At 42.6% G+C, this 115,791-nt stretch overlaps 5 protein-coding genes across 9 annotated transcripts; all 5 read left to right on the forward strand.

Moving 5' to 3' along the window:
• Positions 1-10,092: 10,092 nt before the first annotated feature.
• On the forward strand, positions 10,093-20,777 carry LOC148891034 (Krueppel-like factor 6). 3 transcript variants are annotated; one of them, XM_089008563.1, is made up of 5 exons: positions 10,093-10,302; positions 10,385-10,453; positions 14,500-15,040; positions 18,070-18,193; positions 18,940-20,777. In XM_089008563.1, exons 1-5 carry the CDS (start codon positions 10,108-10,110, stop codon positions 18,989-18,991), a joined length of 981 nt encoding a protein of 326 aa, XP_088864689.1. In that variant the 5' UTR covers positions 10,093-10,107; the 3' UTR covers positions 18,992-20,777. The 3 variants fall into 3 exon arrangements, with proteins under 3 accessions (XP_088864689.1, XP_088864690.1, XP_088864691.1); XM_089008564.1 differs by having other exon boundaries at positions 10,143-10,310; XM_089008565.1 differs by having other exon boundaries at positions 10,188-10,453.
• A 20,800-nt stretch (positions 20,778-41,577) lies between these two features.
• pitrm1 (pitrilysin metallopeptidase 1) lies at positions 41,578-62,049 on the forward strand. Its single transcript, XM_089008778.1, has 26 exons — positions 41,578-41,814; positions 42,857-42,965; positions 43,084-43,190; positions 44,421-44,572; positions 44,691-44,805; positions 44,868-44,964; positions 45,055-45,214; positions 49,655-49,782; positions 49,853-49,941; positions 50,794-50,922; positions 51,004-51,117; positions 51,358-51,454; positions 51,533-51,678; positions 53,126-53,265; positions 54,332-54,448; positions 54,612-54,741; positions 55,393-55,513; positions 55,590-55,832; positions 56,710-56,810; positions 56,900-57,020; positions 57,100-57,150; positions 58,319-58,431; positions 59,063-59,188; positions 60,193-60,338; positions 60,416-60,518; positions 61,857-62,049. The coding sequence occupies exons 1-26, from the start codon at positions 41,768-41,770 to the stop codon at positions 61,948-61,950; spliced, it is 3,096 nt and encodes a 1,031-aa protein (XP_088864904.1). The 5' UTR covers positions 41,578-41,767; the 3' UTR covers positions 61,951-62,049.
• Positions 62,050-62,570: 521 nt separating this feature from the next.
• elovl8a (ELOVL fatty acid elongase 8a) lies at positions 62,571-68,524 on the forward strand. 2 transcript variants are annotated; one of them, XM_089008540.1, is made up of 8 exons: positions 62,571-62,663; positions 63,385-63,451; positions 63,534-63,721; positions 65,286-65,366; positions 65,460-65,516; positions 66,371-66,485; positions 66,582-66,709; positions 68,104-68,524. In XM_089008540.1, exons 1-8 carry the CDS (start codon positions 62,661-62,663, stop codon positions 68,284-68,286), a joined length of 822 nt encoding a protein of 273 aa, XP_088864666.1. In that variant the 5' UTR covers positions 62,571-62,660; the 3' UTR covers positions 68,287-68,524. The 2 variants fall into 2 exon arrangements, with proteins under 2 accessions (XP_088864666.1, XP_088864667.1); XM_089008541.1 differs by having other exon boundaries at positions 62,617-62,663; positions 63,380-63,451.
• Positions 68,525-72,586: 4,062 nt separating this feature from the next.
• On the forward strand, positions 72,587-78,339 carry LOC148891037 (gastrotropin-like). Of its 2 annotated transcripts, none has more exons than XM_089008026.1 (4): positions 72,587-72,732; positions 77,835-78,010; positions 78,072-78,161; positions 78,234-78,339. In XM_089008026.1, the coding sequence occupies exons 1-4, from the start codon at positions 72,666-72,668 to the stop codon at positions 78,282-78,284; spliced, it is 384 nt and encodes a 127-aa protein (XP_088864152.1). In that variant the 5' UTR covers positions 72,587-72,665; the 3' UTR covers positions 78,285-78,339. The 2 variants fall into 2 exon arrangements, with proteins under 2 accessions (XP_088864152.1, XP_088864153.1); XM_089008027.1 differs by lacking the exon at positions 72,587-72,732 and adding an exon at positions 76,878-77,034.
• A 6,081-nt stretch (positions 78,340-84,420) lies between these two features.
• Positions 84,421-115,353, forward strand: zswim5 (zinc finger, SWIM-type containing 5). Its single transcript, XM_089008899.1, has 16 exons — positions 84,421-85,014; positions 100,751-100,938; positions 101,956-102,124; positions 102,248-102,396; positions 103,652-103,802; positions 104,073-104,249; positions 105,915-106,091; positions 107,263-107,409; positions 107,489-107,626; positions 107,959-108,110; positions 108,191-108,293; positions 109,724-109,859; positions 111,360-111,517; positions 111,613-111,776; positions 111,887-111,968; positions 113,362-115,353. Exons 1-16 carry the CDS (start codon positions 84,480-84,482, stop codon positions 114,222-114,224), a joined length of 3,489 nt encoding a protein of 1,162 aa, XP_088865025.1. The 5' UTR covers positions 84,421-84,479; the 3' UTR covers positions 114,225-115,353.
• Positions 115,354-115,791: the final 438 nt, after the last annotated feature.

A 115,791-nucleotide genomic window follows, 5' to 3' on the forward strand; every position in this document is an offset into this window, starting at 1 on the left:
GTTTTTTTGGTTTTTTTGTTTTTTTTTTTTTTTTTTTTTTTTTTTTTTTTTTTTTTTTGTTTGTTTTTTTGCTTTTTGTTTTTGGTTTTGAGTTTTTTTGCTTTTTGCTTTTTGTTTTGTTTTTTGTTGTTTTGTTGTTTTTTGTTTGTTTGTTTTTTTGCTTTTTGTTTTTGGTTTTGGGTTTTTTTGTTTTTTTGCTTTTTGTTGTTTTTTGTTGTTTTTTTGTTTTTTGTGTTGTTTTGTGTTTTTTGTGTTGTTTTTTTTTTTTGTGTGTTTTTTTGTTTTTGTTTGTTTGTTTTTTTGCTTTTTGTTTTTGGTTTTGTGTTTTTTTGTTTTTTTTGCTTTTTGTTGTTTTTTGTTTGTTTGTTTTTTTGCTTTTTGTTTTTGGTTTTGGGTTTTTTTGTTTTTTTGCTTTTTGTTGTTTTTTGTTTTTTGTGTTGTTTTGTGTTTTTTGTGTTGTTGTGTTTTTTGTGTTTTTTTTGTTTTTTGTTTGTTTGTTTTTTTTGCTTTTTGTTTTTGTTTTTTTTTTTTTTTTTTTTGTTTTTTTTTTTTTTTGTTTGTTGTTTTTTTGTTTTTTTGTTTTTTTGTTTTTTGTTGTTTTTTGTTGTTTTTTTGTTTTGTGTTTGTTTGTTTTTTTGCTTTTTGTTTTTGGTTTTGGTTTTTTTTTGTTTTTTTGTTTATTTGTTTTTGTTTTTTTTTTTTTTGTTTTTTGTTTTTTGATTTTTTTGGGGGGTTTTGTTTTTTATGTTTCTTTGTTTCTCTGTTTCTTTGTGTCATAGTTTTTTTTTTTCTTTGTTTTTTGTTCCTTTGGTTTTTTGTTTTTTTTGTGTTTTGTGTGTTTTGCTTTTTGTTTTTTCTTTGTTTTTTGTTTTGTGTGTGTGTGTGTGTGTAAACACTTGGCGGAACATCAGACCATGACTTCATGAAACCGGGCGAGCGCAGCTAGCTAACTGTTGTCAGACGTGCGTCGGCGAGGACAACACTGGAACTCCTCATGTCCTGGTTTGACCCGCCCCACCAAGTGTGTCCCTTAAATCCGTCCCTTAAATCGTCTTCTTGTCGTTGTCGTTCTTGATCGTATCCAGACACGTTTAAGCGATAATTAGCCCCTCCAGGGCTCAGCCTTGTTTTTATTTTGGTGAGCGGGCGTCCATGCGTGTTGTTGAAGACGCTCGACGAGTGTGTGGATGCGTCGTCGTCAAACAGGTGTGATGACAGCTCGTCACCGCCGCCATTTTGATTGGACGCCGCCCCGTTTTGCGATTAGCTTGCGCGTGCCAAGCCATTGCCGCTCATTTGCCACTTTGGCTTTTGGCAGCCGGCGCGCGACAGACGATGGCGAGCGGTCGCTTCTTTTGATAAGCGTCGCGACAGACGGGCGCCCGCTCGGCGTTTTGGCATCGTCGTCCCGCCCCCCCGCGTGGCGTCGAAGCCAAACGGTCAGAGTGGGGAAATGAATTTTCCGGCGTGGACGTCTGACTGGGATGCTAATTAGCGCTTTTTGACAAGATGGAAATGTTTGATTTGATCGCAAAAATGTGTCCACTCCAATGCCAGGGTTTTTGTCATTTTCACTCAAATTGCAGGGCCCACAGAATATTGGGTTTTAAGACTACATAAACATTCACGGTGGCGTAAGAAACTCTAGACTGCCTTCTTTCATCAGAAAAAAAGGAGTTAATTCCTAAATTATAATATTAATAATAATACATTTCATTTCTAAGCGCCTTTCAAAACTCTCAAGGTCACTTTACAGTCACAGGATCAGTTTTTCTGTGGGTGAGTTGTGGCAGCAACAGGCATCAGTGTTCACTCACCCGGAAGTAACTCCAAAAGATAGAAAGCTAGCTAGCTAGCTAATAGAATGCTACATAGCTAATAGATAGCTAGATAGCTAATAGTTTTCCTATTAGCTATCTAAATTAGCTATTAGCTAATCCATATAGCCGTCCTCACTGCATCAAACAAAATGTCCAATCAGCCCCATTCCTAAATAGCTATCTATCTATCTATCTATCTATCTATCTATCTATCTATCTATCTATCTATCTATCTATCTATCTATCTATCTATCTATCTATCTATCTATCTATCTATCTATCTAGCTAGCTAGCTAGCTAGCAATCAAGCTAGCTAGCTGTTAACTAGCTATTGGCTAGCTAGCGAGCGTTCTATCTATTTGAGTTATTCCTGGTTGAGTGAACGCTGGCGCGTGTGGCTGCCGCTGCTCACCCACAGAAAAAAACTCATCCTCTGACTGTAAGGTGACCTTGAGAGTTTTGAAAGGCGCTTATAAATCAAATGGATTATTATTATTACTAGCTAGCTATCTATTAGCTATCTAGTTGGCTATCACGCAGGACGCAAAACAAGCCTGACCAAAAGTTAGCGGTGTGCTAATGCTACGTCGATTGTCGTCGGCCAATGGCGGGTTGTTGCCGGGCGAAGGTCGTCCTGTAATTTGCGCCTGCAGGATTGATGGCTTTGACGGAGGACGTCGCTCGCTCGCTCACTCTTGATGTTGTTTCTTGACATAAAGTCGCTCACATGTCAGAAGGCGACGTGGCCTTGTGGCGTTTGGCCGGAAATGGATGAACGAGTGGACCTCCGCAACCTCTTCGGCGTCTTGGAGGACATAGTTGAAAATAGCCGTTCTTCAAAACCTAAAAGGGGACAAAGAGTTCCTGTGGCTTACTTGGCTTCTGGAGACACTGCGGCGTGACTTTGTTTTTATTTTGAAATTGGTTTTAGCTCCGTTGCTTAGCATTGCTTTTTCGGATGTTTTTTGTGGGTCAAAATGTGACATCCGGCCATCCCATCCACCCAAAAAAGCAACTCAAACTTGTAAAATGCCATGCTCATCTATTGAGCTAGCTAGCGATCGAGCTAGCTAGCGATTGAGCTAGATAGCGACTTAGCTCTTCCTATTCAGCTAGCTGACTAATCACTTCCATCACAGGTGTAAAAGTCAAGGCCGAATCTGGCCTGATTCGGCCCGCGAAAGCAAATCGAACTTGTGAAATTCCATGCTCATCTATCGAGCTACCTAGCGATCAACCTAGCTAGTGAGCGAACTAGCTAGCAATTGAGCTAGCTAGCGAGCGAGCTAACTGTTTTTCTATTCAGCTATCTGACTAATCCCTTACATCACTGGTGTCAAAATCAAGGCTGGCGGGCCAAATATGGCCTGACAGATCATTTTATTCGGTCCACGAAAGCTAATTAAAATACCATGCTCATCTATTGAGCTAGCTAGCGACCGAGGTAGTTAGCGATTGAGCTAGTTAGTCATTGAGCTTGCTAGTGATTGAGGTAGTTAGTGATTGAGCTTGCTAGCGATCGAGCTAGCTAGCGTTCGAGATAGCTAGTGAGCTAACTCTCTTTCTATTCAGCTATCTGACTAATCCCTTACATCACCAATGTCAAAATCAAGGCTTGCGGGCCAAATCTGGCCCGCCACCTCATTTTATTCGGCCCGCGAAAGCAAATCAAATTTGTGAAATTCCATGGTTATTTATCGAGCGAGCTTGCGATTGAGCTAGCTAGCGATTTAGCTAGCTAGCAAGCTAGCTCTTTTTCTATTCACCTCGTTGACAAATTCCTTACATCACAGATGTCAAAATTGATGCCATGGGAGCCAAATCTGGCTTCCTTCATTTCCTATAGAAGAAAAATTAAATTGTCGTGGATCAATAATTTTAGATCGTCCCTCGTGTGCCGTCGAAAGAACGAAAAGAAGCGAAGAATATGTTTCTTTCTTGAAATAACGTGTTTTGCATCCCAACTGAGACGTCTTGAGAACGTTGCTGATGTGTAGCATGTGAGGCGGCTCGGACAGGATGTGGAATGCCGCTAGGATTCCCTTCGGAGTGCGGAGGAAAAAGGAAAAAGGGGCGGGGCTTCAGGAGGCCCCGGTTTGAGTTCGGGGGAGGGTTGTGGTATTACAGTGGGAAGAAAGATTCCTGTTTATTGGCATTATGGCCAAAGTGGGGGCGGGGGGGTAGGTTGGAGTTCTCTCTGGAGTCTTTTCCTCCTTTCATCACATTCGCAGCTGCCATCGGAGGGGCTCGCCTGCGTGGGAGCGCGGTACAACTCCCATGATGCCCTTCTCCAGGCATGCGTGCGCTTGGCCCGAGGAAAGCAAAAGTTGTTGCGTAACGTCACGTGACGTGATCAATCGTGAGTGGTCAGGAAAACCAAATGCAGGCAATATCCAACTTACGACCGAGTTCCGTTCCGACCGAACGGTCGTAAGTCAAAATGGTCGTAAGTCGAAATCCATTCAAGATGGTGAATAGAGACTCAGAGGCTAAATGACTCGCAAACTACCCCCACCCCTCCTCTGGTGCCATCACACGGTCGATTGCTGTGCGAGTGCGTGACATGCTGGCTGGCCAAAATTGTTGTACGCGTTGCCGGCCTGCTAGCGCGTTATGGTGCCAGGCGTAGAATTACAATTTTTAAAATAGGGTCTGGAGGTCGTGGTCGTAAGTATGGGTGGTCGTAAGTCGAGCTGGTCGCAAGTTGGATGTTACCTGCAGTGGGCCAAATATTTTCCATTTGACATGAAAGGTCAAAGAATAAAACTATTTGGATGAAGAGTGAGGGAGATGCTTTGAATCTGAATAGATAGCTAATACGTAGCGAATCGATAGCTAATACATAGATTTTTTTATCATAATAATAATAATTTTAATAATAATAATAATACATTTCATTTATAAGTGCCTTTCAAAACTCTCAAGGTCACTTTACCGTCAGAGGATGAAGTTTTTTTCTGTGGGTGAGCAGCGGCAGCCAGACGCGCCAGCGTTCACTCAACCTGGAAGTAATTTAAATACATAGCAAGCTAGCTAGCTAGCTAGCGAATAGATAGCTAATAGCCAGCGAATGATAGCTAATAGATAGCTAATAGCCGGCGAATAGATAGCTAATAGCTAGCAAATAAATACCTAATAGCTAGCAAATAAATAGCTAATACCTAGCGAATAGATAGCTAATACCTTTATTTTTTGTTAATAACCCGGAATAACTCAAATAGATAGAACGCTAGCTAGTTAGCTCATAACTAGTTAATAACTAGCTAGCTGGCGGTGCAGGGTGTCCTTTTAAGTGCCACTGATTTAAACGAGCAACACCTGTGCAGCTACAAGCGGGGGGGGGCTACAGTACTACCCATTGGTCGCAAATTGAAATTTGACAATGTCTTGCTTGCTTTATTTCACCGATGTCAAAGTTCAGCGAAAATAAGGTTTGTTTGTGGGGAAAACAACGGTGAAATGGAAGTTCTTGGTAGCGCAAATGTTGTTTAGCGCGTTGACCCTGTGAACTTGACATGTGACATCGCTCCAGCGAGACGTAGCGGACAGATAACGCAGCGTGGTCGCTACGCTACCTGTTGTGGCTATTTATAAGCAGCCTGCTGCATTTCCCTTCGGAGGCGGAAGGGGGAGGGGGATGCGGACACTTCCTGTCTTCTCTTCGACAACAGGATGTGGGCGACTTCGCTCGGACGGGATTTGTTACAAATCTCTGTGGGGAGACGCGCGCTGACATTTTTTTTGGTGAATAGCGACTCAAAGAATTAGCGCGAGTCGCACTGGGTCGGTCCGTCAGTTAGAATGGAGGATTATGGGCAAAATGTGGGGAGTTTTTGAAAAAAAAAAATTTCAAAACAAAATGTCATTTTGGAGGTCGGTCAAGAGGGTCAATAAGTCAGGTGGCCAAAAGCTCAAAATAAAGCTTTTATTTTGTAGGTTTGGAGTAACTAAGTAACAGTCGGTTGGCCTGAGGTTGGTGGATAATTCACTGCCACCAAACCTTGTCAAAGGTTGGATGGTTGATTGGTAGGTTGGTTGGTTGGTTGGTTGAATCGGTTTGGTTGATTGGTCGATTGGTTGGTTGGTTTGGTTGACTGTTTTGTTGGTTGATTGGTTAGTTAGTTGGGTTGATTGTTTGGTTGGTAGAATAGTTGGTTGAATCGGTTTGGTTGATTGGTCGATTGGTTGGTTGGTTGGTTGGGTTGACTGTTTTGTTGGTTGATTGGTTGGTTGGCAGAATAGTTGGTTGGATTGGTTTGGTTGATTGGTCGGTTGGTTGGTTGAATCGGTTTGGTTAATTGGTCGGTTGGTTGATTGGTTGGTTGGTTGGTTGGGTTGATTGTTTGGTTGGTTGGATTTGTTTGGTTGGTTGATTAGTTGGTTGGTTAGGTCGGTTTAATTAATTGGTTGGTTGGCTGCTGGGTAAGTTGGTTGGTTGGTTGATTGGTTGGTTGGGTTGATTAGTTGATTGGTTGGTTTGGTTGGTTGGATCGGTTTGGTTGGTAGGTTGGTTGTATCGGTTTGGTGATTGGTTGGTAGGTAGGTTGGTTGTTTTTTTGTTAGTAGGTAGGTTGGTTTCTTTTTTTGTTAGTAGGTAGGTTGGTTGGTTGGTTGGTTGGTTGCTTGGTTTTCAAGTGGTTTAGCAGGTTGATTTTTTTTTTTTTTTTTGTAGTGGTCAGTTGAGTGGCTGGTTGTTGTTTTTTTTTGGGTAAATTTACCGATTGGATTGCTGGTTTGTTGCTTTGTTTGTTCGGAAAACTAAAATTATTTTCTTCAATTTCAATGAGATGTTGTCAAAGGCAACTTTTTCGTACGTTGTTTTTTTTTTAATAAGTAATGATAATCATAAAATAACCGATGTCTTTCAATTGCTTAAATCAGTTAATTTTGTAGATTGCAAATTTAAAATAAGTAATTACACACTTTTTTTTACTACAAATACGGGGACAGATTACTTAAAAAATGGTTCACCAACTGCACATTGTTGCAGTTGTTCCTGAGAGGTACCATTAAGGAATTGGATTAGATTAGATTAGCCTTTATTAGCATCCTCCATCCTTATTTGTCATGTCTTTTTTTAACGATGATACTAGTGTAGCGTGTTCTACAGAAGAAAAAATCCTTGTGTTTACTACACACTTGACCAATAAAGATGATTCTGATTCTGATTTTAGTCGAATTATGTACGCATGTTATGCAATCATCTTTACTGACCAAAACGATCAGACTAAGAATAAAAATGGAGGGAGAAAAAAATTGCCTATTTATTTCCATTATCGCTAATCGGTGCTAGCCGGTTAGCCGATTGATAGAATATTTCAAAATAGATTCGGCCCCTATTTCTTTGCGACTACTGTTAGTTGCCTAACAAGCTGTTGTTGTTCACAGCGGTGATCAAATATTGGATAGTGAATATGGGATGGTCACCATGGCAACCCTGGACTGCTGCAATTGGATGAATGTCAAAGACAATCGCTTTCAACATGGACGCAGCTTATTTTGTGTCATCTGAAATCACTTTATTCCTTTGTACCCGCGTGTGTATTCGTGTGTGTGTGTATTTGTGTGTGTGTGTGTGTGTGTGATGAGTCATTTTCATCCCATGATGCCCAAACAGCGGTCGCTTGTTACCTTGACCAATCCGCTGTGAAGTGTATCAATGTGCAAAATATCCTCTTGGATACAAAGCAGACAAATAGGAAAGCAAAAGTCACCGGGAGTCAGACTGGATGCTTCATTTGTTTGGTTCTGAAGTTATCTGAGCTTGAAATGGGGGCATCTCCATACAATAAATCAACTTTAAGTCCAGGCATCGCTGCTATTTAATGACCTTGTATATATATTTAGATGAAAGCGGACCCTTGGACCTTAGAAAAGAGTTAATTCCTAAGTTAAATGGTTCTGAAGTTATCTGATCTTGAAATGTGGGCATTACCCGGAGAATAAGTCAAACTCAAGTAGATATTTAAATCTATATTTGTCTTCGTATTATATCCGAGTTAAGTCCAGTAATAATAATAATAATAATAATAATAATAATAATAATAATAATAATAATAATACATTTGATTTATAAGCGCCTTTCAAAACTCTCAAGGTCACTTTACAGTCACAGGCTTAGTTTTTCTGCGGGTGAGTAGCGGCAGCCAGCGTTCACTCAACCCGGAAGTAACTCAAATAGATAGAAAGTTAGCAACCTAGCGAATTGATAGTCAGCTCGCCACCTAATAGATATCCATCTATCTAGCCAATAGATACATAGCTAGATAGCTAAATAGATTTATAGCTAGATAGCTAATAACAAGCCAGCAAGATAGCTAATAGATGGTTTTCCAGATAGCACGCTAGCTAACTCATGTTGTACTTTTTTGTTTGTTTTTGTGGACCACACACACACACACACACACACACACACAGACTTATATTTAAACGTGAACATGTTTTATGTGCAATTTTTTTTGCTGTGTGTGTGTATTTGTGTGTAATCCCGAGGTGTGTGTCGCACATTAAACTTAATGCTCTCTTAATTACTTTGAGACAATAAAGTGTCGTAAAAGTTTACGGTGGAAAAGTGGCACATTTTACTTCTTTTGTCATAAAATGTACGCCTGCATCAATATTGAGGCAGCAAATTATGTGTGTGTGTGTGTGTGTGTGTGTGTGTGTGTGTGTGTGTGTGTGTGTGTGTGTGTGTGTGTGTGTGTGTGTGTGTGTGTGTGTGTGTGTGTGTGTGTGTGTGTGTGTGTGTGTGTGTGAGCGCTTGTAGCTATCCAAAGGCTAGCCGCCGCGTAGATAAATAAAAAATATGTATCTATATTTGTATGATATAAAGTTTAAAATAAGTTCAATATTTTTAATATTATATATATAAACAATATTTAAAATTATAAAATAATAAATACTACAAAATAAAATATAGTACAATAAATAAAATAAATAGTTTAAAAAACAAAAAAGCAATATCTGTAATTTATATAGAAAAAAAAACATATTTACATCTAATTTGTCTGATATTAATGTTCAAATAAGTTCAATATATTTATATATATATATATATATTTACAATTTTAAAATAATAAATACTACAAAATAAATATAATATAATAAATAAAATAAATAGTTAAAAAAAAACAAAAAGCAATATCTATAATTTATATAGAAAAAAAAAAATAAATATGTATCTATATTTGTATATTAATTTTAAAATAAGTTCAGTATTTTTAATATTAATATTACATACAATATTTACAATGTTAAAATAATAAATACTAAAAAATAAAAACAATATAATAAATAAAAGAAATAATTCAAAAAACATAAAAGCAATATCTGTAATTTATATAGAAAAAAATAATTATATATATATATTTGTATGATATTAATTTTAAAACAAGTTCAAAATGTTAAAATAAGTTCAGTATTTTTAATATTAATATTATACATGTATAATGTTTACAATAATAAAATAGTAAATTCTACAAAATAAACATAATATAATAAATTAAATAAATAGTTTAAAAAAACGATCAAAAGATGTCTTCAACCGTCATCTGTACTTCTTTGAAGGTGTCGGATGTTTCACTTCTCATCCAAGATGCTTCGTCAGCGAACAGGTTCGCTGACGAAGCTTCTTGGAAAATGTCCGGCAACTTCAAATTTGTACAGATGACGGTTGAAGAAACCTTTTCATCGATGGACCACTCCTGTACGACTGAGCTTACACAGACATAGTTTAAAAAACAAAAAAAGCAATATCTGTAATTTATATAGAAAAATACAAATAATTATAGATATACGTATTTGTATTGTAGATATATTAATTTTAAAATAAGTTCAAAATATTTTTTTTATAAAACCACGGGCTTGTTCTTCACCGTTTAGAAAAAGTTTTGGGGGGGCGTGGCGTTTGATTTTTTTTTTTTTTTTTTTCATGATGTCACTCTGTCATCGGATTCGCTGGTTGAAAAACAAACAAATAGCCGATGATGTTGCGACGTGTGTGGTACGACCACAGCCGGAATGGAAGCTTTGTCCTCCCCATCCTCCTCTACACTTACCGCGATTCCTCCGGAGGATCACCACCACCGATCCTCGCACTCTCTCCCGGTGCTCTCCGGCTTCTCTTCCGAACGTCAGCGCTTATATAGCGGCCTAAAAATAGCTCCGGCGCGGCCCAATGAGCAAAGGAAGCCACTCCGAGCCACTCGGCCAATCAGACCGGGCCATAGGTTCCATCCGCGGCCAGTCATTGGCTCCCTTCGCACCGGTAGGCGGGACGAGCGCCGCCATGACTTCATTGGCCAGAGCGACCTTTTACGTCACTTTCTCACGTGACCCATGTTCGTGTGTAGTTGTAACCGCGAGAAGGAAGAGGAAGAGCCGAGTGGAGAGCGAGCTGACACTCGGTCGGCAGCACACTTTGGAGTCGCTCAGCCACCAGCGCGACGTACGCACGCTCACGCGCTCGCTCGCACGCACGCACGTACGTACGTTACGTTACGTTACGTACGACCACCGGGTAGCCCTCTGAGATGGACGTCATCCCCATGTGCGGTATCTTCCAGGAGCTCCAGATCGTGCACGATACCGGATACTTTTCCGCGTTACCGTCATTGGAGGAGTACTGGCAGCAGGTATTTGAACCAAATGGAGAAAAAATAAGAAAACGTGAAATGTTTTGATTTGTTTGTTTGCTTGTTTGCTTGTTTATTTGACCCCCCCAAAATGGCCCCCAACGTGCATTGAAAGTTAACTTGTTGGTGGCTTTTTATTATATTTTTTTTTGCTGTCACTTGTTTGACCCCCCAAAATGGCCCCCAACGTGCATTGTAAGCTAACTTGTTGATGGCTTTTTATTTCGTATTGTGTCACTTGTTCGTGGAGCGATCTGCTCGCGTCCCAACTTTGCCAACTTTGCGCGTGCACGTAGCTGTCATTTACACACGCGCGCAGTCTGACAGCAACCGATTATCGATTATTTTCACTTTTTTTGTTCTCCAAAATGGCGTTTTATTATTGAAAAATTGAGTAGATTTCCCGAACCACCAAGGCAACCGCTGATGTGCACGCGGAGTTGTCAGACGTGCCCGCGCGCAGACTGACAGCAACCGATTATCGATTATTGCCACTTTTTTTCCCTCCAAAATGGCGTTTTATTATAGAAAAAAAGTGATTGAGAGAGGTTGTGAGTAGAATTCCGGAATCACCGAGGTAACCTCCAATGTGCACGCGGAGCTGTCAGACGTGACGTGCCCGCGCGCAGACTGACAGCTAACGCAAGCACGAAATAGGAAAAAAATTACAACCTGTCTCATTCTTTTTGCTTGTTATTTTCATCATGGCGGGCGCTCATCATTTTAATATGAGACGAGGATGTTTGGATGTCTGCTGAGAAAATAATCTGGTCTCGTGAAAGCTTTGAATACAGACCAGTCCGGTTTTAGTCCTCTGAGAATCGGAAACAGCGCTGAACACTTTCAACGATCAAAAACAACTCGGGATTCATAAAAGGTTATTGAACTCATTCACTGCCAAAATAAATGTGTCCGCTCCGGTTGCCAGGGTTTTTGTCATTTTAACTCAAATTGCAAGACTCACAGAATATTGTGTTTTAGGACTACATAAACATTCAATGCAACATAAGAAACCTTCTTTCATTAGAAAAAAAAAGTTAATTCCTAAGTTATATGGGTGCGGAGTTATCTGTGCTTGAAATGGGGGCGGCTGTACAAAATACAATACAATACATACATATTGATTTATATATTTAAGTGGGCGTTTTTTGGCATTTTTTTTTATTAAATACTGATTAAATACCACCTTTCCACGCATAGAATTTGTAATATACTCCTTCTCTTGTTTGTTTGTATAGTGATGTCTTGTACATTTATTGTAAACACAGTCAAATATGAATATTTTATATTTTTATTATTTATATTATTATTTTTCTTATTATTTTTTAAGTATTATCACCATTACGAACAATAGCTGAAGCTGTAACAAAGCACTAACATAGAAAAAAGGGAAATGCTACCCCTTGTGGAAGGGAAAAAAAACATTGCCTGAGGCCATGAGCAGTGCTTTATCGGCACCCAAACATGATAAAACAAAACCCATATTTTGTATTCCGAAAAAAAATTGTGAATGGCAGTGAATGAGTTTCAATGCTTTTAGCACGATGTTTTCATTCGTTTATTATGTTTTACATTTTCATTGATTCATTTTTAACCCATCTGAACAAATTCCTACGTTATATGGGTTTTGAGTTATCTGCGCTTGAAATGGGGGCAGCTGTATAAAATACAATACACACATTGATTTATATAGCGCTTTAACAACAGCTGAAGCTGCAACAAAGCGCTAACATGGAAAAAAAGGGAACTGCTACCCCCTTGTGGAAGGGAAAAAAATATTGCCAGACGTCTGACCAGCGCTTTATCGGCACCTAAGCATGAAAAACCAAAACCCGAACCAATTCGGGAATGGCGCTCCACGCCATATTTTTAATCGTCGAAAAAAATCATGAATGCCAGTGAATCGGTTAACATCAAAATCACTGTTAATCAAAGTTAGGTCGGGGGGCCAAATCTGGCCCGTCACATCATTTTGTTCGGCCCGTGAAAATGTGTGAAATGTCATGATGCTTGCTAATGTCCGAACCAAAATGTCAAATTGTCCCGCGTACATCACAAAGAACAGTCATTATTTTTTTTATTCAAAATAATTGAACTAAATCAAGGGTGTCAAAGTCGTTTTTTGCCGCGGGCGACGTTGTCGTGACGATTTCCTCTCGGGCTCCGTTATGAATTTGGGGAGGCCATTAGAATCTTTCATTCCCTTCACATTTTACATCTAGAGCGCACAACAAATTACAGTGATACCTTGGCTTACGAACTTAATTGGTTCCCAGACAGAGTGTTTAAGGTGAAAAGTGTGTATCACAAAAATTAATTTCCCATAGGAAACCATTAAAATGAGAATAATCCGTTCCCAGTTCCCCATAAAACATAATTTTCTCATTTTCTAAGGCTTAAAACTACAGAAAATATACCTTATTTTATGTACAATAAATGTGCTATGGTATTATAATGAAAAAAAGAAACGATACTGTATAATAAAGTCATTTTATTGACTTTTGTGATGCTCGTTGATGGCTTGATGGAATGGAGTGGCCGCTTTCATCAGCATGAAACACTTGATGAGGAACGTAGCCTTCTTCTTTCACTCTGCGATACCTTGTTCCTCATCAATTGTGTTCTGTTTAGCTGGGTTATACTCTGATGCTTACAAATAAATACTTTGATGCTAACAAATAACTACTCTGATGCTAACAAATCAATACTTTGATGGTCTGCTTTTGGTTTGCGACATTTCAAATCAGGAGTTGGACGCACGTCTGGATTTTTACGTCCGTCCACATTCTTTGTCCTGGGCACGTTTTGTCTGGGAATGCCGTTTCCGATTCCTTTTTCATGAGTCATCTTCCAGTTATCTGCTAGCCGTCGGAATTCTGCCCACACTGGGCCCACAATAGCGCTTTCCAAAGTAGCCACACCCCCCCACCCCCACCCCTCCTGCATACATTCCCAAAGTGGATCTTACAGTATTCATGCCGGAGCTTTTTATGGCGCGCACACACGAGCATTCCCTGATTACCCCCCCCCCCCCCACCCCCTTTCCAACCTGGACCAGCAATCCGGCATTCTGGTCCCCGGCGAGCCGAGCGCTGTTATTTCGAGCCGTGCCTCCAAATGCATTATTAAATCCACAAGATGCTGAATAATTGATGGCGCTAAAAGATCTACAAGCACTTGGCCCACAGGTGGCTGTTAGCAGTTAGCCATGCGACGTCGGGAATGTTCGTCAACATCGGAACTCATACAACACGTAACCATGTTGTTGCATGAAGCACTTTGAGATGAAAGAGGAGTGAATTAAAGTGTCCTTTTCACCAATGGATCTGGTGGAATGTGAATGCTAACAAGAAGTTGTAGCGTCCGTTGACCAAATTGTAAATCCACTTCAATTCCAAACTGCGAGTCATGTACATATGGGCCCTGATGCTCCTTTCTTCTCATCGGCGGCTCCACCATCCATCCATCCATCCATCCATCCTTCCAATCTTTCCAATCCATCCATCCATCATCCATCCTCCAATCCATCCATCGTTCATCCATCATCCATCCATCATGGATCCATCGTCCGTCCATCCTCCAATCCATCATCCAATCCATCCATCATCCATCCATCATGGATCCATCATCCGTCCATCCTCCAATCCATCCATCGCCCATCCATCATCCATTCTCCAATGCATTCTCTAATCCATCCATCATCCATCATCCATCCATCCTCCAAATCATCCATCATCCATCTTCCAATCCATCCTCTGATACATCCAACCTCCAATCCATCCATCCATCCATCCATCCATCATCCAATCCATTCATCTACCCAAAAATCCTTCCCATCCATCCATTCATGTTTTTGTCGAACGTTTGTATTTATAAGCAACGCGATTGATTTTGCTGTGCGTTTTGCGCACTTTTGTTCCTAACAGCATCAAAGTCAGTTGCAGCCATTTTGTTCAAAGAAAGAGTCCACGAGTCCAAAGAAATACTCAAACTTCCATTTCCTTAGCATAATGCTAACAATTGTGTCTATTTTGTTTTTCTGGTAGACATGCTTGGAGCTGGAGCGCTACCTTCAGGCCGAGCCGTACGTGTCGGCGTCGGAGCTCAAGTTTGACCACCAAGAAGATCTGTGGAGCAAACTGATGCTAGCCTGCGGCGACAAGGCAAGCGACCCCAAACTGGTGAGGGAGGACGAGGAACCGGCGGCGGGCGCTTGCTGCTTCCACTCGGACGCCAGCAGCGAAGCGTCGGACTGTTCCGAAGAACTCTCGCCCGCCTCGGACTTCCCCGCCGGCTCGCTCGCCGACCTGCTGGCCGACGGTCCCGACGAGGACCTGAGCGCCGCCTGCGCCGCCGCCGTCATCATCGGGACGCCGCCGTCTTCGCCCGAGTTGGCCAAGGAGGGCCCGGCGTGGCCGCCGCACCCCCGCGCCGGCCCCCACGCGGCGGGGAAGGGCAGGGCGGGGCCGGGCGCCGGCGAAGCATCGCCCGACGGCAGGAGGAGAGTGCACAGGTGTCTCTTTAACGGATGCAAGAAGGTCTACACCAAGAGCTCGCACCTCAAGGCGCACCAGCGCACCCACACAGGTACGACGCACTACTTGGGATACTTCATCTCTCATGAACACGCAATTGCCTTAAAGTACCCTATTTTCCGGTGTATAAGGCGCACCCCCAATGAATGGTGTGTTTTCTAACTTTTTCCATATATAAGGCGCACCAGAGTATAAAACGCACCCTCAATCAATGGATTTTTTTTCCAAATACACTATTTTCCAGTGTATAAGGCGCACCCCCAATGAATGGTGTATTTTCAAACTTTTTCCATATATAAGGCGCACCAGAGTATAAAACGCACCCTCAATCAATGGATTTTTTTTCCAAATACACTATTTTCCAGTGTATAAGGCGCACCGTAGTATAAGGCGCACCCCCAATGAATGGTGTATTTTCAAACTTGTTCCATATATAAGGCGCACCGGACTATAAAGCGCACCTTCAAAAAAAGCAATTCATATGATTATAGCGTATTTTCCTGTGTATAAGGCGCACCCCCAATGAATGGTGTGTTTTCTAACTTTTTCCATATATAAGGCGCACCAGAGTATAAAACGCACCCTCAATCAATGGAAAAAAAAAGGTTTCCAAATACACTATTTTCCAGTTTATAAGGCGCAGCAGAGTATAAGGCGCACCCCCAATGAATGGTGTGTTTTCAAACTTGTTCCATATATAAGGCGCACCGGACTATAAAGCGCACCTTCAAAAAAAAGCAATTCATATGATTATAGCGTATTTTCCTGTGTATAAGGCGCACCCCCAATGAATGGTGTGTTTTCTAACTTTTTCCATATATAAGGCGCACCAGAGTATAAAACGCACCCTCAATAAATGAGAAAAAAAAGTTTTCCAAATATACCGTATTTTCCAGTATATAAGGCGCACCAGGTGAGTATAAGGCGCAAATATATCAATACGATATATTTGGAAAACTTTTTTTCTTTCATTGAATTGGGGGTGCGCCTTATACTCTGGTGCGCTGGAAAATATATATCTATATTTCATTATAGTCCGGTGCGCCTTATATATGGAAAAAGTTTGAACACACACCATTCATTGGAGGTGCGCCTTATACACTGAAAAATACGGTCGTTCATAAGGATGTGGGAACATCCGCTAGAGTAAATGTATAACAATTTATTTTCCAGCGCAACGGAGACTTGATGCCCCCCCCAAAACATTCCTTTCCTGCGCACCACCCCGGGAGCCATTTTGTTTACATCTCCACTTCCTTCTTTTTACACTTCAGCCTTCCTGTCAGCCATTTTTGTCACCACACACCCCTTATATCATTCCCACTAAAGTTGACTCACATGCCCCCCCTTCAAAATAAAAGTTTAGCTCATTTTTGTTTCCCACCAATTGGCTTATTTACAACTGCAACTTTTTTTTTAATTTAATGGAGGAAAATATCCTTTGATGTTGTCAAACAGAAGCGTGTTTATTCTGTAAACACGGCTGACATTTTGTCCTGGGAACGCCCGCCGTCGCTGAGGAAAAAAAACAAAAAACAACCACGCGATGGGAATTGTACTCTTTACTTTTAATGAGCGCGTTAGCCGTTAGCGTTTATATGTGAGCCTGGTCAACTTTGACCCGCAAGCGAGCTGTTTACAGCTCGGGTGCCGCCCATTCGCCGAGGAAGTCGCATTCCTCGCATCCTTGCCCGACCATGTGTGCGCTAGCGGCCCTCCCTCCGCCTAGCGCGTTACATAAGCTACATACCGCACCTCCCTAGCTTGTTTTTTTTTTTTTGGGCACGAGTCGACAACGTTCACAGTGTCTTTTTTTTTACATCATCTTCAAAATGAATAAAAGTAGCAAGATAAGCTAGCAGGATTTGATGTTGTTGCTATGAGCTATCTAGCTTGGTATCTCGCTAGCTAGCCATTTGCTATCTAGCTTACCTCCATGGCCGGCTATCTAGCTAACTATCTATTAGCTATGTAGCTATCTAGCTAACTGGCTACCTATGTAGCTAGCTAACTATTAGCTATCTATTGGCTAGCTAGCTAGCTTTTTATCAGCTATATAGCTATATAGCTATCTAGCTGGATGGCTACCTATCTATCTAGCTAACTATTATCTATCTATTGGCTAGCTAGCTAGTTTTTTATCTATTTTATCCAGTTTGAGTGAATGCTGGCGCGTGTGGCTGCCGCTGCTCACCCACAGAAAAAGTTTATCCTGTGACTGTAAAGTGACCTTGAGAGTTTTGAAAGAGAGTTTTGAAATCAAATGTATTATTATTATTATTATTATTATTATTATTATTATTCATTAGCAATGCTAACGGCCATGAAAACTTTTTTAGCGAAATGTAACAATTGGATTGGATTAGCAAAGCCTCATTTTCACCAGTGGGTCAGAGACGTCATGGTGAAATGCGCACATCCGCTACAAGCTAAATGTTGAAAACAAACACAAAGCTGTAGCATCCATTGACGAAAACAGATTGTCTCACATCTCCTGCTCTATGTAAATCCGCTTCAATTCCAAGCGACCGTTCCACATATGCATCGGCGCTATGCGCTGACGCACCTCTCTTCTCATCAAGATAATAAATATTCATTTATGTAGCGCTTTAACAAAAGCTGAAGCTCTAACAAAGCGCTTAACATGGACAGCTATCCTAGAAAGAAATAAAGCAGTCACAAAGATAGTAGAAAGCACCAAGGAGTGGAACTAAGTTCACGTCAGCGCCATTTGGTTGTCTGAAGCCAAGGGTGTCAGTGTCATTTTTTGCCGCGGGCCACATTGTAGTTACAGTTTAGCAAGTTTAATTTGCTTTCGCGGACCGAATAAAATGATGCGGTGGGTCAGATTTGGCCCCCGGGCCTTGACTTTAACACCTGTGGCTTCGAGTTTAAGAACTTGATCAGAATTTGAAGTTTTAGTTGGGACTTTAGCTAGCATCAAGGAATTTCACAAGTTTGATTACCTTTCATGGGCCGAATTAAATCATATGGCGGGCCAAATTTGGCCCCCGAGCCTCGACTTTGACTCCAGTGTACTAAGCGATTGCGTGTTTTTTTTTTTGTGGTTTTGCGTGACAGGCGAGAAGCCGTACAGATGCTCGTGGGAAGGCTGCGAATGGCGCTTTGCGCGAAGCGACGAACTGACGCGCCATTTCAGGAAGCACACCGGAGCCAAGCCATTCAAATGCAGCCACTGTGACAGGTAATTCATCAATATTTCATATAATTTTTTGTCATTTTGGGTCCTCCAAATACAGATTATGTGACTCAGGAACATTCAGGGATTAAATTAGCGGTGAGAAAAATTGAGGGAAAAAAATGACAGACTATTACTTTTTGCTATAAAGCATGCTAATGCTACATGCTAATGTAATGAAAAAAATGTAGTGGTTCAGCCTGTCCTTTCCTCAGTTGTGTGCTACTACTTTCCTTACTTTAGCAACAAAAAAAATGAAACAGACTATTACTTTTTGCTATACAACATGCTAATGCTACATGCTAACATAATGCAAAAATGTAACAGTTCCTTACTACTTTCCTTACTTTTGCGATGAAAAAAATGAGAGACTATTACTTTTTGCTATACAGCATGCTAATGCTACATGCTAACTGAATGCAAAAATGTAACGGTTCGGCCTGTCCTTTCCTCAGTTGTGTGCTACTTCTTTCCTTACTTTTGCGGGGAAAAAAGACATACTATAACTTTTTAAATGTATTATTATTATTATTATTATTATTATTATTATTTATTATTATTATTATTATTATTATTATTATTATTATTATTATTATTATTATTATTATTATTGCTATATCTGTGTAAGCTCTCAGTCCTACAGGAGTGGTCCATCAAATTTTTTTTTGCGATTTTATTCTTGCTATACAACATGCTAATGCTACATGCTAATCTAATTCAAATGTGTTACTACTTTCCTTACTTTTGCGCAGGTGTTTTTCCCGCTCGGACCATCTGGCCTTGCACATGAAGCGCCACATCTAAGATGGCGGCGGCGGCGACGGCACAAAAGGCCAATGCGGGACAAATCGGGCTGATGTTTCCTGACCTGCGTGGCGTCGGCGAGGCCTGGTGGGGGCGTGTCGACAAGGTACCACGGCGGCGCACCGCGGCGGACGACGTTCCCGTCAGCGGGGTGGGGAAAAAAAATAAAAACAGGCTCTCGTTTTGCACCGTACTCAGTGCCTCCGACAGCTCGCAGGAACGTTCCGGAATGGACGGGAATTCGTGTTGGGTGATTGGCGCTTATTTTGTTTTGTTTTTTTAAGCCCCTCCCCCTTGTCCACCTTAGGATCTTGGGACTTTTTCGGGGGGCGCAGCGGAGTGTTTGGACTGCGGATGCTAAACGCGACGAATGGCATCTTTTTTTTGTCTCCGAGTGAATGAGAAAAAAGCCCGGAGAGCAATAGAGGGGTTTTATGTTAGGGTGCTCTCTGGTGGACTGGAGGTGGAACTACAGCTTCCTGCTCATTGAAAAAAAAGAAGAAAAAATAAGTTTTTTTTTGTGTTTTTTTTTTTTTTGGGTGCAGCTAACAAATGTGCAATGTTTTACGTAGCTTGTCTGAAAGAAAACAAACATGGTAAAAAGGTCATTTTTGTTGTTCAAAACAATGAACGTCACCTGCGGGAAGTGGCAAGGGAATGTCAAAGACACGCTGGAAAGGAAAAAAAATAATAACAATTCCATTCTTTCAAAATCAATGCATATTTCCATATCCGATCGGGTTTTGGTTAAATTGCCTTTTTCTTCTTCCCAGTGTTTTATTTTGAAACTATGTCATTTTTTTTATTTTTTTTATTTTCTTACAATCATCTGTTTCATGGTTTCTTCACCCTTTTGTTTACGTGTCAACACATCACGTGATTTAACATGCTCTTCCCAAAGAAAAAAAGTCACATCGCCAACTAGTGGCCTGGCATGCACATTGCAGCGATGTCACATTAACATTGTGGGCAGGGGAGGGGTTGCATGAGTACTGCCATTGGATGATAACGCCGTTTTGCTATTGTCGAACGACACATAAAGCTTTTTTTTTGGTGTATTTTTTTGTTGTTGGGAATACCACTAAACATAGCGCTTTTGAGGTTAGAGTCGCCTTCACTTTTTCTTTGGCTTAAATATGGCGAGTGGGGGTGGACGGGGTGCACTGTTGACCTTCCTGATGCCTTACGCAAGTGGCCTTGTCCCTACTCTCAATACACACCTTGAAAACCCTTGAAAAAGCTCATTTCCTCTCAACAGATCCTTACACGCCTCCCCGCCACAATAAAACACGTGTATCACAGTTGAATAGACAACACAGATATTTATATTTTTTTTAATGATTTTTTTTCCAATTGAGTCAGACGAGGAATTTGTTACCGTATAGGAAACCAAAGTCCACAGAGCGCTTTCAAAATAAGAGGACAGAAGTCGCATTGATATGTCAATATTCCCCTTAACTGACTTGACTTTACAGTTTGGCATTTTAACTAGTCTTGTGATGACATTTTTCCTCAGGACAAAAAAATAATTAATAATCAACCATTAAATCGCCAAAATAAAAGTTTTTTTTTTTTTATAAAGATCCAACACAAATCTCAAATTGTGATTTTTTTTTTTTGTGGAGAAAATCAACTTGATCTTCCCGATTTGAAGAAAAAAAAATACAACCTAATGCTGTAAAATTGTTTTTTGTTTATTTTAAAGAAAAAAACATAATTAAAATATTTGTAATTTATGACTTTTTTGCTTTGGGTCAATAATAATAATAATAATAATAATAATAATTGTTATTATTATGCACAATAATAATAATAATAATCATTATTATTATTATGCACAATAATAATAATAATAATAATTATTAAATAATTTATGACTTTTTTTCTTTGGGTCAATAATAATAATAATTATTATTATTATTATTATCGTTATATATACTAATCATAATAATAATATTACATTTCATTTATAAGCGCATTTCAAAACTCTCAAGGACACTTTATTATTCTCAAGGACTATTATTATTATTATTATTATTATTGTTATTATTATTATTATTATTATACAATTGTAGCACCCAGAAAATGCACAAGATTGCGCACAAGCTCCGTTGGGAAATGGGCTGATTTGTCCGCTGGGAATTTGTGTCAATTTACACCTTCTTTATGCGTGTTACCGCAATTGGCTGCGACACACAACGATTCACCATGGCGGTATATTAGCATAGTTGACAATAAAGCTGACTTTGACTTTGACTTCATTTATGTAGTTTTCTTTCTAATTTCACCATCAAAACGGTGTTTTCAGATGAAACAAAGTACCCAAAATGCATTGTGTGTCGCTTTCTCGGTCAGGGGCGTTCCCTCTGTGACGTCACTTCAGGAATCGTCATCAACTGGAAAACAAGACTTCCTGAATATTCAGTGCGAGTCTTAAAACGTAAAATATAGCTACATGCGGTGGAATCTTTGTAAAATACGCTCGGTAGAAGTCATTTGAAGTCATTTTTACAAATTATGGACGCAACTTGTCCGCAGGTGTCGGTTGTCCTTTAAAGCTCAAAATGAGGACTAAGAAAAATATGATCCCAAAAAATTAATATTGCATATTGAGTAGAGAGTTGAGTACAGATTTGTGGAAGGCGTTTGTTCTCAGAGCGCATGATGTCAACGAAGCTAAAGGTTAACAAAAGCGCAAGTTGTGCTTCGACAACAAACGCGCGACTCATCGGCGACATGATGAGGGCCGCCATTGTTCTTTCTGTCTTTCGGTTGTTTGTTTTCTTCCACTCGCCAAGGTTGACAAAGCAAAAGTTTTGTTGTGGATATTCTTCCACCAAGGCCCTTTTTCAACTGTGGACCAATAAAACCATGTGGGGGGGGGGGGGGGGGGGGGGGGGGGTTGTAAAAAAAAAAGCTAACAGAAAAAAAGAAATAACAAATTGTTACACTGTTTTTTTTGTTGTTGCAAACACAAGTATTATTTTCCTTTATTTTTTTTATTTGCCATGTGACTTGTTTGGTTAATCAAATGTGACGCTTTTGTTTTTACTTTTGTTTTGTAAAATGCGCAAAATGTTGATGAATGTATTTTCTATGGGAAAGTGGATAAAAAAAAAAACGCTTTTATTGGATTAAAGTGTCCTTTTTCATATTTCTTTTGTGGTGAATTCATCGAGTGAAAATGCTAACTTGATGCTACTGATAATAGCATGTTATCATTGTCCTGGAGTGCAACTGTGCTACTTGGGGGTTGTAATTTTGTCCCTTTTACTCACACATACACACGATACACACACATAAACACTTACTGACATTTTCACTTTTGGACTCCCATCCCTCAGTTCGTACTTAATTGCATTAATTGTGTTTGTGTGTGTGTGTGTGTGTGTGTGTGTGTGTGTGTGTGTGTGTGTGTGTATACTGTAAACTCTTTGGCACAGAAAGGAAATGGAGCAGCAAAAAGTCAGCTAGCGTCGCTGTCGTTATATAATTAGTATGTCAAGAATCGAGGAGGCCGAAAATAGCGCCACTGCCTGGCCTGGGGTATGCAGGGGTTATATGGTCGGGGAGGGGGGGGTCACTGTCAGAGAAGATGAAGTGTATGGTAGGGAAGAGAAGGGGGGGTGGGGGGGGGGGGTAAAAATATCCTTGAAAATAGAAATCAGGCGAAAAAAATAAAAACAAGTATTTGGGGAAAATAAAGGTGTAAATTGTTCGCATGCTAACTCACAAACTGAGCGTCAAAAAAATCAATCAGGAAATAAAGCGCTTGCTGTGTATTTCTTCGTTGTAGAACTTTCAGATATTTTTTTGGGGGGGGGGGTGTCCAACTATTTTTTTTTAATGCATACAATTATGTATCTATGCATACTTTCATACTTTGACAGAACAATCTACAAATGATTATTCATGAATATTTGAAACTTATTATACTTTAATTATTGCTATAATTCTTTTAAGTCTCCCAAAATAATATTATTCTTATCATATAAGCATATCGATAATAATAATAATAATAATAATAATACATTTCATTTATAAGCGCCTTTCAAAACTCTCAACGAACTCATTCAGTAAATAAACACCCAAAAAGTGCAAAAAAAACACAGAACCCCTTAAATAATTGCTTTAAATAAAAACGGGGGGGGAATGAAATTATTATTATGAAATTATAGTACCTCCAAATTTAAAATAAATATATATTTTATTTTTTTTATCGACTTCCGGGGCAAGATTGCCCCGGAAGTCGCGATCGACCGAGAGCTTCCGGGCTTGTACCAAGTTGAGGGAGTCGAGAAAACAAACAAATAAGCAAGTAAACATGTGTGCCTCTGTATATTTTTGTGTTAATATTCACCGTTGTCGGTTATCAGTCCAACTTTCACAAAAAGCATTAAAAAAAAAAAACAAAATAAAATAGCAGGTCACCTCCAACGTACATGGCGTGCGCTACGTCACCGGAAGTTGTCTGGAGTCTGCAATTGCAGCTTACGATCACACCTGTTGCCATGTAGCCTTTATTGTTTATTATTATTATTATTATTATTATTATTATTATTATTATTATTATTATTATCGGATAGGGTGTATTTTGTGTACCAGTATCACTCGGAAAAAAATGGACGACTGACAGAAGCATGTTGAAACGCTAACCGTGATTTACGACAGCTCACAGGCTGCAAAAAGTGTCTGCGTCGCCTGCATCAGCGTCACATGTCCCACTCAGGTAAGCAGTGATTGATCTCCTTTTGACCAGCTCCTAAATTCTTGTGATTACTATCCGTCTTTTTCGCTCAACTGATGCTCATTGTGGTTGTGCGTGCGTGCGTATGAGCCCGAGTGCGGTTACGAGTCGATTGAACGAGAGATATGTTGTTCGAAAAGTAGACATTTGATCCAAAAAGTCCCTGATTGAGGGTATCATCAATGTATTAAAAAAAAGAATAGGCGTGATCTTGAATTGAAACTGCTGGTCACACGCACACGCAATGTGTGCAGAATTCAGCCACCTGCTCTGATATGCATGAAGCTAAGTGCTGAAGCGATGACTTGCTGTTGATTGATCGGGGGGAAAAAGGACAAATAACACCGCCTGCCAATGTAAAACACTCACATGGCCATTTTAATCGGTACATGTGACAGGTTAAAAAGTACCTTATTTTTTTGAAATGCACCCCAGTGGTCATAATAGCAGTATTTTGGTTACAGGTAAAGTTATGCACACGTTTTACTGAAGTACCTGGGTACAGTGAAAGGGCATTTGTATTTAGTTCATAAAATAAAGATTATATATATATATATATATATATATATATGTGTGTGTGTGTGTGTGTGTGTGTGTGTGTGTGTGTGTGTGTGTGTGTGTAATTAAAATGGCATATTTACGTTGGTTTACAAATAGTATATATCTAAAAAGTTTTTTTTTAAACAAGGAACACACTACTTCGTTTAGTGTTTCATATCGGACCCATTTAAATTGTTGGACAGGAAGTTGTTGTGGGCATGCGTTTGTATGAACTTTGGGCATTCGGTTGTGTCAAGACGTCCACCGCTTGGCTTGTGGTCTTTTCTGAAGATATCACATTCTTATTGTCTATACTTGAAAATCATGAAAGTTCTGCCCAGCGCTATTAAAATGGACAATGCAGTTAATATATGTTTACTTTAATACACAAAAAAACAGTCTTGTATTCATATTCTACATCAATATAGCATAATCACTACTAGCTGTAGCTAGCTAGCTATTAGCTCTCTATTAGCTCTAGCTAGCTATCTATTAGCTATAGTTAGTTAACTATTAGCTATCTATTAGCTCTAGCTAGCTATTTTTTTAGCTATCTAGCTAGCTTTCTGTCTTTTTTTACCATACTTTGGTCCTGAAATCCACTTAATAATAGTTATTATCATAATTATATATGTCATTTATAGGCGCCTTTCAAAACTCTCGAGGTCACTTTTCAGTCACAGGATAAGTTTTTCTGTGGGTGAGCAGCGGCAGCCACACACGCCAGCGTTCACTCAACCCTGAAGTAACTCAAATAGATAGAAAGCTAGCTAATAGAGAGCCAATATATAGCTAATAGATGGCTATCTAGACAGCTAGCTAGCTTTATAGATAGCTATATAACTAATCGATATTCAGCTAGATAGCTAGCTAGCCAGCCAGATAGCAAATACATAGCCAGCTAGGTAACTAGCTAGATAGCCAGCTAGGTAGCTAGATAGATAGCCAGCTAGGCAGATCACATCATCTTCCTTGTGTCTTCATCGCAAGGCCGCGGTGAAAATTGAAAGCTACTCCGGGTAGGGGAGTAAAAGGAATCCAATCAAGTGTGAGCACTGCCGGATTTGCACCCCCCACCCCCTTTCAGCCCCCCCGAAAACGTCATGTGTGATCATGCGTCAGGTTGTCAAGTGTCAGGAGGAGACATTGATAGAGACGCTTGTTCCACTTCACTCAGCCTAATGACCTACTTGCTACAATCTCGCTAACGCGCTAATGCGATGGCGGCGTGTAGTGTTGGTTTCTGATTGTCATTTATTATTTGTTGTTTTATGACTTGAGGAACAACAACACTGCAGCGTATTTCATAGCAGCGATGCTGATTCCTCGTTTTCGATGTCCGGCGTTGTAAAAATTGCAATTTTTCATCGTGGCCCATTAGCGAGACATTTTCTTTACTTTTTTTTACTTTTTGTATTTATTATTTTTATTTTAACCATACAATTGTAATGTAACCCTTTTATGGGACAGCTGTTACTGTCAGAATGATAGGACAGGCATTTTTCTAGCTAACTCGCTAATTAGCTATCTCGCTAGCTATATCTCGCTCTCTCGCACGTGTCGTTAGTTACTTTCTTTAATTTAGCATGCTAGCATAATTTCAAATGACTAGCGCATCGTCGTTAGCATCAAATTGTTCGCAGCAAGATCGATAGCTTGACGGTTAGCATCGCAGCCATCAACTTCCTTACCTGTAAAGCCGGTCGGCTTTCGATGTCCGCAAGTCATCGTCATGGCAACTAGCAATAAAGGCATCCTCTTCGGGGGAGGCCATGGGCCATAGCGGGGGGGGCCTCAAGGTGATGTTTGCACTGACCCGAGGCCTTGTTCCAATATATACGAGGCCTTTATATCTCAATCCGGCGGCCACGCGGCGCGACCTTGTGTTTACGAGGCGGCCATCGCTGCCGCACAATTGTCTTGATTCATGTGACATGCGAGCCAAACGCCAGGTTTCTAAACCCCCCAAACACGTTGGCGTAGGCGGCTCCGCCCCCCCACTCTCACCCGACGGCAGGCCGTATATCTGGCCGCCAGACGCTCCTGCGGGTACTTGACAGGTGGATTTAGTTACCTGCGCCGATCGATACGCGGACGCCGGCTGACATTTTGTAAAATGACATTATGGATTTTGCCATTTGGCTTTTTCCATACGTTTAACGGCCGTCATATGAACAACATCCGTCAAAGGCCAAAAGGGAAGCTCTTTGAAGTCATTCCGGTGTGTTAGCGTTAGCTTGCCCCGTGACTGACGGATGGTCTATCCTTGACTGGTCGCTAGCCATTGATAAAAAAACTCGTAGCTCAAGTTGTATTGACATGGGATATTGGATAACCAGTTTTTTTTTCAGATCAGTAGAAGTATGATGATTTGCTCTTTGAGTACTCATTGGTATTTTGTAGCGTTTTCTCTTATACTTTTGGAATATTAAAATAAATGTGAACTAAGACTTTTCTTCCTGATGCATCCATCCATTTTCCACTGATCCCATCCACATATTACAACATATTAATGAATAAGTAGTTTTTGAAATTTGAAGTAAAACAATGTTATTGTGGTTGACATGGGCTGAATAAAATGATGTGGTGGGCCAGATTTGGCCCCCGGGCCATGACTTTGACACCTTTTTGTCATCTGTAATGTGTCCTTGAGAGTTTTGAAAGGTGCTTATGAATAAAATGTATAATCATAATAAACGTTGATGATGATGATGATTATTATTATTATTATTATTATTATTATTATTATTATTATTATTATTATTATTATTATTGTTGTGGCGACCCCTGAATGGAAAAGCCAAAAGTAACTTATTATTATTATTATTATTATTTATTAGTAGTATTGTTATTATTATTGTGGCGACCTCTGAAGGGAAAAGCCAAAAGGAACTGATTATTATTATTATTATTATTATTATTATTATTATTTATTAGTAGTATTGTTATTATTATTGTGGCGACCTCTGAAGGGAAAAGCCAAAAGGAACTGATTATTATTATTATTATTATTATTATTATTATTATTATTATTATTATTTATTAGTAGTATTGTTATTATTATTGTGGCGACCTCTGAAGGGAAAAACCAAGAGGAACTGATTATTATTATTATTATTATTATTATTATTATTATTATTATTATTTATTAGTAGTATTGTTATTATTATTGTGGCGACCTCTGAAGGGAAAAGCCAAAAGGAACTGATTATTATTATTATTATTATTATTATTATTATTATTATTATTATTATTATTATTATTATTATTATTATTATTATTATTATTATATGTGCCGTACACCGACAGGGACCAGTTTCTCTTTGTCGACACGTGACCTGCTATTCAAACCCGACAGAGTCTAAAATTAAATTGGATTTAAAAAAAAAACATGAAATGCAACATACTAAATAAAGCGAAGCGGATGGTAAATGTACTTTTTGCGAATTTCAAAGAGATTTCTCATCCTTTCATCTCCCAACTTTTGATGAGACGCGCCAACGTACTCAAACCCACGCACCCTCGCACGTACACCCCCCCCACCATGTCCATCGTTCCCATCAGCATCCTTTCATTATCTTCCTTCCTATAGATTTTCCTCTCCTGCTGTCTCATCCCATCTCAGTAACAACAAAACAAACGCACACAAAGAAATTGACACAATTAACCCCGCCCCCCCCCCCTCTGATTTACACACAATACCCTTTAGTGTTCCATATTTCCCCTCCTCCCCACAAGACCCCGCCCATCCTTCAAGGTATCGCACAGCATCGGTCGCAGCTGCATGAATGCGAAGCTGAGTGCTTCCCTGCCGTCGCCGTGACAACACCCTGAAGCCAATGTCGCAGCGTGTGTGTGTGTGTGTGTGTGTGTGTGTGTGTGTGTGTGTGTTTGTGTGTGTGTGTGTGTGTGTGTGTGTGTGTGTAATTGATACACATGTACACAAAAGATGACAGGAGTTAATATAAGCGCATAGGTGTGATGGCGCATGAATAATTCTCTTTATTTGATGATGCGCGTTGACAAAAAAAAAAGTCTTAACGTTTGTATCCAAAAGATGTCACGCCGTCGCACCCGCGCTAAAGGGGTTGCTTAAAAAAGTTTTTTTTTTACAATTGCGACGGAGTAAAAATAAGCGAGTTGGTAAAAGAGGGAGCACATCAAGTTTAGTGTTGAAATATTTTTATGAAAACGTCACAAATTGCTGCCTACGTCAAGGATCAAAGTATTTGGTGAGCAAAATGAATCCAAAATATGGATTTAACTATGCCACAGGTGTCAAAGTTAAAGCCTCGGGGGCCAAATGCGGCCCGCCACTTCATTTATTTCGGCCCGCAAATCAAGCAGGTCTGGTGCCATGCTTATCTATCAAGCTAGCGAACGAGCTTGTTAGCTTTCTTTCTATTCAATAAGATAGCTAATCCTTTATATCACAGGTGTCCAAGGCAAGGCCCAGGGGCCAAATGTGGCCCGTCATGTCATTTTATTCGGCCCGCGAAAGCAAATCAAACTTGTGAAATTCCATGCTCATCGATCAACCTAGTGAACGAGCTAGCTAGTTAGCTTTTTTTCTTTCTATTCAGTTAGCTGGCTAATCCCTTATATTGCATGTGTCCAAGTCAAGGCCCAGGGGCCAAATGTGGCCCGTCATGTCATTTTATTCGGCCCGCGAAAGCAAATCAAACTTGTGAAATTCCATGCTCATCGATCAACCTAGTGAACGAGCTAGCTAGTTAGCTTTTTTTCTTTCTATTCAGTTAGTTGGCTAATCCCTTATATTACATGTGTCCAAGTCAAGGCCCAGGGGCCAAATGTGGCCCGTCACGTCATTTTATTCAGCCCGCGAAAGCAAATCAAACTTGGGAAATGCCATGCTCATCGATCAACCTAGTGAATGAACTAGCTAGCTAATCCAACCAAAATTTCAAATCGTCCCAAGTAAACCACAATAACAGACATTATTTTTGACAAATTTGAAAAGTAGTTATTCGCGCTATATGTAATATGTGGAGGAGATGACACGTTCTAATGGCTTCCCTAAATTCACGGCAAGGAAACCAAAATGACAATTTTTTTTTTTTTTTACTTTGACACCCTTGAGCTATGCGATTGACAAAATGAATCCCACCCAGCCCCCCCCAAAAAAATCAGGTTAAAGTGAATTCAAAATGACCCCCCCCCCCCGCCTCTCCACAGCCTCTTGTAAGTGAAAATCACAGCTAGCTTCATTTCGTCGAAGCCGACTTTTAACGAGTGCGCCGAGCGCGTTAGCGATGAGCTCCTTAGCAATCGGTGTCCGCTAATAAGTATTTATTGGGGGCTAACAGGCGCTAGCGGGGCTCGTCAATGAATGCCGTTAGCGCATAATTGCTAATTAATTAGCTTTGCGGGCTGCCTCAATTAGGGAAGATATGAAGCAGAGATCGTTAGCGTCAACTATGCAAATGGAGCCAACGCTAGCTGCTCTCTGGGGAGAAATCGGCGATTCCGCTTTTGAGTGATTTATTTTATTTTATTTTTTTACTCCCAAAGTTTGCGGATTTTCACTGACGTCCGATTAAACCGGCCGATGATTGTCCATGTCGATTTTCATTGAGATTTGTTTTCAACCGCTTGAGGTCTTTGTCGTCGCCGCTCGGACCTCAAAACTGATCATTTCCGCTTTTATGACCGAGGCGATGAGTTTATTGATTTTGTGTTAAACGCCGCGCGAGATCTTCTTTTTGTGTGACGAAATAAGCGATAAAGTACAGTGATACCTTGGCTTACCAACTTAATTGGTTCCCAGACAGTGTGTAAGGCGAAAAGTGTGTATCCCAAAAATTAATTTCCCATAGGAAACCATTAAAATGAGAATAATCCGTTCTCAGGTCCCGATAAAACATAATTTTCTAATTTTCTGAGGCTTAAAACGACACAAAATATACCTTATTTTATGTATAATAAATGTGCTATGGTATTGTAATTAAAGAAATAAACAATACTGTATAATAAAGTTGTTTTATTGACCTTTATGATGGTCGTTGATGGCTTGATGGAATGGAGTGGCCGCTTTCATCAGCATTAACGTAGCCTTCTTCTTTCACCATCTTGAGGAATGATCCCTTGTAGGTGCTTTCTCTGCCATAATTTTATCTAGTTCCTCATCAATTGTGTTCTGTTTAGCTGGGTTGATCGCTTTATGCATCAAGTGTACAGATGGCTTGTGCGGGTTATTTGTGGAGGCTGATTGGATTGGATTGGATTGGATTGGATTGGATTGGATATGCCTTTATTAGATTAATGATTGATGGGATATTTTAACCTTGCAGTCTACACTCTGCCTATAAACTATCAAAGTTGAAACGAGTCCAAATTTCACTGTTTTTTTATCAATTTTTGTCACTCTTTCTGTCGTCTGCCTGTGTCTTTAATGTTTAAACCACCTCCCCTCACTGCTGCGTTCTTGACCAATCACGTGGCTTTAAACAAAGACTGGTGGGCGGGGAATAGAGTACCAAAACAATCCGGGCTGCCATTTTCTTGTAAGGAGAACGGACTCGTTCGAAAAGCTTGAAAAGTTCGTAGGCCAAGGGGTTCGTAAACCGAGGTATCACTGTACTCCGACGCCGTCCGTCCAAGATGTCCGCTCTATTCCGTCCATTCTTTTTTTTAATTAATTTTTTTCCCACCGATAGCGTAACTTTCCATCAAAGTGATGTGTGGTCCCAGATTAAGTTCTTTAAAAAAAAAAGTAGAAGGTCAGCAAAATGGAGCGTAAAAGGGAAAAATGTCTCAAGGCGAACAAAACTCTTTTCATTTTATTTCTTTATTTATTTCTTTTACGACAGCCATTTTTGTTTACGTCTTCTTTCCGGCGACATTTTCAGCTGTTTGACACAAAGCCACAAGAAATAAATAAAAATAAATGCACACAGGTAGTAAAAGTGAAAAACTGCACCAAAATGTCGCTTGAAGGCTCAGGCAGGCAACATTTTCTGACAAACGAAATCATATTTTGATTTGGTGACGCTATCAGTCTGCGATTACATATCCATAAAATATTGATTGATTGAGAGAGATCTCATTTACACCTTGAATGTGAACTTAATGTGGTTTGTTGTCATTTTATTTTGGAAGGACTGAGCTCTTATTTTGTTGGCATTGTTGCGCGCAGTGGAGAAATTGACATTTCACGGCAGAAAAATGATGAAAAGAAAAGGAAAGGAAAAGAAGAAGTAGAAAAACAAAATACAGGGGCTGCTGTAAAGGCAGCCACTCTTGCGGCGCCATCTTGAAGTCAAAACAATCATAAATAACAAATAATGTGACAAAAGACAAACATTTCTGCACCCTTTTTGTTGCATGAAGCAGTTGTAGAGAATCAAAGCGTCCTTTTCACCAGTGGATCAGGGACATCATGGTGGAAATGTGCATGTCTGCTACAATCTAACTGTTGAAAGCAAACACGAAGCCATAGCATCCGTTGACGAAAAACGTTTGTCCCACATCTGCTTTCACCACGTCAATCCGCTTCAATTCCAAGCCGATTTCTTTTTTATTGTATTTTTTTTTTTTCGATTTCTTTTGCGCAAGATGCGTTTATCGTGACTAAATACCGAAGAATGATCGCATACTGAAATTATGTGTCACAAAGTTGTGATTAATATGACTGGCTAGCTAGCAAGAAGCGCAACTCAATAATAATAAATAATAATAAATTTCATTTATCAGCGCCTTTCAAAACTCTCAGGGACACTTTACAGTCACAGGATATTTTTTCTGTGGGTGAGCAGTGGCAGCCACATAGCTAACTGGCTCACTTTCTAGCTGTCTATCTATTAGCTAGCTAGCTTTCTATCTATTTGTGTTACTTCTGGGTTGAGTGAACGCTGGCGCGTGTGGCTGCCGCTGCTCACCCACAGAAAAACCTGTGACTGAAAAGTGCCCTTGAGAGGTTTGAAAGGCGCTTATAAATTAAATGGGTTACTATTACTATTACTATTATTATTATTATTATTATTATTGTTATTAATTATTATAAGTGTGATGTAGAGCGCCATTCCCAAATTTGTTCGGGGTTTTGGCTTTTTCCCAACGTGTCGATAAAGCGCTGGTCAGACCTCTGCCAATGTTTTTTCCCTTCCACGAGGAGGCAGCATTTCTCTTTTTTTTCACATTATTATTTCAAGTGTTTTTTGTCCATTTACGGTTGTGAAAAATCTTGAGTTTGAGTTCAAATGTGTTCCTCCATTTTAGCGTCAGGTTAGCATTAGCATTAGCGTTTCCCTTGATTCCCCCTCGTTTTCCTTTTTATCTTCTTGTGCTTGTCTTTCCGGGGTGATGGTGGTTGGTTGGGGGTGCGAAAGAATTTATGCCTTTAATTAGAAAGGTGGCTTGGCCTTGGAGGGACGTTACTCGTTTTACTCGCCGGTCGGCGGGCTCGTCTGGGACGCGCTCGCTGCTTTAGTGCTTTATTGGAAGAAAAAAAAAAGGACGTGTCGTAAAAGCGAGTCGGCAACCTTTCCCTTGCCGAGGTGATCGTCATCGCGGCGATTAGAACTCAAATAGATAGCAGGATAGCTAGCTAGCGAATAGATAGCTAATAGCTTGTGAATAGATAGCTAATAGCTTGCGAGTAGATAGCTAATAGCTTGAAAATAGATAGCTAATAGATAGCGAATAGATAGCTAATGGCCTGCGAATAGATAGCTAATAGCTAGGGAATAGATAGCTAATAGCGAGCAAGCTATATAGCTAAACGATACAGTAGCTAGCTAAATAGCTAGATAGCCAGTTAGATAACAAGATAACCAGCTAATAGACGAATAAAGGTTTTCTGATTCTGACCGCTGAGAGGAAAAAGTTCATACCACAAAAAGTCAAACGATATTTTAAACAATTTCACCACAGCGGTGAGGACTTTGAATGTAGCCATTCAGAAACCTCACTCCTGCTGTTATTTCAGTTTCAAGTCCACTTTTTATTGCTTTGTTTTTAAAAAAGTTGAAGTTGGAAATGGGCTGACGTTTAGTCTTCAAATGGAACACTAGTTCTTCTCTAAACTTAGCAGCAACGGTGGTCCTCACCCCTTATCTGGAGTTATCTGGACCTCATAACACCATTGATACAGGAATGTGTGTGTGTGTGTGTTTGTGTTTATGCTGGTTTTACTGGTCAAATAAAATCTCATTTCAAGAGCTAAAATGTCTCCCACACACACACACACACACACACACACACACACACGCGTCACATGATATGAGCACACACGCATGTACAAACAAGTGGAGACAGTCAGATAAATACAAATACGCCGCGAGCTATTTGCGTGCGCACACACACACACACACACACACACACACACACACATACATCATGTGATGATCACACAAAAACACGCGTGCACACGCTTGCTTGAAGACGCATGAAGACAATATGGATACGAATGGCTGTCGTCATGCGCTTGACATGTTATGAATGTATGCACGTGAAAAACACATGAAGACAGGTGTGTGTGTGTGTGTGTATGCGTGTGTGAGGGGTGCCAGCTTGTTTCCATGGCGATGTGAGGTGAGAAAAAGGTGTGAATAAAAAGTTTCCACTGAATGCATCCAAGCGCCAGCGTTCACTCAACCTGGAAGTAACTCAAATAGATAGAAAGCTAGCCAGCTAGCTAATAGATAGCCAGCTAGACGGTTAGCTAAGTATCTAGATAGCCATATAGTTAATGAATACCCAGCTACATAGCTAGCTAGATAGCAAATAGATAGCCAGATAGGTAGTTAGCTAATAGATAGCCAGATAGGTAGCTAGCTAATAGATAGCAAATAGATAGCCAGCTACGTAGCCAGCTAATAGAGAGCAAATATATTGCCAGATAGGTAGCTAGCTAATAGATAGCAAATATATTGCCAGCTAGGTAGCTAGATGGATAGCAAATAGATAGTAAAAGGATTGCCAGCTAGGTAGCTAGCTAATAGATAGCAAAAGGATAGCCAGCTAGGTAGCTAGCTAATAGATATCAAAAGGATAGCCAGCTAGGTTGCTAGCTAATAGATATCAAAAGGATAGCCAGCTAGGTAGCTAGCTAATAGATATCAAAAGGATAGCCAGCTAGGTTGCTAGCTAATAGGTAGCAAATAGCTAGCTAGATAGATAGATGAATCTTTCTTCTGGGGCTGAGGTTCTGCGCATCTACTTTGGAAAATGCTATGCAAACGCACGACTTTATAACGCTCTGGAAAGTCCGGTAGCACGAAGCAGGCTTCTGATTGGCTGCCGTGCCGAGTATGCAAATCGCCAAACGAACCGAAATTTGCAAGCTAAACGAAAATGTCAAAATCGGAATAATTTATTCCGATTTCGGAGACGTTTTGTAAGTCGTACGCCAGACGTAAAAGTTGCACGCCCTGGGCATCCGGGCAAACGTTATTTCAGACACTGCTCATGAAGTGACCGCTGTGGCCCGTCGTTGCCGACGGCAACCTGCTGCTCTTCCTTTAGCGTTCGCGCTATCTTAGCGTGTTTATTTAGCCACGGCGGTGATGAGCGATGGGTTGAGATGTGGTAGCGCGCTGACGGGTTGCGGGATCTCGTCCGTATTTTACGATTCCATCTGAAGTTGAGACGCGAGCTTTTATCTCGGCTAAGATTGACAGGCCAAAGTCAAATAAACGTCGGACTGAAAAGTCGCTCATTTCAAATGCGCGTGGCTAGCTTACGTGTGCGGCGTAAGCTTCTGAGAGGCGCCTCCGTTTTCCTAGTTAAGGTTGACTGACAGCTAACGTGTTGACGTGGTTACGGAGTTGATCAAAGAAACGCTTGAAACTTTGTAGTTTTTTTCTTTTTTTTTTTCCACCTGTACGACGAAGCATGGAAATGTACCATGGTTCTTATGAAAATTAATAAAATGACAAAAATCAGTGTTGAACACAATATTTTAATTGATAAATAGAATATATATTATATAGATATTGAGGGATATAGATATAGATATATAGGTGTATAAATAGGTATATATAGATAGAGATATATAGTTTTTTTTTATTTAAACAATTAATAGTAGCAGTTGCTAGCACAACACAACCATGAATGCTAACTTGGGTAATTTTTACTGCCTATTTTTTTAATTATTGCATATAAACGTTTAATAGTAGCAATTGCTAGCACAATACAACCACGAGGGCTAACCTATGTGATTTTTACCATATTTTTTCATTTATTAAGAATGTAAACGTTTAATAATAGCACTTGCTAGCGCAACACAACCATGAGGGCTAACCTATGTGATTTTGACTGCCTTTTTTTATATTCTATGTAAACATTTGATAGTAGCAGTTGCTAGCACAACACATCCATTGGGGGTAACTTCTGTAATTTTTACATCCTATTTTATTTTAATATTTCATGTAAACGTTTTATAGTAGCAGTTGGTAGCGCAACACAACCATGAATGCTAACTTGGGTAATTTTTACTACCTATTTTTTTAATTATTGCATATAAACGTTTAATAGTAGCAATTGCTAGCACAATACAACCACGAGGGCTAACCGATGTGATTTTTACCATATTTTTTCATTTATTAAGAATGTAAACGTTTAATAATAGCACTTGCTAGCGCAACACAACCATGAGGGCTAACCTATGTGATTTTTACTGTCTTTTTTTATATTCTATGTAAACATTTGATAGTAGCAGTTGCTAGCACAACACATCCATGGGGGTAACTTCTGTAATTTTTACATCCTATTTTATTTTAATATTTCATGTAAACGTTTTATAGTAGCAGTTGGTAGCGCAACACAACCATGAATGCTAACTTGGGTAATTTTTACTGCCTATTTTTTTAATTATTGCAGATAAACGTTTAATAGTAGCAGTTGCTAGCACAATACAACCACGAGGGCTAACCGATGTGATTTTTACCATATTTTTTCATTTATTAAGAATGTAAACGTTTAATAATAGCACTTGCTAGCGCAACACAACCATGAGGGCTAACCTATGTGATTGTTACTGTTTTTTTCTTCAAATATTCCGTGTAAACGTTTAATAGTAGCATTTGGTAGCGCAACACAACCATGAGCGCTAATCTATGTGATTAAAGCGCTAATCTATCTATTTTTTACCTTCTTTTTTTATGTATGAATGTGATTTTTACTCTTTTTTTATATTCTATGTAAACATTTAATAGTAGCAGTTGCTAGTACAAGGAAACCACTGATGTGATTTTTACTGCTGTTTTTTTTAAACATATCGCATGTAAATGTTTAATAGTAGCACTTGCTAGCGCAACGCAACCACGAGGGCTAACCGATGTGATTTTTACCATATTTTTTCATTTATTACGAATGTAAACGTTTAATAATAGCACTTGCTAGCGCAACACAACCATGAAGGCTAACCGATGTGATTTTTACTGCCTTTTTTTTTTAATATTCCGTGTAAACGTTTAATCGTAGCACTTGCTAGCACAACGCAACCACGAGGGCTAACCTATGTGATTTTTTTTTTTTTTTTTTTTTCCTGCTGGCTGCTAATGAAAAATTGCTGCTTTTGGGGCGAGCAGGTACCCCTCCTTCCTCTACAATCCTCCTCATTGTCAAAGCACACAATAATATTACCGTCTATTAAAACCTTAGTGAATAATTGAGAGCGAGAAAGCTGCGCTTTCGCCGCTTTGATGAGCCGTGCTTTCTTAATTGACTTTGTTGTGCACGCTCGTTGATGCAAAAACAATCACGAAAAAAAAAAAGAATGTTCCAGAACATCCCTCCTCCTCCTCCTCGGCTTTGTGGAAGTCAACGCAGAAACACGTGGGCATGTATGAAATATGCAACAAGGTTACGAGCGTGATGCGGCAGGTGCGAAAGCGTCGCGGCCAAAGCGCAATTTCGCCAAAGGGGAGGGAAAAAAAAGGCTTCAGTCGCACAAGGACACACCGATCGGCATTCAGCTTTTCTTTTCAAAGACGTTTTCATTTAGAAGCGCCTTTCAAAACTCTCAAGGTCACTTTACAGTCACAGGATGAAGTTTTTCTGCGGGTGAGCAGCGGCAGTCACACGAGCCAGCGTTCACTCAAGCCGGGAGTAACTCAAATAGATCGAAAGCTAGCTAGCTAGCTAACAGATAGCTAATAGACAGCCATCCTTACAGCCAACTAACTAGCCAGATAGCCATATAGCTAATAAATAGCCAGTTACATAGCTAGTCAGCTAAGCAGATAGCTAATAAATAGCAAATGGATAGCAAATAAATAGCCACCTATGCAGCTAGCTAGATATTTAATAGATAGCCAACCACATTGCCAGCCAGCTAGATAGCAAATAGATAGCAAATGGATAGCTCAAATAGAGAGAAAAGCTAGTTAGCTAGCTAATAGCCAGTTAATAGATAGCTAGCTAGATAGCAAGCCACCTAGATAGCTATATAGCTAATAGATAGCTAGTTAGCTGACACACTGAATGGCACTAATTAAATAAATACACAGGATTGAGTAGCATATTTCCATCTTCAGACGTAAGAATGACCTATTTAATTATAAAGTTTTGGAGTACAGTGATACCTTGGCTTACAAACTTAATTGGTTCCGAGCCAGAGTGTGGAAGGCAAAAAGTGTGTATCCCAAAAATTAATTTCCCATCGGAAACCATTAAAATGACAATAATCCGTTCCCAGGTCCCCATAAAATATAATTTTCTAATTTTCTAAGCCTTAAAACTACACAAACTATACCTTATTTTATGTATAATAAATGTGCTATGGTATTATAATGAAAGAAATAAACTGTACTATATAATAAAGTGGTTTTATTTACCTTTGTGATGGTCATTGATGGCTTGATGGAATGGAGTGGCCGCTTTCATCAGCATTAAGCTTCAGCTTCAATGATTGAAAAACACATTTCCAAATATAATATCTATTTAGATAAAAGTTTTCCAAATATAAAGCGCAGTACGACGTTGGACGGAGATTGATTGGGGGACTTCAGGGCGGCTTTTGTGTTCCAACATGACTCCATTAGAGCGACATGGCGGTGGTACCTTATACAACCAATAATAATCACCATGATGAATGTGGAACTGCTGTTTGGATAGATTTCACACTCAAATGTGTTATTAGCAGTCTAATTAATACCTTTAGGATATTAAATATTCATTTTGCTTGGAGGTTTCAAGTCCCAGAAGGCTCTTAGATCAGCTATTAGTGCAGCTATTAGCTACATCGGGCTAACTGGAATTTTTGTGGTGGGGGTTTCAGCATTTTTTTTGTTGTTGTTCATTTAAATCACATTGCATCTGGAAATTGGGCTGTGCGGCAGCCCATCTGCCTCCAACCCTCGTCGCCCTTCTCGTTATCGCCCTCCCCCATTCTCACCCGTGGGGCCAATTAGGGCGTAAGGGGCTAAACGAAGCGTAGAGGCAAAGTGTGTTTACTTTGAAACCCGGACGTTAATTTTGAGAACTGGCTCATATCGAGATTGAGAAGGTGGAGGATTTTCATTTTGATTCTTTAGATTTTGGTGGGGCTCCTTTTTCTTCTTTATATTTGTTATTTTTGGCTGAATGACACCTTCACACAAAAACAAAAGCAAAGTTCAGTTGAGTTATTTTGTTGTCTAACAGGTCACTTCTTTTTACATATACAGTGATACCTCAGCTTACGAACTTAATTGGTTCCCAGAAAGTGTGTAAGGCAAAAAGTTTGCCTTCCAAACATTTATTTCCCATAAGAAACCATTACAATGAGAATAATCCGTTCCCAGGTCCCTGTAAAAAACATAATTTTCTACTAAATAAGCCTTAAAACTACACAAAATATACCTTATTTTATGTGTAATAAATGTGCTATTGGATTGTAATGACAGAAATAAACTGTACTGTATAATTAAATCGTTTTATTGACCTTTGTGATGGCTGTTGATGTAGTTGCCTGTTGATGATATCCAAGTGAAGTTGCCGTGCTTTCTCGGCAATAATACTCACACGGTCCCCTGCTAGCTGTTTTTCATTAATCAAAATCAACAGAAGTTTTTCAACCTCTTCTATTGCCTAAATCCGTTGCTGAGACAACACAGAAACACCCTTAGCCACACGTAGCAATGGTCGACTTAGCATACTGGTACGCTAAGTCACACAAGCGCACACCCCATTCGTGTTTTTTGATAATAATAATAATAATACATTTCATTTAGAACCGCCTTTCAAAACTCTCAAGGACACTTTAGTCACATTTTTTTTTTTTTTTGTGCGGGTGAACAGCGGCAGCCATTCGCGCCAGCGCTCACTGTTTTTCAATGATCACCTTCTTCCGCTCGACCGTAATTGTCTTTCTTTTTAGGCTTAACACTAGCTTGTGGTGGCGTCTTTTTCGGTCCCATAATAGCTAAAGTACTCCACTTGATAACAAACCACATCTGCATTCAAACAGAGGGAATCTGGAAAACTAGTCCGCCAGCCACTGTGTTGTTTGGTTTGTCTGCTGAAAACTAGTTTGTATGCCAAAATTCTATTCTTGCGTATTTCATGTTCGTCAGGCGAAAGGTTCGTTAGCTAAAGCGTTCGTAATCGTAGTATCACTCTATGCTCCCTTGAATGGAAACAAGGAGGCGGGACCTTCTGAAACTCGGCATCTCCGAGGTCATTTTGAAGTAGTTTTGGGACACTTTAAGTCATTTTTATTGGTGTTTTTCATTGGACTGAAAATATCAGCCTGCGTGTTTTGGCTATTTTAGATGCTATAAAACGTTTTTCTGATGTCAGTTAGGAAACAAAAAATGCTGTCGGTTGTCCTTTAAGCATTTTCCAAAGTGTTTTTCACCAGGTTGCTGTAATTTACAATATCTCAGCATGAAATGTGTGCGGAGTGGGGGTGAGGGTGGGGGGGGGGGGGTGGGCGTCTGCTCACCTTGTCAACTGTCACTCTCGCCCCATAAAAAAAGGTGTTTAAAAAAAAAAAACAGCAAAAACGCTTGTTTTTATTTATTTATGTATTTATTTATTTATTTATTTTCGTCTGACGCTGACAAATGGCTTATGCCCGCGTCTGGACAGTTCAGACCTTTATAAAATGCACTAAATTTACCTGCAGGAAATAGCATTCAAGACATAACATTGCTTGAACCGCCAAATGGCCGACACATCTTGAGGCGATGTGACATACTGACGTGGATTCAAAAGGAAATTTACTTTTTCAATCTGAGTGTCGCAATATATCATCTTACAAAACATGCAAGTGATAATAATAATAATAATATAATAATACAATTCATTTATAAGCGCCTTTCAAAACTCTCAAGGTCACTTTACAGTCACAGAATACGTTTTTTTCTGTGGGTGAGCAGCGGCCACCACATGCGCCGGCATTCACTCAAAGCGAAAGTAACTCAAAAAGATAGAAAGCTAGCTCACTAGCTAATTTTTTGATATTACATTAGCACACATTCTCTTGGAATGAATATGGAGGATACACAGTATCCATTTTTAAAAGTTATTTAGATATTTATTTATTTATTTGTGGTCATTGATGTGTTGAAAAGCTGATCATGTTGAATCATTCGATGGTCTAGCTGCATAAACTGTATATAGTACACTAAAATATATAGTACCTATGCTTGTCTGTGACTGTAAAGTGTCCTTGAGAGCTTTGAAAGGTTCTTAAAATGTAATTTATTATTATTATTATTATTATTATTATTATTATTATTATTATTATTATTATAAGTTTAAGGGATAATTCACGGAACAACTCTGGAAGGATGAAATAAATAGTTATATAGTGACATCTGATGGAAATATGGTAAAACTACATTAATCTTTGACGCTTTTTTTTAAAGTTAACGATTGAAATAATCGCAATAAATTATCGTAATTCCGCAACAAATAAATGTTGGGAAAAGTACATGGCAATAAAAAAAATTGAAAAGAATAAAGAGAAGCTCAACACAAAATAAAACCGGAAGCTTAAAAGTGGAAAGTTTTGAAAATAATGTATACTTATATTTTATAATATAGTACAAACGCCGATTTCAAGTCGTACATAATAGCGACCTGAACTATCCGTGCGTTTTTGCTTATTCGAATGTAAACATGGGGGGAAGAAATCACGAAATAGTTTTATTTTTTATGATCTATCTGTCGAGTGAAATTTGCGTAGACAAAATGTATCCAATAGCGTGTTGTGTTCTTCAATATTGACCAATCACAAGCGGGGGTCTTGCTTGGTTATTCAACGACGTCATATAATGGCACCGTAGATTTCTCTATGTACTGGATACGTAAAAACAATGAAACACCTGCGTCGACCTTAGTTTTGAGATCTGCACTCAAAAATTGGTCACTCATACCAGCATGGCCGCGCCGTTTCACAAGTTATATGGCACGAGAGGACACAAAATGCTGTGATGCAACTTGTCTGACATAATCATATTATATCGTGACAAGTCTTTACGTTGGAGCCCAACGCGGTCTTCGCAGTAGTTGATGAGCGCAACTTAATTTAGCTCGCCATGTTTCGCCAGACGAAGGCGATGCTCGAGAAACTTCGACATGTCCGGTAAGATTGCTAGCGTTGGCTGCTTCCTGTCAAAATAAACCACGGATAGTGACACCATTTTAATTTAGCGACAATTTGGTCAAGTTTTAGAAATTAAGCTAATTTTATACACAATTGAAGTCACTATTTGAGGATTTTTTGCTAAATACAATTAGTTGGTGTGTGGGGGGGCGGTGGTGTCTGAACACATCCTTCATTTAGAGATGGATAGATTATTGTTCTTTGACAAATAATAAGGAAATAATGGATTTTTTTTAATTTCCAAAATATGAGGGGATTTTATGCCTGTTATTACAGTTAAAACCATGAAAATCTGTGACAGAGTTCTTTATTACAGTTTAAACTATCATAACTTAATTTTTGGCAGATCTTAACGAGTGAGGTATCATTGGAAAGCTTTTGACATTCTAAACAAGAACAGAAAACACAAGAAAAGATTGAAAATATAAACGAGCAAATATCAACGATCGAATGCAGGCAAATTTTCGTCAGAAATCAAAAATGGCTGTCACTGAATACTAGGAAAGAAAATTGCGAACTCTGGAAATATATATGCTAATGCTTCTTTGTGCTTGAAACTTGGCAGTTATTGCGAAAAATATACATTCTCCCACTTCTATGAGTTATAAAAATACAACTTACTCACCATGATAAACTGTAGTGTTAGCAAAAAGAGCGTAAACTTCTATCCATTTTCCCCCCGTTTCTCGTCGTATTTTGAAATTTCAAGAACCAGCATGGAGGGAAACGTGTAATACGTCATCATAAACTGCATAGCTTGGAAAATCCCACGAAAAACGATTACGTACTTCGCAAAAAAGCAATGATATACGACCGCGAGTACAGAGTGCGCTCGGTTCACTGGACAGAAACAATCGCGGTGGAATATAGCAAACTGTAGCGTACCTGTAATATAATAGACGAGAACTATTATTAATCATAATGGCGCATTTTATGGAATGTTTGAATCAATGTTAATATTCTATATACTATTTGTTTGAAAATGCACTCAAGTTTAGTTGAACTTTTCCCTTTACCCTAGTTCAAAGGGCCTGAATCTGTCATGGAGACAAAGAAGCACTGCAGCAGCAGAAAAAAAGGCTCTTCAATACACAGCAGGGCAACAAATCCACGGATTTACAGTGAAAGAGGTGCAATAGATGGTCATTTCCAACAAATATGCATCAAATCGATCAATCAATCAATCAATGTTGCTTTTTAAGTCATACTGTATGTCAACCTAAATGACGTTTTGTCATTTTCTCGGAGGTTGTGGCCGTGCCTGAATTGTTCCTCACTGCCATCAAGTTGACTCACGACACCACAGGAGCCAAGTACCTGCACGCCGCCAGAGATGATGCCAACAATCTCTTCAGGTTGCTAAAAAAAACCTCGTTTTATGAACCCCTTGGCTTACGAACTTTTCGGTTTACGAATGTTAAATTTATCAACATTTTACCTTGGCATACAAACTTTTTTCGTACACGGAGATGCCTCAATGAGTGATGTCGTTCACGAACGAGCCCGTTCTAACAACAAAATGGCAGCCGACTGTATTTGTCCTCTATTCCCCGCTCCCCAGTCTTCGGTTAAAGCCACGTGATTGGTCAAGAACGCAGCAGTGAGGGGAGGTGGTTCAAACATGAAAGAGAGGCAGACGACAGTGAGAGAGTTTCAACTTTGATTGTTCAAAAGCAGAGTGTAGACTGCATGGTTAAAATATCCCATTAATCAGGCTCCACAAGCCATCTGTACACTTGATGCACAAAGCTATCAACCCAGCTAAACAGAACACAATTGATGAGGAACAAGGTAAAATTATGGCAGAGAAAGGCACCTACAAGGGATCATTCCTCAAGATGGTGAAAGAAGAAGACTGCGTTCCTCATCAAGTGTTTAGTGCTGATGAAACCGGCCACTCCATTCCATCAAGCCATCAACGACCATCACAAAGGTCAATAAAACCACTTTATTATACAGTACAGTTTATTTCTTTCATTATAATACCATAGCACATTTATTATACGTAAAATAAGGTATATTTTGTGTAGTTTTAAGGCTTAGAAAATTAGAAAATGATGTTTTATGAGGACCTGGGAACGGATTATTCTCATTTTAATGATTTTCCGTGAGAAATAAATTTTTGGGATACACACTTTTTGCCTTACTCACTGTACTTTATCGTTTATTTCGTCACACAAAAAGATCTCGTGTGATGATTAACACAAAATCAATAAGCTCATTCCTCAAGATGGTGAAAGAAGAAGGCTATGTTCCTCATCAAGTGTTTAATGCTGATGAAAGCTGCCACTCCGTTCCATCAAGCCATCAATGACCATCACAAAGGTCAATAAAACGACTTTATTATAGTGTACAGTTTATTTTTTTTAATTATAATACCATAGCATATTTATTATACATAAAATAAGGTATATTTTGTGTCGTTTTAAGGCTTAGAAAATTAGAAAAATGATGTTTTATGGGGACCTGGGAACCGATTATTCTCATTTTAATGGTTTTCTATGTGAAATTATTTTTTGGGATACACACTTTTCACCTCACGCAAGGTGTCACTGTTGTACTCCGTTTGTTTTCTGGATTTTCAGTGTGCAGTTTAGGACCACCCCTATGGACAACACAGGGGTCCCTCATATCCTGGAGCACACCGTGCTATGTGGGTCCCAAAAGTATCCATGCAGAGATCCGTTCTTCAAAATGCTCAACAGGTCACTGTCCACCTTCATGAACGCCTTCACAGGTACGGATCGCTGCCCTGATAAGCGATTTTTACTTGTTCCTCATTGACAGTTGGTCCAAAAAAGGTGGACCTCACCCTGTTTCAACATTTCAAGTGACGTTTGTCTCCTTGCCAACAGCCAGCGACTACACCATGTATCCATTCTCCACGCAGAATGCCAAAGACTTCCACAATCTTCTGTCTGTTTACCTGGATGCCGTTTTCTTCCCGTGCTTACGGGAGCAGGATTTCTGGTAACGAAAAAATGTTTGTTTTTGTATCCTATTCTGTGGTGTCACAAGCGAGAACTTTCCAGGCAAGAAGGCTGGCGTCTGGAGAACGAAGACCCCACCGACGCTAGCTCGCCTCTGGTCTTCAAAGGCGTGGTCTTCAATGAGATGAAAGGGGCTTTTGTGAGTCTGATTCTTCCGTTTCTTATTGTCAAATTGAAACAACCCAAACAGAAATTTCATCTTGTTCCTTTTTTTTAATCTTCTTGACAGTCAGACAATGAGCGTCTGTACGCTCAGCACCTCCAGAACAAACTTTATCCTGACCACACGTACTCGGTGGTGTCCGGTGGAGAGCCGCTGGCCATTCCTAACCTCAGCTGGGAGCAGCTCAAGCAGTTCCACGCCACGCACTACCACCCAAGCAATGCCAGGTAACACACACACACATACGCGTTTTTACATTATCTGGGGACAGCTTTTCCCATACACACACACACACACGTACGCGTTTTCATCACTTACAGGAACTACTTTTTCCAAATGACCTAGAGCTATAAAAATATGGGATGCACATGGTGGCTTTGTACACACATACAAGTTTTCACGTTGTCTGGGGACCACTTTTACGATACACACTCACACAGAACGTTTTTTTCATGTATTCTGGGGACCTCTTTTCAGATCATCACTTACAGGGACTACCACCCATTTCCAAATGACTTAAAGTGATAAAAAAACAGGGATGCACATGGTGGCTTTGTATACATATATACACACACACACACATCCGTGTTTTTTATGTTTTCAGGGGACCACTTTTCTGATCATTACTTGTGGGGACTTCCCTTTCCAAATGACTTACAGCTATAAAACAAAATCAGGGATGCACATGGTGGCTTTACACACACACACACACATATGCGTTTTCATGTTTTCTGAGGACCCCTTTTCCCCCCCCCCCCCCCCCCCCCCCCCCCCCCCCCCCCCCCCCCCCCCCCCCCCCCCCCCCCCCCCCCCCCCCCCCCCCCCCCCCCCCCCCCCCCCCCCCCCCCCCCCCCCCCCCCCCCCCCCCCCCCCCCCCCCCCCCCCCCCCCCCCCCCCCCCCCCCCCCCCCCCCCCCCCCCCCCCCCCCCCCCCCCCCCCCCCCCCCCCCCCCCCCCCCCCCCCCCCCCCCCCCCCCCCCCCCCCCCCCCCCCCCCCCCCCCCCCCCCCCCCCCCCCCCCCCCCCCCCCCCCCCCCCCCCCCCCCCCCCCCCCCCCCCCCCCCCCCCCCCCCCCCCCCCCCCCCCCCCCCCCCCCCCCCCCCCCCCCCCCCCCCCCCCCCCCCCCCCCCCCCCCCCCCCCCCCCCCCCCCCCCCCCCCCCCCCCCCCCCCCCCCCCCCCCCCCCCCCCCCCCCCCCCCCCCCCCCCCCCCCCCCCCCCCCCCCCCCCCCCCCCCCCCCCCCCCCCCCCCCCCCCCCCCCCCCCCCCCCCCCCCCCCCCCCCCCCCCCCCCCCCCCCCCCCCCCCCCCCCCCCCCCCCCCCCCCCCCCCCCCCCCCCCCCCCCCCCCCCCCCCCCCCCCCCCCCCCCCCCCCCCCCCCCCCCCCCCCCCCCCCCCCCCCCCCCCCCCCCCCCCCCCCCCCCCCCCCCCCCCCCCCCCCCCCCCCCCCCCCCCCCCCCCCCCCCCCCCCCCCCCCCCCCCCCCCCCCCCCCCCCCCCCCCCCCCCCCCCCCCCCCCCCCCCCCCCCCCCCCCCCCCCCCCCCCCCCCCCCCCCCCCCCCCCCCCCCCCCCCCCCCCCCCCCCCCCCCCCCCCCCCCCCCCCCCCCCCCCCCCCCCCCCCCCCCCCCCCCCCCCCCCCCCCCCCCCCCCCCCCCCCCCCCCCCCCCCCCCCCCCCCCCCCCCCCCCCCCCCCCCCCCCCCCCCCCCCCCCCCCCCCCCCCCCCCCCCCCCCCCCCCCCCCCCCCCCCCCCCCCCCCCCCCCCCCCCCCCCCCCCCCCCCCCCCCCCCCCCCCCCCCCCCCCCCCCCCCCCCCCCCCCCCCCCCCCCCCCCCCCCCCCCCCCCCCCCCCCCCCCCCCCCCCCCCCCCCCCCCCCCCCCCCCCCCCCCCCCCCCCCCCCCCCCCCCCCCCCCCCCCCCCCCCCCCCCCCCCCCCCCCCCCCCCCCCCCCCCCCCCCCCCCCCCCCCCCCCATCACCCCCCCCCCCCCCCCCCCCCCCCCCCCCCCCCCCCCCCCCCCCCCCCCCCCCCCCCCCCCCCCCCCCCCCCCCCCCCCCCCCCCCCCCCCCCCCCCCCCCCCCCCCCCCCCCCCCCCCCCCCCCCCCCCCCCCCCCCCCCCCCCCCCCCCCCCCCCCCCCCCCCCCCCCCCCCCCCCCCCCCCCCCCCCCCCCCCCCCCCCCCCCCCCCCCCCCCCCCCCCCCCCCCCCCCCCCCCCCCCCCCCCCCCCCCCCCCCCCCCCCCCCCCCCCCCCCCCCCCCCCCCCCCCCCCCCCCCCCCCCCCCCCCCCCCCCCCCCCCCCCCCCCCCCCCCCCCCCCCCCCCCCCCCCCCCCCCCCCCCCCCCCCCCCCCCCCCCCCCCCCCCCCCCCCCCCCCCCCCCCCCCCCCCCCCCCCCCCCCCCCCCCCCCCCCCCCCCCCCCCCCCCCCCCCCCCCCCCCCCCCCCCCCCCCCCCCCCCCCCCCCCCCCCCCCCCCCCCCCCCCCCCCCCCCCCCCCCCCCCCCCCCCCCCCCCCCCCCCCCCCCCCCCCCCCCCCCCCCCCCCCCCCCCCCCCCCCCCCCCCCCCCCCCCCCCCCCCCCCCCCCCCCCCCCCCCCCCCCCCCCCCCCCCCCCCCCCCCCCCCCCCCCCCCCCCCCCCCCCCCCCCCCCCCCCCCCCCCCCCCCCCCCCCCCCCCCCCCCCCCCCCCCCCCCCCCCCCCCCCCCCCCCCCCCCCCCCCCCCCCCCCCCCCCCCCCCCCCCCCCCCCCCCCCCCCCCCCCCCCCCCCCCCCCCCCCCCCCCCCCCCCCCCCCCCCCCCCCCCCCCCCCCCCCCCCCCCCCCCCCCCCCCCCTCCCCCCCCCCCCCCCCCCCCCCCCCCCCCCCCCCCCCCCCCCCCCCCCCCCCCCCCCCCCCCCCCCCCCCCCCCCCCCCCCCCCCCCCCCCCCCCCCCCCCCCCCCCCCCCCCCCCCCCCCCCCCCCCCCCCCCCCCCCCCCCCCCCCCCCCCCCCCCCCCCCCCCCCCCCCCCCCCCCCCCCCCCCCCCCCCCCCCCCCCCCCCCCCCCCCCCCCCCCCCCCCCCCCCCCCCCCCCCCCCCCCCCCCCCCCCCCCCCCCCCCCCCCCCCCCCCCCCCCCCCCCCCCCCCCCCCCCCCCCCCCCCCCCCCCCCCCCCCCCCCCCCCCCCCCCCCCCCCCCCCCCCCCCCCCCCCCCCCCCCCCCCCCACCCCCCCCCCCCCCCCCCCCCCCCCCCCCCCCCCCCCCCCCCCCCCCCCCCCCCCCCCCCCCCCCCCCCCCCCCCCCCCCCCCCCCCCCCCCCCCCCCCCCCCCCCCCCCCCCCCCCCCCCCCCCCCCCCCCCCCCCCCCCCCCCCCCCCCCCCCCCCCCCCCCCCCCCCCCCCCCCCCCCCCCCCCCCCCCCCCCCCCCCCCCCCCCCCCCCCCCCCCCCCCCCCCCCCCCCCCCCCCCCCCCCCCCCCCCCCCCCCCCCCCCCCCCCCCCCCCCCCCCCCCCCCCCCCCCCCCCCCCCCCCCCCCCCCCCCCCCCCCCCCCCCCCCCCCCCCCCCCCCCCCCCCCCCCCCCCCCCCCCCCCCCCCCCCCCCCCCCCCCCCCCCCCCCCCCCCCCCCCCCCCCCCCCCCCCCCCCCCCCCCCCCCCCCCCCCCCCCCCCCCCCCCCCCCCCCCCCCCCCCCCCCCCCCCCCCCCCCCCCCCCCCCCCCCCCCCCCCCCCCCCCCCCCCCCCCCCCCCCCCCCCCCCCCCCCCCCCCCCCCCCCCCCCCCCCCCCCCCCCCCCCCCCCCCCCCCCCCCCCCCCCCCCCCCCCCCCCCCCCCCCCCCCCCCCCCCCCCCCCCCCCCCCCCCCCCCCCCCCCCCCCCCCCCCCCCCCCCCCCCCCCCCCCCCCCCCCCCCCCCCCCCCCCCCCCCCCCCCCCCCCCCCCCCCCCCCCCCCCCCCCCCCCCCCCCCCCCCCCCCCCCCCCCCCCCCCCCCCCCCCCCCCCCCCCCCCCCCCCCCCCCCCCCCCCCCCCCCCCCCCCCCCCCCCCCCCCCCCCCCCCCCCCCCCCCCCCCCCCCCCCCCCCCCCCCCCCCCCCCCCCCCCCCCCCCCCCCCCCCCCCCCCCCCCCCCCCCCCCCCCCCCCCCCCCCCCCCCCCCCCCCCCCCCCCCCCCCCCCCCCCCCCCCCCCCCCCCCCCCCCCCCCCCCCCCCCCCCCCCCCCCCCCCCCCCCCCCCCCCCCCCCCCCCCCCCCCCCCCCCCCCCCCCCCCCCCCCCCCCCCCCCCCCCCCCCCCCCCCCCCCCCCCCCCCCCCCCCCCCCCCCCCCCCCCCCCCCCCCCCCCCCCCCCCCCCCCCCCCCCCCCCCCCCCCCCCCCCCCCCCCCCCCCCCCCCCCCCCCCCCCCCCCCCCCCCCCCCCCCCCCCCCCCCCCCCCCCCCCCCCCCCCCCCCCCCCCCCCCCCCCCCCCCCCCCCCCCCCCCCCCCCCCCCCCCCCCCCCCCCCCCCCCCCCCCCCCCCCCCCCCCCCCCCCCCCCCCCCCCCCCCCCCCCCCCCCCCCCCCCCCCCCCCCCCCCCCCCCCCCCCCCCCCCCCCCCCCCCCCCCCCCCCCCCCCCCCCCCCCCCCCCCCCCCCCCCCCCCCCCCCCCCCCCCCCCCCCCCCCCCCCCCCCCACCCCCCCCCCCCCCCCCCCCCCCCCCCCCCACCCCCCCCCCCCCCCCCCCGGTTCTTTACGTACGGAGACCTTCCTCTGGAGCAACACCTGAAGCAGATTGACCAGGAGGCCCTATCCAAGTTTCAACGCATCCACCCCGACACTCAAGTCCCGCCTCAACCGCACTGGACCAGCCCCGTAAGCTCGAAAAACAGTTTTGACGATGCGAAATGTAAATAACAAGATATTTTTTCTTGCCTGCGTTTAGAAAGAAGAGCGCGTCAACTGCAGTCCCGACGCCATGGCTCCCGACGCCACGCGACAGAATACACTGTGTGTCAGCTACCTGCTGGGAGAGTAAGACAACACATTTTCCTGTTTTATTAACTCATTGACTGGCAAAAGATGTGCAAAAATATGCCCACTGCAGTGCCAGGGTTTTTGTCATTTTCACTCCAATTTCAGGACCCCCAGAATATTGAGTTTTAGGACGACATAAACATTCAATTCTGTCTTTTCTGATAAAAAGAAGAGTTAATTCCTAAGTTATATGGGTCTGGAGTTATCTGACTTTGAAATAGGGGCGGATGTACAAAATACAAGGCAATTTTGGTTTATATAGCACTTTAACAAGATCCGAAGCTGTAACAAAGCGCTAACACGGACAAAAGGCAAATGCTACCCCCTCGTGGAAGGGAAAAACATTGCCAGAGGTCTGATCAGTGCTTTATCGGCACCCCTCGCATGAAAAACCGAAACAAATTCGGGAATGTCGGTGTAATGCGGTAACTATCAGTGGCTCTGATGGATCAAATTAGATTAGAATAATACATTTCATTTACAAGCGCCTTTCAAAACTCTCAAGGTCACTTTACAGTCACAGGACCAGTTTTTCCTGCGGGTGAGCAGCGGTAGCCACATGCGCCAGTGTTCACTCAACCCGAAAGTAACTCAAATAGAAAACTAGCTAGCTAGCTACCAGATAGCTAATATATGTCCAGCCAGCTAGCTAGCTAATTGATAGCCAGCTAACTAGCTAGTGCGCTAATAAATAGATAGCCAGCTATCCAGCTAACAGATAGCCCGCCCCCGCGCCGACCCCCCCAAATTCCCAAATTTGTTATCATCCAATTATTGGAATGGAAAAAAATGATACTTTGCTATTTTCCACCAAAATTGAGATGTTTGAAATTTGGCTTTCCTCCTTAGCATCACGGACACCTTCGAAGCCTTCACCCTCAGCCTTCTATCTTCTCTGATGACATCCGGTCCCAATGCTCCTTTCTACAAAGCTCTCATCGAACCCAAAATCGGAACGGATTTCTCCTCGGTCGTCGGGTGAGAATTCGGGAAATCGGGGTGACGTTTTGGGCGTAGTGATCCGACGTGTTTTTTTTTTTTTTTTTGTGGGTTCCGCAGATACGACGGTAGCACCAAGGAGGCCTCGTTCAGCATCGGCCTGCAGGGGATGGCCGAGGAGGACGAGGAGAAAGTCAAGAACATTATCCATCGGACTATCGATGACATCATCGAGTAAGACCCAATGGGGCGGTGGATCTCATTTTGAAAGGCCCTTAGAAATTAAATGTATTATTATTATTATCATTATGGTTTTTTTAATACAGTGATACCTCAGCTTACAAACTTAAGTGGTTCCCAGAAAGTGTGTGTAAGGCGAAAAATGTGTATCCCAAACATTAATTTCCCATAGGAAACCATTAAAATCACTTCAATGTATTTCATATTTTTGGTAATATTTCTGCTCTTCATAAGGACGGGTTTCGAGGACGAGAGGATCGAGGCGCTCCTACACAAAATCGAGATCCAGATGAAGCACCAGTCCACCAACTTTGGCCTCTCTTTGGCTTCGGTGAGCACAACCCTGACGCAGGCGTTTCAGAGCTCCGGCAAGGTTGTTTTGGTTGACCCGCAGTTGTTTTTGTTTTAGTACATCGCGTCTTCGTGGAACCACGAAGGCGACCCGGTGGAGCTTCTGCAGATCAGCGACAGCGTCCTGAAGTTTAGACGAGCCTTGCAAGAGAATCCTTGTTTCCTACAGGAGAAAGTCCAACGCTACTTTAAGGTTTGTGACGTGTTAGCCTTGGATGCTAACGCAGATTAGCATCCAACAAACCTGTGTTTTTGAACGTCTCGGTTTTTGACTAATTTGGTTTTCAACCAAAAATGTCAGTTTTTTTTATGCCTCGGTTTACAACCGAAAATGGATTCTCAAGCAAACTGAGTGCACCTGAACGCACCACTCAACTCACTTCCCCTTCCTTATATGTCACTTCCTGGTGTCACGTCTCATTGTGACCGACACGTTTGTATTGATTAATCACGATTAAAAAAAGGCAGACATTGATTACATTGATGATGATGGAAAATGTTTCGGTTTTCAACCAAATTGGTTTTTGAACCGGTTTCTGGACCGTATTATGGTCGAAAACCCAGGTTTGACTGTATTTCTCCCTTGCTTTTACCAGGGGTGTCAAACTATTTTTATTATAATTTAGGGAAGCCATTAGAATGTTTCATCCTCTCCGCATATTACATATAGAGCGTACAAAAAAAATGATAAATTACTAGTTTTCAAATTTCAAGTAAAAAAATAATGACTTATTGTGGTTTACATGGTGCAATTTTACAGTTTGGTTTGGACTTCAGAAAGCATCGTGGAATTTCACAAGTTTGATTTGGGCCGAAGAAAATGATAAGGAGGGCCAGATTTGGCCCCCAGGCCTTGACACACATGGGATGTGTGGCATTAGCCAGCTATCTGATTAGATAGAGAGCTCGCTAGCTTGATCGCTTGCCAACTCGTTCGCGAGCTAGCTCGATTGCTAGTTAGCTCAATCGCTAGTTAGCAGACTAGATGGCTAGATGGCTCGATCGCTAGCTCATGCGATCACTCGCTCGCTCGATCGCTAGCTGGTTCGATTGCTAGCTAGCTCGATTGCTAGATGGCTTGCTCAACCGCGAAAACATAAAACATATTAGTTTGTTCTTATAGAATTTTACAAATGACTCGCTTAATCATTCAGTTGGTGTGCAGTTTATGATGTAAAAGTTAAAAAAATGCTTTTAAAAAAATGTGTTTTTCAAGACTGAACGGATTACAAAATTTTACATTGATTATAATCGAGATTGCTGTTTTGGTTTTCGCACAAATCAGTTTTCAAACAGGTTTTTGCCACATTAGCTTGACCGCCAGCTAGCTAGCTAGCTAGATTACTCGCTAGCTTGATTGCTAGCTCGGTCAATCCCTAGCTAGCTCGATCGCAACTTTGAATTGCTTTCGAAGGCCGAATAAAATGATGTGGCGGCCCCAATTTCGCCCCCGGGCCTTGACTTTGACACCTATGAACATGATCAGAAGCCCAAAAAGTTATTATTTTTTTATTGCATTTTTGTTTCTAAGCAATGAAAATAAACATGCGAGCTGTAATTACAGAATGAAGTGGGATGCTTTCACCTGATTTGCGCTTATAAATGAAATTATTATTATTATTATTATGATTGATTTGTGACGTTCACCCAGGAGAAACAACCACAGGCTGACCCTCTCCATGAGTCCCGACGACTCCTACCTGGACAAGCAGGCCTCGGCAGAGGAACGCATCCTCCAGGAGAAGATCGCCGCTCTGTCTGACGGCGACAAGAAGGACATTTACGAGAAAGGTGCTGACAGTCACTCTCAAATGGGATGACATCTTTGAAATTTGAAATGAAAGGAAGTTTCAATTGAGAATTTCAAAATAATAATTATAATAATAATAATACGTTTCAAAAAACAATGAAAGCCATACCTGTCAATCTTGGCTAATAGCCACCCTTATAAATGATTACACTATCTAACTGGCTAGCTGGCCATCTGTCCAGCTAGCTATTAGCTAGCTAGCTAGTTAACTGGCTATCTATTAGCTAGCAAGCTGCCTTGCTATCAGCTATCCAACTAGCAGCTGGTTAGCTGGCTATCTATTAGCTATATAGCTAGCTGGCTGGCTATCTATTAGCTATCTGTCCAGCTGCCTGGTTTTCTATTAGCCATCTATTAGCTTGCTAGCTTCTCAGTGTATTAGCTAACTGACTATCTAGCTAGCTAGCTATTAGCTATATAACTATCTGGGTGGCTAGCTATGTAGCTAGTTATCTGTTGGCTATCGGCTATCTACTAGCTGGTTAGCTAGCTTTCTATCTATTTACTTCCGGGTTGAGTGAACGCTGGCGCGTGTGGCTGCCGCTGCTCACCCACAGAAAACTTATCCTGTGACTGTAAAGTGACCTTGAGAGTTTTGAAAGGCGCTTATAAATGAAATGCATTATTATTATTATTTATTATTAGAAGTTATTTCTGTGGCGGTGGAATTGATTTCATTATAATCAATGTAACAAATTTTAATCCGTTCCAAGTCGAGAAAATCTGTTCCAGAAACCTGTTTGAAAACTGATATGTGCAAAAACCAAAACAGCAATCTCAATTATAATCAATGTAACAATTTTTAATCCGTTCCAAGTCTTGAAAAACAACTTTTTAAAGCATTTGTTTAACTTTAACATCATAAACTGTCCACCAACTGAATAATAGAGCGTGTCATTTGTAAATTACTATAAAAACAAACTGTAATACGTTTTGTTTTCACCGATTTTAACATCAACATTTACATTCGATTGATTTCATTTGAAAAAAAAAATGTGCATTTGAGTTCTTCGACATTAACGTGGCATCCATGTCCTCTTTGTTCAGGTCTTCAATTGCTGGACGCTCAAAGTAAAACGCAGGACGCTTCATGTCTGCCAGCACTCAAAATGTCCGACATCGTCCCCACCATACCCATCACTGCTGTACACATGACCAAAGCGGGTGCCAAATTATTATTTTCATATTAGATCATCGTCTGGCAGTCAATGATTCTGATTGGCTGAAATGCCACCTTTGATTATCCCAAAGATTATCCTCATTTAATCTTCAGTGATGACGTCTAATTATTATTATTATTATTTTTTTTTTGTCTTTTCATGCACAGAGGGTGTTCCGCTCCAGCTTTGCGAGCAGCCCACCAACGGCTTGGTGTACTTCCGGGCCATGTGTAGCCTCAACACGCTACCCGAAGACCTGAAACTTTACGTGCCGCTCTTCTGCAGCGTCCTCACCAAGTCAGTCCACTCTCAAGCAATACATACATATAGATGTACAAAATACAAAGAAATACATACATATTAGTTTATATAGCGCCTTAACAACAGCTAAAAAAGCGCCAACACATGGAAAAAAGGCATATTCTGCCCCCTTGTGGAAGGGAAAAAAACATTGCCAGAGGCCATGGCCAGCGCTTTATCGCTACCCAAGCATGAAAAAAACAAAACCTCTTTTTTTCCCCTTTTTTTAAAGATAATTCCTAAGTTTTATGGGTCTGGAGTTATCTGAACTTGAAAGTGGGGCAGGTGTACAAAATGCAATGCAATGCATACATATTGATTTATATAGCGCTTTAACAACAGCGGAAACTGTAACAAAGCGCTAACATGGACAAAAGGCAAATGCGGCCCCCTTGTGGAAGTGGGAAAAACATGGCCGGGGGTCTGACCAACACTTTATCGGCAGCCAAAACCCAAACAAAAGTCACACTTTTCAATTCCCGAATCATTTCGTGAATGGCAGTGAATGAGTTAATTCCTAAGTTATATGGGTCTGGAGTTATCTGATCTTGAAACGGTACAAAATACAATACAAAAAAATTCAACTTCCTGTTTTTTTTTTTTTCTTTCTTTTGTTTGTTTTTAAATTTTTTTGGGGGACATGTTCAGGTTGGGCAGCGGCTCGATGGACTACCGTCAACAAGCCCAACAGATGGAGCTGAGGACTGGCGGCATGTCCGTGTCCCCCCAAGTCATCTCTGATTGCACCCACATGGACACCTTCGAGCAGGTTAGCTTCCTTTAAGCCGCCCTGATCTCAAAACGACACAACACGCGTGATGTTCCAGCCTCGTCCGTCCTTCCAGGGTGTCCTCTTGTCCTCGTCCTGCTTGGAGAGGAACCTTCCCAATATGTTCCAACTGTGGGAGGACATCTTCAACAAGCCCCGTTTTGATGATCAAGAGCGCTTGCGGGTGCTGGTGATGATGTCAGCGCAGGAGTTGGCCAACGGGATCTCCGACTCGGGCCACGTTTACGCCATGACGCGAGCCGGTCACCTTCTGACGCCGGCCGGAGAACTCCTCGAAACATTTGATGGGATGGAGCAGGTATCGGATAACGTGATACCTCGGTTTTTGACCATAATCCGTTACAGAAACCGGTTTGAAAACCCATTTGTTCGAAAACCAAAACAGCACTTTCCATTATAATCAATGTAAAAAATGTTAATCCGTTCCAAGTGCTGACGCCGGCCTCAGACCTCCTCGAAACATTTGATGGGATGGACCAGGTATCGAAATTGGAGATACAGGGAATCCTCGCTTTTCAACCATAATCCGTTCCAGAAACCTGATTGAAAACCGAAACAACACTTTCCATTATAATCAATGTGAAAAATGTTAATCGGTTCCAAGTCCTGACACCAGCCAGAGAACTGCTTGAAACATTAATGAGATGCACCAGGTGTCGAAATTGGGGATACAGGGATAACTCGGTTTTCGACCATAATCCGTCCTAGAAACCGGTTTGAAAACTGATTTGTTTGAAAACCAAAACAGCATTTTATATTATAATCAATGTAAAAAATGTTAATCCGTTCTGAGTCCTGACGCCGGCCGCAGAACTCCTTGAAATATTTTCTGTAAGGGACCAGGTATCCAAATTGGAGATACAGTGATACCTCGGTTTTCGTCCATAGAAGAAACTAGAAACCGGTTTGAAAACCGATTTCTTCGAAAACCAAAACAGCACTTTCCATTATAATCAATGTAAAAAATATTAATCAGTTCCAAGTCTTGCAAACAACTTTTTAAAATCAGTTTTTAACTATTTTACAGCATGAACTATCCACAAACGTAATAGAGATGGTCATTTGTAAAATACTATCAAACAAACTTTTATTTTAACCAATTTTAACATTAACATTGTAACATAAAAACATTTCTCTCATGTTTCTGCTCTTGATTTCACTGTGGTGATCTTCAGGTGAAATTCATGAAGAGGATAGCGGAGATGGCGGACCTGACCCCGGTTCTCCGTCTGCTCCCCAGGATCAAGAAGCACCTCCTCAATCCGAACAACATGAGGTGCCTCTCACCTTTTGACATTCATATTACTTACGAGAAACAAAAAAATAAGAGAAAAAAAAAGCAGGAAATTTTGGCTATTCCGACAGGTGTGCCATCAACGCCACACCTCAACACACATCCGAGTCGGTGGCCCACTTGGAGAGCTTCATGAAGGACGTTGCCGGGAACAGGAAGCACTTTAAAGCCGTGCGGCCAAATGTTGTCGAGGTAAGACAGCGAGAAGAAAAAAATGGGTGGAAAAGAGCTTTCGCGTCATATTGACGCACTGTCATGTGTTTTCCACTAGAGGCCGCTAGATACCAGCAACGTTTCTGGAGCCAGCAGGACACTTGTGGCTGTAAGTCTTTTTTCCCCCCCCATGTGCTTAAAATGACGTCATGACACGAATACATCGTCATTCGACCTTTTTGGAAATGTCTTCCTTTAAGACAGTGTTGCTTAGCAACATGAAATTTTGTTGACATGTCTTATTTTCAAGCAATCCACCAAAAAAAAAATTGCCAAAAAAGGGTGCCATTTGATTTGAAGAAGCCATTTTAGGTTCTTGTTCGAAACCACAGGTGTCAAATTCTAGGCCCCCGGGGGCCAAATCTGGCCCGCCACATCATTTTATTCGGCCCGCAATAGCAAATCAAGCTCGTTTTACTTTTACAGGTGCCCAAAATGCTCACTTCGTTTGAATGCTAACAGTCAATTTAACTGAATGAGACTATTTGATTATTATTATTATTATTATTATTAGTAGTAGTAGTATTTATTTATTCATTCATTTGTACATTCAAGTAATTATTTTATTATTGTATTATTTCGTTTTTGTTGTTATTATAATTGTCATTATTATTATTATTTTATTATAATAACATTATTATCATTATTTATTTGTATTTTTATTATTATTTGTTTTTTATTTTTATTTAGCTTGCTATTTATTAGCTATTTGGCTATCTAGCTAGTTATCTAAGTGTCTAGCTCGCTATCTATTAGCTATCTGTTAGCTAGCTAGCTTTCTATTTGAGTTACTTCCGGGTTGAGTGAACGCTGGCGCATGTGGCTGCCGCTGCTCACCCGCAGAAAAGAGGATTTTGTGACTGTAAAGTGACCTTGAGAGTTTTGAAAGGCGCTTAAAAAGGAACTGTATTATTATTATTATGATACTTGCTAAAGTCCGCACCAAAATGTCAAAATTTCCCCTGTAAACAACAATAAGACATTGTTTTTCACTTTAAATTTGAAAACTACTTATTCTTGTATTTGTTGTGCGTTCTATATTTAATATGTGGAGGAGATGAAACATTCTAATGGTTTGCCCAAATTTATAATGGCCGTCGAGGGGAAACCGGAACTACAATGTAGCCCACCCGGGGCAAAAAAAAATGACTTTGAATCTCTGTTTTATGCATTTTCCTTATTTTGGTTGCAATTTTTCTCAACGAGGATCCCCAAATGCAGCACATGATTTTGTGTTCTTCCATATCCTTAACGGGCTTCATTTTCTTCCTATCAAGGATCCAAATTTCCAGCCTTGTTACATGAAGACTTTCATCCAGATGCCGTTTCCTGTCAACTTTGTTGGCGAGTCTGTGCGCACTGTCCCTTACAGCCATCAAGACTATGCCAGGTTTTGTGTGGAATTATTATTATTATTATTATTTATTTATTATTGTTTTTATTTATTATTATTATTATTATTATTATTATTATTATATATTTATTTTTTTTATTATTGTTTTTATTTTATTATTATTATATATTTTTTAATTTATTATTTTTTCATTATTGTTTTTATTTTTTATCGTTTATTATTTATTATTATTAGTAGTAGTACAGTAAAGTCTCGTTATATCGATATTCAAGGGAGTCCGAAAAATATCGATATAACCGGGACTATCGATATATCCGACCCTGTTTGCATGTAATTTTCTCCGTGCGTGCATAGAAATAGTATCGATATAACCGGGACTATCAATATATCCGATATCGATATAACGAGACTTTACTGTATTATTATTATTATTGTTACTATTGTTACTATTACTGCTATTACTACTCTTGCTACTATTGCTACTATCACTACTATTACTACTCTTAGTATTATTACTATTATAACTACTATTATTATTACTACTATTGCTACTATCGCTACTATCACTACTATTACTACTACTATCACTAGTATTATTACTAGTTTTACTATGTATGAATGCAACGATAGAAATGAATTTGAAGCAACCTTCTTTTTCTGTCGCCAGTCTTTGCGTGTTGGGAAGGATGATGACGGCCAAGTTTCTTCACGGCGAGATCCGAGAAAAGGGCGGGGCCTATGGGGGTGGAGCCAGAATGGGCGCCGGCGGCCTCTTCTCGTTTTACTCGTACAGGTACCGAAAATGGACAATTTGTTTGAATGCTAACAGTCAATGTAACTGAATGAGACTATTTGGTTTAAAAAAAAAAAAGAATTATGACAATAGTAATTAATTCACAAAATGACAAATACAGTGATACCTCGGCTTACGAACGCTTCAGCTTACAAACTTTTCACCTTACGAACATTAAATTTACGAGAATACAATCTTCACATACGAACTAGTTTTTGGCGGACGAACCAAACCATACAGCGCCACGGTGGCTGGCGGAGTAGTTTCTTTCTTTGAGTGCAGACCTGGTTTGTTATCGAGTGGAGTACTTTTGCTCTTATGGGACCAAAAAAGACCCCACCACAGGCTAGTGTTAAGCCGAAGAGGACACAAAAGAAAATGACAGTCAAGCAAAAGGAGATCATCAAAAAACACGAGCGAGGTGTGCGTTTGTGTGACTTAACATCCAAGTACCAGTATGCTAAGTCGATCATTGCTACGTGTCGCTCAGGGTGTTTCTGTGTTGTCTTCTAAGCAACGGTCTCAGGCAATAAAAGAAGTTGAAAAAGAGTGTGAGTGAGGGTATTATCGCCGAGAAAACTCGGGAACTTCACTCGGATATCATCAAGAGGCAACTACATTAAAGACCATCACAAAGGTCAATAAAATGACTTTATTATACAGTGCGGTTTATTTCTTTCTTTACAATACAATAGCACATTTATTATACATAAAATAAGGTAAATTTTGTGTAGTTCTAAGGCTTATTTAGTAGAAAATTATGTTTTATGGGGACTTGGGAACGGATTATTCTCATTTTAATGGTTTCGTATGGAAAGTAAATGTTTGGATGATGAACTTTTCGCCTTACACACACTTTCTTGGAACCAATTAAGTTCGTAAACTAAGGTATCACTGTACAAGCATTTCTGTCAAAATACACACCAAAATACTTATTCGCTAACATACATTGAAGTGATGACGTTAGCATAAATTAGCCTTTTTTTTCATGCGTGTATCAAAAGGGATCCAAACTCGGTCCAGACGCTCTCGGCTTTTAGCAAAGGTGTCAACTGGGTCAAGTCGGCTAAGTTCACCCAGCAGGACATCGACGAAGCCAAGCTCTCTGTTTTCTCTGCCGTCGACTCGCCTGTGGCGCCGTCGAACAAAGGTAACAATGGCCGCTCATGGCGACCAAATTTTTTTGTGAATACTTTTAATGTATTTTTTTTGTTTGCGTGGTGGTAGGAATGTCGGTATTCCTAAGCGGAGTCACCGACGAAATGAAGCAACGGCATCGTGAGCGACTCTTTGACGTCAATCGGGAAAACCTGCTGGATGTGGCTGAGAGGTTCGTGCTCAAATTTTCAATGAACAAATTCTAGAAAAAATTCGGGAATGGCAGTCAATGAGTTAAAGGACAACCGACACCTTCGGACAAGTTGCGTCCATAATTTGTAAAATCACTTGAAATGACTTCTACTGAGCGCATTTGACAAAGATTCCACCGCATATAGCTATATATTTTTACGTTTTAAAATATTCAGGAGGGAACGCCCCTGACCGAGAAAGCGACACAATGCATTTTGGGTACTTTTTTTGCATCCGAAAACACTGTTTTGATGACGTCTGGAATTGATACGGAAGGACTTCTTTAAACGATGGCAAACATTTATGCTTTCCTCTTCAGAACTATTTGAATAATATTCATAACTGGATGAGTAACAAGAAAGCATATTCTCCGAAATTGAACTCTCTGAAGCCATTGTTTTGATTCTGGAGCAAGGCAGTTTGTGAAGGAGTATCCTGGCGTGATGTCACGAACAAGGGGGCGGGACTTTCTGAATCTAGCCATTTCCGAGCTCATTTTGTGACACTTGAAGTCATTTTTATTGGTGTTATGCATTTGACTATAAATATCAGCATGCATGTTTTGGGTATTTTAGATGCTATCAAACGTTTTTCTGATGTCAGTTAGGAAACAAAAAAATGGTGTCGGTTGTCCTTTAACTGAAGTCTATGAATAACTATGACATTTATCTTCTGTCACGATAAAATTAGCAAAAAAATGGAAGGCTACATTTCGGCTAACCGGTCAAACTGGCGAGCAGGTCAAACATTAGTTAGCTTCATCTCAATGATGCGTTTAATTAGGTGGCTAGCTATCTAGATAGCTATCTGTTGGCTATCTATTAGCTATCTACTAGCTGGCTAGCTAGCTTTCTATCTGTATTTAATAGCGATATTCAGTGTATTAGCTAACTATCTAGCTAGGTAGCTATGAGCTATAGAGCTAGCTAGGTGTCTAGCTATCTAAGTAGCTATCTGTTAGCTATCTATGAGCTATTTACTAGCTCCTAGCTAGCTTTCTATGTCAGTTTATGATGTCCGAAACTAAAAGATGGTGTCGGTTGTCCTTTAAAGTCAAGAAAAATGAGTATTATTGTGGTTTACGGATGACAATTTGAAATTTTGGTTCAGACTTTAGCATGCGTCGTAGAATTTCACATGTTTTATTTATTTTTGCGGGCCGAATAAAATGATGTGGCGGGCCAGAATTGGCCCTCGGGCCTTGTTTTTGACACCTGTGTTCAAGATCATTCTTGCAATATTTTTTTATGCTTTATATGGTGACGGATTTTTTAAATGTATTTATTGATTGATTGGTTGATTGATTGATTGATTGCAGTTACCTGAGTGTCGGCAACAAGACGTGCGGCGTTTCCATCTTGGGCCCGGAAAACGATGCGATCAAGAAAGATCCATCGTGGGTGGTAAAATAAGAAACCATATATGTCATGTATGTGAAAGTATTTTGTACATATTTATGCAACAAGATCAATAAATTATCATGTTGGAATAGAACAACAACAGTCTAAGTGACATGTTTGTGTTTCTGCAAAAGAGGACATGGTGTAATAATAATAATAATAATAATAATACATTTCATTTATTTTAAACACATTCTGACTTCGCATACCTGACTTAAATGTCCTGCAAGGCTTCTAAAGTGACCTTGAGAGTTTTGAAAGGTGCTTATAAATCTAATGTATTATTTATTATTATTTTTTTATTTTTATTGTTATGTTGTTTTTATTGTATTTTTTGTATTTTAATTTTAAATTTATTTTTAATTGTATTTTTATTTTTATTTTAAATTGTATTTTAAATTTTATTTTTGTTTTTATTTTATTATAATTATTATTATTATAGTAATAATTATATTATTGTTATTATTATTATTGAATTTTAATTGAAGTGACTTTTTTTTTAAATTCGCGCTCGTGTCGTTCAATGAGCATCCAAAACAGCGACATCTGTCGGTGACTTGAAGACGTTGTTCCAAGACAAGCTTGAAAGCTTCCGCCATTATTCCAACAGCCAATCATATTACAGCGGGGCGTGGCCTCTCTGACTTGACCGCGAACCCACTTCCGGACTCCGTTCTTATTGCACTGAAGACGCGTCCCTTCCAGTCGCGTTTAAATCGACCATGGTAGGCACTGATTCATTTTTTTAAAGTTTTTATATTGACTTTATATTTCTCTTTCGGTTATGTTTTGGGCTCTTATGTGCGGTATCGGGTTGGTTGCTTGAAAAGTCCATTTTGGTCATTTGAATCTTGGTTGTTGGAGTTGAGATTCAAAAAAAAAAAAAAAACAGGTAGGATGAGTTTCTTCAAGTATGATGAAAAGCAAATATAGGATTTCACAGCAAAAAAATACAATATAATAAATATTACGTATAGTAATACATATTACATATATACACACACGTGTGTGTGTTTATATATGTATATATAATGTGTATGTACAGTATATATATATATACATTGTGTATACTGTATATGTATGTATATATATGTGTCTATATGTGTGGTTATATATGTACAGTATATATGATGTATACTGTATATATATGTTTGTGTGTATATGTATGTATGTGTATAGGTGCGTGTGTTTGTGTGTGTATCTATGTATATAGTATATATGAAATGTGTTTTTTTTTGGGGGGGGGAAGTGCTGCTATCAAGATTTATTTATTTTGCATGGTTGATTCTGTTTACGTTTTAATTTACAGGCTTCATTCAAAATACAAGCTAACACAAAAGAAATATTATGCCAAATATTTAGTTTTTTACTTGTTAATTTCTCTGCGTCATTTGCTTGCTTGTTTTATCACATCCTATCAACGTGGTTTCTCTTTGCCAAGTTCAGGGTGTTCAGGAGCTCACCGTTTGGCAAAGAGCCTCTATATACTACCAAGAAAGTCTGGACAATGGAGGTACGCTACCGCTAATCTTCCCCCTTTTGCCACAAAAGACGCCATTTTGGAAATACATACTTGTCTTTTTGTCTCCGTCTAGATAAGAGGATCGAAAACTGGCCCCTGGTGTACTCCCCTGTCCCAGTCTGCTGGCTCGTTATGTGCTACCTTTTCATCGTTTGGATCGGACCGAAGTTGATGGCAAAGAAGGAGGCGGTTAACCTCAAACTAGTCTTGATAACGTACAATTTCGCCATGGTCTGCCTGTCCGCCTACATGTTCTATGAGGTACGAAATAGCTGACGCTAATTTTCCCTATCGTTGATCTACAACAAAAAATGTAAACATAGGCCGATGTGACGCAAAAAAAAGATAGGGATGACAGATACAGATATTTTCCGATAACTCAGTTTACGGACACTTTAGCTTACGAACGTTTCGCCTTACGAACATTAAATTCGCGAGAATGTAATCTTGGGCATGCAAACTAGTTTTTGGCAAACGAACCAAACCACACGAAGAGCCACGGTGGCTGTCGGACTAGTTTTCGTCACCACCTTTATTTGAGTGCAGACATGGTTTGTTATCGAGTGGAGTATTTTTGCTATTATGGGACCGAAAAAGACCCCACCACAGGCTAGTGTTAAGCCGAAGAAGACATGAAAGAAAATTACGATCGAGCTAAAGATCATCGAAAAACACCAACAAGGTGTGCGTTTGTGTGACTTAGCATACCAGTACGCTAAGTCGACCATTGCTACGTGTGGCTAAGGGTGTTTCTGTGTTGTCTAAGCAACGGTATCAAGCAATAGAAGAGGTTGAAAAACTTCTGTTGATTTGGATGAACGACAAACACCTCGCAGGGGACAATGTGAGTGAGGGTATTATCGCCGAGAAAGCACGGCAACTTCACTCGGATATCATCAAGAGGCAACTACATCAATGACCATTACAAAAGTCAATAAAACTACTTTATTATACAGTACAGTTTATTTCTTTTATTACATTACAATAGCACATTTATTATGCATAAAGTAAGGTATTTTTGTGTAGTTTTAAGGCTTTTTTTCATAGAAAATTATGTTTTATGGGGACCCGGGAACGGATTATTTTCATTTGAATGGTTTCCTATGGGAAATTAATGTTTGGCATACACACTTTTTGTCTTACACACACTTTCTGGGAACCAATTAAGTTCGGAAGATGAAATATCACTGTACTTCTGTTCTACTGTTCCCAAAAAAGATAAAGCGGTGGTCAGACCTCTGGCAATGTTTTTCCCTTGCACGAGGGCGCAATATTTGTCCAACAGCTTCAGCTGCTGGTAACGTGCTATGTAAATCGAGATGTATCGTATTGTATTTTGTACAGATGCCCCCATTTCAAGCTCAGATAACTCTAGACATTAGGAATAAACTCTTTTTTTTCTGATAAAAGAAGACAATCTATGGTTTCTTACGCTGCATTGATTGTTTATATAGTCCTACAGCATTTATTATATATAAAATAAGCTATATTTTGTGTAGTTTTAAGACTTATTTCGTAGAAAATGATGTTTTATGGGAACCTGGGAACGGATTATTCTCATTGTAATGGTTTCCTATGGGAAATTAATTTTTGGAAGACTAACTTTTTGCCTTACACACACACTTTCTGGGAACCAAAAAGTTCGTAAACTGAGGTATCGCTGAAAGAGTCAGCCTCAAATTTAAAGGGAAATGCTCCAGAAATGATTGACATCTCGTCTACGGCGCTATTTCTCGTCTACGGCGCTATTGAACACTTTTTTAACCTTTTGACCTGACGGCAATGATGGTAGCGGTCGGTTGACGGGTAAATTCTGTCTTTGCAGTTTACAGTCTCTTCCTGGATGGCCGGTTATAGTCTGCTGTGCCAGCCCGTTGACTACAGCAACAGCCCGCTAGCCTTGAGGGTAAAATTCGTACCAAAACCACTTTCCGATGAAGCATTTCAAATATATCTTGCTAATGCTAATATCTTGCTAACGTTGTCTTACCTTGTCCAGATGGCCAGCGTGTGCTGGCTCTTTTACTTCTCCAAATACATCGAATTCTGTGATACGGTAAGTCGGATGATTATTTCCGTTTTCCACCACCATTAAAGGACAACCGACATCACTTTTTTGTTTCTTAACTTACACCAGAAAAACATTTTATCGCATCTAAAATACCCAAAACACGCAGTATGACATTTTTCGTCAAATGCAAAAGACCAATAAAAATGACTTAAAGTGTCCGAAATCTGCAAAAAAAAAAAAAATAACCCGGAAGTGGCCAGTTTCAGAAGGTCCCGCCCCCTTGTTCGTGGTGTCACCCCAAGACGTCTTGCCTTGCTAGTGAATCAAAACAATGGCTTCAGATTCGGAGAAGATGCTTTCTTGTTACCAATTATGAATATGGTTCAAATAGTTCTGAAGAGGAAAGCATACATGTTTGCAATCAATTAAAGAATTTTTTCCGTGCCATTTTGAGGTATCTCGGGGCAGGCAATGTAGCACCAAAAAGAGAGAAAATGGCGACAAAGCTCCGTTTCCACAGGCTTATTAATTCCTTACCTGGAGCTTTGTCGCCCTCTTCTGCCTCTTTTTGGTGCTACACAAAGTTTTCAGACCAAACAAAGTCCAGCCAAATGCATTGACGTGATGGAAGGACTGCTACAATGTGTCCTTTTTTCGGTCAGGGGCGTTCCTTCAGTGACGTCACGTCCGGACTCGTCACCAACTCAAAAACAAGACTTCCAGAATATTCTTAAAATGTAAAATATAGCTATATGTGGTGGAATCTTTGTCAAATACGCTCAGTAGAAGTCATTTGAAGCCATTTTACAAATGATGGACACAACTTGTCCGGAGACGACGCTTGTCCTTTAAATGTCGTCCACGTGCGCTAACTCATTCCCTCTTTTTGCCTCAAATAGTTTTTTTTCATCTTGAGGAAGAAGAACAGCCAGTTGACCTTCCTTCACGTCTACCACCACAGCACCATGATCTTGAACTGCTGGGTGGGTTTAAAGTACACGCCGGGTGGCCAATGTGAGTACCCGCGAAAGTACACGCGTGTCCCTTTTGAAAGTGATACTTGAAAGGTACACGCGTGTACTCCTTGTGCCGTTCTACGTGTGTCCAAAGCGTTCATGAGTGGCCTGGTCAATTCCCTGATTCACGTGGTGATGTATTTCTACTATGGTCTGGCGGCGTTTGGACCGACGATGACCAAATATCTTTGGTGGAAAAGCTACCTTACTATCCTACAGCTGGTTCGTATTCATATCTTTGTGTGTGTGTTTTTAAATATGAGAATCACAAAAACAGATCATGAATAAGTTATTGTTGGATGTTTAGCATGGCTAGCCATCTGGCCATATAGCCGTATAGATAGCCATATGGCTAACTAGCCGTATAGCTGGCCATATCGCTGGCTAGCTGTATAGATAGCCATAGGGCTATCTAGCTAGCCGTATAGATAGCCATAGAGTTCGCCAGCTAGCCATATAGATAGCCATAGAGTTCGCCAGCTAGCCATATAGATAGCCATAGAGTTCGCCAGCTAGCCATATAGATAGCCATAGAGTTCGCCAGCTAGCCGTATAGATAGCCATAGAGTTCGCCAGCTAGCCATATAGATAGCCATAGAGTTCGCCAGCTAGCCGTATAGATAGCCATAGAGTTCGCCAGCTAGCCGTATAGATAGCCATAGAGTTCGCCAGCTAGCCATATAGATAGCCATAGAGCTACCCGGCTAGCCGTATAGATAGCCATAGAGCTAGCCAGCTAGCCGTATCGATAGCCATAGAGTTCGCCAGCTAGCCATATAGATAGCCATAGAGTTCGCCAGCTAGCCGTATAGATAGCCATAGAGTTCGCCAGCTAGCCATATAGATAGCCATAGAGTTCGCCAGCTAGCCATATAGATAGCCATAGAGTTCGCCAGCTAGCCGTATAGATAGCCATAGAGCTGGCCAGCTAGCCGTATAGATAGCCATAGAGCTGGCCAGCTAGCCGAATAGATAGCCGTAGAGCTAGCCGAATAGATAGCCGTGTAGATAGCCATAGAGCTATTCGAATTGATATCCATAGAGCTAGCCGAATAGATAGCCGTATACACAGCCATAAAGCTAGCTGTATAGATAGCCCTAGAGCTGGCTAGCTACCTCGCCGTATAGATAGCCGTAGAGCTAGCCGAATAGATAGCTGTGTAGATAGCCATAGAGCTATCCGAATTGATAGCCATAGAGCTAGCCGAATATATAGCCGTATACATAGCCATAAAGCTAGCCGAATAGATAGCTGTATAGATAGCCCTAGAGGTAGCTAGCTAGCTACCTCGCCGTATAGATAGCCGAATAGATAGCCGTGTAGATAGCCATAGAGCTATCCGAATTGATAGCCATAGAGCTAGCCGAATATATAGCCGTATACATAGCCATAAAGCTAGCCGAATAGATAGCCTTATAGATAGCCCTAGAGCTAGCTAACTACCTAGCCGTATAGATAGCCCTAGTGCTAGCTAGCTAGCCGTATAGATAGCCATAGAACTAGCTAGATAGCTGGCCATATAGCTAGCTAAGCAGTTAGATGATGTGTTTTTGATAAGAATCCCATCTGACTATTGTTACGATCTCACACTATTTTTCTCTCTCTCTGTTGACAGCTTCAGTTTTTGGTGGTTACCCTCCACACCGTTTACAACTTGTTCGCCGACTGTGACTATCCCGACGCTTTGAACTTGATCGTGTTTGTCTACGCTCTCACCCTCATCGCACTCTTCTGCCATTTTTACCACCATAGCTACCTCGCATCAAAGTCCGGCGACGTCAGGAAATGGAAATTGTAAAGGAACTGATCATTTCTCAATTAGCCACACTGAGCGTGCGACCAAACGCGACATTTCACCTGCAAATTATACTGCGATTATGTCGGGGGAAAAATATTGGATAAAAGGACCAAATATTTGCTAGTGTACCTGCTTGTTCTTTTGGGCCGCAGCAATTGGCAGAATTGTACTTCCAAATCTGCAGTTATGCTCCCAAGTAAAAGAAGCTAAGCTAATAAACGTTTGTGTTCAACACTGACACGACTTGGCTGTGTTTTAACCACCATGCAATTCAAATTCAAACTCTTCAAATGTTCTTATTTTTTGCTCCCGAAGTGCGCAGAGTGAGTAAGAATGACTGTTATTTTAGGAGTAGAAGAAGAAAAATGACAACGCGTGACAGTAGTTTTGACTATGTTGTTCATTCAATCCAATCATTGCCGCAGAGTCTCTTGACGGACGGCATAATAATAATAATTATAATAATAATAATAATACATTTCATTTCTAAGCGCCTTTCAAAACTCTCAAGGTCACTTTACAGTCACAGGATCAGTTTAGCCATATAACTAATAAATAGCCAGCTAGTCAATCATAGCTAGCTAGTCAGTTAGATGGCTAACAGATAGCAAATAGATAGATAGATAGCTAGATAGCAAATAGATATCCAGCTAGACAGCTAATAGATAGCAAGGTAGCGAGCTTGATAGCTAGTTAGCGAGTTTGATAGCTCGCTAGACTGTCATAATAATAATAATAATACATTTCATTTCTAAGCCCCTTTCAAAACTCTCAAGGTCACTTTACAGTCACAGGATATAGCTAGGTATCTGTTGGCTAGCTAGCTAGCTAGCTTTCTATCTATTTGAGTTACTTACGGCTTGAGTGAACGCTGGCGCATGTGGCTGCCGCTACTCACCCGCAGAAAAACTTTGCTAATCGTGTGACTGTAAAGTAACCATGAGAGTTTTGAAAGGCGCTTACGAATGAAATGTATTATCATGATTATGATTATGATTATGATCGTGTCCGATTCATCAAGGCGCCATTTTGAAGTCATGCCTAGTGTGAAACGGTTTGGAAAAAGAATCCGAGGAGACCAAAAAGGCGATGCTCTCGATTCACCGGTTGGTCGACATTCCAAAACCTCACCCATGATTATCGCTAGCATCGGTGAGATGAAGGTTTGAGATACATTGAAACGTCTCGTGTCGGTTTATTTAGTTGTCTTTAGAAAGAAAGTGTTTGGGTGTTTTTTTGTTTGTTTTTTTTTTTGGGGGGGGTGATATATTTTGATGTAGCTAATCCAACATTTTAAATAAATAAAAATACGGTGACTACATAGTTCGGATTGACAAGATCATTTTTTTTACCTTTATGGATTCAAAATGGATCTTTTTGAAGGACCGGATGTTCGCTTCACCCCATCGTAGCATTAGCATCGTAACAATTCATTCTTCAATGTCGAGAATGAGCTCAAACTGAAGCACAACGCGTGCGATACTAGAGTTTACCACTAGGTGGTGACATTGTCGCATGTTGTCACGCTTTCGTATTCTATTTTTTTTCTTTTATTTTATGTACGTAGTGTCAAGAGCATGACCTCCAAGTCAAATCCAGATATTTTTTTTATCTATATTCAAAATTGACAACCAAATGTACATGTTTGAATTCAAATTATTTGACGACGAAAGGATATTGGAAGGCCATCTGATTTTGTTTACAAATGGCCAATGGAAATATTTCATAATATGGAGTATTAGCATTAATAGTCAATGAAGACTCAAATGTTTAGTTTTCGTCTTTACACCCCAAAAAATGACATTTTGGGACTAACTGGCAATCTATAAGCTATCTAGCTGGCCATCTATTAGCTTAATAGTTATCTAGCTAGCTATTTGGGTGACTATTTGCTGAATAGCTATATATCTATCTAACTAGGCATATATTAGCTATCTATTAGCTATAATAAACATAAGCTCTCTATTTGCTATCTAGCTTGCTATCTAGCTAGCTCGCTTGCTATTTGCTATCTAGCTGGCTAGTTAACTAGCTAGCTATTAGCTAGTGAGTGAACTTTCTATCTATTTGAGTTACTTCCATGTTGAGTGAATGCTGGTGCGCGTGGCTGCCGCTGCTCACCCAAAAAAAAACCATCCTGTGGCTGTAAAGTGACATTGAGAGCTTTGAAAGGTGCTTATAAATTGAATGTATGATGTATTATTATTATTTCACAATCTAGCTGGCTATCTGACTGGCTACCTAGCTGTTTATCTATTTGCTATATATTAGCGTTCTAGCTGGCTACCCATCTGGCTTTCTAGCTAGCTACCTAGCTGGGTATCTATTAGCTATCTGTCTCGCTATCTATTAGTTATACGGCTACCTAACTAGCTAGCTATCTGGCTGGCTACCTAGCTGGCTATCTATTAGTGTTCTCGCTGGCTACCCAGCTGGCTATCTAGCTAGCTACCTAGCTGGTTATCCATTTGCTAGCTATCTGGCTGGCTGGCTCGCTATCTATTAGTTATATGGCGACCTAGCTAGCTGTCTATCTACATTTCACAACACACACACACACATACACGTTTTTGGTACATCATGGGGACGTGGTGTGTGATTCACACACACAAATGCGCAAGAAGTTCCTGTCAAGAACGCGTTTTCTGCAGGCGAAAAAAAATGTTCACCCGGAGGAACATCTGGGTGAACTTTTTTGTTTCCCTGCGATGGCGCTGGCTTCCTGAATGCTGTTGTGTCTGCTTCCTTGGCAACAGCGTTTGCTGTGAAACACACAGGCTGTAATTAATAATCAGGTTTGAGTGAGGTGAGACAAGTGCTTTGCAAGTGCGACATACACACACACACACACACACACACACACACACGCACAAATACAGACATAATTGGGGACTGTGAAAGAGGTTTGGAATTGAGAGCCCACCCCTCCCCCGAAGTGTACTCGAAGGTGAGCCACCGTGTTGATTCGTATGATGAGGGTGAAACGGAGGCCGTGGCAATCTCGGGACGTCGTGGGGGGGGGGGGCACTCGACCACTCGTGAGCGACTGTTAATCACTCTGCTAACCTGTTAGCCTCTCATTCCCGAGCGCTTTTGTGTGGTTGTGTTTGTGTGTGGAATTAAAATGCGAGAACTTCACGGTGGTCTCCAAATAGATTCGCTTGAAGGTATTTTCGGGAAGGGGGGGGGGGTTATTATTTCGATTTAATGATGATGTGGAGATGCAAATATACAGTAAATGTGCATTTCATATGCTACGTATCATGTAGCATCGTTCTCCATTGTAATATATGCATATTAATAATAATAATAATACATTTCATTTCTAAGCGCCTTTCAAAACTCTCAAGGTCACTTTACAGTCACAGGATAGGTTTTATAGAAAGATAGAAAGCTAGTTAATCTGTAACTAGCTAGCTAGATAGCCAGATAGCTAATGCATGGCAAATAGATAGCTAGCTAGGTAGCCAGACAGATAGCTAATAATAATAATAACAATAATACATGTTAAAACTCTCAAGGTCACTTTACACTCACAGGATAAGTTTTTCTGTGGGCGAGCAGCGGCAGCCACACGCGCCAGCGTTCACCCAAACCGGAAGTAACTCAAATAGATAGAAAGCTAGCTAGCTACCTAATAGATAGCCAACAGATACCTTGCTAGATAGCCAGCCAGCTAGATAGTGAATAGCTAGGTAGTTAGCCAGCTAGATAGTTTGCTAGCCAGCCACAGCTAATAGATAGAAAATAGCTAGCAAATGATAATAATAATAATAATACTACTAATAATAAAAATAATCCATTTCATTTCCAAGCGATCGAAGTAACTCACATAGACAGAAAGCTAGCTCACTAGGTAATAGATAGCTAATAGCTAACTAGCTAGATTACTAGCCAGATAGATAGATAGCAAATAGAGAGCTTATGTTTATGTAATTACATTACTGTTAATTATATACTCCATTGGAACCTATTTGATGCTCTGTTTTAATTTAATTTTTATTTTTAAAAAACTGAATGTATCTGTGTTCACATGAGTAAATCTTTCCACATTTGAAGCAGGCAAAGTGTGGCCTTATCTGGCTTTTATTCCAGCCATGCTTCCTTCTCATCTCACCCTCCATTATTCGAGCCCTTAAGAGGCCACTTGTCTCCAAGTTGCCCTCCTCCCTCTTCCTCCTTCCTGCTAGCTATCCTAAAGCCCGCCCTCCTTTCTTGCCCCCACTTCCCCTTCCCTCAACGCTCCACCTCTGATGATTGGCGAGCGTATTACACTTGACACCAAGACAAAAGGGAGGCCGATCCGATCCACACGCGCGCGTCTCTGCCGAGTCGTGCGTAATGTGCAATATTCACGTCGCCATCATTTGGCTCCCTGGATGATAGGCGGGGGCCATATTGGGAGGGGCAGAGGGGGGACGCTTGACTGCCTTCCTGAAAGCAATGGTAGGAGCGTTGTCAGGTTAGATTGAGAAACGCTAGCGCTAATGGCAGCAGAATGCTAGCTGTCGGCGGCTCCGTTGGCCTATTTCTGTCTGGGTCTTTGATGACTAGACGGGCTGCTTGCCTGTGAAACCGAGACCGCTACCTTCCCCTGTCAGCTTTTTAGCGTAAAAGGTGCTACCATCTCCAGTCTTTTCATGCCTCCGTGATCACGGTCAAATTAGCAGTATTAGCATGACGAGGTATGCTCGCTTGAGCAACATGCAAATACGGATATCTAGCTAGCTATCTAGCTGGCTATCTAGCAGGCTACCTTGCTGGCTGTCTAGCTGACTACCTAGCTAACTAGCTATTAGCTATCTATTTTCCATCTATTGCTATTATCTATCTATCTGGCTAGCTAACTAGCCGGCTAGATATTAGCTATATATTCGCTAGCTTTCTACCTATCTGAGTTACTTCCGGGTTGAGTGAACGCTGGCGCGTGTGGCTGCCGCTGCTCACCCACAGCAAAACTTCATCCTGTGACTGTAAAGTGACATTGAGAGTTTTGAAAGGCGCCTGGAAATGAAATGTATTATTATTATTATTATCTGATTAAATAATCACCACCGCCATCTTTTTTTATTGCGACCTTGCGCAAAACTTTCCATCTTCTTTTTTGCTTCCCCCTTCCCCAAAAAGCACCCCCCCCCCCCACTCCACCGGAGGGCTCCAGTTGCATCGGCGCTAAATTAGCATGGCGTTTCCACGTTATTAAACATGACACCCCCGGCCTAGATAATGGCGCCTTTCTTCCCCATTTGGAAGGCTAATCTTATTGCTTTGATTAGCAACCGATTCATTTGCATTTCAAGGCACCCCCCCTCTTTATTTTTTTAATTCCTCCATCATCACCCACCCTTTTCCCGCCGCAGATAAAAGGGGATCAAGATGTATCTTTCCTGAGCATCTAACCCCCCCCCCCTCGTGTCCTCCATCTTTTGTTCTTCTTCAACTTTTTGTTCACATTCTTGCCTTCTTGCTTCAGTCGAAGGAACGCCTTGTCCAAAATTAGCATCAAGTTTCCCTCCTTTTTTTCTTGCTACTCTATTCAAGCGCATTTTATTTTCTCTCCGTTGACAGTGTTTATGGGATATCAATAGCTAGCTAGCTATTTGCTATCTATTAGCTGTCTAGCTGGCTGGTTAGCTAGCTAGCTAGCTATATACTGACTCAGATAACTCAAATAGATAAAGTTAGCTAGCTATTTGCTATCTATTAGCTGTCTAGCTGGCTGGCTATCTAGCTAGCTAGCTAGATACTAACTCAAATAGATAAAGTTAGCTAGCTAGCTAATATATAGCTAGCTAGTTAGACAGCTAATCATAATAATAATAATAATCCATTTCATTTCTAAGCACCTTTCAAAACTCTCAAGGTCACTTTACCATCACAGGATAAGTTTCTCAGTGGGTGAGCAGCGGCAGCCACACGCGCCAGCGTTCACTCAACCCAAAAGTAACTCAACTCGATAGAAAGCTGGCTAGCTAGCCAATAGATAGCCCATAGATAGCTAGATAGACAGCCAGCTCGATAGCTAGCCAGCTACATAGATGGCTATTTAACTAGCTGGCTGGATATATACCTTTCTATCTATTAGCTAGCTAGCTAGCTTTCCATCTATTTGAGGTATTCGGGGTTGAGTGAGTGGGTGAGCAGCTGCCACCCACAGAAAAACTGATCCTGTGACTGTAAAGTGAGCTTGAGAGTTTTGAAAGGCGCTTAGAAATGTAATGTATTATTATTATTATTATTATTATTATTATTATTATTATTATTATAACTTCGTTTTCGCCACCGTTCGCCGCGAAACTGTCGAATATCAAAGACTAGCGGCGAGCGTGACTTGATCACCACGTGATTGGACATTCGGGAATAGACTCAACGTTCCTGTTACTGATTACCCAATGTCGGCAAAAAGCGTGCAGCACTTTTAAAGAGTAACTTTGGGATTATAACGCTCGCCATAGGACTTTGCTCGCCGTTTATGTGGAAAGGAAGATTTGATTTGACCTTGGAAGTGACCTTGGGGGGCGCTGGGGAAAGCACGGCAACTTCACTCGGATATCAAGAGGCAACTACATCGACCATCACAAAGGTCAATAAAATGACTTTATTATAAAGTGCAGTTTATTTATTAAATTACAATACAATAGCACATTTATTATACATAAAATAAGGTCTATTTTTGTGTCGTTTTAAGGCTTATTTAGTAGAAAATTAAGTTTTATGGGGACCAGGGAACGGATTATTCTGATTTAAATGGTTTCCTATGGGAAATGAATGTTTGGAATACACCCTTTTCACCTTACACACACTTTCTGGGAACCAATTAATTTAAACGGAGGTATCACTGTATTCAGCAAATGTATAACAATCCATAAATTAGAGGCAAAAAGGTTAAGGTGTCTTGCAAAGTACTTTCGTGACCTCTGTGACCTCCGGGTCAGTCATCGCTAAGGTGAATATTCTTTTAAATGCACTTTAAAAGCTTGACTTCCTGCTTCTGAATGTGTGTAAGGTCATAAAAAGACAGCCAGAGACATAAAGATAGTGGCCGTTTTTTATTTTATTTTTTTTTATTGTTGCCCAACGCGATGTTTTATGTATCAATAAAGCTTTTTCAAGGCCACGGTGACTTTTCACGCTTGAGAAACACTCTTTGAAACGGCGGTACGGTGAGAGAGAGAGAGAGAGAGACGGAATCTGAATGCAGAAACGAGAAAATTGCAAGAAGAAAATCGGTTTTTATTGTGTTTTTAAACATTTTCAATAAAGTTGTTTTAATGTGTGCTAATGCGGGTCAGGACTGCAGGCGGTCAGGGTGAAAGACGACCATGCCTGTGGGGCCGAATTACACACTGGACTGGTCGCCAGGAAATAGTCTCGGATTCGGCCAAAGCGACAAATTCTGCCTAATGGATGTTAGACATTCAAAGGCACTGGTGTCAAAGTTAAGGCCCGGGGGCCAAATGTGGCCCACTACATCATTTTATTCGGCCCATGAAAGGAAATATCGCGTGTGAAGTTCCATCATGCTTGCTAAATTCCGATGCGAAACATGAGAACAGTCATTATTCTTGACTTCAAATTTGAAAAATAGTTACAGTGATACCTTGGCTTACGAACTTAATTGGGTCTCAGACAGAGTGTGTAAGGTGAAAAGTGTGTATCCCAAAAATTCATTTCCCATAGGAAACCATTAAAATGAGAATAATCCGTTCCCAGGTCCCCATAAAACATAATTTTCGAATTTTCTAAGCCTTAAAACTACACAAAATATACCTTATTTTACGTGTAATAAATGTGCTATGGTATTATAATTAAAGAAAAATAAATTACTGTATAATAAAGTCGTTTTATTGACCTTTGTGATGGTCATTAATGGCTTGATGCAATGGAGCGGCCGCTTTCATCAGCATTAAACACTTCTTCTTTCACCGTCTTGATGAATGATCCCTTGTAGGTGCTTTCTCTGCCATCATTTTACCTAGTTCCTCATCAATTGTGTTCTGTTTAGCTGAGTTGATAGCTTTTTGCATCAAGTGTACAGATGGCTTGTGCAGGTTATTTGTGGAGCCTGATTGATGGGAATTTTAATCTTGCAGTCTACACTCTGCCTTTGAAATGAGTGGAAACGAGTCCAAATGTCACTGTTTTCTATCCATTTTCTCACTCTCTCTTTGTCGTCTGCGTGTCTCTTTAATGTTTAAACCACCACTGCATCACTGCTGCGTTCTTGACCAATCACGTGGCTTTAACCGACGACTGGGGGCGGGGAATAGAGGACCAAAACAAGCCGGCTGCCATTTTCTTGTTAAAACGGGCTCGTTCGTGAACGACACATCACTCATGATGGCAGCTCCGTGTGTATCCCGAAAAATAGTTTGTATGCCAAGGTAAAATTTTCATCAATGTAACGTTTGTAAACCGAAAAGTTTGTGAGCCAAGGGGTTGGTAAACCGAGGTATCACTGTATACGGATGTGACATTGTAAGAAAGTTCATTGACCGAGCGGTGAGCTCGCGACTCGCCCCCGTCGTCAGCATTTTGCTCCATAAACCGCCTCGTATCTCACTTTTGTCATTCCCGTCGACGATTGGGAGGCGCCAAACGCTGGTTGGCGATATAAAAAGGGTCGAGGCGCTTCGGTCTCGGCGGTATCTTGCTGATCCCTCCTCCGAACGCAAACCAAGATGGCCTTCTCCGGACGTTGGCAAACGGAAACCCAGGAGGGTTACGACGACTTTTGCAAGCTTCTCGGTAAAATATCGGATTCAAAAACGGGGCGGCCACCGGTTTTATTCGTAATAATACATTGTACTGTGATACCTTGGCTTACGAACTTAATTGGTTCCTCGACAGAGTGTGTAAGGCGAAAAGTGTGTATCCCAAACATTAGTTTCCCAATGGAAACCATTAAAACGAGAATAATCCGTTCCCACGTCCCTATAAAACATAATTTTCTACTTTCTAAGCCTTAAAATACACAAAATATACCTTATTTTATGTATAATAAATGTGCTAGGGTATTGTAATTAAAGAATACTGTAATTAAACTGTACTGTATAATAAATAAAGTCATTTTATTTACCTTTGTGATGGTCGTTGATGGCTTGATGGAATGGAGTGGCCATCTTGAGGAATGATTCCTTGTAAGCTTTGGCAGCTTTATGGTCAGAACTGGTTGCCTCACCGTGACGAATGACACTATGAATCCCTGTACGACGCTTAAAGTTCTCGAACCATCCGTGGCTAGCCTTGAAATCATCAATGTATGACGAACTTCCAGGTTGCCTCTTGACGATATCCGAGTGAAATTGTCGTGCTTTCTCTGCGATCATTTTACCTAGTTCCTCATCAGTTGTGTTCTGTTTAAGGGGTTAGATGGAGGACATTGATTCGCAAGAAGAAGACGAAGATTATTGATATCTGATTCTGATTCGCTATCAATTAGCTAGATAGCTATCTAGCTAGCTTTCTATAGTAGATTATTATTATGTATATGGATGGTAGATGGTAGAATTTATTTTATTACTAATTAGTTGTCTTCTTCTCCTCAGGTATCCCCGCCGACATCATGGAGAAGGGCCGTGACTACAAACTGATCACCGAGGTGAGCCAGGATGGAAACGACTTCTCCTGGACTCAGATCTATCCCACAAACGCCAAGGTCACCAACACATTCACTGTGGGCAAAGAATGCGACATGGAGACCATCGGAGGAAAGAAGTTCAAGGTAGGAGTCGCTCGGCGGGTCGGAAACTTTCCATCGGTAACACGGATGTGATGATTGGCAGGCAACGGTGCACATGGAGGGAGGTAAGCTGAGTGTGACTTTCCCAAACTACCATCACCTCTCTGAGGTCAGCGGAGGAAAACTCATTGAGGTAACCGCCGTCAATCAAAGTCGTTTGGTATTAGCTCTCCAGCTAGCGCTAGCTTCCGTTCTCCATTTCTAGACTTCCACCGCCGGGTCCGTCGTGCTTAAGAGAACCAGCAAGAAGATCTAACTGCATTCTGATCTTGAACTATTTGTGTCATCACAATAAATGAAGTTGGACGTGAGCATGAAGCTTGTGTTTTCTTCGGTAAACATCAGGCTGGATCCATCGAGGAAAAGGTTTCTTCAGACATCATATGTATTTCTTTGAAGCTATCAGAACAAGGGGCTTACAGGCACAGGGACTTATCCGAGCAGAGGTCTGAGGAGGCCAACCGCTGTCCATTAGTGATATAGGGCTGGGGTTAGCAGCAAAACTTTTGTTCGCTGACGAAGCTCTTCGGATGAGGAGCGAAATGTCTGGCACCTCGAAAGAAGTACAGATGAAGGCTGAAGAAACCTTTTCCTCGATGGACCACTCTTGCACGACTGAGAGTTTTGAAAGGCGCTTATAAGTGAAATGTATTATTATTATTATTATTGTTATTGTTATTATTATTATTTGAAGTTATTTCTATGGTGGTGAATTGATGTAATTATAATCAATATAACAAATTTTAATCCGTTCCAAGTCTAGAAAATCTGTTCCAGAAACCTGTTTGAAAACTGATTTGTTCGAAAACCAAAACAGCAATCTCCATTATAATCAATGTAAAAATGTTTAATCTGTTCCAAGTCTTGAAAAACAACTTTTTTTTAAACATTTTTAAAAACATTATTATTAGTATTTTGAAGAGCCGCTGACTCAATCGCTCCCTGATGAAAACAAAATAGCCATTTTTTTCTGTCTTTGAGGAATCGACTGCTTTGGTGTAACAATGAGGCGCTCGTTCGCTCTCTTGGTGTCTGCAATCAAGATCCGCCACTCGTGGAAAGGGAGGTTTGGAAGGCAACTAAGCAAGGTATCATTTGGAGCGCGTTTGTGTAGCCTAGCGCGGGCGCAATCATTCGCCGTATTTTGCTTTCCTTTGTCCTGGTGGACAAACGGGCCTAATTGGCTATTTCTCAGTCGGCGTTTGGTGATTGGACCATTCTGCACTTATCTGATTGGTCTCCATTTCCGACTGTCGTAAGTGGAGAGAAAAGGGGACTTGTTAGCATCCCCCATGCTGTTTTGTTTTTTTTTTAAGCTAGGACGTCAAGATGAGGTTTTGGGACCATGAAAAAAAATGCATTCTGTCATTTCTTCGATGAAAAGGTTTCTTCAGCCGTCTTTGAAGGTGACGGATGTTTCGCTCGTCATCCGAAGTGTTTCGTCAACGAACTAAAGTTGTGCTGGGCTCTAAATATTTCCCTTATGGACAAAGATGGCTATGCCAGACCTCTACACTGATAGTTCTAATCCGATTACTTCTTTTGTACTATTTGATTACTCCTAATGTTCTATGCCTGGCTCTGATTGCCACATTTGCTCTGGTATCACCTCATTAGCATGACTATGCCTATGTGGTAAAACAAAGGTGGCTGTGCCAGACCTCTACTCTGATAGGTCTAATCTGATTAAATTTTTCCGTTCTGTTTTATTACCCCCCGTGTTCTATTCCTGGCTCTGATTGCCCCATTAGATCTGATATCACCTCATTAGCATGACTACGCCTATGTGATAAGACAAAGGTGGTTGTGGTAGACCTCTACTCTCATAGGTCTAATCTGATATCGTTTTTTTTCGTCTGTCTGATTACCCCTCAAATCTATGCCTGGCTCTGATTGCCCCATTTGCTCTGGTATCACCTCATTAGCATGACTACGCCTATGTGGCAAGACAAAAGTGGCTGTGCCAGACCTCTACCCTGATCAATCTAATCTGATTGCCTCTTTTGTTCTATTTGATTACCCCTAATGTTCTATTCCTGGCTCTGATTGCCCCATTAGCTCTGGTATCTCCTGATTAGCAGACTACGCCTATGTGGCAATGACCTAAGAAGTCCGTTGTAAGCACGGTCTAAATTAAACCTTTAACCACCTCTGTCCATTAGGGATATATATCGGGCCGGAGTTCCCAGCGCAACTTTACTTCGCTGACGAAGCTCTTCGGATGTCTCCCATCCTGAAAACCCGGAAGTGAGGACTGATCGTCAAATGTGAAGCCGCCATATTCCAACACGCAAAAGCGATCTGATGGCAACACTTCCCTTCATTATTCAAGAATGACGAATGGTCGCCGCGGCCCCGAAAAATGACGTCCGTCTGTGAGATTGTGATCTAAACGGCTGCATGGCTTTCTTGTCCACCAGCTAGCTCGCTCGTCATCTATTCATCCGTCCGTACGTCCTCGGAAGCTGACTGCCTTTTTGGCCTTTTCGCCCGGGACGGGGACGGGGTCGTCCTCGCCGTGGGGGGACACTTGCCGTCTTTGTCCTCACCTCATGCCTCGCATTCCGCAGACTTGGTTCTTGCTCCGTGGGGCAGCGATCCAGCGCGTAGCCACGTCCATTCATTCATTCATTGAAAGAGGGACGGGGGGGGGGGGGGACTTCTTGTCCTGTCTCGGGTTAGGACAAGGCTTCTCTCTGGGGGACAGTAGTCAACATTGTCCCCACTCTTCATGCCTCGCATTCTCCAGGCCGCCATCGCCAGGGTACCCCATAAACAAGCTGGTGAGGAGAAATGTGGGCTAACCCGGCCTTGCCATTGTTGTGGACAAAAACAAAGAATGCTGGGACAATAGGACAAACGTCTCCACGGGTTTGTCCTTTTTTCTGATGTTATTTTCTCTCTCTCATCACAAATTTTGTATTTATGGTTTTATTGTTCTGGTGTTCGTCGTTCTTTTAATTGTAAAGTATCCTTGGATGCTTCGAAAGGCTAGTTAGCTTGATCGCTAGCTAGCTCGATCGCTAGCTGATTCGATCTGTAGCTAGTTCGATTGCTAGCTAGCTCGCTCGCTAGCTAGTTAGATTGCTAGCTAGCTCAATCTCAAGCTAACTAAATCACTAGCTAGTTTGATCAAGATCGCTCGATCGCTAGCAAGTTCGATCGCTAGCTAGCTCGATCGCTAGCTAGCTTGATCGCTTAACTACCTCGATCGCTGAGCTAGCTAGATCGCTAGCCATCTCAATCGCTAGCTAGTTCGATCACAAGCGAGCTCGATTGCCAGCTAACTCGATTGCTTAGCCAGCTTGATCGATAGCTAGCTCCATCGCCAGCTAGCTCAATCGCCAGCTAGCTCCATCACTCGCTAGCTCCATTGTTCGCTAGCTCCATCACTAGCTAGCTTTCTTGCTAGCTAGCTCGATCATTAGCTAGTTTGATCGCTAGCTAGCTCGATCTCGAGCTAACTCAATCGCTAGCTAGCTAGATCGCGAGCTAGCTCATTTGATAACTATCTCAATCGCTAGCTAGCTCAATTGCTCGTTAGCTCAATCGCTTGCGAGCTCACTCGCTTAGCTAACTCGATCGCTTTTCTAGCTCGATCGCTTTTTTACCTCGATCGCTTAGCTAGCTCAATCCCTTAGCTAGCTCGATCGCTAACTAACTCGCTAGCTTGCTAACTCGATAGATGAGCATGGGACTTCACAAGTTTAATTTGCTTTCACGGGCTGAATCCTTCATTTTGTCTTCTTGTCCGCCGTTTGTTGGGGTTGCCCGAGCCAACATTTGACTGGTCGCTTGTAGCCGGCAGCGTCATGGAAGTGATGATTCCATGTCACATTCCATGGAGCACATGGCCAAACAGTGCAAAATGCATTTCATGGCTTTGATCACTTCATGACTCGTCTTTGTGTATCACTTCGTTTATCCGCCATCACAAACTTCATTATGATGCGATGGAGGGAAGAGCGAGCGAGTTTGCAGACTGTGTACCCCCCCCCCCCCAAAAAAAAAAAACGCCCTTATTTCATCATCGACATCACAATCATCTGCACTAAACATTCCGTTTGGAAATCCAGACTGAACGTACAGTGTAGAAGAAAAATAAACAAACACTGAAGAAGCCAATCACGTGATTGGAGCTTCAAAATGGCCGCCAGAGCAGAAGTTTGACATGAAAGTATTTGGTGGCAAATTTCCGGGGAATACCTCGTCGCAAGCTTGTTTGTGGAACCCCCCCCCCCCCTCACAGCGTTTGTTTTGTGGTTTCTTTCTCTTGTTGGGGTCTCCACAAAGCCCCGAGGACCCCCCCCGAACCAAGAAGAATAAAATGGCGAGCAAAAAAAAAGAAAAGTAGTCAAGAGAAAGGGAAAAGGAAAATTGAGGGTGAAGGGTCACGACGGAGTGAAAAAGAGCGAAGTGAGCGGTGAAAAGGGATGGTCAAAGAGGGGTGATGGTGGAGGGCAACCGAGATGGGCGGGGGAGTCCACGGATGCTCTAATCGATCGCTAGCCGATCGGTCGGTAGGCATGAAAATGTGCGTGATTGGTGATTGACATATTTATGCCTGTTTTTTTGTCGAGTGGCACGATGGATGATGTGTGCCCTGCTATTGGCTGGTGACCGGTTCAGGGTGTACCCCAACGACTTAGCCGAAGACACCTGGAATAGGCTCCAGCACCCCCGCCACCCTTGTGAGGATATAATGGATGGGAAAATGGATGGGTGAATTTTTTGGATCGATGAATGGATGCCTGGATGGATGAATGGATTTTTTTGGGTGGATGGATGAATGGAATCCCGGATGGATAGATGTTTTTTTTGGATGGATGAATGGATGGGTGATTTTTTTGGGATGATGCATGGATTTTTTTGAGGTGGATGAATGGATGAATTGATGAATTGATGGATGAATTGATGGATGAATGATTGATTTTGGTGAATGGGTGGATGGATGGATTTTTTGGGTGGATGGATAGATGGATGAACGGATGCATGGATGGATAGATTGATGGATGAATGGATTAATGGATTTTTTTGGGTGGATGGATGGATTTTTTTAGATTGATGGATGGATTTTTTGGGGTGTATGGATGAATGGATGCCTGAATGGATGGATGAATGGATGGATGAATGGATGAATGGATTGATGTTTTTTTGATTGATGCATGGATTTTTGGGTGGCTGGATGGATGAACAGATGTCTGGATGGATGGTTGAATGGATGGATGAATGGATTGATGGATTTTTTGGGTGGATGAATGGATGGATGGATTTTTTCTATTGTTGCCTGGATATTTTTTTTTTTCTTGAATAGTATGATTTTAAAGCAAGCAGAGGATGGTTTGAAACGTTAGTGTGCCCTGTGTTTGCCCAAAGATAGCTGGGATAGGTGCCAACACGCCCCGTGGCAGAAAGAAAATTGGTGAAAATAAAAGTTTGTTTTTATAGAATTTTACACATGACCTGCTCTATTATTAAGTTTTCATCCGGTTTATGCGATGAAATCGTTCAAAAGTTGTTTTCTAGACTTTGAACGGATTAAGATTTTTTACATTGATTTGAATGGAAAGTGCTGTTTCGGTTTTTGAACAAATCGGTTTTATGTTGTAATGGGGGGGGGGGGCTTTCCTCTCCCCTACGTCTGCCTTTGTAATTTATCTCCCCCGCCCCTCTTTCATTCTTCCATCCTCCTATCACTCGCTTTCAGCCCTTTTACCCATCAATCTTTTTCCAATTACCTGCTCTGTCTATCCACAAATCCATCATAATCATTTCCATGGTAACGGATTGCATCCTTCATTGGCTTTGGCCTATTGTTCAATATAATTGCATGCCCAAAAAGACGCCTTTTAACGGAGGTAAAGTGTGCCAACGGAGGGACACCCATCAGGATTGTGTCTGGGTGCTGAGCGTTTCAGTGCTTTTTAGGCCTGTCGAGGCCAAATATTAAAAATTAAACATTCATATTTAAATTTATCTATCTATCTATCTATCTATCTATCTATCTATTTATCTATCAATAATATTTATCTAGCTGGCTAGCTCGTCAGTCAGATAGCTCATAGATAGAAAATGGATATAGCTAGCTAATAGATAGTCAGCTAGCTAATAGATAGCTAGATAGCTAATATACAGCTCGTTCGTTATTCTGCCATCAGCGTCAAGGCATGGCACAAGGTCAACAAAACGGAAAATAAGAGGAGATACAACTGTAAAAAAATTACAAAGCGTATTTTCTTTCACATGATTTGATGACAAAGATAATCGTTATTATTTTGAACCTTTGGCTGGCGACATTTTTGAGCCTGCATTTTATTTTGAAAGGCCCGACGTGACGCGCAGTCTGCACACCGTGAAACTGCTTTGTGTGTGCGTGTGCGTGTGCGATCGACTTCCGGTTTTAACTCCGTGTCGGCGCGCCGCCGGTCCGGTCAGTGTGGATCGACTCGCCATGGCGGAAGGACGAAGGGAACAGCCACCCCATCCTCTCCTGAGCCTCCCACCGGTTAGTAAGCGACCCTGCCTGCGCCCCGCTCCCCGAGGCCCCGGTCCCGGGCCGGGACACGGTTTTCCCAGCTCTCGACATCGCTCCCCGGAGTCCCTCCTGGACTGCGCCGCCAAGGCAGTAGCGGAAAAGTGGGCCTTCGAAAGAGTCGAGGAGCGATTCGAGCGGATCCCGGAACCCGTCCAGCGTCGGATCGTCTACTGGTCTTTCCCCCGGAACGAGAAGGAAATATGCATGTACTCGTCGTTTCAATGCCGCGTCGCCGGCGAAGAGGGTCCGTCGACGGCTCCCAACGGGGCAGCGGGCGCCGGGTCCGGATCTACAACGACCGCCGGCGGCGGCGGAGGAGGAGGAGGAGGAACCGTCGCCGGTCCGACGACGGTCGGAACGAGCGGAGCGGTAGGAACGGGAGACGCGTTGCCTTTCCGCCGCGGGATCCGGTTGCTGGAGACCGGCTGCGTGGAAAACGTTTTACAAGTCGGTAAGTGGAAAGATTGTGTGAAAAGTAAAACTCAACCGATTTCTTTGGGGCTCGGCGTCGCGTCGGAATCTTTCCCCCGGACGCCTGCTAATGGAAGCGTAGTCGGAACGTTTTGTATTTGTTCCGTCCTAAAGTGTTTGCGTGACGAATGTTTTGAACTTCATCAAGCTTCCTGACCGCGTGAGAGTGGAGATAAGGTTGCTTGCTGACATGGACGACCGACCAGCTGCTGTTTAAAAATTAAAGGGCTTCCGATTGTGGTTTTAACTTCCCTTCTTTCCTTATTATGTTTTGAGTCGACTCAAACGCTCCCTAAAAAGAATGAAAAATGAGCTAATGTTGACTTTTTTTTCGTTGACCGAAGGGGGTCTGGGGGGGAAGGAAGGGGGGTCTCGCTGACAGCTAAACACCGATACAAAAGGACTCAACGGGGGCTTTATGTTGTCTTTGGCGTCAATTGGCAATTTCAATTTTTTTTGTTTTTAAACCATCCAAAACTAGGCGTTTGTCCAGAGTGGCATAACCCAAGGAACAAAGGCCGTTTTTGGGGGTCTCTTATTATGATTAATCCGACGTTAATCCGAGAAAGAAAACAAAAAAACGCCCCCCTCCGCGACCCCTCCTCCTCTTCCACACGGCTGTGTTTACTCGCCGCCGACGACGTTCGGGCTTGGACAAAGAAGACGCCGGCGCCATCAGCGTGGAAACGAAAAGCTTCCGTCGGTGGTGTCCCCCCCCCTGTAAAGTGTTTTGGCTAAAATGTAGAAATCGGCTATTGCCCCCCCCCCCCCCTAAACACTCGCTACACAAAAGGCTCACGAATTGAAATGATCGATAACCGTCTCTCGTTTCCAAGCTCTTGCGGCGGGAGAGGATGTTTTCAAACAAAGGGCCATTCCGTAAAAAGCTTCCTTCGTTTACGTCAGAACGATTAAAGTTCTTACGGACGTTAACATTGGTCATGACGAAAATGAATGCGAGGACTGGCGAAGAAAGGCGGGGAGGACCCCCCCCCCCTCTTAGTGATATTGGGCTATTTTTTTTTTTGTCTCGTTTGGCCATATGGCGTGAGAGGCACTGGAGCTTGTCTGAGGTTTTATGTTCGTTCCCTCAAGCCAAGCTATCAAGGGGGGGAAGCTTCTTATTGCATCTTTTTTTAACCTTCAAATGCTCATTGATTCCACTTGGTTACTCTCCGAAATGTGAAACTTGTGAATATGGAAGCCGCATTTTACTCTTAGCTTTGTTTTAGGGCCATCTGGCGTGATGCCGTTTTTTTGTGCGAAGCTTGCGAGATGTGATCCGAAAGCGCCACCTTCATTCAAGTGTTCGTGTCAGGATAATTCTAGCCGGTTGATGATTGTCTGTCGTTGGGCATCGTATGCAGAGTCGAGGGGGGGCTTAACCAGCAAGATGGAGCACTTCCGGTTATCAAAAACACCACAATCCACATATCTATATATCTATTTATGTGTCTGTTGAGCTATCTAGCTAGCTTGCTATCTATCCATCCATCCAACGAGCTACCTATACGGTTAACTAACTATTAATATAGTTCGCTAGCTATGTTGCTCGCAAGCTATTTAGCTCGCTCGCTATTAAGCTCGCTAACTCTCTATCCAGCTTGTTAGCTAGTTATATGGTCGGTTAGCTCCCTATCTAGCTATACAGCTATCGAGCTAGCTTCCTATATGGTTAACTAGCTATTAATATGGTTAGCTAGGTACTTAGCTTGCTAGCTATGTTACTCAACAGCTATTTAGATCACTAGCTATCCAGCAATTATCTAGCTATATGGTTGGTTAGCTATCTATCTAGCTATCCACCTATCTAGCTAGCTTGCTATATGGTTAACTAGCTATTAATATGGTTAGCTAGGTACTTGGCTCGCTAGCTATGTTGCTCGCTAGCTATTTAGCTCGCTAACTATCCAGCTCGTTAGCCAGTTATACGGTTGGTTAGCTATCTAGCTATCCATCTATACAACTATCTAGATAGCTTCCTATATGGTTAACTAGCTATTGGCCGCCACTGCTCACCCGCAGAAAAAACTATCTTGTGACTGTAAAGCGTCCTTGAGAGTTTTGAAAGGTGCTTATAAATGAAATGTATTATTATTATTATTATTATTATTTGGTTAGCTAGGTACTTGGCTCGCTAGCTATGTTGCTCGCTAGCTATTTAGCTCGCTAACTATCCAGCTCATTAGCTAGTTATACGGTTGGTTAGCTATCTATCCAGCGATCCATCTATACAGCTATTTAGATAGCTTCTTATATGCGTGTTGCAGCCAATTGCGGTAACACGCATAAAGATGTAAGTTGACACAAATTCCCAGCAGACAAATCAGCCATTTCCAACGGAGCTTGTGGGCCATCTTGTGCATTTTCTGGGCGCTACATTGGAGTCCAGACGGCTCGAATTGATACGGAAGGACTTCTTTAATTGATGTCAAACATGTATGCTTTCCTCTTCAGAACTCTTTGAATCATATTCATAACTGGATGAGTAACAAGAATGCATCTTCTCCCAATCTGAACTCGCTGAAGCCATTGTTTTGATTCTGGAGCATGGCAGTTTGTGAAGGAGTATCCTGACGTGACGCCACGAAAAAGGGGGCGGGACTTTCTGAATCTTGCCACTTCCGAGCTCATTTTGTGGCAGTTTTGGCAGTCATTTTTATTGGTGTTTTGCATTTGACTAAACAATATCAGTCTGCGTGTTTTGGCTATTTTAGATGCTATAAAACGTTTTGCTGATGTCTGTCAGGAACCAAACAAACGCTGTCGGTTGTCCTTTAAGTATGCATCGTGGCACTTAATGCTTGATTTGCTTTCGCGGGCCGAGTAAAATGAGATGGCGGGCCAGATTTAGCCCCCGGGCCTTGACTTTGACACCTCCGTTTTTTTTTTAATGCAGTTTAGAGAATGACAAGGCAGATAAACTACCTCCAGTTCGCCGCGTACGCGCCACGTTTAATAGACACACTTAGCAAGTGAAGCCCTTTTGTTTAGATTTAACGGTAACGCCATCTTGATTGGAAGGGATTGCTTGAGCTCATCAACCGCTTATCAGCCCTGCTGTAATAATCCACTAAAGTGTCATTCGAAGAGCCTTGGCTAAGTGCGCTAGTGCGTTGAACCCCCCGACGTCCCCCCTAATATATCACACGTATGACCACAAGCTTCCTTGCCAGTTATAAAGTCCTCAGAGAGCAGGAGGGTGACGGGAAAGGGGGCAGTGGGGGGGTCTTCCTCATCCTCGAATCAAGCTTTTGGATTATTGGGTCATGCTTTGTTAGCCGGCTGTAGAAAAAAAGCCCTTGTTCACAGCAAAGGGGGGTGCGTGGGGGGGGGGGGTAAGGAAGGATCAGTGTGTGGATGTTTGTGTCTTTTCCTAAGTGTCAGTCCGTCAAATGTTACATCCAGTCAACATGTTTTCCAAGCGACGGCGGAGTTGAATGGGATTTTTTTAAAAGTGTGTTTTTGTTTCCTGAAACTGTCGCCACACTTGTGTATGAAATAGAGGGGGGGAGGGGGATCATGGAGACAGGCACAGTTGCCTATTTCCTCTCTAGCTAGCGAGCTATCTTTAGCTAGCTAGCTATCTCTAGCTAGCGAGCTAGCTCACTATCTCTATCTAGCTAGCTAGTTAGCTATCTCCATCGATCTATCTAGCTATCTTACTACTTATTTATTTATACCGTATTTATACCGTATTTCCCGGTATATAATGTGCACAGGCGTATAAGACGCACCCTCAATGAATGGTGTATTTTCAAACTTTTTTTCATATATAAGGCGCACCTTCAATGAATGAAAAAAGTTTTCCAACCCAAATTTCATACTATCCCAATAACAGTCATTATTTTTGACTTCACATTTGAAAACGAGCTACCTTATTTTCCAGTGTATAAGGCGCACCAGCGTATAAGGCGCACCCCCAATGAATGGTGCATTTTCCGACTTTTCCCATATATAAGGCGCAACTTCAATGAATGAAAAAATGTTTTCCAAGTGTACTGTATTTTCTGGTGTATAAGGCATACGGCGCATAAGGCACACCCCCAATGAATGGTGTATTTTCAAACTTTTTTTCATATATAAGGCGCACCTTCAATGAATGAAAAAAGTTTTCCAACCCAAATTTCATACTATCCCAATAACAGTCATTATTTTTGACTTCACATTTGAAAACGAGCTACCTTATTTTCCAGTGTATAAGGCGCACCAGCGTATAAGGCGCACCCCCAATGAATGGTGCATATTCAAACTTTTTCCATATATAAGGCACATTCAATGAATGAAAAAAAGTTTTCCAAAAACACCGTATTTTCCGGTGTATAATGTGCACCGGCATATAAGGCACACCCCCAATGAATGGTGCATATTCAAACTTTCTCCATATATGAGGTGTGCTTTCAATGAATGAAAAAAGTTTTCCAAGTCTACCATATTTTCCCGTGTATACGGTGCACCGGCGTATAAGGCGCACCCCCAATGAATGGTGTATTTTAAAACTTTTTCCATATATAAAGCGCACATTCAATGAATGAAAAAAAGTCTTACAAATATACCATATTTTCTCGTGTATACAGTGCACCGGCATATAAGGCGCACCCCAAATGAATGGTGTATATTCAAACTTTTTCCATATGTAAGGCGCACATTCAATGAATCAAAACAAGTTTTCAAAATATACCGTATTTCCCGATGTATAATGCGCATTTTCAAACCATTTTCATATATAAGGCGCACCTTCAATAAATGAAAAAAAAGTTTTCCAAATATACCGTATTTTCCGGTGTGTAAGGTGCACCGTCGTATAAGGCGGATAACTTCAAAAGCAAAGTATTTGGCTTCCTGTCTGGCCCCCGGGGGTCTTGAGTTTGACACCCGTGTCCTCGACCTTCTCCGCATGTGCAAATCAAGTGACCGACAGCGCAACGTTGTGTATTTTCTTGCATTTAATTTGGAAGGATCGGTCGCCGTGGCCCTGCTGGCTTTTGAAGCAGGCGTGCGTTTGCTGCCCTTGTCAGTTGTCGCTCCATCGCACACCTGCCTTTTATTAGTTTTGCGCACGTGAGTTGGAGTGTGCGTCTGCACACATGCTGCTTGCACATTTGGCCGCCGTCGACGTTGCACTCGGAGGAAAAGTGGCTGGACTTCAAAAGAAATGCACCATTTTCATCTTCTCCGTTCGGGTAATTGCCAAACAAATGTTGATCAGGGGGCCGAGTGGAAAAAACATGGAAGTGAGTTGGATAACTTCAAAAGCAAAGTATTTGGCTTGCTGTCTCAGGCTTGAGGATTTCACAGTAACGATTGTTTTCCGGTAGCGTGTCGCTAACGTGTGATCATTTGTTGCACGGTACCGGGAAAAAAAAAAAATCATTTCCCATAAAAATTAGCGGGTATATATACAGGTCACATCCGAGTTACAACCGTGTTCCGTTTTGACAAAGTGGTCATAAGTCAAACGGTCGTAAGTCGAAATCCATTCAAAATGGCCGACGTGATGTTTACACAACAGGATAGTATATGATGTCAATCTGTTGTTTTTAACCAACGTTTTTGATTGAATACTATTATATACCAAACTGTTTACAGTTCATTTATACAATGTATAACTTTTAGTGTCATTTTTATCATTTTACATTTCGTATTATCGATTTTTATTACTGTATAACTGTACCTGTAATGTATACAAAGTGTATATATACAGGTAACATCGGAGTTACGACCGCGTTCCGTTCCGACAAAATGGTCGTCAGTCAAACGGTCGTAAGTCGAAATCCATTCAAAATGGCTGACGTGACGTTTACACGACAGGATAGTATACGATGTCAATCTGTTGTTTCTAAGCAACGTTTTCGATTGAATACTATTATACACCAAACTGTTTACAGTTCATTTACAAATTTGATAACTTAATGTAATTTTTTTATCATTTTATATTTCGTCTTATTGATTTTTATTACTGTATAACTGTACCTGTAATGTACACAAAGTGTATATATACAGGTAACATCCGTTCCGACAAAATGGTCGTAAGTCAAACGGTCGTAAGTCGAAATCCATTCAAAATGGCTGACGTGGCGTTTACACGACAGGATACTAGACGATGTCAATCTGTTGTTTTTAAGCAACGTTTTCGATTGAATACTATTATACACCAAACTGTTTACAGTTCATTTACACATTTGATAACATTTTGTGTGATTTATCATTTTATATTTCGTATTATCGATTTTTATTACTGTATAACTGGACCTGTAATGTATACAAAGTGTATATATACAGGTAACATCCGAGTTACGACCGGGTTGCATTCCGACAAAACGGTTGTAAGTCAAACGGTTGTAAGTCGAAATCCACTTTCCTCCACACCTCTCGAAGAGAGACACCCGCGTATTGTCTGTTGCGCACCAAGTGGCGGCTTTTATTGTGGTGCCAAAGACAAGCCGAGCTCGGGTTGTGCCAAGTGGTACCGAGCCAGTTGGCCGTCATTCACGCTTTAGTTTAGTTTGGTTTTGTTGTCGCATTCAGCGAGCATTGTTGTCAAGAAGCTTTCAAACTTACTTCGCCGTGGCTTTTGTGTGGGTTTTATGCGACTGATGTTGACCTTGGGTGAAAAGGAGAAATGTTGCTCTATTGACCCAGATCAAATATTTACCCCCTCGGGCCAGAACACAGGCATGGGAAGTTCCTTCCTTCCTTGCCACATCATTTTATTTCATTAGATTTGAGAGAAAAAAAACCATGTACCGTATTTTCTGGTGTATAAGGCGCACCGGAGTATAAGACACACCCCTATTGAATGATGTATTTTCAATATTTGTCCCACATATAAGGTGCATCGGACTATAAGGCGCACCTCAATGGATGAAAACAATTTTCCAAATATAATATATAAATATATCATATTTTTTAAGGCACACTATAAGGCACACCACATTAGAAAACAAAATGAAGGCTTTTGGGTGCGCCTTATACACCGGAAAATATGGTAACCTGGTCAGTTGGCTGTTTTTATGCAACTGAGCGACTGTAATTTCCGGACTACAAAACACCTGATTATAAGCTGCCGCAGCTTGATTTTTTAAAAACTAGTGTATTTTCCGGTGTATACGGTGCACTGGCGTATAAGGCGCACCCCCATTGAATTGGGTATTTTCAAATTTTTTTCCCCATATTTAAGGCGCACTTTCAATGAATGAAAAAGGTTTTCCAAATATAATATCTAAACATATAATAGTTTTTCCAAATATAAGGCGCACCACATTGGAAAGAAAATGAAGACTTTTGGGTGCGCCTTATACACAGGAAAATACGCTAACCTGTTTCGTAGGCTTTTTTTATGCGAATGTAATTCCCGGACCACGAAACACAACTGATTAAAAGCTGCACAAGCTTGATCTTTAAAACTACTGTATTTTCCGATGCATAAGGCGCACCGGCGTATAAGGCGCACCCCAATTCAATGGTGTATTATCAAACCTTTTCTATAAAAAAGGCGCAACGGACTATAAGGCACACTGCCAATGAATGAAACAAGTTTTCCAATACGTATACTATATAAATAAATAAAACTTTCCAAATATAAGGCACACCACATTAAAAAGAAAATGAAGGCTTTTGGGTGCGCTTTATACACCGGAAAATACGGTAACCAGTTTGGCGGCTGTTTTGATGCGACTTGGTGACTGTAATTTCCGGACTACAAAACACACCAGATCAAAAGCTGCGGCAGCTTGATCTTCAGGGACAGTAGGGAGATATATATATACAGTAAAGTCTCGTTATATCGATATTCAAGGGAGTCCGAAAAAATATCGATATAACCGGGACTATCGATATATCCGACCCTGTTTGCATGTACTTTTCTCCGTGCGTGCATAGAAATGGTATCGATATAACCGGGACTATCGATATATCCGATATCGATATAACCAGACTTTACTGTATATATATATAAACAACTCAAATGAATCTATTAACTACCTCCTCCGGGTAACATCCGACTTACGACCGAGTTCCGTTCCGGTCGTAAGTCAAAATGGTCGTAAGTTGAAACCCATTCAAAATGTTGAATAGAGACTCGGAGGCTAAATGACTCGCAAATTCCCATGTTTTTTTAAATAGGGTTTGGAAGTCGTGGTCGTAAGTCGAGCCGGTCGTAAGTGGGGTATTACCTTCATATGGCTATTCACGTGTCATTTTAAGTAAACGACAAGTGGGTCTGCTGATTGTGCGCATCCTGCAAGTCGTCTGCTCTTTTTGCAACGCATCTTCTTTTCCATGGTTGCCCTCCCTCCTACCTCCCCCAAGGCTTCCTCCGCTCAGCCTTCTGCCCGCCGCCTGCTTGCCGGTCGCCTTTCACCCGTTGAGGTCCAACAATGGCAGGCGAGACCTTGACGCCTCCACCATTGAGCGTGTTTGTTTTTTTTTGGGGGGGGGTTGGGCGCAAACTGCGAAAGGCTTCCCTTGACTGCGCGGACCGTCGCGTAAAAAGAGTATTTCCGCCTAGATGAAAGCTGAACGGATGCGTTTGGCATGAGTCTTGTCGCCACGTCAGCGAGCCGGTTTTTCTCCTGCGTCTGCCCCTGGAGGAGGACACAAAGAAGCCCGAGAATGAAAAGATGGCTGACTATAATAACCGTTGTGGAAGCGGCGGTTTGAAGCGAACGCACCTTCGGGCTTGAAAGGGGGGTCCTCCTAATCTGCTAAAAGGGGCGTCATCATGCATTCAAGCTCATTTGCTGATGTGTGTCTCTCTGTAACACACACACACACACACACACACACACACATTCCTGTTTCAAAGGTTTTGTGAGGTCCGGATAATTCCAGATAAGGAGTGAGGGACCACCGTTGCTGATACGTTCAGAGAAGAACTCATGTTCCATTTGAAGACTAAATGTCACCCCATTTCACACTTCAACATCTTTAAAAACTAAAAAAGTGGACTTGGAACTGAAATAACAGCAGGAGTGAGGTTTCTGAATGGCTACATTCAAAGTCCTCACCCCTGTAGTGAATTTGGTTAAAATATCATTTGAATTTTTGTGGTATGAATTTTTTCCTCTCTTTAAACACACACACACACACACACACACACACACACACACACACACACACACACACACACACACACACACACACACACACACACACACACACACACAGTGAGTAAAAAGTGTGTGTATCCAAGTGAAATGAAAATACACAACAAAAAAATCATTTTCGGTGAATTTGTGAGGACCTTTCTGAACCTTTAACAGATGCATATTTAATAATAATAATCCATTTCATTTCTAAGCGCCTTTCAAAACTCTCAAAGTCACTTTACAGTCACAGTATACGTTTTCTTCTGTGGGTGAGCAGTGGCAGTCACACGCGCCAGCGTTCACTCAACCCCAAAGTAACTCGCAAGCTAGCTAGCTAGCAAATAGATAGCTCATAGCCAGCGAATAGATAGCTAATAGCTAGCAAACAGCTAGCCATTAGCTAGAGAATAGATAGCCATTAGCCAATGAATAGGTAGCCACTCGCCAGCCTTTAGAATGAAAACCTTGTGAGGACCGGCCAAAAGGTCATCACTTGCCAAAAATGTCCTCACTACGTATGGTATAAAACGTTCGTGGTCCTCACAAGACGAGTCATACAAACAACACACACACACACACACACAAACTCTCACCCCCCCCCCCCCCCCCTACTTAGGGTCCCATCTCCATATGGTGGCTGGGCTTGATGAAGTCAACCAGAAGCCCACCAACAACATCCCCCACCCCTACGTGCGCATGTGTGCATTTCCAGGTTGTTTATTGGCCCCCAAGCTGTTTTCATTCAATTTCATTCACGATTCATTTCACGCATGATTTCGCCAGCGCCGCGATTCGGCTCTTTTTGCCGTCGAGTCGAATCACGGACGCGGAAAGGTTTCAGTAACGTACGCTTGGGAGATGTTCCAGCGCACCATAAATGGTCGTTGGCCTTTCTGTGGGGTAGATTGAACCCCATTGGAGAAACTATTCTAGAGTGTGTGAGTGGATTTGAGTGTGTTTGCATACATGGCAAAATTTTTCATACCTCCTCTGTGAGTGGTTTTTAGCATTTTTTTTCTTAATTATGTTTTTATCACTGTTCCCATACACTGAGGTTGTCAGTCATTTTTTTGCTACGGGCCATACTATCGTTACAGTTTCCTCTCAGGGAGTCATTATGAATTTGGGGAAGCCATTAGAATGTTTCGTGCCCTCCACATATTACATATAAAACGCACAACAAATGAATAAATAACTTGTTTTCAAATTTAAAGTTAAAAATAGTGACTGTTATTGTGGTTTACATACGACAATTGAACATTTCGGTTGGGACTTTAGCAAGCATGATGGCACTTGACAAACCTGTCTTTTACGGGCCGAATAAAATGATCTGGCGGGCCATATTTGGCCCCCGGGTCACGGCATGGACACCTGTGACTTAGAATGTCGTGTTTGACCTCGGCTGCCTACGTTTTGGGACAACATAAGCATTCAGTACGGAGTTAGCAAGCTTAGACTGTTCTTTCATCAGAAAAAAAAAGTTAATTCATAAGTTAGATGGGTGTGGAGTTATCTAAGCTTGAAATAGGGGCGGCTGTACAAAATACAATACATATAGGTTTATATAGCGCTTTAATAATAGGTGAAGCTGTAACAAAGCGCTCACATGGAAAAAGGCGAATGCTGTCCTTTCGTGGAAGGGGAAAAACATGTCCAGAGGTTTGACCAGCACTTTATTGCCACCCCCCACAAAACAAAACCCGAACAAATTTGGTAAACTGCAGTGAATAATGACTGTTATTGTGGTTTACATACGACAATTAGAAATTTCGGTTGGGACTTTAGCGAGCATGATGGCACTTAACATGTTTGATTGCCTTTCATGGGCCGAATAAAAGGATGTGGTGGGCCAGATTTGGCCCCCGGGCCTTTACTTTGACACCGGGGCCTTAGAATGTCGTGTCTGACCCCGGCAAATAAGGTCGCCAGCCCGACATCCTGAGCGCTCACCACCTGGATGAATGAATGGGTTTCGTTGAGTGGGTGGATGGATGGATGGGTGACAGGACGGATGGACGGACAGGTTGGATGGATGGGTGGACGGATAGGTTGGGTAAATGCATGGATGGATATTTGGATTGACGGAGGGGTTTACTGGGTGGACGGATGGGTTGGATGGAGGGATGAATGGATTGGTTTATTGGGTGCATGGATAGGTTGGATGGATGGATGGATGAATGATGGATGGCTGGCCTATGAGTGTGAGGAATTGGCCGACATTGATGGATGGCGGCTGGACGGGTTGGATGGATGCCTGGATGGATGGATGAATGAATGGATGGGTTTGGGTGGGTGGACGGATGGGTTGGATGGATGGATGGATGGATGGATGGATGAATGAATGAATGAATGAATGAATGGATGGAAGGATGGATGGATGGGTTTATTAAGTGGGCAATAGGTTGGATGGATGTTTGGATGGATGGATGAATGAATGAATGGATGGAAGGATGGATGGATGGGTTTATTAGGTGGACAGATGGGTTGGATGGATGGATGGATGAATGGATGGTTGGCCTATGAGCGTGAGGAATTGGCCGACATTAATGGCTGGAGGAATGAATGGACGGACGGACGGACGGACAGACGGATGGATGTGTTTGGGTGGGTGGTGGGTGGACGGACTGGTTGGACGCATGGACGGACGGGTTGGATGGATAGTTGGATGTCCTATTAGCGTGAGGAATTTGCCGTCATGGATGGAGGACGGACGGACGGATGGATGGTTGGAGATGATGCATTTGTGCATCTGCGCGGACGGACGTCTGATCCAATACGTGGCCATGTGGGTGTCGTCTGCCTGAGCGGGAGCGCGCTAACGGGGTGCTGCTGTGTTGTTAACCTTGGAGCTGTCACAACAGATGGGAGATGGCAAGCGCTAAAGGGGGCGGGGCACATGTTTGCTAAGGGGGGGTGGGCAAACCACGAAGAATACACTTTCAACCACAAGAGAAAAATCACCATTGAAGAAAATTCAATTTGGCTAACGCTATTGTTTGTTTTCACGTTGAATTTGCCGCTATATCTGGCTAACCCCCAAATCGAAATAAATCGGCATGCTAATTTGAACTTTGACACTTGCGGGGAGTGTTAAATTGCCCATATGCCGTGCACGCTTTATTTACTCGTGGTGGACTGAAAAGTCTTTTGAATATATGGATACAATAATGCTGCGTATAGCTTCATGCGGTACATGGAGTAATAATAATAATAATAATAATAATAATAATAATAATAATAAGAAGAATCCATTTCATTTCGAAGCGCCTTTCAAAACAAAGCAGCAGGCATACGCGCCAGCGTTCACTCAACGCGGAAGTAACTCAAATAGATAGAAAGCTAGCTAGATGGCTAATAGATAGCTACTATGTAGCTAGCTAGCTAGCTAGCTAGATGGTAAATAGATATAGCGCTTCAACAAAAAATGCTAACGTTGCTCTAATATACCGTCTCTCAGAAGCTAGCTAGATAGCAAATATAATAATAATAATAATCCATTTCATTTCTAAGCGCCTTTCAAAACTCTCAAGGACACTTTACAGTAACAGGATATTTTTTCTATGGGTAAGCAGCGGCAGCCACACGCGCTAGCGTTCACTTAACCCGGAAGTAACTCAAATAGAAAGCTAGCTAGCTAGCCAGATAGCAAATAGATGTTTCTTTATTTATTGTTTCTTTTATAGTCTCTTGTTTCTTTATTGATTGTTTCTTGTTTCTTTATTGATTGTTTCTTGATTGATTGATTGATTGAACATAAAGTAAAAAAAAAACTAAATAAAAGTCATTCATTCTTCAGCACTTGGTTCCCAGAAAGTGTGTAAGGCGAAAGGTTTGTCTTCCAAACATTTATTTCCCATAAGAAACCATTCAAATGACAATAATCCGTTACTAGGTCCCCAAATAATAATAATAATAATAATAATAATAATAATAATACATTTAATTGCGAAGCGCCTTTCAAAACTCTCAAGGACACTTTACAGTCACGGGATATTTTTTCTGCGGGTGAGTAGCGGCAGCCACACACGCCAGCGTTCACTCAACCCGGAAGTAACATAAAGTTAAACAAAATAAAATAAAATAATAACAAATAATATGACAACACAAAGACACAGAGAGTCGTTCATTCATTCAAGTTTCCTGGACAAGGACATAAAAAAAAAAAATGAATTCCATCAAATCAGACAGCTAGCCGTCTTAATTATAAATGCTCGCGCGAGCTAGCGCGCGTGCACGCATCCATCCACTTTGGCTCGCCGCCCGACACCATTCCCCCCCCACAGCTGATTAGGGTTAATGGCCTATGAGCGTGAGGAATGGTCTCCCTTCCTCATTGGCCGATTGTCCCCGGGGTGGGCGGGGTTTTCACCGCCTGTGACAGATGGCGCTGCCTTGTGTGCAATTGTGGATGTACAATGGGAAAGATGTACAATGGCGGTTGTTGTCCTTCGCCGCGCTCACCAGCTTACGTTTCTCTCAAACATGTTGAGCATTCCGGAAGGATCAGAATTAGAAAGCCGTATTGAATGGTTATGTAGTCCTAAAACTAGCTATCTATCTAGCTAGCTTGCTATCTACCTAGCTAACTTATCCTGTGACTATAAAGTGACCTTGATAGTTTAGAAATGCGTCAACACAATCGTCAGCGGACCTTTGAATCAAGCAACGTGAGCAAAAATGGCTATCTATCTCGCTATTACTTATCGAAGTCGCTATCTATCTAGCTATTAGCTATCGAGGTAGCTAGCTAGCTCTCTATTTTCTATCTAGCTGTCTAGCTATCTATCCATCTAGCTATTAGCTATCGAGGTAGATAGCTAGCTCTCTATTTTCTATCTAGATTGCTATCTATCTATCCGTCTAGCTATTAGCTATCTATTAGCTTGCGAGCTAGCTATCTAGCTATTAGCTATCGAGGAAGATAGCTAGCTCTCTATTTTCTTATCTAGCTGGCTATCTATCTATCCATCTAGCTAGTAGCTATCTATTAGCTTGCGAGCTACCTTTCTATCTGAGTTACTTCCGGGTTGACTGAAGGCTACCGCGTCTGGCTGCCGCTGCTCACCTACAGAAAAACTCATCCAGTGACTGTAAAGTGACCTTGAGAGTTTTGAAAGGCGCTTATTAATGAAATGTATTATTTTTATATTATTATTATATTATATTTTATATTATTATTATTATTATACTATTATTATTATTTAAAAATACAAAATAAAAGCACAACAATATGCGGTCACATGTTCTCTTTGGATGACAAAGCAGCATTGTGCTACGCCGACGCATTGCGCTCATAAATCATAATTCAAAATAAATGGATGTTGTCAAACTAGCCCGACCATTTTGAACAAAGCACCTGCATGTGTGTGTGTGAGAGTGTGTTTTTGTGTGAGTGTGTGACGGAGAGATGGACGTTTTCTTCCGTGAATGAATACCGCCGTTTTTTTTTTTTTTTTATCTGTTGACGGCCTTCAAAATAAAAGCACATACGTTTCGTGTGCAGTGTTTTACGTTAGCGCGTATGTGCACGCAAACTGTCGAATGCAGCATCCATTTTTTTTTCATAATGGAGTGTCATTGCATCCCCAGCTGCTGGAGACACACTGTCTCTCTCAAACACCTTGAAGGGGGCACTTATATGTGAGAGGACCTCAATTGTAACATATTATCAACCAACAAATGTTTTAGATTGTTGGTTCAAGGCATAAAATAATAAAGATAAAAACACTAAAGGTTCTCAGGGAACGACCAATATAAGGTGCACCGGAGTATAAGGCGCACCCCTAATGAATTGTGTATTTTCATTTTTTTTTTCATATATGAGGCACACCGGACTATAAGCCGCACCTTCAATTAATGAAAAAAAAAAAACGTTTCCAAATATAACGTATTTTCTGGTGTGTATATATATATATAAGGCGCACCCCCAATGAATGATGTATATTCAAAAATTTCCCATAGATATAAGGCACACCGGACTATCAGGCGCACCTTCAATGAATGAAAAAAACATTTCCAAATATACCGTATTTTGTGGTGTATATATAAGGCGCACCCCCAATGAATGATGTATTTTCAAAAATTTCCCATAGATATAAGGCGCACCGGACTATCAGGCGCACCTTCAATGAATGAAAAAAAAACGTTTCCAAATATACCGTATTTTCCGGTGTATAAGGCGTATAAGGCGCACCCCCAATGAATGATGTATTTTCAAAAATTTCCCATAGATATAAGGCGCACCGGACTATCAGGCGCACCTTCAATGAATAAAAAACGTTTTCCAAATATATATGATATGAATATCGTATTTTCCAGTGTATAAGGTGCACCGGAGTATAAGGCGCACCCTAATGAATGGTGTATTTTCATGTTTTTCCATATATAAGGCGCACCAGACTATAAGGCACACATTCAATGAATGAAATCCTTTTCCAAATATAATATATAAATATCATATTTTCCGGTGTATAAGGCACACCACAGTATAAGGCGCACCCCCCAATGAATGGTGTATTTTCATTTTTTTTCCCCAAAAAATAAGGCGCACCAAACTATCAGGCGCACCTTCAATGAATGAAAAAAGTTTTGCAAATTCCGTCTCCGCTTTTGCCTTATCGAACGCAGGCTTTCACCTGAGCGGCACGGTCACCGAAGCCGCCACCCCGTCGGAGCCGGAAGTGACTCACAAGGTGGCCATCAGCTTCGATCGTTGCAAGATCACCTCCGTCACCTGCGGTTGTGGAAATCGCGACATTTTCTACTGCGCCCACGTGGTGGCGTTATCGCTCTACAGGATCCGCAAGCCTGAAATGGTAATGTCTTTACTGCCGGCAGGAGACGTCGCCATTCATGACAGACGTCTGAATTCTGTAGCCCTCTGCCGAGCTATTTATTGAGAGTACATGCAAATTAAAGTGATACATTAGTAAAACATAGTTTTCTTGAATAGAATACCACACCTCTTGAGTTCGAAGCACGATTAGCTGTTAGCAATAAAACATGGTCTTTTCCGTAAACTGATAAATTTGTAGAGCTCTTCCTGTGAAGGAGTTTCAAGTCGTAAATTACTTCTGTATTCTGTGTGTTATTTTATTTTTATTTTGTTTATGTATTTATTTGTTTGTTTTATTTTTTTTCTTTCTTTTTATTTTTATTTAATTTATGTATTTTTTATTTTCTTTTATTTTGTTATTTGGTTTTGTTTTATGTTATTCGTTTGATTTCATTTATTTAATTGTTTTGTTTTATTGTAATGTTATTTCATTTACTTATTTAATTGTTTTATTTTATTTTTATTTCATTTATTTATTTGTTTTATTTTGTGTTATTTCATTTTTTTATTTCGTTTATGTATTCGATTGTTTATTTTATTTTGTTTTATTTCATTTTATTTTTATTTCATTTATTTATGTAATTGTTTGTTTTATTTTGTGTTATTTAGTTTGATTTTTATTTCCTTATTTATTTATTTGTGTTTTATTTTGTGTTATTTGGTTTTTTTTTTTCATTTTATTTTATTTTCAGTTATTTATTTAATAATTTGTTTTCTTTTGTTTTTTTATTTTGTTATTTTGATTTCTTTTCTTAATTTAATTGGTTGTTTTATTTTGTTTTATTTTTAGTTCATGTATTTATTCATTTTTATTTTATTTATTTATTCATTTTGATTGTATTTATTTATTTATTTATTTATGTATTTATTCATGTATTTATTCATTTTTATTTTATTTATTTGTTTATCTGCTATTGATTTATTTTTGTAAAGTCGATGCACCTCGGTTGCTATCTAACATTCCGCGCGTCCATTGTGCTTGCGCGTAATGTTCCAGGTGAAGCTTCGCTTGCCCATCTCGGAAACGTTGTTCCAGATGAACAGAGACCAGTTGCAGAAACTGGTCCAGTACTTGATCACGGCCCACCACACGGAGGTTCTGCCCACCGCTCAGAAACTGGCCGACGAGATCCTCTCATCCAATTCGGAGATCAACCAGGTTCACGGTGCGAAAACTGATTTCTTTCATGTTTCCGCTTGAAACGTGGAATTAACCGAGTCTAAGGTTTCTAACGCTATATTGAATGTTTACGTAGTCCTAAAACTCAATATTGTGTGGGTCCTTTTAGGCGCTCCCGATCCAACCGCCGGCGCTAGCATCGACGATGACAATTGCTGGCATCTGGATGAAGATCAAGTCAGGGAACAAGTCAAGCAGTTTTTGTCCCAGGGGGGTTACTACGGCTCTGGGAAGCAACTCAACTCCATGTTTGCCAAGGTACCTTCCACTCCGATGGCCACATTTCCCTATTTGTTCTTTTTTAAATGCGCTGAGAGGCAGCCTGAATGTAAAAGAGATCACATTTAATGCCAGAAGAGTTGATCTAAAAGTGTAGAAATTGTTCCCCCATGAGTTTGACAGTTAGGCCTTCAGTGGTGCTATGTCGGAATCAATGCAACCCTTTATAACTATTTGATGACGATACAACCTTGACTGCAGCTACAGCTGTGACTGCGAATCATATAATGACATTATTATTATTATTATTATTATTATTATTATTATTATATGACAATATTACAATATTACAATGCAATACCATATTTATTATACGCAAAATAAGGTATATTTTGTGTAGTTTCCAGGCTTATTTCGTAGAAAATTATGTTTTATGGGGACCTGGGAACGGATTACTCTCATTTTAATGGTTTCCTATGGGAAATGAATGATTGGAATACACACTTTTCCCCTTACACACACATTCTGGGAACCAATTATGTTCGTATGGCAAGGTATCATAAGGTTTTTTTTTCTTGCTTTCAACTGCCGTTGCTATAAATTTTTCTCATATGCTACCGAGCTAGCCATTTGCTATCTTTTAGCTATCTGGCTAGCTGGGTGGCTATCTAGATAGCTATCCATTAGCTGTCTGGCTAGATATCTATTAGCTAGCTAGCTTTCTATCTATTTGAGTGAACGCTGGCACGTGTGGCTGCCGCTAGATCGCTAGGTAGCTAGATAGCTAATATAATAAATAAAGATAGAAAGCTAACTAATAGATAGCTAATAGATCAACAGGTAGCTAGATAGCCATATAACTAATAGATAGCCAGCGAGATAGCGAGCGAGCCAGCCCGGCAGATAGCTAACAGATAGCAAATTGATAGCCAGCTAGCTAGCTAAGATAGCCAGCCAAGTAGTAATCATAACAATCATAGTGTCAGAAGACGTCCATTAGCGCAACGGGGGCAAAGAAAAACAATGAAAGGAAACTGAAAGACAATTTGGAATTATTTCAGAAGAATTCATAGACAAAATATCATAAACCTAGATATTTTTAGGCCAGCAGAGAAGGCCTTGCAGGCCCCGATGCTCCACCACTGTCAACATTGCTATGAAATTATTTTTTAAAGCTCGTTTCACTTTGCCTTTCATGTTGGGCATTCTGAGACATCGGTTGAACTAATTTGGTAGAATTCCAATTATAAAGAAAAATAATTAATTAGTAATTAAAAACCATTTTTCTTTGTAGGTGCGCGAGATGCTCCGAATGCGTGACTCCAACGGCGCCCGCATGCTGACTCTCATAACGGAACAGTTTATGGCCGATCCCCGGCTATCGCTATGGCGACAGCAAGGCACGAGCATGACGGACAAATCGCGGCAACTTTGGGACGAGCTGGGTGAGCGCGCTCGCGGAAACGCTTATTTAGTCGAAAATGATGTTTTATGGCGACCTGGGAACGGATTATCTCATTTGTAATGGTTTCCTTATGGGAAATAAATGTTTGGAAGATGAACGTTTCGCCTTATACACACTTTCTGTGAACCAATCAAGTTGGTAAGCTGAGGTATCACTGTACATTGAAAAAAATACCAATGACCCTCACACCCCCGCACGGTGTTTTCATGCCGCAAAAAACCGAACTGCTGACCTGCTTCTGGCCTTTTAGGCGCGCTGTGGGTGTGCGTGGTGTTAAACCCGCACTGTAAAAGCGAGGAGAAGAGCTGCTGGCTCAAGCAGCTCAAGAAATGGAGCGACATGGACGTGTGCCCGCTGGAAGATGGCAACTACGGCAGCGAGCTCCCGAATATCACCAACGCTCTCCCGCAGAGCAACCTTGCGCAGGGTCAATATGATTAGTATTATTATTATTATTATTATTATTATTATTATTATTATTATTATTATTAGTAGTAGTAGTAGTAGTAGTAGTATTGTTGTTGTTGTTGTTGTTATTATTGTTATTATTATTAATGTAATATTAATATTACAAAATTAATGTATTATTAATGTAAATTTCTCCACTGCGAGACTAATAAAGGCCAATCCAATTATTATTATTATTATTATTATTATTATTATTATTATTATTATTAAATGTAATATTAATATTACAAAATTAATGTATTATTAATGTACATTTCTCCACTGCGAGACTAATAAAGGCCAATCCAATTATTATTATTATTATTATTATTATTATTGTTATTATTATTGTTATTATTATTATTATTATTATTAGTAGTAGTAGTAGTATTGTTGTTGTTGTTGTTATTATTGTTATTAATGTAATATTAATATTACAAAATTAATGTATTATTAATGTAAATTTCTCCACTGCGAGACTAATAAAGGCCAATCCAATTATTATTATTATTATTATATTATGATTTTATTTTTATTATTAATCATTTTTATTTTTATTTTTAGATTATTTATTATTATTCTTATGTTATATTTTATATTATTATTATTGGATTTTTTTGAGTAGTCATCAAAGCTTACTGATGTTGTTTTGAAAGGCACTTAGAAGTAAAATGTATTATTATTATTATTATTATTATTATTTGATTTTTTTTGAATAGTCATCAAAGCTTACTGTTGTTGTGAAAGGCACTTAGAAGTAAAATTTATTATTATTGTTATTATTATTATTATTATTATTATTATTATTATTACTGTAAATATTTAAAAGCTTATAAATATACACAATCAGTGATTTATATTATTATTATTGGATTTTTTTGAGTAGTCATCAAAGCTTACTGATGTTGTTTTGAAAGGCACTTAGAAGTAAAATTTATTATTATTATTATTATTGTTGTTATTGTTATTGTTATTGTTATTATTATTATTATTATTGTTATTATTATTATTTTCTTATTATTATTGTTATTGTTATTGTTATTATTATTATCATTTGTATTTTTATTTTTAGATTATTTATTATTATTCTTATATTATATTTTATATTATTATTATTGGATTTTTTTTGAGTAGTCATCAAAGCTTACTGATGTTGTTTTGAAAGGCACTTAGAAATAAAATGTATTATTATTATTATTATTATTATTATTGTTAGATTTTTTTTAATAGTCATCAAACCTTTCTGATGTTGTTTTGAAAGGCACTTAGAAGTAAAAATTATTATTATTATTATTATTATTATTACTGTAAATATTTAAAAGCTTATAAATATACACAATCAGTGATTTTCTTTAAAAAGAGACAGAATTCCCATCACTATCCTACGCTCTTACAATTCAGGACGTACCCCTTTTTTGTCAGACCCGATGGGAATTCCATTATTTTGCTATAATTGAAAATATGTTTTATTATCTTGAATCTTTTACCGACAACAGACTTTCCTGAAAACTAGCCCAACTTTCACGGAACTATTCATTTTCAACGCGGTCACGGCGGCCATTTTGAAACCCCCCTCGTCTTATACTGGCACCTGCTCATGGCTACTTCTAATCCCGTTTTGATTGTCCTACTTTTACGTTGTCAGACGCTCTGTCCCGACCAAGGAGGACGGTGTTCAGCCGGGCGGTGGAGGCTTGCAACCTCCACTGGCAGGGCAGCCATCTTCAGAGGATCATCAGCAGCGATTACTACATGTCTCCGTCGTACCAGCGAGACCAGGACAGTCTTCTGTTTAACCCCCAGGGTCTTCCCCTCTGGCTCGGTACGTACACACTAACTAGCGCACCGTCAGTCGAGCGTTTCAAAACTGGAACGTCCATGAAGCGGACATGTTTTTGGAGTACTCCATGTTCAATATGTACACAAGAGGATAAAGCCATATAATTGTTCAAAATCTATATATTGTATAGTTTTTCTAATCATAATAATAACAACGCATTTCTTTTATAAGCCCCTTTCAAAACTCTCAAGGTCACTTTACAGTCACAGGATCAGTTTTTCTGTGTGTGCGCAGCGGCAGCCACACGCGCCAGCGTTCACTCAACCCGGAAGTAACTCAAACAGATAGAAAGCAAACTAGCTGAAGACGGATGAAGAAACCTTTTCATCGATGGATCACTCCTGTACGACTGAGAGCTTACACAGACGTAGCTAATAGATACCTAATAGCCATCCAGATAGATCGGTAGCTAGCTAATAGATAGCTAATATCCAGCCAGATAGATAGCAAATATACAGCGAGCTAATAGATAGCCAATAGATAGCTAATAGCCAGCCAGATAGATCACTAGCTAAAAGATAGCAAATATCCAGCTAGCTAATAGATAGCCAATAGATAGCTAATATCCAGCCAGATAGATCACTAGCTAGCGAATAGATAGCAAATAGCCAGCTAGCTAATAGATAGCCAATAGATAGCAAATAGCCAGCTAGCTAATAGATAGCCAACAGATAGCTAATAGCCAGCCAGCTAGATTGCTAGCTAGCTAATAAATAGCCATAGCACATTTATTATACATAAAATAAGGTATATTGTGTGTCGTTTTAAGGCTTATTTGGTTGAAAATTATGTTTTATGGGGATCTGGGAACGGATTATTCTCATTTTTAATGGTTTCTTATGGGAAATGAATGTTTGAAATACACACTTTTTGCCTTACACACACTTTCTGGGAACCAATTAAGTTCGTAAGCCAAGGTATCGCTGTATATCATTTTTGGTAGTAAATTAATTTAAGCAACACAACAACAAAACAACTGAGGAGCCGTTTTGGAGTCGAAAGAGTCGGCTCTTTTTAAGTGAGTCGAGTCAAAAGAATCGGCTCTTTTTAAAAATATATCTGAATTATATTCAGAGGAGCAAATCTGACCTTGACGTGAAAATTTCTGTGTGTTTTTAACTCATCTCTACGTTTCCTCTCGTCAACCCCGCAGACCACGTGCCGACGGCGTGCGCTCGCGTCGACGCCTTGCGTTCCCACGGTTACTCCAGGGAAGCCTTACGACTAGCGGTGGCCATTATCAATACGCTCCGCCTCCTGCAGCAGCGTGAGATGGATATCTATAAGCACCAAAAGAAAGGTAAGGCTTTTTGCTCGTTGCAACGTGATCCCGAGGTTTCACTTGTCATATTTCCGGATCATTTAACCCCCCCCCCCAGAGCTTCTTCAAAGGGGTGTGACCACCACCACCAACCTGGAAGGTTGGGTAGGACATCCTCTGGATCCCATTGGCTGCCTATTTACGACGCTCACCGAAACATGTCGGGTGGACGATGACAGCGCCATGGACACCGGAGGTACAAAAAAAAAAAAACAACAACAGAAAAACACATCCGCTCCTCATCCGAAAAGCTTCGTCAACACAACTAAAGTTTTGCTGGTAGTGCTGGCCCTTATATATATATAGCACATGTGGTCGTAACACGCGCCGGTCGTAACTCGCATGTTACATGTGTATGTATATATATATATATTGGGGCAGAGTTACAGCACAACTTTAGTTCGCTGACGAAGCTCTTCGGATGAGGAGCGACAGATACAGATGACGGCTGAAGAAACATTTTCATCGTAAAACGAAACTAATCTACAAACCCCGCCCCCCTTTCCCGCCCTCCCATTTGGCTCTAAGATGGTGAACCCCGACGTCCGCTCTACCACCACGTGCCGGTGTGGGGCAATCACGACGGAGGAGAGTCCTACCTGACTCTTGCCTTGGAGGTCACACTGATGGGGATGGGCCAGCAACGGATTATGCCGGAAGGTCTCTACGCTCAGGATAAGGTAGCAAAGTCCTCAAGATGTCGTAACCACCATTTCGGCTGCCGCGTGTGACTGACGCGGTGTGATCTTTGGTGGCGCAGGTATGCCGTAATGAAGAACAAATTGTTGCAAAGCTGCAAGAGCTCGAGCTGGATCACGTGCTGGTCCAGAGCCTCCGCAAACAGGCCCTACAGCTGCTGGAAGGTACAACAAACTGTCAATCCAGCATAGGATGCGTACCCCCCCCCCCCCCCCCCCACACACACACACACACACACAAAAAAGAAAACATCTCCATTCCAATACTTTTGGAAGAAAAATAAATACTTGGAAGAAAAAAATCCTTCAATTCATATTGTATCTGAAGGAAATACGTCTCGCTATTTTGAGTGGTTTAAATTTCCCCATTGTGGGAATATGAAAGGGTTTTATTATTATTATTATTATTATTATTATTATTATTATTAAAGTCGTACTTGCGAGGTAAAAGTCAGAACTCTCAGTTAAAAGTCAGAATTTTCAGTTAAAAGTTGGAATTCTTAATGAAAAGTTGGAATTTTGCGTTAAAAATCAGAATTCTGAGTTAAAAGTAGGAATTCTTAATGAAAAGTTGGAATTTTGAGTTAAAAATTGGAATTCTGAGTTAAAAGTAGGAATTTTGAGTTATAACTCAAAATTCCAACTTTTCATTAAGAATCCCGAGTCAAAAGTTGGAATTATGAGTTAAAAGTCGGACTTCTGAGTTAAAAGTTGGAATTCTGAGTTAAAAGTTGGACTTCTTCATGAAAAGTTGGAATTTTGAGTTAAAAATCAGAATTCGGAGTTAAAAGTCGGAATTCAGAGTTAAAATTTGGAATTCTGAGTTAAAAGTTGGAATTCTGAGTTAAGTCAGAATTTTGAGTTAAAAGTCAGAATTCAGAGTTAAAAATCGGAATTCTGAGTCAAAAGTCGGAATTCGGAGTTAAAAGTCAGAATTTTGACTTAAGTCGGAATTCTGAATTAAAAGTAGGAATTCTGAGTTAAGTCAGAATTTTGAGTTAAAAATCGGAATTCTGAGTCAAAAATCAGAATTCGGAGTAAAAGTTGGAATTCGGAGTAAAAGTCTGAATTTTGACTTAAGTCGGAATTCTGAGTTAAAAGTTGGAATTCTGAGTTAAAAGTAGGAATACTGAGTTAAGTCAGAATTTTGAGTTAAAAATCGGAATTCTGAGTCAAAAATCAGAATTCGGAGTAAAAGTTGGAATTCCGAGTAAAAGTCCGAATTTTGACTGAAGTCAAGTCAAAGTCAAAGTCAGCTTTATTGTCAAATATGCTAATATGCATGACATACAGCACAGATGAAATTAAGTCGGAATTCTGAGTTAAAAGTTGGAATTCTGAGTCAAAAGTTGGAATTCGGAGTTAAAAGTCAGAATATTGACTTAAGTCGGAATTCTGAATTAAAAGTAGGAATTCTCAGTCAAAAATCGGAATTCTGAGTTAAAAGTTGGAATTCGGAGTTAAAAGTTGGAATTTTGAGTTAAAAGTCGGACTTCGGAGTCAAAAATTGGAATTCTGAGTCAAAAATCAAAATTTGTATTCTATCTATGATGATGATGATGATGATTGTCGATTTGTCTTGTTGCTCTTTGCAGCCGGTCCGTTCAGCGGTCTTGGCGAGGTGATCCACAGGGAGAGCGTTCCGATGCACGCCTTTGCCAAGTATCTCTTTTGCGCCCTGCTGCCGCACGACGCCGACCTGGCGTATAAGGTGGCTCTGCGCGCCATGAGGTCAGTCCGAGGCTGGCGTTGATTTGCCTCCCGCCAGAACAAGCCATCAATTTGTCTCCGTTCAGTCCGCGCGTGATACGTTGGATGTCTTTTTTTGTTTGTTTGTTTGTTGTTGTTTTTTTTCCAATATTAGCGCCTTCCAACAAGGCGCTAAGTAGGAGGCAGGCTCTGTGTAGTCAGGCGCAAGGGAACAAAACTACTCGTTTTCCTCATTTAGTCCTTTTTACATCCTTACCACCTTCATTCTTTCCTACCTTTCTTCCATCCTTACTACATTACTTGCTTCCTCCCTTCACTCCATGCATCCTTCCTTCCTTCCTTCCTTCCTTCCTTTTTTTCTTCTATCCTTCCCTCCTTCATTTCTTTTTCCCGCCTTCCTTTCGTTCTTTTTTCCTTCCCTCCTTCCTTTCCTACTTGCTTACTTCCTTCTTTTCTTCCTTTCTTCCTTCCTTATTTCCTTCCTTACTTCCTTCCATTCTTCCTTTCTTCCTCCCATCCTTCCTTCCTTTATTTCTTTTTTCCTTCCCTCCCTTCTTAACTCCTTCCTTCCTTCCTTCCTTCCTTCCTTCCTTCATTTCTTTTTCCCGCCTTCCTTTCATTCTTTTTTTCCTTCCCTCCTTCCTTTCCTACTTGCTTACTTCCTTCCCCCTTCCATTCTTCTTTTCTTCCTTTCTTCCTTCCTTATTTCCTTCCTTCCATCCATCCTTCCTTCCTTCCTTTTTTTCTTCCATCCTTCCATTCTTCACCCCTTTCTTCCTTCCTTCCTTTCTCCTTCATTCCTTCCTTTTTTCCCATCTATCCTTTTTTCCATTCTTCACCCCTTTCTTCCTTCCTTCATTTCTTTTTCCCGCCTTCCTTTCATTCTTTTTTCCTTCCCTCCTTCCTTTCCTACTTGCTTACTTCCTTCCCCCTTCCATTCTTCTTTTCTTCCTTTCTTCCTTCCTTATTTCCTTCCTTCCTTCCTTCCATTCTTCCTTTCCTCTTTTCTTCCTTTCTTCCTTTATTTCTTTTTTCCTTCCCTCCCTTCTTAACTCCTTCCTTCCTTTTTTTCTTCCATCCTTCCATTCTTCACCCCTTCCTTCCTTCCTTCCTTTCTCCTTCATTCCTTCCTTTTTTCCCATCTATCCTTTTTTTCCTTCCCTCCTTCCCTCCCTCATTTTTCCTTCCTTCTTTCTTTACATATTTGTTTGTTTATTTTTGTGTTTTATTTTTTTTATTTACTTATTTATGATGTACGTATATATGTCAGCAACTAGTCTCGTGTCGTCCATTTTGTTGACAGACCGACAAGCATTTTGCCCCACCTGATTTCTACATGCCAGTCTGAAAGCACTGGAGATAAGGATAGTATTTCAACATAAAAAAAAAAAAAAAAAAAAAATACACCACCCGGGAGTCATGAATACGTCAAGCGCATCATTTTAAAAGTGATGAAAGTGACCATATTGTTCACGCGTGATCAATGTCATGAACGCAAAATGGCGCCTTTTCCTCCTCCAGGTTGCCCGTTCTGGAATCTTCCGCCGGCTCCGGCGACGTCGCTCACCCCCATCACGGCCTTTCCATCGTTCCCAGTCGATATCCGCGCTGGTTCACTCTGGGCCACTTGGAGTCGCAGCAATGCGAGCTAGCTTCCACCATGCTAACCGCGGCTAAAGGTAAGCTCCGAGCCGTCAATCAAATCAATTAAAAAAAAAAAAAATAAAAATAACATTCCCGACAAGTATCTCTTTTGCTCCTCGACGCCCGCCAGGTGACATGTTGAGATTGCGGACGGTTCTGGAGGCCATCCAGAAAAACATCCACTCTTCTTCCTTAATTTTTAAGCTAGCCCAAGATGCCTTCAAAATAGCCACGCCCGCCGACAACCCGCCTGACATCACCTTGCTCAATGTGGCCTTGGAGCTCGGACTTCAGGTTAGCTATATTGAACCCCCGCCCGCGTACATAAAACCACGTCACTTGAAAGCGTTGTTGTTCCCGTCGAGCGCGGTAGCATGATGCTAACTTTAATGTTCATGTGACAGGTGATGAGAATGACCTTGTCCACTCTCAACTGGAGAAGGAGAGAGATGGTTCGCTGGCTTGTCACCTGTGCCACCGAAATCGGTATGTTGAAGCTTCCAACGTCGCTAGCTAATGGCTATTCGCTAGCTAATGGCTATTCGCTAGCTAATGGCTATAATAATAATACATTTCATTTATCAGTTCGCTGAGTAATGGCTATCTATTCGCTAGCTAATAGCTATCTATTCACTAGCTAATAGCTATCTATTCACTATCTATTAGCTATCTATTTGCTATCTATTAGCTATCTATTCGCTATCTCATAGCTATCAATTCGTTAGCTGTTAGCTATCTATTTACTAGCTATTAGCTATCTATTCGCTATCTACATTTTATTTCAGGGCGTCTTTTCGGGACTCTCAAGGACACTTTAGAACTCGTCCATCAAAATTGATTTTATGACGCGGACGTCACTTAGATGATCATATACAGGCTGACCCAAAAATGATGCGTACCCATGAAAATGTCAATTGTAGCTTTGATTAAAAAGCTATTTATTTCAAATTACAGTAATACCTTGGCTTACGAACTTAATTGGTTCCCAGACAGTGTGTAAGGCGAAAAGTGTGTATCCCAGAAATTAATTTCCCATAGGAAACCATTAAAATGAGAATAATCCGTTCCCAGGTCCCCATAAAACATCATTTTCTACTTTCTAAGCCTTAAAACTACACAAAATATACCTTATTTTATGTATAATAAATGTGCCATGGTATTATAATTAAAGAAATTAACTGTACTGTGTAATAAAGTGGTTTTATTGACCTTTGTGATGGTCATTGATGGCTTGATGGAATGGAGTGGCCGCTTTCATCAGCATTAAACACTTGATGAGGAACGTAGCCTTCTTCTTTCACCATCTTGAGGAATGATCCCTTGTCGGTGCTTTTTCGGCGATAATTTTACCTAGTTCCTCATCAATTGTGTTCTGTTTAGCTGGGTTGATAGCTTTTTGCATCAAGTGTACAGATGGCTTGTGCGGGTTATTTGTGGAGCCTGATTGATGGGAATTTCATTTAACCTTGCAGTCTACACTCTGCCAAAGTTGAAACGAGTCCAAATGTCACTGTTTTCTATCCATTTTCTCACTCTCTCTCTCTCTCTGTCGTCTACCTCTCTCTTTAATGTTTAAACCACCTCCCCTAACTGCTGCGTTCTTGACCAATCACGTGGCTTTAACCGACGACTGGGGGCGGGGAATAGAGGACCAAAACAAGCCGGCTGCCATTTTCTTGTTAGGAGAACAGGCTCGTTTGCGAACGACACATCACTCATTGTGGCGCTTCGTGTGTATCCCGAAAAATAGTTTGTATGCCAAGGTAAAATTTTCATAAATGTAACGTTGGTAAACCGAAAAGTTTGTAAGCCAAGGGGTTGGTAAACTGAGGTATAGCCTCAAATCCTGATTCCTCCCCCCCCCTCCTCTACCCTTCAGGTCTCCGCGCCCTGGTTAGCATTTTACAGAGCTGGTACACGCTGTTCTCAGCCACGGAAGCCACCAGCATCGTAGCGGCTAGCGTGATGTCTCACAACACCATCCTGCGCCTTGGCCTGGATTACCCCCAGCGCGAGGAACTAGCCGGCTGCGCCCGCACGCTAGCGTTGCAGTGCGCCATGAAGGACCCCCAGAACTGCGCCCTGTCGGCCCTGACGCTATGCGAGAAGGACCACATCGCCTTCGAGACGGCCTACCAGATCGTGATCGACGCGGCCTCGGGCGGCATGACCTACTCGCAGCTGTTCACCATCGCCAGGTACATGGAGCACCGCGGCTACCCTCTACGCTCCTTCAAGCTAGCCTCGCTAGCCACCAGCCACCTCAACCTGGCCTACAACCAGGACACCCACCCGGCCATCAACGACGTCCTTTGGGCCTGCGCGCTCAGCCACTCGCTGGGTAAAAACGAGCTAGCCGCTATCATCCCCCTGGTGGTGAAAAGCGTGCATTGCGCTACGGTGCTGTCGGACATCTTGCGCCGCTGCACCATGACCGCCCCGGGCCTGGCCGGCATTCCGGGAAGGAGGAACTCGGGTAAGCTGATGTCCACGGATAAGGCGCCGTTACGGCAGCTGCTGGACGCCGCCGTCTCGGCGTACATCAACACGACGCACTCGCGCCTCACGCACATCAGCCCGAGGCACTACGGCGAGTTTATCGAGTTCTTGAGCAAAGCGCGAGAAACTTTCCTGCTGGCGCAGGACGGCCATATTCAGTTTGCTCAGTTTATAGACAACCTCAAGCAGATCTACAAGGGCAAGAAAAAACTCATGATGCTAGTCCGGGAGCGATTCGGTTGACCCCTGACCCCCTTAAACACCCCCCACCCCTCGCTCGTCCCGTGAAATGTTTTCGTCATAGTTCATCTATTATCCAGGTAACATCCGACTTACGACCGGCTCGACTTACGACCACAACCTCCAAACCCGCAACGACAATTTTGGCCAGCCAGCATGTCACACACTCGCACAGCAATCGACCGTGTGATGGCACCAGAGGGGGGGGGGGGGGAGTTTGCGTGTCATTTAGCCTCCGAGTCTGTATTCAACATTTTGAATGGATTTCGACTTACGACCATTTTGACTTACGACCGTTTGGTCGGAACGGAACTCGGTCGTAAGTCGGATGTTACCTGTATTTCTATTTCAAACTGCAATTTGAATTTCTTTTATACTTGTTAGCTCATTGACGCCGAGCGTGTTCAAATTAAAATCAAATTAAAATCAAAATCGGTTCAAACATAGTATATGTTGGGATGTGAGGAAAAAAAAAACAAGCATAATCCATCGCACATTTTCTAATACCATATTAAACTGCATTTAAATAGCTTTCAAATGATGTATAGATGGCTGCCGCTGCTCGCCCACAGAAAAACTGATTCTGTGACTGTAAAGTGACCTTGAGAGTTTTGAAAGGCGCCTAGAAATGAAATGTATTATTATTATTATTAGCTATCTAGCTAACTGGCTGGCTATCTGTTAGCTATCTATCCAGCTCGCTAGCTATCTATTAGCTAACTGGCGGGTTAGCTGGCTATCTATTAGCTAGCTAGCAGGTTAGGTGGCTATCTATTAGCTATCTATTGGCTAGCTAGATATCTAGCTCGCTATCTGTTGGCTATCTAATATTGATCTGGCTCACTTTCTATCTATTTGAGTTACTTCTGGGTTGAATGAACACTGGCGTGTGTGGCTGCCACTGCTCAGCCACTGAAAAACTTATCCTGTGACTGAAAAGTGACCTTGAGAGTTTTATAAATCAAATTTATTATTATTATTAAGCATTTGAAAATTAATTCATATGAAAACGCTCGCCGTAAATGGGTTAAGTTGGGCCATTCATTCACAAACCTTTTTTTCTCCAGTGCATGCGTGCGTTTTTTTGGGTTGTTTGTTTTCAATGTGAAGCAGGAAATGTTTGCAGTGCATCGCTCAACTTCCACCAAAATGCCAAGAGGGACAAATGGCTCAATAGGTCAACAAATGTCCAATTTTTTTACACATAAACACATACACACTCCCCCCCCCCAAAAAAAAAGTCATCAGATTGTCAAAAGCAGGAAAGGATTTGATTTTATTTATTTTTTTGTTGTATTTTTTTTTTTTATTTTTTTTTTTTTTTTTTTTTTTTATTTTTTTTTTTTTTTTTTTATTATTTTATTTTTTTTGTATTTTTATTTTTCTTTTTTTATTTTTATTTTTATTTTTAACATAGCGTGTGATCCAAATAACAAGAGATTAGTTAGACGGCTGAACGAGCTGGAAAGAAGTGAGCTTTAAAAGTTGAGGAGAAAAAAAAGGCGCATATAAATGAAATGTATTATTATCTATTAGCTGTCTATTTGCTATCTATTAGCTAACTGGCTGG

Source organism: Hippocampus bargibanti, linkage group LG11, assembly GCF_051943395.1.
Source record: "Hippocampus bargibanti isolate YZ-2025 linkage group LG11, ASM5194339v1, whole genome shotgun sequence".
NCBI lineage: Eukaryota > Metazoa > Chordata > Actinopteri > Syngnathiformes > Syngnathidae > Hippocampus > Hippocampus bargibanti.

Excerpts from the sequence above, each read along its gene's own strand:
- elovl8a (XM_089008540.1), top strand. Across the intron at positions 65,517-66,370 it reads ACATCGAATTCTGTGATACG|TTTTTTTTCATCTTGAGGAA; the intron begins GTAAGTCGGATG and ends TGCCTCAAATAG. Across the intron at positions 66,486-66,581 it reads GTACACGCCGGGTGGCCAAT|CGTTCATGAGTGGCCTGGTC; the intron begins GTGAGTACCCGC and ends GTGTGTCCAAAG.
- LOC148891037 (XM_089008026.1), top strand. The coding sequence starts at position 72,666 with ATGATAGGCGGGGGCCATATTGGGAGGGGCAGAGGGGGGACGCTTGAC. Across the intron at positions 72,733-77,834 it reads CTGCCTTCCTGAAAGCAATG|GTATCCCCGCCGACATCATG; the intron begins GTAGGAGCGTTG and ends TCTTCTCCTCAG. Across the intron at positions 78,011-78,071 it reads TCGGAGGAAAGAAGTTCAAG|GCAACGGTGCACATGGAGGG; the intron begins GTAGGAGTCGCT and ends GATGATTGGCAG.
- pitrm1 (XM_089008778.1), top strand. The coding sequence starts at position 41,768 with ATGTTTCGCCAGACGAAGGCGATGCTCGAGAAACTTCGACATGTCCG. Across the intron at positions 51,455-51,532 it reads TTGGCCTCTCTTTGGCTTCG|TACATCGCGTCTTCGTGGAA; the intron begins GTGAGCACAACC and ends TTTTTGTTTTAG. Across the intron at positions 56,811-56,899 it reads CTCAATCCGAACAACATGAG|GTGTGCCATCAACGCCACAC; the intron begins GTGCCTCTCACC and ends CTATTCCGACAG.
- LOC148891034 (XM_089008563.1), top strand. The coding sequence starts at position 10,108 with ATGACTTCATTGGCCAGAGCGACCTTTTACGTCACTTTCTCACGTGAC. Across the intron at positions 10,303-10,384 it reads GCTCGCTCGCACGCACGCAC|GAGCTCCAGATCGTGCACGA; the intron begins GTACGTACGTTA and ends GGTATCTTCCAG. Across the intron at positions 10,454-14,499 it reads TGGAGGAGTACTGGCAGCAG|ACATGCTTGGAGCTGGAGCG; the intron begins GTATTTGAACCA and ends TTTTTCTGGTAG.
- zswim5 (XM_089008899.1), top strand. The coding sequence starts at position 84,480 with ATGGCGGAAGGACGAAGGGAACAGCCACCCCATCCTCTCCTGAGCCTC. Across the intron at positions 107,627-107,958 it reads CAGCGCCATGGACACCGGAG|ATGGTGAACCCCGACGTCCG; the intron begins GTACAAAAAAAA and ends TTTGGCTCTAAG. Across the intron at positions 109,860-111,359 it reads GTGGCTCTGCGCGCCATGAG|GTTGCCCGTTCTGGAATCTT; the intron begins GTCAGTCCGAGG and ends TTCCTCCTCCAG.